Here is a 122,155-nt window from a genome sequence, read left to right as displayed (position 1 = left end):
TCAATTTTCCAACGTAATTATTTTCGTAACGTATTTGAACTTATTCAGAAACGACTGAATTGTAGGAATTCCACGCTAGAAATCCGTCAAACTGGTATCGAAGATATTACAACCGTTTCTAAATAAGCCCAAATACGTTACGAAAATAATTACGATGCCTAGTTAGTTAATGCACAAGTAATTTGAATATTATTTGACTTCAAAAATCCATTTAGAATGCTGTATATTTTCATTTCGGGAGGTTTTGGTAATTTTCTCTGGGCTCTAAAGGGTTTTTTGATGCTTCACTCCCTCTGTCGGATTTTCGTCGAACTAAAATCACAATGGATCTTTTATGTGGATTTCGATAGAATTTCAATACACAGATATCTAGACGAAGACATAGGCGGGATTCTGTACTAGGTTAGGGGTTAACTGCCCTATAGTCAGCATCTCAGTAGGAATCAGTATGAATAGATTGGGTTCGAACCTGGACTCTGGACGATGCACGGTTTATCCTCCGTTAAGCATCAGGACCACTCATAATCAGTATCGATAGACCGGTTTCGAACCTGGGACACCCCTGTTCATTCTCTAATTATCATCAGGACCACTCATAATCAATTACAATAGACCGGGGTCGACCCCGAAACATCCCTGTTCATCCTGTATTCAGTATCAGTTCAACATCATGTAGTTCTCTTTAATTCTAGCAGATGGCGCATGTGTGTAAGACTACATATGCATGGATCTCATAGAAACAGATTCCCAGAATAGTTAGTTCCGAGAAATTCCAATAGATGGCGATCGTGTTTACATTGTTTAAAGTTTTCCCTGTAATCACTTTTTTAGGATCAAGACCACTCAGACTGGGTTCGAACCCGGGACACCCCTGTTCATCCTCTATTCGGCATAAGGACCACAGATAATCAGTTACAATAGACCCGGGCCACCCCTATCCATCCTCCATTCCCCATCAGGACCGCTCAGAATTAGGGTATATGAACTAGGTTCGAACCCGGGACAAATCAGGACAAAACATAATCAGTTTCAATAAACTGGGTTTGAACCTGGGGCACCCTGCACCACCTGTATTCAGCATCAGGGCCCTCATAATCCGTAACAATTGACTGGTTTCGAACCCGGGACACTCCTGTTCATCCTCTAGTCAACATCGGGACAAATCATGATCAATATCAGTTATTATTGGGTTCGAACCCGGGACACCCCTATTCATCCTCTATTCAGCATCAGGGCCACGCATAATCAGTTACAATAGACTGGGTTCGAACCCGGGACACCCCTTTTCATCCTCTATTCAGCATCAGGAGTGTTTCTCATACTCAGTTACAATAGTCTGGGTTCGAACCGGGGACACCCTGTTCATCCCCTATTCAGCAACAGGACCACTGGTAATCAGTTCAAATAAACTGGGTTCGAGCCCAGGACACCACTGTTCATCTTCTATTCGGCATCAGGACCACTCATAATCAGTTTAAATAGACCAGGTCCGAACCCATGACACCCCAGTTCATCTTCTATTTGGCATCAATACCACTCATAATCAGTTACAGATCCTTGACTGCCAGAGAAAGAATCCGTCGACTGCCGAAGTAGCATTCTCAAATTCGCTTTCATATAACTATATGAAATTTATGCGAATTCTTTACAAAGCAGCTATTGTCATTTTAGTTCAGTGAAAATCCACCAGAAGGGGTAAAGCATCGAAATACCCTTTCGACCCTAGAGAAAAAGACAAAAACCTTCCGAAAGAAAATATACAGTATTCTAAACGCATACATGAATTCAAAACATATTCAAATTATTCGTAAAATGATTAATTTTGCAACGAAATTATTTTCGTAACGCATTTGAACTTATTTAGAAACGACTGAATTGTAGGAATTCCACGCCAAAAACCCGTCGAACTAGTATCAGAGGATAATACAGTCGTTTCTAGATAAGCTCAAATACGTTACGAAAATAGCTACGTTGCCTAATTAATCAATTTACAAATTATTTGAATATCATTTGACTTCAAAAATCCATTTAGAATTCTATATTTTTAGTTTTAATAGTTGGTTTCTAGAAATTCCAATAGATGGCGATCGTGTATACATTGTAAAATATTCCCTATAATCATCTTAACCAAGGACACCCCTGTCATCCTCTATCCAGAGGGCCACTAAATGATCCCATTCAATAGAACGAAATGAAGTAGTTTTCTGTATATTTAAGGTTACATGTGCAAGGTTACATCACTCTAAAACAAATAAGAGTCCATGGTTACATCAGCTATCTATTAGAACGAAATAGTCCAACTCTAGATTTTTTTGGACCTAACAATGTGCCATGGTTCAAACTTTTAATTCTCATGTATGTAGATGACACGGTTTTAATAAGTGATTCGCCCGAGGGACTCCAAAAACTTATAGATAATCCCTGTGAATATTGCCAAGAATAGAAACTTTCAATTAAAAATGACAAGACAAAGGTCATCATCTTCTCGAAAAGAAGATTAAGAATCCTACCAGAATATTACATTAATGGTCACAAAAATAGTTGATAAGTTCAAGTACCTGGGTGTTCTCTTTTCATACACTGGATCGTTCACACAATGTCGTAAAACTCTTTCGGAACAAGCTATGAAGGCGGTATTTTTTGTATTAGAAAAGTCAAGTGAACATTCATTAGACCTAGATCTGACCTTGAAACTTAATGATAGTATGGTATTACCAATATTGCTGTTTGGCTGTGAAATTTGGGGATATGAGAACACACTGGTACTCGAGCGTGTTCAGCTACAATTTTAAAAATATTTACTCAGATTGAAAAGGTCTACGTCTAGTGTATTTATTTACGGTGAGCTTGGGTGCTATCCTTTAGAGATTTATGTTAAACTGAGAATCGTTAAATTTTGGACAAAATTGGTATTACAGACTGAACATTTTTCTTCTTTTATGTACAAATATATCTATCAAACGCACCACGGTGGTCGGAGTAACGCTTGGATTCTTAATGTTAAAAATATTCTTGTAAAAAATGGTCTCGGCCACGCTTGGGAAACTCAATCTGGACCCAGTGCTAATTATCTTCATAGTATTTTGAAACAGAGACTCATGGATCAGTACGCACAAGGCTGGCACTCAAAGGTCAACGAAACACCAATTTGCTTAACCTACAAGCGTTTTAAAAACTGTTTTAAATTTGAAGAGTACCTGACCAAATTACCCCCAGTCTCCGCCTTGCCTTGTGTCGATTCAGATGCTCGAACCATAAGTTACCTATTGAAATCGGTAGGTATCGCCAGATTGAGAGAAACCATAGAATTTGTCAGAAATGTAATTTGGCAGCAACTGGAGACGAATTCCATTTTCTTTTAGTATGTCCCTTTTTTCAAAGCCTGAGAAGCAAATTTATACCTAGTTACTGCTGGCGACATCCCAATGAAAATACCCTACATAACCTTTTCTGTTCAAGAGGTACAACTTTGCTTAATCAGGCGATGGTATCAAATCATTTACCTAATATAGTGTATAATTATCGGATCTCGATACTACGATTCCGCCTCATCTTTTACATTATAATTTCATTATAATTATAATTATTAGTATTATATTATTGCTATCACTATTATTATTATTATTTTTACTATTATCATAATTGTTATTATTATAAACATAATTATTATTAATACTATCATTATATTTTTGTAATATGCTGTAATCTATGCGCTACTTTTTGTGCTCTGTGCAATGTTATTATAACTTGTGGAGTGAATAAACTAAACTGAAACTGAAACTGAGAATTAACCGCAGTTAGTTCCTAGAAATTACAATAGATGGCGATTGTAGCCTCTCCTCTGCATCATAATCAACAATAGCCAAGTAGGATTCGAGTTACCCTGGATTCTAAACCAATCATTACAACGTCTTAGAAACTACAAGATTGAATTATTTGACAAAATAAGAATTTATTTTTCAATGAATCACATTTGATTAATTTATTACTTGCAAACAAAACAATTAAATTATTGCAGCAAAAATTATTAACAACCATGACCAAAGGCTGAGTTATGTAGCCCCGTGAATTTGATGCTGTACCCCCTACCTCCCTCGGAATACAGTCAGATTTTCCCCATCCAAAATAATTACTTTAAGGCTTCTCAGGTGAGGACCAAAGAATTTTACATGAAAATTTATCAAAGTTTAACCTCTCCCTGCGGACATACCGGTAAAACTTTTCTTATCACTTTACATGGAAAATCAGATCGTCCAGACATTACCTAACAAATATCGGCAAATAAAGGCGCTGTGGGTACAGACAGCATTTTGATACATGCATTGGCGATAGATCTCACGAGTGAACTTACATTCACGAATAATCCTTTTACTTATCAAAAGTGAAATAGCAAATAAGGCATTAGTGTTATTCCACTTACACGACAATAATTACAGTAAAGCGCTCTTATTTGCAAGCAGGTAATCCTCATAAACGATATTAGGTGCTGAGCCTCTTCTATATGTGCAACGTTGAATTTGTTTCATAAGTCGGATTTTCGCTAAAAGTCGGATAAAATTCCCGTTTCAAAAAGATCCGACTTAAATGACTTTACTGTAATTCAATTCGTACTGGTAAGTAGACTTTTTTGATATATTAGTTTTTTTGTCAACATCGCATACACATCGAATTACTATATTTGATTGATTAAAAACAAATCATCAATTCAATCATCAAGTGCTTTAAATTCAACATCGTTAAACCAATTAATCATTAACATTCACCTAATCATCATTACATCATATTATCACAGATAAATTACAGTCAATTGCAAAAGGACATTTACAGCGGTTTTTTGACAATACATTGTTTTTCTACTCTCTTAAAAATCATATCAATTTCAGTTTCAGGTTTTGCGTGGACTGCCAAAACGTTTGGTGCAAAAAGTAGAAAAAAAGAAAAAACCTGAAAACTTACTTATTGATAGTTGAAAAACTCTTATTTTAGGGTACAATCTATTGCAAATTCAGTTCAGGGTACAATTAATTGAAAACTGACCATTCCCTAAGATCACTTCTGAAATATCTGCAATGAATCAGGTAGTGGACTCCAACAACCCATCCGGGGGCCGGTTTTATGCAATTTTCAACAACTTAAGACCAGTTTAAAACTCATTTGGATTCTATAACCAATCCAACAACTTAAGTCTCGACTAATTTCATCCTACCGCAAATCTTATCTTACAACAAGATCAGCTGACTTCTTTTTGGTTCTATAAACCAATCTAACGACTTCAGACCAATCTTTAACGACCATTTTTGGACTAAGGTTATGATCGCACAACTTATCTCAGGGGCTTAACCCATTTAGTGTTGTCTAATTAATCTTTGAAAAATTCCACCCCAGTGCATTAAATAACAGGCATCAGCTATAATGCGTCTACACTGCAGTGCGGTGTATCATTAGTTACTAATATCTAACCGTGTTTGACAAGTGCTACCATCTTTCATTGGAGACGAAACTAATTACTAGCAAAGTCCATCATCATACTAGCAAAGTCCATCGTCGATTTATACACCGCACTATGGTGTAGACACACTGAAAGGGTTAAAAAGTGGGTACATAAGAGCATTTCCTAATCATTCGTCTATTGCATCTGATTTCATTCATCTGGATGAATTTACTAATGCGTCCAAACAATGACAATCGGCGAACAATTTCTGAACGAGTTGCAGCAACAACGCGTAACTATCCCTGACGCAATGAGCCGGATTCTTAACGAATTCGCAAACGTAAACGACGGTCTCCTTTACGGCTGCGTACTGTTTATTACTGGCGGCGCCCTCTAGCGACGCTAGGGCTTGCGTCGATTGTTCAGACGGGTAGACGGCGTCGGCGCCGGACAGACGGCGTAAAACGGCGGCGCTACCGCGGCGCTGTGGGTCGTACATCGCACCCGCCGACATCGGCTGCACGCGGATGGCTGAATTGTTTGGTATCTGCGCTGATAGGAACGTCGCCAGACTGCGTGCGACCAGACGAAATCTGAAAGAGTTCAAAATGATTTAAAATTTGGGGCCAGTTTTAGAGACTGGTATTATCTTTAAACCGGGGGTTAACTTAATTGAAATTGAATTGAGTTAGCCAACGGGTTAAAGATAATAGCAGTCTATAAAACAGGCCCCTGGGTATCTGATATCTTTAATTGCAATTTTAAATAGTAGTTGTACCCTAGTCTGAAGGGACAGTGATACATAGACGAATAGAAGAGGGAGTGAGTGAAAGGGTGAGGGTCAGGGAGGGAACAGAATAAGGGAGAGGAAAATAGAGGGGGACAAGACAGGTGATGGGACAGGAAGAGGGGAGAGAGTGTAGAGGAGCAGAGAGAGGAGATAAAGAAGAGAGAGGACAAGAGATAAAGAGGGAGAATGAGAAAATAAGATGAGAGAGAGGAGAGGGCCGAGAGGAGAGAGTACAGACGTACCTGACAGATAGAGTTGATTTCCGACCGAGTCCGATCGCTCCCATGAATCCGGCCGATGTTTTATCCTCACCGAACAGAATCAAAGACGAGATGAATTTGAACAGAACGACATGAAGAGGTTTCGTTTGTTCCTCCCCGAAGTCGACTTGACGCAAAATCAATTCTAAAATCTTCGCCCACCACAGCAATAACTTCGGCTCATCGGATAAACTGCAACAAACATACAGAAATATCAATGCGCATATCAGTGATGTCATTGGGGGATTCATAGAGAAAGCCATCACGTGCAAATTAGTGATATCAAAGGGGGATTCATAGACAGCCATCCCGAGCAAATTAGTGATGTCAAAGGGAGATCCATATAGAAAGCCATCTCCTGCAAATTAGTGATGTCATAGGGGCATTTATGAAGGAAGCCATCTAGTGCAAATTAGTGATGTCCCTGGGGGATCCATAGAGACAGCCAGCACGTGCAAATTAGTGATGTCATTCGGGCATTTATGAAGGAAGCCATCTTGTGCAAATTAGTGATGTCATTGGGGGATCCATAGAGACAGCCATCATGTGCGAATTTGTGATGTCATTGGGGCGTCATAGAAACAACCGTCTTGTTTACAGAGGCAGCCGTTTGGTGTGAATAAGTGTTGTTCATAGGAGGATTCTAGGAGACATCTTAAGCAAATTAGCACTGTCATGGGGGGATCTATAAGAAAGGTCTATAAGCGTAATTTGATGATGTCATGTGGGTATTCATGGGCATTCTTTTCTCGAATTACCTAAGGTTTACATAATTCAATGATGATAAAGGGGTATATATGTAGCCGGCCGTCTAAACTTACCCAGGTTTTGCGGATGCGGTCCAATTAATTAACAGATTCAAATAGTGTCGTTCGTCTTCTAAACTCGTCGATAGAGGGAGCCGCTTGAGGATACTACAGTAGAGCGTTGTGAACGCGTTATACTCGAGACCCGTCGTCAGGAATTCGGGCATCGACATTTCAGCTCCGTGAAGAGACATTATCAATCTACTCCAACGATCGCTCGGGTTCGCATCTGAAATTACACGTATATAAAAACAATTCATCAACTTCTATTGAAAACATGGTTACGTCTATAAATCCCCCTACAGACATCAATAAATCACTCCTATCAAACCTTCCAAGAAATGATAGTTGCCTTCATAAATCTACCTATGACATCATTGAATAAACCCCCCTTTCAGAAAAAATGGCTGCCTTCTTGAATCCCTCCTATGACATCAGTAAATTACCCCCTGTAGACCCTTTCGGCAAAGAAAGCTGCTTTTCAATTACATCACCGCAAAATTACCCCTTTAACACTTCCATGAAAGATGGCTACCTTAACATATCCAACAATAACAACATAAAAAGCTAAGGTAATTTTCATTCGACTAAAATTTCAATCAGATGTTTTGAAGTTTGGAAGAAGCCAATTCTTGGTTAGTGTAGAAGGGTAATTTTGTTGATGGGATTAACGCTTATACGGTATATTCAAAATGTTTCGTACCCGCCGAGCTGAAGTACGTATCGATACAAGCCTCTAAAACGACGACCATGTGAGTGACGGAGGCTAGCGATTGGCTAGCGGCCGCTACGCACGGCAACAATAGAATACAATCGCTTGGCGATGAGGTTATCCAATCCTTGATCGCGTCGATGAAATGTTGGGCGACGTCCGGTTTAGGGTTACAGTCGTTCAGTATGCGCACAACCTCAGTGCAGAGAGTCACCGCTTCAAAGTGTTGACTAGTCGCGTCTGATACTGAAATATAGAAATTACAAATACACTTGATGATGCTATAACAGAATCGCAACTATAACAAAATTCATCCTTGAAAATAGCATATCACGATCGATTTTGCCGAGTCACTTCAGCCTCATCAGGTAAGATGTATAAATACCTTATGTACAGAAAGGCCACAGTAGAAATAAACATTTATTTAAAACATGAATACATGATTTACAAAGATCAATAGGTGCGAACTGTAAAGCATTTCAGAATATATTGAGGGTATGAGGCACCGCTAGCTAATAAATATGAGTTTAGCTTAGGTTGGCATGATATTATGCGTACGGCCAACTTCATTGAACATTCCAAAATAGAAATAAATGACGGGTTGTAATTAATGTGACACTGTTTGAATTTGAGGACGAAAAGTTTCCGCAATGGCTGTATCCTAAGCCAGGTCAACCAAGAACCACCCACTAGAGAACGTCTTATTTCCAACATATATTCCTGGAGCCATTCACTTGTAAAAGGGATAATTCTCCAATGTACAAATAGAAACAAAGTTTCCTTGTGGATATTCTTCTGGTGCCAAAACCGACTCAATCAAATCCTGAGCCGTCCATGAGAAAATGCATGGCTCCGAATGCTATGGATTGATCGACTTTGTTTAAAGTTTTCACAATGGAAATTCTGAACCGATGCCAATGCCAAAACCGAGTCAACATGGTACAACCCACTGATGTCTATGAAACTCTTGAGTGTCAGAATGTGTATGGATATTCTCAGAGTCGCCGACAACACGCAGAATTGCATTGCGATTCTGATATACTCAGGGCTATCCTCATTAACATTTACCGCAGTTCACGATCGTCTCTATTTGAGTCAGCAGATTGGTGACCGACTTCTTCATCAGTTCCGCGTCCGGTAATTGTCGCTTGTGCGAACATTTACTCAACAACTGAGCGATGAGATGTACGAACGACTGGCGCTTGGCAACCGTATCGGCGTGGTTCAGGTAGTCGGGGCGTTCTACGAATTCAGCTGCCTGTTTGATAAAACTAGAAAATACGACGAAAAAAACATGTTAGATCATTGAAACTTCCTATTGACCTTCTAGATCGGGCACCCTTTATGACATGACAGCTACAATAGCGACTTGGAAGACACGTTCGCTCTTTGACATCATTCGATCCTCAATGACATCATCAAACAACAGCGGCGGATCCAGGGGGTGCACAGGGGGCACGTGCACCCCCTAAAGTCCTCGCTAATTCTTTTTCGTGAGAACGAAGACAAGCATGTGAAAAATCCCTGAAAATGCATAAGCTTATGTCGTTGTTTACAATTACCAGCACTTTTTTACGGCAGTCCTACATCATTCATGTTGTTTCATACTCTGATCGTGCCCAGAACACGTCTCCTCGCATCTAATTTAAAAAATGTTTCCCCAAACCCCCTACTTGGATTTGTGCATCCCCATCCATGGAATCCTGGATCCGCCGCTGAACAACCCCTTTAGACACTTCGAGAAAAGATGGCTACCACCACTATCCCTTAATGACATCATCAACCTATTTCATTACACACTTCGAGAAAAGTTGTCTGCCTTTATTCATCCCCTTCATATCTTTTTATCAAGGATCTATAAGGTTTATTTGATGATGTCATAAGGTTAATAAGCAAAAGCCGACGTTAGTAATCTAACAATTTATTCTGACAGTTTCAAAGTTTTGAATACTACTCCATCATCGGAAAAACGAAACCCTGTGTTTTTACGTTTCTCTAATGATGAAGAGTAGTCAAAATCTCGAAAGTGTCAGTCAAATTGTTAAATCATCAACTATGGGTTTTGCTCATTTACTCTGGACCCGGTTCCACAGTTGCGAGTTAAGAGTTAACCTTGAGTTGAGATCAGTTCATTTTCAATTTCATACCTAATACCAATTGCTTGTGGGTCAGATCTTTCAGCCAGGACGCAGTCCGGTTCACAATTCCCGAGAAACCAACGCATCGCCGTTTGAAAATCCTCCGCCGATAGATGGTGCCACTGGAATATATCATTAGCCGTCTGGAACAGCTGCGGCATTCCGGAGACGGCGAGAATCTCGGGAAACGCTACGAACTGAAGGAACAGACGGAACACGAGTCCATGGATCTCGGCAAGTTTCTGCGCGGGAACCGTCTGCAAGATCGTCGTCCATGGCATTTGAAATACGATCGATGACAGAAACTGGAAACAACTCCAGTGACGCGTGTCGTGCACCTGTTGAAATAGAAATCAAATCTCTTTATATAGCCACAAAAACAATTTTGAAACATCCCCCCCCCTTGACAGGGAGTCGAATCTGATGCCAGGGCCAGAAACCCTGCCTGATTAACCAAGTCAGAGGTTAAGTGCCAAATTTACAGGTTTTAATTATCTTTTTCTTGACAAAACGGGCCACCTAACCCCCAACACAACGCCCTAAATCTGTCCATGATTAGCCCTAGTGCCCTGCTACATGCACAGTTCAGATGATGTCATTATTAGCCAATCAGAAATCACATTTTATTTTAGCCGATTTATAGTTAATCTGTGAAATATGATTCACAGATTAAACATCGCGCAATCCGATTGGTGCCGCAAGTTTTCGTGCAGCAATCTTGCGCACCCGGTCTAGTGTGGCAGGGTTTCGTGCCATGGCTGAGGCCAGCGATGCCATCAGGTTCAATTCCAGGCTGAGATAGGATTTGTAGAAAAAGCGTCTACTTACTTTCACCATGTACTGTAAGCATTGTTGACTGGGGAAAAATTGTTGCCAGGGTAACTCGAGCATACTGGAATGATACGTCTGCAGCACGTACGCAGGAGTTTGCTCGACTGTCAATAGGCGGCAATAGTTGTGCCATAGGAAATTCAACGGATCTTTCAACGGAATGTGAGGAACATCTGTGAAGAGAGAAAATAAACATCGATGAAAAATGTTGATGAAATCATTTCTGTTTTCAGTAGTCAGAGTTCTGAATTTCAAATTCAAAACTTTGGAAATACATTAAAAACAAATTTTTTTTGCCAGTTTAATCGACTCATCATTCTGCAGCCTGGAGCCTGCACTTCTCAGACAATTGTTACTTCCTATTTTTGATCATCCACATCTATGTGTTAAGATTTACGCTGAGAAATTTTCAATTCAAAATAAACTATACACCACAGAAATGAGATATATTTTACTGATCACATAATCTCTTCACATTTGTGGTCAGGTCTTCACCTTTTTTTAGAGAAAATGAACTACGATCCCCAGACATTAGACATTTTATCAGAACACTTTCTGAAATGGATCAACACTTTCTGAAATGGATCATTCAGCCTTCACTTCATATGTGTTAAGGAATTCGCCCGAGACATTTCTAATTGAAATTGAACTACTAACACCAAACATTAGACGTTTATCATCACACTTTCAAATACCGATCGTCCACACTTCACACTCCAATGGTTGATGTCTCAAAAGTTGGTTCAGGGCCGCAGATTGAAAAAATACGCAATCTGAAATCATTAATTTTGTGTCTGCTTACCGCTGAACAGCGTGGTGGCTGTTTTCACGCATTCAGTAAACAGTGAAACCATATTGACGGCAGAGTCGCAATCTTTATCCAACCACGGAGACAGTAAGTGAGGTCCGTTCTCTAACGGCTGGATCCACGGGGCGAAACCTTCCCAAATCTGAACCATCAACACGTCCAAACCTGAAAATCGAAACCAACAACACAATGCAGATCTACGAGATTTATGGGGGCAGAATATCTGTATCTGATTTTTAGGATGCAACTTATTGACATAATTATGTTTTTTATGGAGACAGCCTCTTTTTCTGGAAGCATCTATAGGATTTTTTTTATATCATATGGAACTAAATAGATTCAGCCAAACATATCGAGAATAGTGCATATGAGCCATCTGATGAAGTCATAGGGAATTCATGGAGACAATGTTATTTTTGGAAGACGGACGAATTTTGTTACTTTTATATAACTGCTTTAACGGATTCAGTTTACCTACAAATTAAAACTTTTCTTTTTCGGTCTTACCCTGGTCTGCGTCTGTGACACCAGATGTCACCGCTAGGTGTATCTTCGTTGTCAGTGTTTTACACAAATATTCAAGTAGCGTTCCGATAAAGGGAACATACCGTTTCCAATCTGGATACAACCCGAAACACGCCGAATCGGTGACTAGCGTCCTCTTCTGGAGGAAATACGAACCCAGATACGACAATGCCTCAGTCAACTGTAAATCATAATTCAAAAATCTTTGAAATTGATATCATCGTTCTCTGGCAATATTTGAAACAGGCCTAGTTGCCCCAGTCAAATAACTGAAACAAGAGCTTTTGACTTCTGCATTCGACTCCTGTAGTGAGGTACAAGTTAGATTCGATTCTTAACCATAGTCAAAACCATAGAAATGAGTCTTGCAGTCAATTCAATTTTTGGTCGCAAACCTAAATTCTGCCAGCCCCAGTTTCACAGTACAGTAAAACCTCCCTTACTGAACACATTTATAGTGAACACCCCCTTAATAAATGCTATTTGCCCTTTGGCTTAATATCTAGTTGTGGATTCCTCTAGGTTTGAGAGAGGTTTGAACATAGTTCAGAGTTGAAATTAGACCCTACATTCAATTAATTGGAAATGAACCAAGTCCTGATGGTTTAACGTCAGTCAGTCATTTTCAATCATCATTCAACTGTAAAACTGTGGAACCAGGTTGTGGATTTGACTATGGGGTAATTGTTTTTAAGGTACAGCTAACCTGTGGAATATTGAAGTTGCTGTGCGGCGCCTCTGTGAGGCTCAAATTGCCGAACGCTTTCGTTAATGTCTGCCAGCATTCCGCGTGTATGCCCTGATTCTCTGAACCTAGAACGAAATATCATCATCGTGGGTTACCAGGCAGAAGGCTATACGAGGGTGTCGTCAGGAGGTATCATAAAGATCGGTTAGAACTACGGTGACCGTGCTCAGTTGCCTGATTCAGTATTTTTTGACTGACTGACTTTCGGTTTCGTTTCAGTTGACTAATCCGATAACCGAAGTTCACTATTGATATACTGACCTTTTAGGAGAAAATTCAGAACATGGTTAAAATGAGCCGGGAATTCATGCGAAGCCATCACTGTTAGATGTCCGTGGAATATCTACAATACAAGATAGATATATATATATATATATATATGCACAATTGATAAAATATCATCACTTGCAGACGCTACATGTGATGATATGACTGGTAGACTGATATTAATCTCAGCATTCAGACTTAATAGGATTAAACTATTCATTTTCTGACAGCTTTGGAGTTTTGACTAAGCTTCATCATCCAAAATAAAATAAATATGATATACAGTAATTTGAAAATATATATGGATGTTACTAAGTATAAGAAAACATGTTATCACATGTCAAAATGAACTAATCGCATTCTTATCAAATTTTGGCGCATTTTTGCATATCACCATGAAACCACATACAACATGTCATATGTGATAACATGGTGTAGGCTAACCGAGTCAGTCCTGTAGTTTCAACAAAATCTAAAACGAACCCACCATTCCTTATGCTACAGGTCTGCATGATGCATGTTACATGGTGTCCGAAGTAGAGTTCGTATGTAATGTCTTACATATGAAAACTTGTTGTCACACGAAACACGTCAGAGTAAGAAGATTTAACATGCATGTGCAGTGCTTCATCTAGCATTAAAAAAGGGCAGGGTGCTGATTTCAAATTAGGGCATTTTTGTGCGTGATTCCATCGGAGCAAGGGCACATAATAACGCACTCACGTCTGTTTTAGGGGCAACCTGCAATGTTCCCTATTGCATAGAATCGAGGTACCCCCTACTATGATTGAGGACTAGAAACTATGTTTAACTCATCAATATCAAATATCAAGTGATGAGGGCACAAGGGCGAGCATGGGACACATCTGAAGGGCACAAGGGCGGCTATTTTCGGGGGCGGGGCGGACCGCCCTTCTATTTTTGGCTAGATGAAGCACTGCATGTGAGAACATGTACATGTACGTAAAAATGTTTTACTGTTTCTACATGTTACACGCGCTGAATACTAACTGCGTAGAGTAAAGCTTGTTTGCCCTCGGGTTCACTCCCACAGAACGTCAAAGCTTCGCCGATGTAAGTTATGAGTTTCGTTCTATCGGACATTGAAGGGTTGTTCCAGTGTAACCAGACCGGTACATCGAACTAGAAAATATCATTCCATCGATCAATCGCCAAACTAATAACATCATTACACCAATCTATCATTTTAACTAGAAAACATCTTTGAATAAATGGTCTATTAGAAAATATCATCATATCAATGTATCATCAAATCATATACAATCAAAGTCCATTATAATGCCATCCTTTAGTATGCAAGAAATGCTTATTTAAGACCAACATTTTTCAGAAAACAAATTTGCTCAATCTAACTTCAAATTCAATGGAAATACCATTCTTCATAACCCCAAATCCATAATAACACCAGATTTTTCAATGGTCTCAATAGTGACGTTATAAAGGGCCTTTAATGTAAGTAAATATTTTTTGGAATTCAAATTTTCTCATTTCTTCATCCTTTTCGATGATTTCGAACAGAAGTTTTTTTTACCAGAGACGTACCTTCGAGAATAAAACGAATCCGAGGTCGCTGCTGATTTTATTCAGTTGTCGTTTCAAATGATTATACATCGACACGAACGTCGTCGGGGAAACGGACGGTTTGAAATGCGGTGCCAACAATCCGGCGAGGTTCGGGTGAGCGAGCGTACATTCCAACAGCGTCTGACATTGACTACGATTACCGCTGACAAATTCCTGAAATACGCAACATTTCCACAATTTGAAAGCCGAAACCAAGTTCATCACAAAAGAAAGGCGATGACGTGATGGATGTTCTGGAGCCGCCCACTACAGAAAGAGATATGTGATTCGGATATTTTTGGAATGAGCCACTAGAGAAGAGAATAGCTCCAAGGTACGATTACAAAGCTTCTATGATGGATATTCTAATCTGACACCAAAAAGTTCAGCTACAGCCACTCCATATCTAAGAATGCCATGATTTGCGTAAAGGTACCACAAAGTGGTAATTTTTGTTGAGCAATTTTCCAGTCAATAAAACCTACCTGGCCTAGAATTTCGATGCAGCTAGAGAAGAACTGTCTGGTGGGAGGGTAAGTGGTCGAGTCATTGTTGACCAGCGTAACCATATGATAGAATAGAGCGATTCCCGATTTCTCAATTCTGATGTCAGTGTCCGTCTGGTGTAACAAAAGCAATGACCTTGAATAAATAAATGAACAACTTAGCTAGAATTCCTAGTCATCTCCTTAAGAACGGTCTCCATTAACGCTGAATTGATGGGGAGTCTTTGGGCAATCCCTGGAAGCAGTCATCTATTTTGGAAGTGTCAACGGGAAATTTGCCGATGTCATAGGTGGATTTATGAATGTGGGAATATTTTCCGATTGTATGCACGAGTACAATTTGATGATGCCATAGGGGGAATTATAAGGACAGCCACATTTTTGGAATCATCATCCGCAGGAAAAATTTTGTCCCTATTCCACCACTGTAATGGATTGTATTAGGCACGACATGTTCATTAAGGGATTTATTTAGGCAGCCTTGAAGCTTGATGTCATAGGGGGATTTTAAAGGCGTTACTCACCTGATAGTGTTATCGACGTGGACAGCTGCTGAACAGATATTCTGCGACGGCGGCAACAACAACTCCAACAATAACTGTTTATATTCCGACCGATTTTCGGCCATTTTAGTCGCGACGCGTTCGTTACGTTTCTTCTCGTCATATTCTATATTGACCTCGGCTGGTCCCGAGCATCGATGGGTCGGGTTCAGACGACTCGTACACGGCAGGAATAACGTCGCTTCGCGATGTTCGTTCGTGTTCAGGATCGTTAGCATTTCCTGAAAGTCGCAGTTGACGACAGCGAAACGAGAAACTTGTTCAAATCGTTCCCTGAAATCGCAACAAACTGGATTGAAATTCAGATTTCAAGATGTCTTCATTGACGGATGTGCAACATGTTCAAATAAGTGCTTTCATGAACATGTGCTCTCATGAGCATCTTACACGTGCTTTCATGAACATGTTACATGTTCTTCTGTGAACATCATACGTGTGTTCCCATGAACATATTAATAGCACTCTCGTGAACATGTAATACTTGCTCCATGAACATTAAATGTTATATGTACTTGCACATTACACACATATGCACACGCAAGACGTATATGAGATTATATCAGTCGAAACATAACAATATAACAAATAGCAACATACTTGGCACATTGAAGCAGGCTGGTGAGATCAGTGTTCACCGTGTAAATGATTCCTCGTTCGTCTTTCAGAGCAGACGTATCTACATCTGTTACCGGAGATGACGACTCGATTAACTCCGGCGCCGCTACCGGTTTAGCGTGCTTCTTCAAACGAGCGAATATCCGTTCAGTCGCTGCAGATACATTTAGAAAAATACCTCAGCATTGAGTCCAGTTGGAAAATGACTTAATCTCGAATCTAGAAACCAATCTAACTTGGTCCCAAGTTACAAGTACTCAGGAACCAATACGATTTTGATTGTTACTAGAGGCATTCAACACAGGGTCCGGATTTAAATGTACAGCGTACCTTTTTCCGGGCACAGCGTGTCCTGCACTGATGAATACGGTGATTGTAAACTGGCCGGTTCTTTACGTAATTCCACCCATTCACTGACTAGATCATTCAACCACAGCTCCACCTTTTGGCCATCGAAATATTCCATCCATGGAGTCTGAATAGAAAGATGTCATTCTAAGATTCATTCTAAAGTCATATCACAAAAATTAATTTTAAAGTAATATGCATCTACCCATAACAAGCATTGAACCTGATCCCATGACAAGACTCTACCATGTTACGAAATCTTGTCCGAGAATGCTCAGTACACAAAAATGCACAGGCAGAGTTATGTGCCATGGTAGTTGGGATGCCATCAGGTTGAAATGCCTGTCGAGGAGAGATAGGTCATAATAGGGATGACATCTATTCCGTAACTGTCTATGGCAGTAATCTAAGATGTCAAAAGGGGATTTACGGAGACGACCAGCTTTTAACATATGATTATTCGTATTTATTCAACACTTACAGTTTGGTTTTGAAATAAAGGCGTCAACATGTCGGCCTTGTATTGAGCCGGTAGAGCCGGCAGATATAGGCTAGCATCGTGCAGACGACTTTCATCGCACCACAACATCATAGTCTGATACAACCTGAAAACAGGACAACGAAGTTTCCATGATGGACATTCTTACTAGCTGCCGTATCTTACTAGTTCAGCCCGCCATGTCTGCATAATTTGGATATTCTCAATTCTGGATAGATTGCACGTGAAAACGAAAATCTGGCTTTGTGCTAAGATTCATGTTGCAACTTTGTTGTGTTAACACTATGGATTTTAGCCTTCTTAAAACTCTCCAAATTACTGTCTGGAGAATATTCACATTGATACTGTGACTGAGTGATGACTTTTCAACACCAACAACAGAAATGTGGCTGAATCATAAAAGATGCCTCCAATAATTACATAAACAGACTTCAGCACATTTAAGCACCACCTGGTGGATCCTCTATTGCCACAGAAGTTGATGTCCTACTGCAGACAAGCGCACCTGGTGAAACCCCCACATGCAGGGGCGGATTCAAGGGGGAGCAGGGGGAGCCCCTCCCTCAAAATTTCAAGGTGCTCTAAAAAAATTTCAAAGAAAAGCCCAGATAGCTCTTAAATTGCATCAAATTTAGAAAATTGACCCAGACCCCCCTTCGGTTAGAGCCCTTATTTACCGAGATATCCCCTAACCTTTCCTGATCCCCTCCTAAATAAAACCCTAGATCCGCCCTTGCACATGTCACATGTGGAATTCTTTATTGCCATAATATTTCAAGCCCTATTCCGCACTAAAGACACCTATAGTGGACTCTTTTAATTGCCACAAGCCATATTCACTTTTATTGATTCATACCTGGATAATTTGAGATGAAAGTTCTGTTTTGGTTGTTGCTCGGGGTCATCTGTGTAAAGCGCCAGTGTTTTATCGTGGTAGTCACTCGCGGCCGATAGTCGATTTCTCATAGCTTTACGAAACGATACCAGACTGCGAGACGTGAAAAACCGCTCCCCGAGACTTCCTCTTGGTTTCATTCTATATCATAGAAGAATAAAACAGTCTGTATATTGCTTAAAAATGAAATACTGGATTATGTTAAGGGAGCTTTCTAAAAAGTTTAACTGCCTTTATAAACTCCCCTATGGGATCATCAAATGTAAAATCACCCCTATAGAACTTCCAGAAAAAAAAGGTTTCATCCAAAGATCTACCTATGACATCAAAGTTCATGCCAGGAAAAGCCTTGGCAATATCTACCCATGACATCTTAGCAGAAAAGAGAGCTACTTTCACATATCCCCCATCACATCAAATTAATCCCCAGTCTCCTTAGACATATCCAAAAGTGATGGCTGCCTCCATATTCCCCACCCCTACCACGGGTTAGATAGATGAACTCTGGAATTTTCACATTATTTTGCGTCCTTACAATGGGCCTTTCTTTCGCAGTTTTTCACAACAAGATATCAGGATATAGTTCCCATGATTCTTCTTACATTTTTCATGTAAAGGCACGCCATCACATTTAAAATCAAATTTCTCAAACTCAAACACAGCTCGCACATGAATGCAGTATATGCCAGAAAAACGTATCAAAATATTTTGACGGAAACTTTTCATGATTTTTAACAGATTTTTTGTGACTTTTCATAGATTTCAAATTTTCCAGAATTTCTTTCACAACTCAAGCGTACATACATCTTTCACAATTTTTCATAATTTTTCACATCAATCTGACCGCTGCCCTGCCACACGGTCAAGCATTTCAGGGATAAGTTTCAAAGATGCATTATATCTGTCAGTCCAGTAACAGGCGAGCAGTGTGGACGAGTGGTTTGAGCATTCGACTCTGTGAAGCCAGGTTGTGGTTACGAATACCGTACATTGCCGTAGTGTCTTCGGGCAAGTCACTTATCCTCATTGCCTCTTTCCACCCAGGAGTAAGTGGATACCTGGCCTGATAGACAACTCCTGAGCGCTTAGCAGCTGCTAGGATGTTACTTCTCCCCAGGGAGAGATGACTGATACATGGAATAGAGTTATAGGCTGGGGGTAATAATTCCAAGTTAGAGCGCATCTGAACTCACTCAGGTTAGGATACCTGCACTATATAAATAATTGTTGTCATTGTCGTTGTCGTAGTCGTAGTCGTAGTCGTTGTCGTTATCGTTATTATTATTATTATTATTATTATTATTATCATTATTATCATTATCATTATCATTTACAGAAAACTTACCCCTGTTCGACAGGAGGTCGAGCCAGGAACAACACGAAGAATCTTTGCCACATTAAAGGCAGTAGTGGGTGGTCGACGGCGGTGTCTTTAGCTTGATTCGCCCACCGGTAAATAGACAGTCTGCCGGATACTGGACTGATCGGTAACTTCAACTGCGTCGCCACCTTCTACAAATAATATTATATATATATATATATATATATATATATATATATATATATATATATATATATATATATATATATATATATATATATATATATATATATATATATATATATATATATATATATATATATATATATATATATATATATATATACATATATACACATACCGAATTTGGAAACGTGCATCAAAGATTATTACAACAACCAGGACCCAGTTCCACAGTCATGGATTCAGATTTGACCTTGAGAGGTTCGATCTAAATGATTTAGAGTGAACTAATTCTACCCACAAATAGTTTAAGTAATTGAAATTGATTTATATTGACAGTAAAGAAATTGAAGTGGTTGAAAATGACCATTTCAACCCTTCCCATTTTGCCCATTTCCTGTTTTGCCCCTTTCCCATTTCCCCACTTCCAAATTCGTCAGATGGAAAGGGGTAAAATGGTAATAAATTGAGATCGAAATGGGAAGGAGAACGAAATGGGAAGGGGTGAAATGGTAACATACCAATGTTTTCAATCAAGGGTTTGAAAGCAATAGAAAATTTTGTTGACTACCTACAGCACGTAAGGGGTTAACTGAAAATGAATATATTTCTATTAAAGTAGAGTTTAAGTAAATGAAAATACAGAAATTCTGACTCAAGCGTTGCCACTGGCTGTGCTTACGCCAACTGCATTATCGTCAAACTTTAATATATACTGAGCACAGTTCGAGAGCGTCGGTGAATATTGCTAGAAAAATAATTGTTGAAACACGAGATACTGTAAAATCCGTCAATATTCAGAAACTGCGGTAATTACAGCGAAACTGAGCTGATCAAAAATACGAGACCAGCGCCAGTTTGACGGCAAGTTCTGCACGAAATAATTCGACTCAAATATCAATTCAAAAACATATCCCTATTTCCTACTTCACTTAGTGATCATTATTTCCGAAGCAACTCCTGTGAAATGCTTTCGTTCTGATGCTGCGAATTTTGTTCAAAATGCAGCGAATGCAAGCGTTGTTTGTAGTTTTACTGATCGCTTGTAGAGACTGTATATTCACGTTGGCTGATCCCCGCGCGGACTCTATCAAAGTGGAAACATCTGTGACGATCAGTTCATCCTGTAACAACAGTCACTACTCCGTCGATTCTACGTCTGGTTACATCGTTTCACCGAATTACCCTTCGTTAACGCGCGGTGTTGAATGTCGTTGGTTCGTCAACAGCTCTTTACCGGGAACTTTCAACATCAAGCTTTACTACGACATCGAGCCGTCAATATTCTGTAGTGATAACTATCTTCTCATCGGTGGCAAGTCTGATAACAAACTCTGCGGTAATGGAAGAAAACAACTGGATATCAGCAGTAATGATTTGAGTCCGTTGTTGTTTAGGAGCCGTGTTGATGGAGCGCGAGGTAGCCGGGTTTATATCATATATCGTTTTGAAAAACCGGGTCGCTTGAAAATTGCACACACCGGTAAATGTCACAAAGATGCAGTAAAACAGCTACAATCTGAAACAGGTTATAGATTTATGATTTCTACTCGGCGATGTAAATTATTGTTAGAATGGATCGGGATGCCGAACGGTTTCGCTATGAATCTAACGTTCATACAGGTAGATTTCAGATTATATCCCGGTGAGGATCCAGTGAAAACTCGTCCTCAAGTTTACGACGGATGGAACAGCACCAGTGAACCTATAGCTCGTATACGAGAACAAACCGGACATCCACCTTCATCGTTTTATACCAAAACTAACAAAGCGCGTATTGAATTGATTTTTAGTGGATCCCGGTTTAGGTCACAGTTACTCGTGCAAGTTTACCAAATATCAGATTGGAATATTTCTAATGCGCTAATTCAAGTTTACAATAGATCAGGAATTCTCGTTCCAACTGATGGAATGCCACACATAGTAACTCAGTCTAAACACTTACACTGCTGGTCTATCACAGTCGATGTTCTGCAGTACGTCGTTTTCAACTGGACACGCGATCTCATCTCATCACCAGGTGTCGTCGGTGTATATAAACTAGAAGGGCTACACGTTGTAGAAACTGATATTTTACTCAGTCACAACTACCTCCAATCAATGAGTGTAAAATCAAAAGGATTTCTCGTCATTCTGTGCGTTTTAATAAGAACCGATGTTTTTAGATCAAATTCAAAAATTCAATTTAAAGTAGAATCTATGACAATATCAGACGTCTATGTAAACAAGCCATGGTTATCGGTAAGTTGATTACAATTACTTTTAAATGATGCATTTCGTATTCCGGCAAAAGATTGAAGTGTTCTCTTTTATGACCTTCATTGAAATTTTAAACTAGGGGTACAGGGACACCACGCACGCTTGGGAAGTGGTTTCAAATGATCAACAATGAGAAAATTTCAGTATTCGATGCCCCTGGTGAACATATTTAGATGAGACTCATGGCAATCATGGAACATGTCACTAGCAACATTTTTGCAATTGATTGTGGTCACAAAATATATCTAGGGACTAGGGACAATATGATATGAAAATTCCAAGATATTTGGCTATTCAACACCCTGGCCACATACAACAACCAATGACCTAGAAATTCACCATAATGATCATACATGTCGAGACCTATAATTTTGCAATTGATTGTGGTAACAAAATATGCCTAGGTACCAATAAAATATGAAAATACTAAGTCATTTGATACAAAGAGGTACCATACTAAGGTACCAATATAAATAAATATATACCAATACAAACATTAAAAAATTCATTTTTGTGCGGAGGACTACTGCCTGCTCAAGTTCCTGTTAAATGTATTGCCATCTCCCTGCTTTCAATTAATTACCCTTAAAATCTAATCAATTTTCTAACCTTTAATCTTTCTTTAATCTATTTCAGCGTTCAAAGAGTGTGAAATCATTATCAGGCTACAAACTGTTCCCGAAATCAAAGAATATATTGTATCGTGTAACTACATTACAACTCAACTGGAAAGTAACCATTTATGAAGAACAGTTCGATATAACAGTGCGATCAGAAAACTGTGTTCGAGCCGGTTTTTATATATTTGATGGTAGTAATTTCACAGCTAGACGCTACGGTCCGTATTGTCCTGATTCATACTATAACGTTCGATCTGTCGTCAGTCTGATTACATCAGGTGGACCAGTTACTGTAGTAGTATACGCTTACTACTCTAACAATCAGTTAACAGTTAATAGTCTTCAAGAATCATTTCTTAGATTTGTTCCTACTGATTGTGATGGTTTTGTTCTACACGAAGGAGAACTTCAGATCAATACAACATCACACTGTCTTGTAATTACACCTGAAAACCGACGCCTGCCCTTAAAGAACATTCACATACTGTCAAAACATGAATATCAAATAGACCAATGCTTTCATAAAATATTACGATCATGTAATCAGTTCCTGAGTTTAAGTAGTCAGTTTCTCAATAACAGTCTCATATTAAACACTGTTAGTGTCATAGATAGTGAGTATTGGTTCTGGCAGAAACCCCTAATAGTTAAGCTACGTCGTAAATGTCTAGGATTGAAAAAAGCCAATAGTTTCGGATTTGATGGTTCCTTTATTCCAATTACAACTAGTGATAAATGTGGACTTGTACAGTCACCGAAATACCCGGGATTAGCAGAATATTCATCTGAATCATGGTACTATAAATTTGAAAACCCAATACAGCAAAACATATTTCGATATTACAGATTTATCATCAAATTCATTGGACCAGTTTCATGTGAAACAAGTGACTTAGGTCACTATTCCAGAAATTTGCATCCAATTGCCTTTTTACAAGATATCAATTACAACCACTTTCATAATGGAAAACATTTAAAAACCATTCGATTCCTACATGAAACTATGATATGTGAAGATAATGCTGTACATGGACTGATATTTCACAGTTTAATAGATAACAATTTGCTTTTCGAAGTAAAAAATCATATACCCACATTTCAAATACAATACACATTACACCAGTCATTATCGACAAAGGATTCAGATGTATTTTACTGTAAACGAGGATTTCTGTATTCCGGAATTTCCTGCATCAAATACATCAGAGACAAACGTCTGAATTGGGAGAATGCTGAATTATTCTGTAGACAGAAATACGCTGGACATCTACTCAGCATCAACTCAGAACAGGAAATGATCGCTATCAAAACATTATTCGCAACAGATCTTCTTCCAAAAGCGTACTCACTAAAAGCTCTCATAATCATGATTGGATTGAGATGGCAGGTAATACAAATGTTCTTATAAAAGATATGAAAGGAAAAGAACATACGAATCAATTTACAAAACTAATTCAAATTCACTATTTCTTTATCTAGCAGAATACTGGTTATTATACATGGACTGATGGGAAACCGTTGAGTTACACAGAGTGGTATAAACCTGCTAAAGTGAACGAAACGATACCAGAAGTTATTCAAGGATTGATATCTCCTTTACGAAAACAACCGATAAACGACGTTAATGTGCCGTGTACAGTGATGATACTGAATAATCCACGAGGATCAGCGAACTGGGTTCGATTCCCGTGTCAAATCGAGGAGACGCACACGACATTTATTTGTGAATCCGAGAGAATTGACGTCAGAAACAAACACAATGCAACAAATAAGCAATCAAATGAAACCTTAACTTCAATGATTCCCGATGATATTGCAGTAACTAATTCAACCTGTCTCAGAGATTGGGTAACTATATCCGGACAATGTCATCAAATACTAACTGACTGGAACAACAATCGAGGTTTGAATATTCAAAGTGCCAAAGAAACATGTCGCTTCAAAACAACTTCAAATATTGAAAGTAATGTAGAAAACTTAATTAATATATTTCAATATCAACATCAATATGGAGCTATACTGATAAAGGACTATACAGGGCTCCAAGTTATGAAACCATTGTTGACCAGAGATGAAATCACTAACATTCGATCAGTTAAATGGTTATTGAAACCCTTTGATAATCTAACAAATACAGCACATTCCATATTATGTAGTTATGATATAACTAGAGAAGAGTTAGCTTCTATAAGCGGTTGTAAATCGTGGCAGTTCAAATGTGACGATCAAAGATGTATCAGCGACCATCGTGTATGTGACACCAGACACGACTGTCAACTGGGTGAAGATGAATTCAATTGTACGGATGAAAATTTACACAGTCAGTTTCGATGCTACAATGGTCAGGTTGTATCAATAAGTGGTTTCTGCGATTATATATTCGATTGTCTGGATGGTTCGGATGAGAACTCCTGTTTTCATCCCTCGTGTTTGCACGAACAATTTCGCTGTAAGAGTGGTCAATGCATCAGTAAGTCGAACAGATGTGATGGATTCACCAACTGTAAAGATGGCTCCGATGAAATAGGATGCACTCCTGAACTGTGTCAAGGGTTTTCATGCGCAGATGGTGAATGTATCAGTTCTCAGTTGTATCAAGATGGTGTCGTGGATTGTAGTGCAAGCCTAGAAGAAGATGAATTAGTCACTAATAAGACGCTGAATCCAGAGGTTTATTGTAATAACGACAATCACTGTACGACTCATTTCACAAATCTCTGTAATGAATCTGATAAACAAAGATGTTCTTTCGATTCTCCTCATTGTTATTCCCGACACCAAAGGTGTATTTTAGAAAAGATGCCGATTGGTTACCCGGTATGCAGAAGGCTTGAGCATGTGCAAGTTTGTACTGATTTTCTATGTCCGGCTGGTACTGTAAAATGTCCAGCATCTTACTGTATACCAATCAGACAGGTTTGTGACAATGAATCAGATTGTCCTAATTCAGAGGATGAGCAAAATTGTAAAACATGGACGTGTCCGGGAATGTTTAAATGCGGCCAAGAAAATCGATGTATTCCACAATCTGAAGTTTGCGATGGTGTCATTAATTGTAAACATAACTCAGATGATGAGGCTTTCTGTAACGTCACTTGTTCCGATCACTGTCTTTGTCAGGGTCATTTCATCGATTGTGAAAATGCTCATTTATCAGACATTACTGGTTATTTTGCAGAATCGACTCGAGTTTTAATTTTGTCAAATAACCTTATTGTATTTAATGAGTCAACATTCTCCTCTTTCCTTTATCTTCGTTTTCTAGATATTTCTCGCAATAATTTGTCTTACATCGTTCCCAATGTATTTTCAAATCTACGCAATCTACATACATTAGACCTTACTTACAACCACATTACAACACTATATGCGAATACATTCATCGGTTTGAACAGGTTAAAAGAACTATTTCTTATCGAGAACCCGCTGCAACATTTAGAATATGGTACTTTCCGAGGTCTGACTTCACTGACTGTTCTCGATCTTCATGGAGTTTCAATATTGGCTCTCGGTGAAAATGTGTTTCAAGGTTTACGCGCATTACAGTCATTAAACATCAGCAATAACAGAATCCACTATATTTCCAGCTCGGCATTTTCTGGATTGATTGCACTGAGAATTCTGGATCTCGTCAACAACTCCGAAGTAATATCTGTAGAAAGAAATGTTCTCAGCAATATGACATCATTGAAATACCTCACTTCCGACGCTTACAAATTTTGCTGCATGGCTCCGAATGTTGACCAGTGCCTTCCTGAAGTGGATCAATTTTCAACATGCTCTGACCTGATGGGTAACACTGTACTGAGAGCCATCATCTGGATGATTGCATCTTTCAGTTTTCTCGCTAACAGTATCGTTCTTTCATTTCGTGTTCAAGCATTGCGAATGGAATCCACCTCATCCAGAACACGTAACATTTCTTCTGACATCCTCATCATAAATATTGCCGCTTGTGATTTTCTGATGTCCATCTATCTATTTTTGATCGCCGGAGCTGACCACGCATTCAAAGGCGTTTATTTTCTGAAGTCTGAAACTTGGACAGATAGTTCGATGTGTCGTCTCGGAGGGGTTATCGTCACCGTTTCGTGCGAAGGTTCTTTAACTTTCCTCTTAATTCTAACACGCCAGAGATATTCAAACATCATCAACCCTTTTTCAAGAAATGCAATCATTACTCCAAAATACGTAATTTGTATTTGCTGTGTTTGTTGGCTCGTTATCAATACTGTTTCTATTCTACCGCTGTCATCGTTGTCCTACTTCGGAGACAATTTTTATGGTACAACCGGAGTTTGTCTACCTATGAATTTACTGACAATCAGCGTCAATGGTTGGCAATATTCATTCGCTATTTTTGCCTTGTTTAATACGGCTGTATTGACTACAATAATGATGACGTACGCTCAGATGTATAGACTCGTATCGGGAAGTAGATCGGGCTCGGGTAGAGCCGATCCTACCGAACTGGTTTTAGCTCGAAGGAGTTTAGTAATAAATCTTTGTAACTTATTTTGCTGGCTACCGATAATAATCGTTCAGTTTTGCGCAGTATTTTCAGTCGAGATACCGAACCAGGTGGCCGCTTGGCTGGCCGTTTTATTTTTACCGATCAACTCGTCTCTGAATCCGCTTCTTTATACAATTTTAACAATTGATATAAAATCCATTCGTGAACGAAATAAACGAATACGAGGAAATAAACCATAGAGTTTCACACGAGTCTTTAGCTATCAAAAAATTGAGTTCAAACAATGTGATAGATATGTTGTTCCCCTCACCTCCGCTAAGATGTATTAAAATCATTGTAGTAATCAGATAAAAGATGCACCTCATCACAATCTCTACATTTGAGTTCAAAGAAGACTTCAAAATACTTGAATGTACAAAAGCGTTAAAATATCGCCATAGGAAATGAATTAATTTTAACTGCAGAGTAAAGGTTTAAACTAAAATATTCTAAAATATCATCAAACGTTCATATAAACTTAATGCAGCTTGGGAATGTTTTAAAGAAATAATTACTTTTATCCAGAAAGCACGGAGATTTCAGCTAATCACTGAGCTGATCAAAAATATGAAACTGGTGCCCGTCTGACTGCAAGATTTTCACAAACTAATTGGACACAAATTAATTTCAAAAACGTATCACAATTTTCACATTTTCATTCACGAAGTGATGATTATTTTCTCAGCAGCTCATAAAGAGAAATGCGTTTGGTCTGAAACTGTGAGTGCCGTTCAACATGCAGCGAATGAAAGCGTCGTTCATAGTTTTACTGATCACTTGTAGAGACTGTATATTCATGTTGGCTGATCCCCGCGCGGACTCTATCAAAGTGGAATCATCTGTGACGATCAGTTCATCCTGTAACGACACTCACTACTCCGTCGATTCTACGTCTGGTTACATCGCTTCACCGAATTACCCTTCCTTAACGAGCGGTGTTGAATGTCGTTGGTTCGTCAACAGCTCTTTACCGGGAACTTTCAACATCAAACTTTACTACGACATCGAGCCGTCAATATTCTGTAGTGATAACTATCTTCTCATCAGTGGCGAGTCTGATAACAAACTCTGTGGTAACGGAAGAAAACAACTTGATATCAGCAGTAATTTGATTTCATTGTTGTTTAGGAGCCGTATTAATGGAGCGCGAGGTAGCTGGGTTTATATCATATATCGTTTTGAAAAACAGAGTCGCTTGAAAATTATACATAAATGTCACAAAGGTGCAGTAAAAGAAACACCATCTGAAACAGGTCATAGATTCATGATTTTTCCTACACGGCGATGTAAATTATTGTTAGAATGGATCGGGATGCCGAACGGTTTCGCTATGAATCTAACGTTCATACAAGTAGATTTCAGATTATATCCTGGTGAGGATCCAGTGAAAACTCGTCCTATAGTTTACGACGGATGGAACAGCACCAGTGAACCTATAGCTCGTATACGAGAACAAACCGGACATCCACCTTCATCGTTTTATACTAAAACTAACAAAGCACGTATTGAAACCATTTCAAATAGGCACCGATCATTTCAGTCTGAATTACTCGTGCAAGTTTACAAAATATCAGATTGGAATGTTTCGAATCCGTTAATTCAAGTCACCAATAAATCAGGAATTCTCATTCCAATTGATAGAATGCCACATATAGTAACTCAGTCTGAACACTTACACTGCTGGTCTATCACAGTCGATGTTCTGCAGTACATCGTTTTTAACTGGACGCATGATCTCGTCTCATCACCAGGTGTCGTCGGTGTATATTAACTAGAAGGGTTACACGTTGTAGGAACTGATATTTTACTCGGTCACAACTACCTCGAATCACTGAGTGTAAAATCACACGGATTTCTTGTCATTCTGTGCATTTTAATGAGAAGGGATGTTTTCACATCGAATTTAGAAATTGGATTTAAAGTCGAATCTATGACAACATCAGACATCTATATCAACCAGCCATGGTTATGGGTAAGGTGATAATAATTATCTCAAACTGAATATTTGGATTCTGACAAAAGATTGAAGCATTCGGTTAAATGATGTTCGTAAAATTGTTTCTAAGAATTCAAAGACTTGATATTGTCCAGATATCTCATTCTGGTGAATCCCTCCTATATTTTGCCAACTCGCTTCCTTAATAGTCTTTTTTGAGATTGAGAAATTAATTTTGAATGAAATACCCGCAGAGCGTACCAAAATTCATCAACATTTTCCTGGCAAACCTAAAATCGCTTTTAAAAACAACTGGATCCAGCCCTGTCGCCATGCATTATCTCATCAATTCATTTTACTTTTCTATTCCAGCGTTCAAGGAGTGTGAAATCATTATCAGGATATAAACTGTTCCCGAAATCAAAGAATATATTGTATCGTGTAACTACATTACAACTCAACTGGAAAGTGAACATTTATGAAGAACAGTTTCGACTAACAGTGCTATCAGAAAACTGTGATCGAGCCGGTTTTTATATATTTGATGGTAGTAATTTCACAGCTAGACGCTATGGTCCGTATTGTCCTGGTTCATACTATGGTCGCTATGTCGTCAGTCTGATTACATCAGGTGGACCGGTTACTGTAGTAGCATACGCTTACTACTATGATAATCAGTTAACAGTTGGCAGTTCATATATAAGATTTGCTCCTACTGATTGTGATGGTTTTGTTCAACAGGAAGGAGAACTTCAGATCAATATGACGTCACACTGTCTCGTGATTACACCTGAAAACCGACGCCTGCTCTTAAAAAACATTCACATACTGTCAGAACATGAATATCAAATAGGTCAATGTCTTCTTAAGACATCATTGTCGTGTGATAAGTATTTGAGTTTAAGTGGTCAGTTTCCCAATAACAGTCTCATATTAAACACTGTTGAGTTCATAGATACTGAGTATTTGTTCTGGCAGGAACCACTAACAGTTAAACTACATCGTCAATGTCTAACATTGAAAAAAACCAATAGTGATGGTTTCGTCGGTTCTTTTCTTCCAATTACAACTTATGATGAATGCGGACTTATACAATCACCAAATTACCCGGGAAAACCAGGATATTCACTAGAATCAGTGTACTATGAATTTGAAAACCCAATACAGCAGAACATATTTTATTATTACAGATTTGTCATCAAATTAATTGGAACAACTTCATGCCAAACAAGTAAATTAGGGAAACATTTGACACATTATTATCCAATATCATTTATACAGGAGATCAATTACAGCATCTTCCATAATGGAAAACATTCAAAAACCATTCGATTCATACATGAAACTATGATATGTGAAGGTAATGCTGTACACGGGGTGATTTTTCACAGTATAAAGGATAATTCTTTACTTTTCGAAGTAAAAAATTATATACCCACATTTCAAATACAATACACTTTACACAAGTCATTGCCGATAAAAGCTTTCAATGGTTATTACTGTAAAGAAGGATTTCTGTATTCCGGAATTTCCTGCATCAAATACATCAGAGACAAACGTCTGAATTGGGAGAATGCTGAATTGTTCTGTAGACAGAAGTACGCGGGACATCTACTCAGTATCAACTCAGAACAAGAAATGATCGCTATTAAAAGATTATTTGCTACACATCTTCTACCAAAAGCATACTCACTAAAAGCTCTCATAATCATGATTGGATTAAAATGGCAGGTAATACAAATTTTCTTATAAAATATTTAAAAAAAAAACAAGTGAATTTATAAATTACTGACTTTCATTATTTTTTCATCTAGCGGAATACTGGTTATTATACATGAACTGATGGGAAACCATTGAGCTATGAAAAATGGTATAAGCCTAGTGTTAATGAAACGATACCAAAAGATATTCGAGGATTGATATCTCCTCTACGAAAACAACCGATAAATGATGTTGATATGCCGTGTACAGCAATGATAATGAATAATCCACGAGGATCGGCGAACTGGGTTCGATTCCCGTGTCAAATAGTGGAGACACACACAACATTCATATGTGAATCAAGATACAATTCAACAAGGAAACAGTTAAATAAAACCTTAACTTCAATGATTCCCGACGATGCTGCGGTCACTAATTCAACCTGTCTGAGGTTGGGTAACTATAGCTGGACAATGTTGTCAGATACTAACTGACTGGAATAACAATCAAGGTTTCAATATTTCAAGTGCTAGAAAAATGTGTCACATGAAAACAACCACGAACATTGAAAGCAATATAGAAAATTTGATAAACCAATTTCGATATCAACATCAATATGGAGCTATTCTAACAATGAACGACGCCGGGTTCCAAGTTATCAAACCAATGTTGACCAGAGATCAAATCACTTATGTTCAATCTGTTGTATGGTTCATGAAACCCTTTGATAATCTAACAGATACAGTGCATTCCGTGGTGTGTACCAACAATGTAACAGTTGAAGAGTTAGCTTCCATAAGCGGTTGTAAAATCTGGCAGTTCAAATGTAATGATCAAAGATGTATCAGCGACCATCGTGTATGTGATACCAGACACGACTGTCAACACGGCGAAGATGAACTGTACGGATATAAATTTACACAGTCAGTTTCAATGCTCTGATGGCCGGGTTATATCAATCAGTGGTTTCTGCGATTTCATACAGGATTGTCCGGATGGCTCTGATGAGAACTCCAGTTTTCATCCCCCGTGTTTGCACGAACAATTTCGCTGAAAGAGTGGTCAATGTGTCGGTAGGTCTACCAGGTGCGACGGAATCACTAATTTTAAAGACAGCTCCGATGAAATGGAATGCACTCCTAAACTGTGTCATGGGTTCTTGTGCGCAGATGGTGAATGTATCAGTTCTCAGCTGTATCAGGATGGTGTCGTGGATTGTAGTGGGAGTCTTGAAGAAGATGAATTAGTCACTAATAAGACGTTGAATCCAGAAGTTTTTTGTAATAATGACAATCACTGTACGACTCGTTTCACAAAACTCTGTAGGGCTTCAGATGAACAAAGGTGTTCTTTTGATTCTCCTCATTGTTATTCCCGCCACCAAAGGTGTATTTTAGAAAGGATGCCGATTGGTTACCCAGTATGTAGAAGGCTTGAGCATGTGCAAGGTTGCGCTGATTTCCAATGTCCGGCTGGTACTGTCAAATGTCCAGCATCTTACTGTATACCAATCAGACAGGTTTGTGACAATGAATCAGACTGTGCTAATTCTGAAGATGAACATAACTGCAACACATGGACCTGTCCGGGAATGTTTAAATGTGGTCAGGAAAATCGATGTATTCCGCAATCTGAAGTTTGCGACGGTGTTTTAAATTGTAAACATAACTCAGATGACGAGGCTTTCTGTAACGTCAAGTGTCCTGATCGCTGTCATTGTCGGGGCTATTTTATCAATTGTGAAAATGCACGTATATCAGATATTACTGATTATTTTTCTGAATCCAGTAGGGTTTTAATCATTCCGAAGAATCGAGTAGTATTCAACGAGTCCACATTCTTTTCTTTCGTTTATCTTCGTTTTCTCGATATTTCTCGCAATAATTTGTCTTACATCGTTCCCTATTCATTTTCTAAACTACACAATCTATATACATTAGACCTTACTCGTAACCACATAACGGCCATATCTGCTTATTCATTCGCAGGTTTGAATGGCTTACAGGAACTATTTCTTATCGCAAATCCCCTGCAACATTTAGAATACGGTAGTTTCCGAGGTCTGACATCACTTACTGTTCTCGATCTTCATGGAGTTTCAATATCCGTTCTTAATGAAGATGTATTTCAAGGTTTACCCACATTACAAGCATTAAATATCAGCAATAACAAAATCCATTATATTTCAAATCATGCTTTTTCAGGATTGATTGCACTTACAATTCTGGATCTTGTCAACAATTCCGAAGTAATATCCGTAGAAGGAAATGTTCTCAGCAATCTGACATCGTTGAAATACCTTGCTTCGGATGCTTACAAATTTTGCTGCATGGCTCCGAATGTTGACCGGTGCCTTCCTGAAGCGGATGAATTTTCAACATGCTCTGATCTGATGGGTAACACTGTACTTAGAGCCATCATCTGGGTGATTGCATCTTTCAGTTTTCTCGCGAACAGTCTTGTTCTTTTATTTCGTGTCCAAGCGTTGCGAATGGAATCCTCCAGAACGCGTAACACCTCTTCCGATATCCTCATCATGAATATTGCCGCTTGTGATTTTCTGATGTCGATCTATCTATTTCTGATAGCTGGAGCTGACCACGTGTTTAAAGGTGTTTATTTTCTGAATTCAGAAGATTGGACGGGTAGTTCAATGTGTCGTCTCGCAGGGGTTATTGTGACTGTTTCGTGCGAAGGCTCTTTAACTTTTCTCTTAATTCTAACACGTCAGAGATATTCAAATATCGTCAACCCGTTTTCAAGAAATCCAATCATTACTCCAAAATACGTTATCGGTATTTGCTGTGTTTGTTGGCTCGTTATCAATACTGTTTCTATCCTACCGCTCTCATCGTCGTCTTACTTCGGAGACAATTTTTATGGTACGACCGGAGTTTGTGTACCTATGAATTTACTGACGATCAACGTCAATGGCTGGCAATATTCATTCGCCATTTTTGCTTTGTTTAATACGGTTATATTGGCTACGATAATGACGACATACGCTCAGATGTATGGACTCGTATCGGGAAGTAGATCGGGCTCGGGTAGAGCCGATCCTACCGAACTGGTTTTAGCTCGAAGGAGTTTAGTAATAAATCTTTATAACTTATTTTGCTGGCTACCAATAATAATCGTTCAGTTTTGCGCTGTATTTTCAGTCGAAATACCGTACCAGGTGGCCGCTTGGCTGGCCGTTTTATTTTTACCGATCAACTCGCCTCTGAATCCGCTTCTTTATACAATTTTAACAATTGATATAAAATCCATTCGTGAACGAAATAAACGAATACGAGGAAATAAACAATAGAGTTTTACACAAGTCTTAAGCTATCAATGAGGAGTTGAGTTTGAATTTTCATGGAGTTAAAATACTGTCATTGAAAATGTAATAATTTTCCTGTGACTCACAATGATAGACATTGGTCTTGGACTCAGTTTTTAAGGTGCAACTTAAGATTTGGCACTATATGATGAATACTTTCATACAAATTTCAGAGACTTAATAGTCACTTTTAGGAATACAGATTCTTGTTTAAGATATTGAATATGAACTAATTTTTGTTGAACCAACAACTATGGAGCTGGGTCCTAGGCCTATGGTTAGTCACTGTCTCTCTAAAAATGGGTATATATATACATGTTTCTACCTTAAGCGAGGCCTCGATCGGTGTTTGCGGGCGTCTCACCATTTCGGAGACCAGTTTACTCCACAGACCGGATTCCGTCTCGTAGCGAGCCTCGGCATCCAGGATGTAGTACGCCAACCACGGGAACTCGGGCATCGAGTCACGATCGAGTAAAGAGGGAGCTGCGTTACCGGTCGCGAGCCACGATACCACCGACACGAGACCGGATCCCGGTCTTTGATTGGCTAGAAATGTCTGAAATACAATGCAGTGGAAATATTTAGTTTCTCTGCCACGATTCACAAACTCATGAAGAGCCTATTTTGCAGGTTTCCAAAATATAAAAGGGTCACTACAGATTTTGCAAATTTCAAGGGATCGGTTTCCAATTTTGTAAATTTCGGAAGGATTTTGCAAATTCTAAAAGGTTATATATCAGATTTTGTAAATTCTAGCGGCAGATTTCGCAAATTCTAGTGGGTAATTTAGCAGATTTTAAAATTTATAGAGGTCAAAATTTTAAAGGGTCATATGAATTGCACAAATTGCATATTTCAAAATTCTAATGGGTCATTTTGCAGATAATCAAGATGAAACTAGGGGTCCAGGGACACCATGCCCACTTAGGAAGTGGTTTCAAATGCTCAACAATCTAACAATTTCAATATTCAAAGCCCCCTGGTGACCATTTACAAAAACCAATGACCTTAAAATATGCCTCGTTACCAATCTAATATGGAAATACTAAGTCATTCTACTATTCAACGCCCCCTGGTGACCATATTCAAAACCCAATGACCTCGAAACTCACCACAATCATAGAACATGTCATGAACTACAACTTTGCAATTGATCATGGTAACAAAATATGCCTAGGTACCAATATAATAAGGAAATACTAAGTTATTCTACTATTCAACGCCCCCTGGTGACCATATAGAAAAACTTATGTCCTTAAAACTCGCAACAATTATAGATGATGTCATGAGCTACAACTTTCCAATTGATTGTGGTTACAAAATATTCATAGGTACGAATATAATAAAGAAATGCTAAGATATTGTATTATTCAACGCCCCCTGGTGGCCATATACGAATTCCAATTACCTTGAAACTCACCACAATCATAGAACACGTTATGAGCTACAACTTTCTAATTGATTGCAAAATACGCTTAGGTATCAATATAATGTGGAAAAACTTTTTCCCACTTACGAATGAGTACTGGTGACACCAAGATGGCCGCCAATTGCGTCATAATTGGCTGTTGAAAAATACCTGTCTCAGGTATAAAATATCCCTTTCCAAAGAACACCCATCACAAATTGTAATGAGAAATGGCAAACCAGTAGGAAGCTACAGGACTCAGAATTCGGGCCAAAATTAACATTTTTGGGCACTAAAAAGGTCATAGGACGGCCATCTTGAGTCCGACCGACCCAATTTTTGTTATGTTGATGGGCCCTGGGGGGATTCACATATACCCGAAAGATCAAGGTAATTGATCAAAGCGTCTTCAAAATTTCCCTCAAAAAGTTCAAAAATGTGTAAAAAGTGCTGATTTTGGCGAACAACAATGGCTGCCAGTCGGCCATTTTGATTCTGACAGGGCCAGTTTTTGGGCTGAAGATGTGTCTAGGGTAGATACATGTGTAACCCAAATATCAAGACATTACCTTGAAGCATCTTCAAAACTTCCCAAAATAACTGGATTCCGTCTACGGACGGACGGACGGACGACGGACGAAAAGTGAACGCAATAGCCCGCTGGGACTAAAGTCCCAAGTGGGCTAAAAAGATCATATTGCAGATATCTATTTCAGCAAATTTCAAAGGATCAAATTGCGAACCTTAAGATTATTGGGGCCATTTTGCAGATTGTCAAATTCTCAAGTATCTAATTTACATGTTTTCATATCATAAAGGAATAGCTTACTGCGAACAACTCCAATTTGAATGAATTTGAAAGATATTTTGAAGGAAATCTAACACATATTTGAAGAGATATTATTGAAGGAATTTTACCGTGAACAATTCATAGAATAGATTCTGTATAACTGCATGAGTCGATTCTCGTAAGAAACTCGTTTGTAAGATCGTGTCTAGTATGTAGCAGACGTTGCGGTCCGTCTGCCATTTCGGAAGCTGCGTCAAACATTTCGTCCAGAACGATACGACAGGCGTCACTCCCGAACGTCCCGGAGCATCGGATAAACACAACTGATTCTAGAAAATTATGAAACAATTAATATCATCAGTAATTATTGTTTCACGACAAACACATGTTTGTCTAGATCCATGCACAAGTTTTCTTTATCTTATCCGCATCTGACATGCACAGGTTTTCATTCAGCTAACATGTACATATTTGTCTACATCTGAAATGTACATGTTTGACTAAATCTGGCATGTACATGTTTGTCCACATCTTACACGTACATGTTTTTTACATCTAACATGTACATGTTTGTCTTCATCTTACATGAACATGTTTGTCTTCATCTGACATTGACATATTCGTCTCTATGTTTATATCTTATATCTACATGTTTGTCTATGCATGTACCCGTTTTCCAGCATCTTATGACATCATGTATGTATATCTGTATCTGACATGTACCGGTACAACTGCAAGAAAATTTGAAGGGAAGTGGCTCACAATAAATGCTTTCATCTTTTACCTACCTGAATCATAGACATGGTCATTTTAGTGAACTGGCCAGGCAGGTCAGAAAATATCAAATTCTTGGCCATTTTAGTGTAGGTTAGATCAGCATTCAATAACAGCGACAAAATACCTTGAAACCTATAAAAATATTCATATTAATAAGTTGGGCCAAGCTTTACTTTTTAATTAAAGATAATGTAATTGAGGTGGGGCAGGACACAAAGCCTACCTTTGATTTTCGGTTAGATAAGTTGGATTGTCGTAGTGTAATGGCAGAATGTAGTATAAAACTTGTATGACTGCGCGATACATGTAACGATTAATGAGTTCTTGTAGAAACGGTAGGCCTTCTAAACAAAAGTCATCACAACTGAAAAATATATAGATAAAAGTTTTCATAGTAGAGTAAGTCATTCAAAAGAAAACATGTTATATCTGAAACTATCTAACGATGAAATCTCACAGAGAAAGCAGCCCTTCTAGAAAAAATTCTAGACCATACCTCTAGGTCTTGCTGATAAGATCGTACTTAGAAAGAAAAGTCGTTACAAGTTGAAACAAAGAGAAAATGTGTTATGATTAAGAAAACATCACAGTAAGTCATTGTAGGACAGACTGCTCTTCTTTAGAAAACTCATTATGAGTTCATGCAGAAAGTTAAGTCCCGAGCTGAGCTGAATGAGAACAATGAGGTTTTGACGATATCACGAACAGAAATCATAAGGAGTTTTGAGAGGGTGGAACAAGATTGTTCATATCCAGGGGCCAGTCCCTCAAAAGTTGGTTAAAGATAACCGGTGAATACCATACTAGCGTAAGAAATGAACAGTTGTTGAAATTTATATTATAGGTTTCTCTCAAGACTGGAAATAGTCTGAACTATTTACAACCATGGTAACAATGAACTTTTAATTGTCATTGTCAACTATCAACCGGTTCACTACAACCAACTTTCAAGCAATTGGCCCCAGACGTTTCGACTTACTCGTGTCCTACAGATGTTGCTACTAGCGCTAGGTAACAAGATAATGTATTATTTTCCAATGCGGTTGATCTAAGCAGTGATGCGCTTTCATCTTTATTGAAGTCAAGCGCCTGAAATTCTGACGTCTGCCCCAGCAGCAGTTGAGGTTGGCTGTTGCTATGGAGATGCAGAAGCAACGCGATTTCCCACAGCCAATCGGAGAAGTGTTGTTCACCGGTCGGGGTTTGACGCAAGGCAGCAGTGACCTGTCAAATACAATACAATCTATAACCAACGGGCAGAAATCAAACCATAACACCGTCCACGGAGATTCTTTTTTTCCTTACCCCGGCGAGAAAACTGCCTTGTTTCAGTCTTTTCTGGGATACTTCGACCAACAATAAAGCCATCCAGCGGTGAATGGACAACTTAACAGCTAAATGATCGTGCTGCAAAACAAACAAACAATCACACATTTATGCGGGTGTATCAATCTGCAACCAGGATCATTCACACTTCACATGTCTTCAGGGGCCGGTTCCACAGTCGAAACTTAAGTGCATAAGTGGGCTTAAGTCTTAAGATTGGTCTTAAGTTGTTAGATTGGCTATAGAACTAACATGGTCATAAGTCTAAGCCAAGACTATGGAACTGGCCCCTGGACTTCACTTTTTCAAGTTCTCTTGGAGAAGGACGCCCGAATAAGATTTTGCAACGGCGCTCAACCTTCATGTACCCATACCTTGATGTGCACTGATAACAAGTTTTGGATGCCCCTTTTCTCAATTTCAGCACCCACCCATATCCAAATAACTAAACAACAACCTGGGTGTTGTACACTTAACATTTTCAAAATATATGGATTCCTTACTTATTTACCATGTAAGAACCAGTTACAGACCTGTTGGGTATAACCCCAGTTGATCGAAGATATCACCAATCTCGCCAGTTGACTTTCCACTGATCCGATATCCGAGTCCACAATCCACTTATACAACAGATTACGGTCCAGTTCATCCGGTTGCCAAATATGGAACGGTAGCTCTTTGAATAGATACAGCGCCATCTAATGACCAGATGATACAATGAAATTTGAATATCAGTAAATTGGAAATTCATGGAACTTTTAAAAACCTTTTTCATTAGTAGAGTTCCTAGTTTTCATTTTAGGGTTAAATCTAGTTTATTTTTTCCATTAATTTAGAACTGTTAACAGTAAACACCTTGACTTGGGTCAAATTTGATGATGTAAACAAATTCTGATCATGTTTCAATTTATGCTTACTCTTTTCACCTCAGTAGATACCAACTTCCGTAGTTTGGGTACTCGAAATGGTACTAATCAATACAAAGTCGGCAAGTCCTTACCCCTCCAAACATTAACAATTTTTATGTGTTAATTTGTTTGAGTGGGTGGTGGCCTGGCAGTGGTTTAATACGCGCATAACCAAAATATTTTCAATTCATGTTTGGAAACTTACATTTCCAATTTTATCAATAACGTCTTTCGTAATGTGAAGTAACAGCGACATAATGAACGTATGTTCAGTGGAGATCGATGACAGCAATTCCAGTCCAACTTTAGAACATAAATCCCGCGTATGAGAACTGACGTACGAAATCTGAAAAAAAGAAAACGAAGTTGAAAATACTGTAAAAACTCTCTACAAGCTTTCGGTTCTAGGCAAGATATCCGCAGTGGAGTAGTGTTCCATGGACACGTTTGAACCTTGGGCATCACACTGCCTGGCGCTTACTCAAGTCATTCACAATACATACGCATAACCATTCAACAGAACTACCCAGTAATCAACCATGTATGGTGTACATTTATGACAAACTAGTTGATAATGAACACTATCACAGCAAAACATCTGGATCAACAATTTTTCACTTTCCAGACTTCTTTCGAAAATGAACTAGAAAATTTTGGTTCCAATGAAAAATCATTTCATTACAGTTGTGTGTGTTTTGGAGCTGTGTTCGTTTAAATGTATTCATACTACGGAAATTCTTTTCTAGAAGTATCGGCCCCACTCCGCGCAGTTGCGCCACCGCGCGGGATTTACGCGAAGCAGCAAACACAAACATGGCCACTCTCTCAATTTTCAATGATAGAAATCGTGTGTACATTTCAATTATTTCGGCTGTTAGGGTTTTAAGGCACAATATAAGTTGATGATGTGATATGGCGATGTTAATTAATGATAATTCCGCAGTGAAGCTAGTCACGAACGGTGCCGATTGAGTGTACAGCTGCCAAAAACACTGAAATGTGCGTAGTTGCGTAACTATTTGCAGTGAATTGCAGACGAAACATGAAGCCTTAACGGCCGTCTAAAAAAAATTTATACCAATCGCAATTGTAAAATAAAAATGAGATAGAACCTAAGTTAAAACTCTGGCCATTTCTAAAATGTTATTACTAATTTTTAGTCAGTGCCGAACGTTTAGTTTTCCAACAATAATGAGGGGTGGTAGGTAGTCATGCAATTCAAGTCATCATTTATTACACGTTACTTCCGTGTTGTTGAAAATCTCGCGAGTCCTGGACCAAACCCCATTGAACAATGTGATCTGTGTGCTGGCCACAAATGCACACAGATCACACTACACTACCCATTACACACTCCAGTACCCACAGCTTTCATATATCCATCCAAATATTTAGAGTGTCTTTCTTCCTGGATATCCTATGGTATTCAATCTATATTCGGCCGTGTTGCATCTATTTTCCAAATGTAATCAGGCTCTGATTTTAACTGTAACCCTTTGCCGCTGAAAAAACCAGCCCCTGCGGAGTGAAAGTTAATACAGGGGTCGGTTTAGCTTCACCAACATTCGACCCTAGGACCCCGTTCTAGAGTTCAGATTCGACTTAAGAGTTAACTCATTGAAAACGACCTAACTTCAACTCAAAATTCACTCTAACTCACAACTGCGGAACTGGATCCCAGAAGTTCCTTACCTCAAATATTTCGATGGCGACGGCCTTGATGAAATCGAGGTCGTTACGAGCGAGACGCGAGCGAGCCATGTGAGCGAATGTCGTCAACAGGTAGATACATTCGGAGATCGGCAGTGACGTCAGCTTCTCTTCGAATTGAAGTTTATCGTCGACGTCGGCGAGATTGGCGTGCGACACGTCCGACGAATCGAAATGCATGATCGCCATCAGACGCCACAGCATCGTCATCGAAACGCACGTGTACGGCATTTCGGCCATGAACTGCCACGAACCCAATCTGAAAACGCAATTCAAATACGTACATCGCTTTTTAACCCTTTCAATGCGTCTACACCGCAGCACAGTGTATGAATCAGTGACAGATTTTGCTAGTACACCGCACTGCGGTGTATTGATGTAATTAGTAATTTGTTTTTATCCCTATTAAAAGATGGCAGCACCTGTCAAACATAGTGAAATATTAGTAACTAACGATACACTGCTCCATGGTGTAGACGCACTTTAGCGGTATTCCCGTTATTCAACACACAAGGGTGGAATTTTTCAAAATTTTCAAATCAATCTCCAGCACTATAGGGTATTAATCAGTCAGCACTGAAAGGGTTAAATATGAGTAGCTCTTCAAAATCATTGTGACATCATCAAATTGCCCTGAAGGCTTTATTCTTTAGGGAAAAGTTATGGACCAAGTTCCAGAGTTCAGATTTTTCCGACTTTTAACTCATCGAGAAATGATCTACGTCAATGCAGATCTAACTCTACTTTTAAGTACCGTGCAACCGGATTCTGATTTGAAATTTTACTCACAGCGTCAAATAGAAAATTTCATTTGAAAATTTCAACTATGTCAATTCTACCTCTTGGCTATAAACAGCATCCACTCTGCAGCGCCTCCCTGTCTCTAGATATTCTTCAACTCTGACCACTGCATAGCCCCTTAAGAATCATCATGAAGCCCCTTCCTGTACATACGTACTCATAAACCCTGACCATTGCCTACTAGCCCACTCATCTCTTACCTGTTAGCTTTGAGAATGCACTGCGTCGCTCTCATAAACATCTGATCGTATTCTAACTGTATTCGTTCGCTGATTTCTTTGTTGGTTATGTGATGACGTACGTTCAACCAGTGATCAGTCATATACTGTATTATATGCCTACGAAAAGCACGTAAGGAAATTGTGACGTCATCTTTTTAAGACTTATCTATTGAGAAACGGATGATGTCATATGGGGCTTTATAGAAACGGCCATCTAATAGGCCAACGGTTTCTTGAAGGTTTAGTAAGGGAGCGTCCAGAAATTACTTACCTCAAAATCTCCCGTTTTTCTGAGCCCCCTCCCCCTTGTGCCACCTTTGTACCAAATTAACTGACCCCTCGTACATACCATGGTACCTATGACCATCCCCCACCCCCAATTATATTGACGCAAAGAACACAAATCAAAATAAAACATAATAATATAAATACCTGATTCCAACAAGTGCGTGTAAGATCGATACTGGTACCTGGTATGGGGAATCCCCAGTTGAAGTCTACTACAAGTCACTTGAACAAGTCACTAAAAGCCGATAAAACACCAGTATCGGCTATTTTCATTTGAGTTTGGTGCAAAAAGTACGTACCAAGATTGATTAATACCCCCTCCCTCAAAGTACGTACCTTTTTTTCCAACCCCTCTCCCCCATGTACCACTCTGTACTAAAATTCAGTAACCCCCTCCCCCGATTAGAGGTACGTATTTTTTGGACGCTCCCTAATGTTAAAGGGGATTTATGGGGGCAACCATCTTAGAGAGGTAATTTGATGACATCGTTGGGGATTTAAGAAGGTAGTCATCTTTTCTCAAGTACGAAGTCCATAATATGAGAGAAATATGACAATATCATAAGGGCGTGTATGAAGTCATCGATTTTTTGTGGAGGGTCCCGGAAACATCTACATTCGTCATGGAAAATTTGTACACGTTGATACGCACCTGATCATGCGACCGATTCGTTTGTTGAGTTGCCGATAGCGGCCGAGGTTGTAATTGCGTAATCCCTCGCCGCACAGATCGATCAGACAGGATGAGAACGCGATCAACTGCAACATCCCGTTCTCTGACGTACGACTCGATAGATATACGCCCTGTTCGACGTCACCTATAAACAACAAAACACCAAGATACGTAACCGTTCTCGTTTGCTACATAAGAAACCAGATTGCAGGGGTTGTGAAGTATTCGATGTTCAATATTCAAATGTTTAATATTCAATGTTCGTTGTACAGTATCAAATGAGTTTATTCAATATTCAATGTTGATTTTAAAGTATCCAATTTCTCCAATGTCCAATTATTCAATATTCAACATTCATTGTTCAGTTTTCCATTTCAGTATTCAGTAACGTTTTATCAGTATCCAATATCCAATGTTCTTTGTTCACTATTCAATGTTCAACGTTCATGGTTCAGTATTCAATATTGATTGTCCAAAAATCGATGTGCAGTACTAAATATCCAAGTTCTTAGTTAAGTATTAGGGATAGGGATAGGGTTGTAAATTTCTATAGCGCCTTGTAAATAGCAGGGCTATTATCAAAGGCGCTCTCCAGACGAAGATGGTGACTTGAACAGAAATGTCTTGAGCTGTGCTTTGAATGCTGGCAGAGAGTCAATATCACGGAGAGGTTGCGGAAGGGAGTTCCACGCTGTAGGTGCAAATGTCTCAAATGCGCGTCCGCCGAATGACTTAAGACGACATGATCTGACTAACAAAAGGTTCTGCGACCCGGAACGAAGTGTTCGGACTGGTCTGTAACCTGTTAACAGGCTGGAGAGGTAAGAGGGTGCCAGGTTATGGAGGCACTTAAAAACCAGCAAAGCAACTTTAAATAAGATCTGTTTGCGTACTGGTAGCCAATGAAGTGAACGGAGAATCGGAGAGATGTGATCACGTGACTTAGTGAGTGTAATAATCCTAGCAGCTCTATTTTGCACAAGTTGGAGTCTATGAAGAAGATAATCACTGATATCATACAAGCAGCTATTGCAATAGTCTAATCACGACAGAACTAAAGACTGCGTTAACATTTTTGCTGAGTTCTGCGTGAGGAAGCGACGAGCAGAACCAATAATCCTAAGTATTCAATATTTAGCATTGTTTTTACGGTATTCTATGATCTGTATTCAATGACTGATCATACCATATAGGCCTACAGTGTTCAGTATTCAATGTTCAATATTCATTAATCAATGTTCAATATTTTACAATTGCGCGATATTCAATTATGCGGTGTTTTTTTTAAAATTATAATTACTCAATTTACTCGTACTCACCGTTGTCGGCAGTAATGAGTAAAACTTGTCGCATGATTGCGTCGAAGGGAATCTGATCGAGTAACGCGACGATGTCGTTCTCGTGTAACATCTGCCAGCTGTTCTCCGGATCCTCATCTTCCTCTCCGTCCTCGTCGACGAGGATCCACGGCTGAGTGGGCGTGGTCGATACATCCGGTGATTGCAACACTTTCATCTGTGATAAAAACTCTTCCCTCTGTCTACGAATACATAACATACACAATATAATGGTCACATGTGCACGAATGCATGTACACGTACGTCGTACCTGTGCACCTAGTCAAGTGTGACAGGGTTTCATGTGATGGCTGTGTGTAGTGATGCCATCGGGTTCGAACCCCTGCCGAGGGAGGATGTAGTGAATGGAATAAACAGCAGTACTCACCTGATTGGCAGTAAAACAGACGCTAAAATCACCACACAATGATCGAGTAGTGGACTCGCGAATAATATCGGGTTCGCCGGCAGCGTAGGCGGCAACACTTGTACGAAAGGAACCGCCCAGTTTTTGATGCCGCCCGGACAACGTAATACGTGATTTATGATGAACACGTGGTCTTCCAAACACGCAACTCGCAACAACGTCGACACCTGTTAAAATCAATTACTTCTAGAATAAGTTTTCACAAAAACTTACGTAGGTATGTTATCAATATGCAACCCCTGAACCACCCTTTGATCTTTTCGTAATTTGAAGTGTGAATTGCAGAATACTTTTTGAAACTTCTCTGTAAATGTCTAATGTGTTGTGTTGGAGGTTCATTTTCAATGAAAAATATCCTAAGTGAAGATCATTTTTTTTTAAAGTTGGCTGATGAAAAAAGTATAATATCTGGCATTTTTCCACAGTTCATTTTCAATTAAGTAGTCTCAGGTGATGTACTGAATATATGTGAAGTAAGGACCATGAGAATGGTGATAGATAGGCCTACAGAATCGAGTCTTAGACATTCTTGTGAACTACCATTCTTCAAATTTTCAGTCAGAACACAGGATACAGGCTGCAGATATTGATGTATTGTACTTGAAATGGATTAAGTTTATGGTTTGTTCACATTTTACGCAACGAAATCAACACAACAAAACCAAATTGCCAAGGAGCCATTGGAAACCACACTTACGAGTTGCGTTGTCCATTTTTGCACATCGTTCAGAAATTGTTGGTCTTTACACGGTTTTCGGTGGAACATGAACAAAACCGATATGCATTCTTTCAACCATGCCATCTGTTGGCCAAGATCGGAATCACTTCTCACAGACAACATGGAGGCTGAAATGCGAATGATAAAGATTATCTAACTTAGATACCAATCTCAAGTCGGAACACATTTGTCTGAAAAGATTGGAGCACAGCAGAGTCAGTCTAATGTCATTCTAATATACCATCCAATTCAAATATCACTCAGACTAATGTTAAATTTTCTAAAAGGATCCAACATGCGTGGAATCTACTGAACTATCCAGCTGAGATATAGTTTTCAAGTTTGACAAATGTTCACTTCTCTAATAAGATCCAGCTAGAGTGGAATCTATTCTACCATCAAACATTCTCAAGTCCGACAAATGTTCACTTTTCTAGAAAGATTCGACTTGAGCAGAGTCTGTGTATATGTATTACAGGGTCCCTACTGATCAGTCACTCCAGAATTCAAGGACTTTTCAAGGAGAAAATTTCAAAGTTCGAGGAAGTGTCTGCATCACTTACATATCCCAATTACGGTTAGACTCCCTCTAAATCAGTACTGTTTATCTAGGTAAACCATCAAATTCGGTGGAACTCGGCCTAAAATCTAAACAATTATCTAATTGCCAATTTCTCATAATTCAAGGAGTTTTCAAGGACTTTTGGGCATTCTGCTAAAATTCAAGGATATCAAAAAAAAGTTTTGATTCGGGAGCTGTCAAGGAATCAAGGAGTCATAGGGACCCTGTATATCAACCTCAGATTTCATTCTCAAGTCAGACAAATCTTTACTATTCTAATAAGGTCCGATACGCTTACATTATAGTCTACTGTAACATCTGACTGCGATATCGTTTCCAAGTCAGACAAGGGTTGGCTTTTCTAAAAAGATCAACGAGTCGACGGTAGTTTAAGGGTACCACGGATACTAACCTTGTACGGGTGCGTTCGGAGGTATACCGCGCAATTCGGAACACTTTAGATAAAGCGAGTGTACATAAGACTCGACCTGTAACCGAGCGGTCGACGCCGAGTACGTATACAGCGCTAAATCTTCCTGCAGAATCTGCTGCAGTTTGCGCTGCGTTTGGCAGACGTTGTTCAGCGCTACCTGGCTGTAAACGGCTTTCATGTACTCGAAGTTTTGACTGACTTTGCCGCCATCTTGACACACACCCTGGAAAAGTCAAGAAAGAAATTTGTTCAGGCTCATGACGTATATTTCATATTCATCAGGTTCGGAGTGCTGGTCATTCTCCCCTTCCCCTTCTCTCCCCATTCTCGATCTCTTCCATAATCCTACTTGTCTCCCTTCCCCTCCTTTTCTCTCTGGCTCTCTACACTACCTCTCCTTCCTTCTTACCTAATTATCCTTTCTCCTCCTTACCTCTCGGTTTCCTACCCTCCCTATCTTCTCTCCCTCCACTCTGCTTCAACCTTCTTGTCTGTCTACCCACTTTTTCTCATATCTTTCCCTCTCTGTCTGTCCCTGTCCTTTCCCTGCATCCCTCATCATCTTTACCCAAACTCCAGCAGCAAATCATAGCCTAGTCGAGGTGCCTGCAAAAAACAAACCACGCTCGCCCCCTCCTCAACGACCCCTCTCTCCCCAAATACACATAGATAACTCACATAAACAAGTGTCCAGCATTTTTCTACGGTCCACACTCGATCCTGATGCCGCGTGATGTCAGCTTGAAGAGCTTTTACGTCATCCTCCCCTTTCACGAGACTGACCCTTGCTCGGTAGTACGCGTGTACGATCTCATAGAATTCATGCTGATCCAATAATACACTCTGAAATCGCGAATCGAAAACGATGAGGCTTAAATCGAAACATAAACAATCCACAACAACTTCAGGGAAAAACTTGTTTTGTTTTCTTTTTTCATTTCTAAGGCATTACCCCTTTTTTGGTACAGCCTTTAGGCTTGGGGATGTCCTTTCAATTATGTAGGACCAGTGGACATATTAAAGCAACATTTGGAAAAATCTTGCACATACATTGATAAACAAATATATTACGATTAACAACTACAGCTAACCTTGTTTAACTCGGACTAACTGGGTCAGGCAAAGTAGGTCTTGGTTAAGCGAAAGTCCACATATAAGGATTTAGAAAATTTTTTAGTCTTAGTTTTGAGTTTGGGGAGATTCACAGAACCTGGTAACAGTAGCATTGGTAAAAGTAAGCAATGACATCTATAGCGCAACGGATAATGGCTACGCAGTTTCACTAAAATGATCGACTTCTAAATCGGTTTAAGATAGGCCTATCCTGAAATTAACGAAGATATTAACTCTATTCGCGAGTTGAATTCTTTTGAGTCCAGGTATATGATAAATTTGCGTTTAATTTATTATGCCTGAAACCAGGGCCTCCGCTTTGATAAGACGATCCCCATATGGAGATTTTCTCTGCAGAGAACTGGAGAACGGAAAGATTTGAATCTAGGCGGTTTTTTGAATCAAGCATATACTCAAGTATATTACTCTAATGGAGCTTCAACAATTTAATGCCCCCATACTTCAAACCGGAGATACATTTTCGCGCCGATTCAATTACCGCGTTGATTATTTTGCTCCAACCTGCGTCGAAATTATCAGTTATCAACTACGACCGGAGAATAAATCATTGTTGGATCGGATCAACTTGGATAACCATTCAACGTGGATGGTTGTTCGATATTTTTGTAGCACCGATATAAAATAGATAATATAGATCTATCAATTCGGACAGACTTTCACTATCCCAAAAGTTCGACGGGAATCTACTGAATATTTGCAGCAAGTAGACACTATACCGGTAATTTTGCTAAGTTATGGCAGATGGAGGCAGTTCCGCTGGTGAGTTATACTTACATTAAAGAAGTAATCTACATAAGCGTCTCTCTGCTCTAATAACGGATTGTAGTATAAACTCTTTAACTGTTCTCTCGTGAACGGCTCCAACGTTTCGGTTTTCACGATTTTAATCACCGGGAATAAAGCTTTGCTTTTCGCCGTTACGTCGTAACGCGGCTCCGTAGAATCGGCGCGTTTTTTCGATTTGACTGGTTCCTGGTCGGCGACCGCTGTCGCGACGTCCTTGGTCACGGCGACCGTTAATTTCGGGCGCGGTTTCTCCGGCTCGGGCAGAGGCTGCGCGGTGAAATCCTGCTCGAAACTGTTCAGGAAGTCGTTCAGGAAGCTACCGCCCGACGCGGCGGTGGCACCACCCGACGAACCCTCCATGACCGTTTGAATTTGCGTTCCGCTCGTTTTGATTTTGAAACGGTCGTCCGGGCAAATTTTTTCTTTCCGCTTGAAACCGGTGTAAACTCGCGCTTGATTCATGTCGCAGTCCGCATTACGAGTTTTATTGTGCTCCAAATTAGAATCAGGAGCATGTGTTTTCATCTCATTCATATCCGAGTCTGGCGTACTTGTTTTAGCATTACCGTTCTCCGAATCCGAGTCCGGAACTAAAGTTTTCGCACGATTTGGATCCAAGTCTAAACTCCCGGTTTTAGTCAACGAATTTCCGACGGAATTTTTCGACACATCTTCGTCGACGGTATTCTCAATGTCCGTCGATTCGCTCGAAATTTCGGCATCTGGCTCGTGTCGATCTTCCGCATCGGGTGTCCCATTCTTCGCTGCACGAGTTTTCAAATCTAAATCGGACAAACTTTGCGCGGCGTCGCTGTAAAGACTAGAAGTGCCGCCGCTTTCAACGTCGGGCGAAACGCTTTCCGTCGGCGATGAGTTTTTCTGTCCGCTTTCCGAATTTTGTTCATTCACCGATTCAGAAATATCCGCAATATCGTTTTTCGCGTTGTCATTTCGAGATTCGGGGTTCTCTAAAACGGGGTCGGTTTCCACGTCATTCCGCAGTAGTGATGACGTTCCGGGGTCATGTTTAGCTCCATCGCTGCCCCCTGGTGGTGGCTTTTTAGACTTCGGCGTTTTTTTCTTCGTGCGAACTAATTCGGCCATTGCAGTAGTGTTACATCAGTCACTGGAAAATTTTATAGGATAGTTGCTCAATACTAAAGTTAAGTGCCAGGTCAGGGGTAATTGGGATCCCCTGAGAAAAATCTTAGCTCTAACTCATCAGGGGTAGACCCAGAGGGGGTTTAAACCCCTTTTTCTGACCAAGTGCCCTTTTGAAAATCACAAGTGAAAAATCCCACCCGACATTGATCTCGGTCTATGACAAAATTCCACAGTACTGCTTAAAGCAGTAATATGTACTAAAACTGCTTAAACATGTACATTTCGAAATTTTTTGAGGTAGGACCACCAGACCCCCCAACAACTATCAAGTACCCTTTTCATATGAGGTAAATCCCCTTTCTTCTAGTATGAATCCGGCCCTGCTTATATTTGTAGTGCCCAAGACTATTCCTTTTAAATTTAAGAATTCACAGAGATAGGCAGCTTAGAAAATACAAAGTACGGATGCGTACGAATAATTCCGTAGGCTATTCGTACGCACCCGTACTGACTACTCTGGTTCGTACGGGAAGGGATAAGGTTAGGGTAAGGTGAGGCTATATGTAGTTAAAACATTCAGTCGACTGTCAGCGAGCTCGGTGGTCTAGTGGTATAATGCTGCGCTAGTAATCTACTGGCCCGGGTTCGAGTCTCGCTCGATCCGCTATATTTTTCTCTAACTCTATTCTCCACACTTTCCTTCAATTTTCTAAGTCGCGCACCTTTGTACGTATCGCAGCGAATAATCAGCGACAGTTATATATAGTTCCGTACGAATAGCCTCCAGAGTAATCCATACGGGTCCGTACGAGTAGCCACAGCGTAGAAAATATATCTCCCACGTTCGTTCTTCTTAACCTCTTCACTACCACAGATAAGGCTAAAAGAAGTTGATACCTTGTTTCTCCGCTCTGCTGAGCTTAAAAGTTGACCCGGCCGGCCGTCTATCTACTCTATACATGACTTTTTTCTAATCGTGATCAATTTTACCGTAACAAACCCGGCCGCTATAGAAATGAACTGTTTATAAATTTTATCATATTTTACAAAAATGACCCGGCCGCTGCGGAGAAACAAGGTATAATTTTTGTTTAGCCTAATGTACAACCTCACCAAGAATCAAACCAAATGGCATCATTCAATTCAAATAAATTTACTATTAGATTGCTCGTTGTATAATTGCTGAGGTAAATTTCACGGTAGAACTATAAATGGTAAAACCCGGGCTGAAATAAAACAGGATATCTGATTTGCTAATAATGATATAATATACAAGCGCATTCGGTCTAGTGTGGCAGCTTTTCGTGCCGTGGCAATCTCGATGCCATCAGGTTCGAATCCCTGCCGCCGGGGAGGATAATCAGGCCCCTGTAGAGCGAATCAATTACTTGGTAAATAAGGTATGAAAACATCATGTGATAAACAGCAGCGGGATCGAGGAAATAAATTTCGACTTTTTTGTTTTCAGTCTTATTTTCGCTTGACACGAATAACTTCACGTCGAGTCTTTTCAACATTATCTGGAAGATTCCATCTACGTTATGAATAAATCGACTTAATCACATTTAACGGAATTATTCGGGGTCGTTTTATGGTTTATTTACCCTTCATTTACGCACATCAAGCGAGCGACGAGAACTGTCAAAATCTAATTTCCGGATGGGCTCCACAATACGGTTATGGTTGCGTTGATTCAAATCTCAAGGTCGTTACCTCGTATATTGCGCAATCACTAAAGACAAATTAATTATTTTTATTGAACAGGATTATATTGCAAAGAATGGCCCGACAGTCAAACCTTTAATACAAATTTCTTTTCATATTGCGAATAAACGCGTAGGCCAGCGCTATGTTTAAGAATATTTAGAGCACATCCACTGTTGAACAGGTTTTTGTTGAACAAGGATTTTCCCCCAAAAAGAGTGCCTGGACAGAACGGGGTCCCGGCCGACTGGTCAATAGTTGATTTTTTTTCTTGAGAGGAGGCAGAGAAACTCGAAAAATGGCATATCTTTTGCAAATAGAGCTATTTTTCGGGGCCGGGGACCCAGGGCGAGCGAGGCGGACACGGCCGGGGAGGCGGCGAGTTCGAATTCGGGCGTTTGACCATCGGAACATTGACTCAACATGCATTCCGATTCGAAGTAGCAACTTAACACGAATAGGGGCTTAATTCCCGTTCCTCGTGAAACCGGGCCCTGCTCTGACGAGTCGGCTCGTCGATGAGACTAAACAGCTGCACTTTCACCAATATTTATTTGCTATCTGTGACCTATTTTGAGTTTTATATATTATGATAATTTCTAGCGTTAGTTCACTCTATACGCGGTAACGCAAGTGGTTTTTCTTTACTGGGAAAGCAGCGCGGCCGCCGGTTATAAAGACACGCCAGGGATTACGTACTGAGCCACCGGAGAACGCGTAGGTAAGAAAAAAACGTCTGCATCATGAAATACTGATGAGGTGGACTTTGTTATATATAGGATATCCTTTCGAATTCTAAGATAATTGACCGTTATATCACATAAAATGATTATCGAATTATTTAATTTTGTGTTATAGTGAAAGTCGAACGAAATATAAGAAAAAAACAGCTCTGATGATTAATAAACTAAATTAATAAACTAAATTAATTAAGTCAAGTCCGTATTTCCTCACAATGGGGCGAGAGTCGAGAAAGGGATAGACCGGATAGGAAAAACTTAGGAAGTGACTGCAGGGGATGCGAAAGGGGATGGGATTGCAGAGGGCAGGGCAGCTAAGAACAGCCGATATTTACACTAAACCATACATTATACTAAACCGAATTATTCTTGTTCGAAAAATTAGTAAAACAGTAAGTTCTTCATCTTGGGCACTGTGTTCGGGACCAATGGAAAATATGGCGTTACAAAGAATGGTACTTTCATTGAATTTGAGTTATGTAGGGCAAACTTTCTGGGTAAAAGGGGTAAGGATGAGCCTGGATGGCGTTATGACGGCCGACTTTGATTGTAGATACGTTAAAAGGATGTTTTCGTGTGTCCGTCGTATTTCTTGTTCTAGAATCGAAAATTACGGACAATGATTATAAACCTTTAATCCTATCGATAATCATTACATTCATCGATACTTTTCCGGTAAGTATTTTGATAGGTCGAGTCAAGATTTCTTTCAATGCATATATTTGACTGCATACTGCGTAGATCGCGATATTTTGAAGAGCGCAAAAAATGTATCAATATGTATTGAAAAACGCCTTTGTTGTCGAAATGTGCCAATAATAATAAACAAACGGACGAATTTGCCATGATCGTTCAATACAAAACGGCCAGATACAGAAAGATTTTTGTCATTTTCAATTAAGTCAGTATCCATGACGCATCAGTACACCGGCCTGTCATTTGACAGTATGCTAGAAAAAGCTTTGTCACGACACGAGGATGTATGTTTTCCTGTTCTATCGCCCTTGGACAGTGGGATAGTACCATAACGCCTATACCAAATTAATGTTATCATTTCAAACGCGTATGTCGTTTAACAAACAGTGAGTTGTGGTAGAACAGTGTTCATAACAACTAACATAAACCGTTTTTATAGCTCATTTCAAGATAATCGATAAATACCATACGTAGTCTTATACCAGTCCCACAACACCAAGCCGTGTTCGAACGAATTAAATGCCCCTTTTTTATAAAGGCCTCTCTTTTTTACCTAAAGTGTGTTTTGATCAAAATTGTGACACGTTATCGTGTCATTTAGAAACGAATGCCCTATCTGGTAATTGAAACACAACACGGCTGCTCATTCTAACATTTCACAATAATCATACTGAAATTCATTTGATGTGTTTTTATTCTAGCCTTCGGTATTCTGGTTTTAAGCGAAACTAATTAATTTTAACCAAGTTAATCAATGAGTTAGCAGAAAATTATGGCGTGAGGCATTAATATGCGTTTATTTCAGTTGCATCCTCTCAGGTCTGATGAATCAATAATAAAGGTAGATACAATATATATTTTTCTAATGTCATCATATGTTTTATCCACCTTTATTGATTGATCATGATATTTATCGACGATAGATTTTGGCAAGTGACCGAAGTTTTGGTGAATTTTTTTTATTAAGATTTTCCTATAAAGACTATGGACGTCGGATTTGCGGCGCTCCCTTTCCGGAGATACCGAACATATGTAAAAAGTGTCCTTTCTACAATTCAAGAGTTCCCCTTTCACAATCCTAGCTACGGGGGCTTGACATCCAGTCCTACGGGAATGTATAAAACCGTCATTCTCATTCTTATCATATCTATCTTTTCGGTTTCCCTGATTATTATCACCATTGTCTGTAATGCGATCAAAAAACTTACATTCGCACGATTTCCTACATTTTTGCCTGATGCCGCATAGTTTTCGTGAAAGTGTCGAATGAGTTTATTTGGGATCCATTTTCGGTGTAAACATACATTCCTTCCATCTTATATTCGAAAAATACGGCGAGTCCCGTATATACGAGACCTGTACTTTACAAATATAAGATGCTTTTACCGCGGTAGCAGGGTGGTTCCAAATAACAAAACAACGACATCGTTGTAAAACTGGTTTACAATACACGTACACACTCCGCCATCTCGCTAGATCGACCGGTGTTCGGTCGAAAATACTTCGTAGTAAACATATCAAGCCGGTACTATGGAATTTGCGCTGTCGGCGGTGCAGCCAATGCCGTCTGCGCGCAAGAGCGAATTACGTAATAACACCAGCCTCTCCGAAGAGTATCGACTCCGATGTTTACTTGGTTGATAGAAAGTCTTTTAGCGAGGTTGACTGCACCGACAACATTAAAGAGTGATATTGATGGATACTTTCGTTTCGTTTTGTTCGTGTTGCATTTTTAACATAAGGAATGCCGTGTATAAATGTACGTTGTTGTCGTAACGTACGTATATACGCATGTCTAGGCTTGTGCTATACGTGGAAATCTGAATAAGCGAGAAGAAAACGAAACTAACATAACCAATGGCAGTGGAACGGCCATTTTATATTTAAGCCTATTTCTTGTACGAAAGAACATTGTGGCTGGTGGCACATCCTACATTTTCCTTATTATTCATGATCACCGGTCTATCAAAACGATTGCCGATTCGACATGTTATCTGCCGGTAATCGGGGCCAACAGAATAATGCGAATCGAGATAAAAACCAAAATCTTCATACAACCTACACAGGTCCAAATTCATACGGTCGAATATGATCTGTAATCTAGCCTATATACGTAATCATTTAAAGGCGCTCCGAAATGAGTACAACAACCTTTCCCAAAAGGTGTTTATCTTTGAAAGAGATCCCACAATGAATTCAACCAAAAATGCAAAGATATCTCTTGTTATTCATCATACACGGACGTATCTTCTCGTCTCATCGGGTTGATCTTTACAACCCCCAAAAAGTTTTGATCTTTGCTCTAGTGGTGGCACATTTACTGATTAATACTTTACTGACAATTAAAGTATATGTAAACAATAAAGTGATAAAACAATTAAATAAACCGATATATGCCAGTTAGAGAAAAAAATGATTTCAACTAAGAACCACACGACACGAAATAGACCCAATCTGAAATGTGGAGTAGGCGTAGTGCATGTATTTACACGTATATAATTGAAAAGGCCCTTTAATGTTTGAGTGCTATGCTACGACCTACTGAGAAGAAAAAAATTAACACCAATTTCATTTCATTACACCGCATATTTTCAAATCCGTTTTGGAATCAATTTATCTGAATATAGACCCGCGTCAGAGCTGTGTTTGGGTTGATGGCGTACCCTTGGATCGGAATGTTAATGCGTAGAAGCGGGCCTCTGTCTGTTCAAATTCGACTCAGTTTTGGTTGGGTGACCCTTCGTTCGAAAGGGAAATGCATGGAACCCAACCTGGCCTTTGCCTGTATTCGACTGAGTCTTGGTTGGGTATATCCTAATGGATCGAAATGAAAATGTGTATAGAACAGGTCCTTTGTCAATTCGACTCAGTCTAGCTACGGAACTGATACTGACGGCATATGTTTACTTAACAATGCTCGTCGAGTGTCTGTGATGTAACAGACGGGATTTGTGTGCAGTTCTTGATTATGGTCTGTTTCTATTTTTCAGGTCGCCGTATTCCGTTATTCTCAACACTATTTCATTGACTCGTCAGTGTGAACACAACATGAGCCAAAACGCACCCCCTCCGTATAATCCAGGTAAACTCTATGCAGTTGTATGCGGGTTTCAGTCAAGTAGTTTGTCGCGATTATATATATGTAACGATTAGTCAGCCGCCAGTCAATGGAAAATTAGACGACCACGCATTTTTTTGTTACAGCTTAGCATCCAGGACCACTAATAGGTGGGTATATATGGGCTATCAAGTGGGGTGGATGCCTTTAAAATATCTTTCTTTTTTTGGCCAACGGGTTGCGTTAAAGTCGGATATTTTGAAATTTCAGCATCTTTAATTTCCTTTGGCAAGGAATATAGAGCTCCTCTTGCAAAACAGTCAACTCCGCTAAAATTAATTTAGGTAGCAATTCGTAACGCGCACGAAAAAGCCATTGTAAACACGACTAATTCAATTCGCAGGCTTTTGATTTTCTTTATCAATGCGAATTATATAAATATGGACTATTCATATTTCTACTTGTTCGGACTGATAAAATCGACGCGATTATTGGTTTTCAAATGTGCTTCGCCTTCCAAAAATATGTACAGTCATACTGCCCATGGCAGATTTACGGTGTTGGCGGCACAAAGAGAATGGCGGCATATTGGGGTGCCTGCATAGTCTATCTAGTTAATAATGAGAACCGAAACATCATTGATAATTTGTTTTGCTTGATTAGGACTATAAAAATTGACACATATCTTTAATGAGCCACATTTTTGTGGCTAACGTTATCAAACGTATAGAGTTGTTGATGGTTTAATGCACGATCGTATATTACCGTATTTTTCGCTATGAAATTTTATTACTGTTCCCCAAAGAAACGAATCAAGCAGTGAAGACTTGACGGTGTTCTGGGCCCGATTCACCAATCCTCGCTTATCAGGGTTTGATTGCGCTGCCCACCGAAGCTCACGGCGACAAAAACACAGGCCGCAAACCCTTCATTGGTCTACATTACCCAAGATTTCTTGGCCCGACAGATTGCCACCGGGCGGTCATCAGTCTATGTATCGAACCAATCAGATACGTTGTTTTTCACCGGCAAATTCGCTACGCATCTGATTGGTTTAATACATAGAATGGTGGGGAATGTAAAAGACCAATGAAGGGTCTGTAGACAGGGTTTGTGTTGGCGTAAGCTTCGGTGGGCGGCAGGATGGTTCCACCTGGCTTAGACGGTTGATTATATTGTTTGGTTATTATGATCATTTATCTTTTGTAGCTTCGCCTCCGTACCCTCAGCCGCAGCCCTATGGACCCCCACAGCCGCAGCCCTATGGGGTCCCACAGCAGCAGCCCTATGGAGCCCCACCCCCACAACAGTATGGGCACCCCATCGCCGCACAACCCCATGCTGCATCACCGACGGTAGTGGTGGTCGGAAATCAAGGATGTCAGGCTTGTCAGGTAACCATACATTGCATGAGCTAGAATAGCTTAACATAATTTTCCCAAATCAATAATAAGAAAGTCATCGTTAATACGATGTTGTAGCAAATCATATTAATTTTACCAAATCTTAAAATTATTGAGAATGAATGGGTCGTTGTTGATAAAGCCGACCATATAATTCTACTGAATTTTTAAAGTCACAGAGAATGACAACGCTGGGCGGTTGATAACGAATATAAGACGATATCCAGTTTTAAACTGCAGTCCTGCAAAAGCCTGATGACTGTAGTCTGAATCCTGAAATGAAGGCTTCTCGTCAACCTTTCTCAAGATGGCTTCTATTGCGCTCCTCGCATATTCTATAATGCCTTTTCTCAACATTTTCTTTCCAGCAAGGATCATACGTATCTAACTTCACTTGTTGCGGTATATGTTGCGCTATTATCTTTTTCCCGATCGGAATAATCTGTTGCTGCCTGATGAAGGAACGCCACTGCACCGGCTGCGGCAGGCGACTGTAGAATGAACCGACGATTATCGTAACGATTCCTGCCGCTAGATGGCACCGCTGTGACACAAATAATTTACATATTCAAATACGTGTTGTAATCGGGCGCTCACTTTGCTGGTTTATAGAAATATAACTTCGGCCAGCCTTTTTTTAATATACCTTAAATCTAAAGGTTTCTTTTCGAATGAAATATGCTCCGAATCGTACTTAATTCAAACCTCGCATAAGTCGGATCATTTGGGACCAGCAAAAAAAATCGATTATGGGCAAGTCGGATTTTTCACCTTTTTTTAGTAAAAAAAAACCAATATGGCCATAGAAAAATGCCACTGAATGGAACAAAAATAAAAAGTGGAAATGAATAAAACGTGTTTATTTATTCACTATTTCTACATAATATCCCGGTTATGATGAAGCTTTTCAACATCTGAAAGAATAGTGAAATTTTATACATGATTAATAAATGATCAACAAGTTGAATAGATTTCATGTTTTGGGACCACAATTTACACTACGACATAGGCGAGTTTCCGACTAGTAAAATCCGACTTCGGGACAAAAATTTACTTGAAATGAGAAGGAAAAAACGGGAAATTCAGGTTCTCTGAATTTATTCGACTTGTCCGTTTATCCGACTTTTGCGGATTCCGACTTATGCAAGGTTTACTGTATTCAAATTGTTAATGAGCCCTTATGAATTGTATGTAGGAAGGCCTCTAGCAGTCTCGCCGCCGGGACTAAAAAATTATTTTGAATGAAGTATATGTATATATATCTTTTTATATATAAATGAAAAAATATATTACATATATAATATGAAAAATGCGTTTTAGATTTAGAATTAGATTTATCTATACATGTAGCAAAAAAACATCGCCTAAGTCGTTGTTCCTTGGAACGATCATTATGTCAAAACGTATCAAAACATCGACTTATTTGTCCTAGCTTGGAGTAACTATCTGAGATCTGACTGTTCAATCCGGATTTTCACTTAACTCGGATGAAATATTTGGTCCATTTAACCCGGAACCATGTAAACTATCATTCATGATTCTGATGAAATCTGGGCAGTCCGTAGTCATCCGTTAGTACTTCTGTCTTGTCAAGATGATTACACCAAGCATTTAGTATATATAAATGAGAGAGCCCCGTGCCACCAGCTATCGGTGCGATAACTTTGACCCTACATGCACATTTTTAGCCTCGCACATCAGAAATAAGGCAGTTCGCATCTCTAGACGAACCCGGATTGTCCAATAAGGTCTCCAGCGGGTGTTTTATTCAGCGTTCGTAGAATGCGAGAAATCTTGAATCTATGCAAAATACTCTCGAATTTTCAGTGATGTTACGGCTTATCGGATGACGACTTAAGCGAGTTTGATTGCATTATACCATTTCACTATAAGCGCATTTGTTTGAAATCGGTTTGTAGAAATCCGTTTTTATCGGTATGTTGCGTCCCAAACCGGTTAGTCGTAGTGGGAACAAATGCGAAAACGGAACGAGAAGTCGAATCGATTCGACAGCCAAATTTGCTCATTCCGCCATTCTGGACGAACGCGTTTACCAAAAAATAGTTTGTTGAAAACCGGTTCGAACGAAGACGATTTTCCTACAAACCGAAACTATTTGTGCAAACCGATTTCAAACAAACGCGCCTCGTTTACGTAGACTCGCCTGCCAGCGGTCGGAATAGGTTTTTGACGTGTATGAAAACATGGACAGAAATAAAACACAGAACTATTTAATTATATGTTTATTTCACAACATCTAAACATCTTAGGTATTTGTTATTTCATAGTTTGGACAATTTCATTTGGAATTTGCGCGTCACCGATCATTTTGTTAGTGTGATTTCTGCCTCGCGCAACAGCAACAGGATTTCGCGCAGAAATATTCACGAATTTCGTTCCCCAGTGGAAGGTAAATTTAGAAATTAATCGAGTAATTACACAACTGGAATTGGCTGAATAAATCTAGAAGAAAATCTTTCCGATTCACGAAAATCGGTAGAAATACGGTTAGAGCGGATGGAAGCGCGAGTATCGCGAATGCTAGAGAAACTTGTCGAAACCGTCTAGAGATTTTAGGGAGCCAGGGTACACCGGAGTCCTCTCTTGTCGTGATGGGGGCAGATCCAAAAAGCACGTCCAACACTGATGGTTACTATAAGATGAACTGAACTTTATTTTCTCTCATAATTGCATTCGACCTACTACATGGGGGTCGAGCTCGCCACTGCTACACATGGGTCTTATTATCTTCTGACCTGAGAAAGATGAAACATAAACAATCTCGCACGCTATCGGCTTGGCGAACCCTTGGAAAACTGTTACGAGCATTATCGTCGTACGTTTCACTTTTGTTGTTTTCCTGTCGGGCGCAACCATTTCGGAACACGGCATTGGACGCTACAATCAAAGTAGAATGTATGCGCAGGCGACGATTGCGGTAAATAGTATGAATTGGTGAAACGTTTCGTAGTAACAGCCGATATTTCTGGAGAAAAGCATCATCACTCGAGGAACGCCCGAAACTAATACGTTCTCTAGAACGATCAAAACGATGACGCATCGCGCGAATCTCGGTGTACATATCAAACGAGACGTGAACGGGAAGAGCACGACCGCCGCGCGTTCTAGAGATATCGCTACTACGTATCAACCAGGAGCTGTTGCACGATGCGAACACGATGCGTAGATTTGGCAACCGATCAGCGAAGTCATCAACAAAATCGGACCGGATTCTGCGCGCAGTAAGGCGAATTGTGGAATCGGCATCAGCGTAAAACTATTGCTGAACAGAAAATCACTGAGAGACAAAACGACGGGGTGTTAGCGTAAGACAGACCGCGGAATCTGCGACTTATCATGATCAGGAAGGTAGCTGGGTTTCCAAACGTTCCCGAGACGAACAAAGTAATGAGAATGGCTAATGTATGGTGGCTGATTCGGCCCATAAAGCCTGGCGCGCCAAAACGGATTTTTAGGGAAAATTTGAGTTTTTTTTAAAGTTTTGGCGTCCCGGCGTTCTCATTTGCATACCAGGAATTTTACGCTATGGCCCTTATCAGCCACCATACTAATGATAGCGTACGGTAGGTTCTGGACTTGTTCGCCACCGACACGAACACGATGTTACTGCTGTAAGCCCTGCCAATTTACATCCGAGTCGAATTCATGATATTCAATTTCGCGTGTGTTTGCATTGACCGCGACAGCGTCCACGCGCATATTCTTTCGAAAATAATCTAAAGCGGTAAAAATCAATTGAGCTATTCATAAACGCCTATTCACAATAAACACGTACCGAAAAGTCATTGTTAAATGTGTAAACCTCTAGATTTTATCGCTGATCAAAATTCATTCCTCCGAAGTCGAACTCAATAGATCCACATTCGCGAAAGTTTGAATTATTATGTGTACGAAATCGATCACGAAAAAGAATAGAATTATGGAACGTATAAACTAACTTTAAAAAAAAGATTATGCTCAGTACAGAATAGTTATATAAGCATATCTCCCAAGGCAAACCTCCAAATTACTGAAAAGGCGTAGCGCCCAAACGGGTTAGGAGAAAAGAAACCCCAAACCTTCTACAACACTCGGAAGAACTATTTTTCTGTCGAAGAACCTCTAAAAGTTCTTTTAAGGACCCAGTCCGGTTCGAGTGGGTCCTTTGAGGGACCCACTGAAAGATTCCCCGAAGAACTCATCGCTCAGATAAAGGTTCTTTTGATAGAGAATCTTTCTATATGAAATAACAGGCTCTTAATAGAACCTTATAAGGTAAGTCATTTGAGACCGAAAAAGGGTGGTAGTAACCACCCGAAATATTTCTAAGTTTTTGAATCAACTTTTTAGATTAATTCATTTATGGCGGAATTTTTACTAATCGTTTTATCACGAACATTCCTCAACTGAATCGTTCCTTACCTACTGGAATCACTAATCCGTTTCCTTAATCCATGCATCGGACATCTGATCCTCTAGAGTAATTATGTTAATGAAAAGTCTCGAAGAAATTATTATTGATTTGAAATCAAATGACATCCATTTTGTACAAGAAAATCATACAATACAATTTAACTGGACAAAAAACCGGATAGGCCAAAGTTGAAAGGTTTAAGGACTGCGAGTGGGAAGTGTCTCCTTAATTAAACTTGAAAACTTCAAAAATGACTAGTTATGACATTCATTTTATTTAGACGTGAGTCACATAGCGTCCTTTTTGACGTGATCCATATACTCAAAGCGGATCCGAATTTCTCCATATAACGCTTCAGGGTCCAGTTCCACAGTTCTGAGTTAAGAGTTGACTCTGGGTTAACTCATTAAAAATGAACTAACTTTAACTCAGTGTTAACTCTAACTAACGACTGTGGAACTGGGTCCAGGAATATACATGAACTAAAAACTGATTTGAAAGTGTTCAGGGACTGCGATGACGTAATTTTCCCCGCGGGGCTCAGATGGTTGAGGGAAAAAATGAAACCTGCTAATATAGTTTCATTCACATTTAGTGTAAAAGGCAAAACGTTTCCTTCTTCGTTAATTCTTAAGTTTCTTACTTTGGATTGCGATAGATCCACACTTCGTCTATTCATTTCCATTTTCGATCGGTACTTAAAGTATTTTAATACCATATGACAATAAATGAGGATCGATATTTGAAGCTTTATGTCCTGTACTTTACTCGATAATTCATGTCATTTTTCCGTATCTCGACATCTTCAATATTTATTTCATGACTTGAAGAGAGCATCACTACCATTTTGTCAATTTGATTTTCGGCCCGAACAACAGCAAAACTTCGCACAAAAATATGCACGAATTTCTCGTCCCAGTTAAAGATAAAAGTAAAAATTAGTGCAGTAATTACACACTTGGAATTGACTGAATATATCTAAAATGAAATCCTTCCGATTTATGGAATTCGGTAAGAATACAGTCACAGAGATTGGCAGTGTGAAATTGCGAGTGAAACTGTTACAAGCATTCTTGCTGTACGTTTTGATTTCGCTGTTTTTTATCGAACGAAACCATTTCTGAACCTCTGAATAACTGAATGATTGTAACAGAATTCGACGTAACTATCAAAGTTAATTTGCAGAATATAAACGTATGTAGTTATGATGATAAAGAGTATGAATCGGTCGGACGGATTGATAGTGACATCCGATGTTTCTAGAAAAACGCATCATCACCAAGGGAATGTGCGCGTTCATTAGGAGGATAAAAGCGATCGCGCATCGGGCGAATCTAGGTGTAGGTGTACACACCAATATTGAGATGTGAACGGGAAGAGCACAACTGCCGCGCGTTCTAGAGATATCGCTACTATCAGCCACGAGCTATTACCGAGTGCGAGCTTCATTATACATCCGTGATCAGTGAATTCATCGCGAATATAGGACCGTCTTTAACGTGCAAGAGTAGAACAGGCATCGGCGTAAAACTGTTACTAAACACAAAATCACTGAGAGACAAAGCGATCAGATAGTTAGCGTAGGATAGATAAACCGCGGAATCTGCGACTAATCATTATCAAGAAAGTAGCCAGATTTTCGTCCCCGATACGAACAAAGTAATGAGAATAAGTAATGACAGCGCGAGGGAGCTTCTAGACTGTCTGTCTGAAAGTGTCGTGCGACTGACCGTGTCTCCTTTAAATAATGAAAATTTCGCGTTTCCGAGAAATCTACATCAATGAATTCCTATAGGCCTATGATCATTAATCAGCCAACTAAGTTAACCTCATTTAGTTACCTGCCGGATCAGACTATAAGTTGGAAGATTGTTTGAATGAAACAGAACCGAATTTCCCAATTATGTTCTTCCATTTAAACACACAATTCTATAAATTTGACCGCCGATCACAAATACTTCGATTTCCGATTTCAAAATCAAACCCCCTGTTTCACTCCCGGCATCAGATGTGGTGGGTAGGACACCAAATAAAATAAAAATCAAACGAAATCTACCAATCAAATAAATGTCAGGTTCAACCCCTATTTCAAGGTTTAAAAAGCGCAAATTCCCAGTACCGTATATAATTTCGTTTTAACGATGTTGATTTTGCAAACACATTAATCCAAGCTCGTACAAAAAGGTAAATTCCATTTATGTCAACGCGCGATCCTGTTTCCTCATTATAGTGCGATAATACATTTGTAAATGTATTTATTTGCATTCACCTTGGCTACAGTTAAATGGTTGTTTCGGTGGTTGTTTGGATACAGTTAAATGGTTGTGGCAATCGGAACCGGTCGGTGTTTTCTATCAATTGGCATTCGTACATCCTCTATCCATTAGAACATTTTTAGGAATATTTCAGTTCCTGGATGTTTGAAACAGACTGATCAGACTGCTTTAATTAAGATTGAGTTTGCGGTTTCTACGCAGGTAAGTTGAACCCGGCCTTCACTACCAGGACCAAACTCACATATCGTTCGGAAAAATATAATATCATACTGACACTAATAGTCTTTTAATGACAATACTGAGCTTATCAATCTCTGAGCTTCGTATAACTTGCTCTCAGGCCGGTTTCATGTTGGAGGGTTCATTTTTAATCTGATTGAAACTGGAGTACCTTCCCCAAGGAAAGTTTTTAGCCTCCGAGCGATATCCGTGATATCGCGAAGGTCTAAGCACAAATTAACAAATTGAAGTTTTAAGTCCAACGTTTCTGATCAATTTGGCCTTTCGAATTTGAAAATAAGCGGGGATTAGAATCGTAACATTTTCACCACTATTTTTTTCAGAACTGGGTGTAACGATATGGCTAATCCAGCAGGTAGGATCGTAATAATAATGATTGGCTAAAATCGATTGTATAAATGAATCATACTTTTCCTTGTCCTCCATCCCCGAAGTAGGACAATTCGTCCACCGTTTTGATAGTTAGTTGGTGGTAAGCTTTTATAATCGGATGAGCTTATAATACCATGTGGTATGTGAATATATCCGATCGTTAAACTAAAACCACAGACAGGTTACTGATTACAGTTTTGAGTGATATAGACCTTACGCCGTAAATTCATTTCCATTATATATTGGAAATTCAACCGGCATCAAATGTAACATCAAGGACCCAGTTCAACAGCGAGTTCGACAAGTTCGACTTTCGGAGCTATTTCGGAAGTAATACAGAGCTATTTCGGAGCTATTCCGCCAAATACAGTTTGTTTTTCTTTATTTGTCTATTTGTCATTGACAAGGACCCGACTCGATAATCTCTGGATTCTTCCGGTCCCTGGCAACCTCATTGTTATCTTTTCTCACATGTGTTACTACATTTGTTACTATGTTCTTTATGACATAGCAAATAAAATACAAATACAAGTTCAGATTTCAAACGTTTTAACCGCGGTCAAACCTAAACTCGAGACTGCTTCGTCGTGCAATACAATTAATCATTTCTATTCTCACGTGGTTTGTATCAGGTGCGTTCTCCTATTCAACCGCATATGGGTTGGACCCGCCGGAAACGGCAACCGTTACCATAACGACTCAACGGGATCAGACGACCGTATCCCAGCAACAGCAACAACAACAACAGCAGACGGCAAACCTGGATGTTACTGTCAGTGACAAATGTCCAACGTGCGAGGTTCGTTAAGTGTGACCGCTTATTTTATACGCAAAAATCTACATTTCAAACCTCCATTACTATCGACTTGGATTATAATCCTACAGGGACTAAAACCTTAACCGCAGTGCGGTGTATAAATCGGTGATGGACTTTGCTAGCACACCGCACTGTATCCATATCATTAGTTAATTTATCTTCAATGAAAGATGGCAGCTCTTGCCAAACATCGTGAAATATTAGTAACTAACGATACACTGCACTGCGGGGTAGACACATTATAGTGGTATGTCTGTTATTCATTAATTCGTCAATAGTGAAAGGGTTAATGTAAGTTAGAATAATAAATACAATGGCACCTCGTTGTGACCGACTTCAAGATCCAGTTCGTTTGTTCTCGGTGTAAGGTGCCGTCTCCGTGGATTGGGTGACTCACTTCCGAGTGGTGGTGGGTTCCAGTCCCAAATCCAGGGGTAGCACACTTTTTCAAAAGGGCACATGAATTGTGAAGTTTTCAGAATTTTTCGCAGTATGAACGTGCCCGTTATAAGATTTTTGGCCATTTGTGCCTGCCCTTTTTATAATATGTGACAATTGAATTGTGCCCTTAAAGCCATTCTTTGCTATTCTTTTTCACAGTGAAATCTCCCTATCAAGCTTAGCCCCTTGGTCTTGAGGTTGTCCTACCTATTCATTCCAAGTTGGAAATAAACTACGATATGCAATTTAGAGCAACCACTTCTTGTCTCTCTGGACTTTCCAAACCTTCCAAAGGTTTCAGACGACAACGACTGAAGCTTCTAAGCGTCACAACAGTCTTATAATATAGTAACTTGCGCCTTTTTTAACGTTTCAGAATGGCAGCTACAAACGCAAATTCACCTGGTGTGGAATATTTCTCTGCGTCCTGTGTTTTCCGCTGGGTATGATCTGCTGTTACAAACTACGGGAAAGACGGTGCACGCAATGCGGGAGAAAGGGTTAACAGCGACGTGTATCAATATCTAATACGCGTCCTCTCTATAAGCTACAGTCTCCCGAATTCACCTGAACTACGGGATCATTCATTTATTACCTACGCATAAAATTTTCAACCCCCTACCCCTCAGGCCAAAATCGGCCATTTTTTCATACACATTAAGCATTACAGAACGCAATTGCACTGACCCCTCCCCCTCCACTAATGCGTACATAATAAATGAATGACCCCTACTGCGACCGTCGGTCCTTAATTCACACTTCTTCAAAGACTCTGGATATCGGATTATCCAGAATAAATTCATTTCAAATGTTTTAATCAACACTTGGCTTTACGGACTAATAAACATATTACAATTCTATAACATTCTACAATCTTCTCAGTAATAACTTACTCACTGGAAGGCACGGGCTCTTTGCAATGGGGATAATAGGAAAATCGTGTAAAACCAGGTGAAGACCATTTATAATGTAAGTTTCGGAACGGACCCGGTGGAGGTCAAAAGGACTGTTTCATTCTGTTAATTTCTTCTTGCGATAGCTTCAATTGACCGTTTGAAAGGGTTTCGAAAAGATCCCTCTAAAAAGCTCTTCTTTTCTCCCAGAAAAAAGTTGTAAAACCCCCGAATATTAAAAATTCAACAATTTCATTTCCTCTCTCAAAACGATGTATTTTATCGAAGAATAAAAAAAACTTCCGTAAGTGGGTTTTTTCTTAAATCATTTCAATTGTCGGTTTTGACTAAGTGTTTACAGTCCGCTTTCTAATCGGAGTCCGGTCCGGCATCCACGAACGCGGCGAGCATTTCTTCGGCTGCATCGTCCGAGCCAGCCTTATCTGAGCCTACCACGTCGTCGGAGTCAGCCTTATCCGAGTCCGCATCTTCTCGTGCAGTAACAGCCGCTTCTGAAATTGAAATAACTTCGACTTTGGTCGCCACAACCGTTTTTTTGTTACTTTCATCTTCATCACTTCTCCGAGGAGACATATGATCGCGTTCCTCTGATTCCCTATCATCGCCATCTTCACCGCCGCTGTCGTCTTCATCCTCATCTGAGGAGGACCCGGCTGTCTTCTCACTGACATCAACCTCCATTCTACTCGTAGAAGGGCGCGGTTCATGAATATCGGTTTGCGCAGGCATATTCTTGCGTGTTGAAACCTTGGACTCTTTCGAATTTTCATCCAAGATCAAATTTTGAGATTTATTTCGATTTTCGGTAAGAATTCCGCCCTCATCGGCATCCATTTCCATGTTTACCGATTTTGTCAAAGTAGCAGACGATTTATTTTGTCTCCAGTTGAACACGGATGTCAACAGGTTGTCAGGCACAGTGTCCGTCTGCCTCGGAGCCGTCCGTTTGCCGGCACCGATCGGAGGCATCCGCGGATGAATTACCGAGTTGCAAATCGCGGAGCCTTCCGCGCAGACCGTCGCGACTGTGGGCGACGCGTCACGACGCCCGGTGCTGAACAAACGCCACGCGCAGGCGATGGGCGGGGCAATTGTCGCATGCGACACGAGCACGCGCGCTTTCAACGCGTCGTACAAATTCGTGCGACATGTGGCGCTCACGTACAAGCCCGCATGTGGGTTTTGCTGCTGCATGCGCAAAATCTCGACGATCAGGAATTCGTCGACGCGCGTGAGATGAGTCGACTGGAGCGATGACGCCGCCGACAGCAGCAACGATTTCAAACATTTCAGCGCCGATGAACAAAGATCTAAATTCGCGCACGGGTCGATTTTCTTCATCAGAATTTGATTCGTTTCAGGGGCCGCCGACTTCTTGCGTCGTTTATTCCCGTGTTTCGACGCCGACACCGCGTCATCCGTCGATTTCATCAGCACCCACGCGTCATCGCCCGGTTTCGCGTCTGAAATAATATGTTCGATGATTTCACCGACCATGCGGTCTAAACCACTAGACTCGCCGGCGACCGTGATCCAGGTAGACATCGCTTCGTACGCAGCCACGCGCAGAACGGACAGCGGTCGAGTCTGGCCGGGAATCGGTTCGGCGATCGTCCAACGTAACGATTGAGCAATCATGCGATTGATAGTCTGCGAATGCTCGTAGACGGCGCCGCGGCAGCTGCGAATTAGCGACTTCAAACAGGCGAGAGTCTCATGGTGAATTTCGACTGCGACACCGGCCAAAAACAACCGCTCTGTCGTCGGGCGCGTGACCAACGCTCGTCCATCGACCGACAAACCATGGCACACGAAATCCAAAATCTTTTCGATCGGTGCGCTGACAGTGAAATTCGTCTTCGTGTCCAGAATCCTTCGCAAACACGAGCACAACAAGCCGAACCGATCGGTCAAGGTCAGTGCTTTGCGCGGCTCCTCGTCAGGAAGAGCGAAAATTTGCGTTACGACATCATCGGTTGGCTCCGTGGCGCCATCTTCGATTGAAATATCTTCCGGGTTCGCCGCAGCGTAGAGCAGACGCAGAGCTCGGTTAAGCGTATTCAGAATTTTTCGAATTTGCCCGTTCCAGGCTTCCGTGTGTTTTATACTCTGATGTCCTCCGCCTCCGCAGCCAGGTAACAACACGTAACAGACAGCGGCAATTTCTCGATCGGTATCGTTGCCTTCCAGTAGGTGGTGCCACAAGAAAGTTTCGATTTTGTTACGCGCGCTACCGCATGCACCGGGAAAATTCACCAAACATGATTTCAGACACTCTAACACAACTTGGCCGCTAGACCGTGCCTCTTTAGAGTTAATCAAATACGTGATCAACTGCGGGATGACCGACGAGGCTAGCGAACGATTTACATCCGGGAATTCCCCGGCGTATGAAAGAATTTGCGACAACACGACGCACGCCATCTCGTGGTAGATCCGCGAATCGGAGTAACCGAGTAACAGTTGCAGTAACTGATTCGACCAAGAGGTGGCGTTGTCGTTGTAGGTTTCCGGCGAGCACTGTTCGATGAGGTGTGTCAACAGGTTCAGACCTCTCAAACGATGTTCTGACGAGCCGAGACATTTGTTAATCACCGTTACGAGATCTTGTCTGAAACGAAAAAAGAACGTATATAAAAACGTTGTGCAGGAAGAGCATAATAACAGCACAGCGATCAAACCGAATTTCAACAATGCATCCTATTGGTTGATAAAGATGGATCACTCGGGGCAATTCGCCGAGTGCAGGCAAACGAGCGAAACTGCGGGTGATTCGATTGCCGGCGTAAATAATCTAAATTTCATTCCTCTATGCTAGAGACAATACACTTCAACTAGAGTTAGATAGACCAGGGTATGACTGATTCTACAAATGCAGAAAAATTATAAACAAACAGAATAAAAGCTTATAGAGCAATGCAAGGTCAAAAAAGTTGTTACACCATTGACGAACAGATTGTACCCTTCTTAGGGAGACATAGGTTGAAGGTGTACATAAAAACAAGCTGAAAAAATGGGGTTTCAAATTGTGGGTACTAGCAATGACAGTCTGGTTATGTGAACAAGCTTAACTCATATGGGGACAATACTCTCCCAATAATGGATGAATGCTAAAGAATTTGGTGAATCTGGGAAAAAAGCATTCACCCCGATGGACGGCTGTGTTAAAAATATTAAATTGGTGCAAAGGGCCATAAGCCAAGCACGGTTTAGACGCCGCGAAACTCATATTGTATTCATTTATCCAGCAAAAGCCTTTGATACCATTCCACAAATGACGATATATCATTCAACAGAAATGACAATTCGATGAGACAAAGGTAGATAATCAGTTTGTCTGTGTCTCTGAAATGCGTTCCATATGATAAGACATTCAACAGAAAAGACCTTTAGAGGTGCCAAGAACAAAGGTGCCATAAAAAACCCTTAGCGGACATAAAGACCTAAATGGACCAACAAATAGATCTTGAAAAAGGTCAGTTCTGATTAGGTTGGGGGAATTGATATTGAGGGCGGCATCACGCAGATATTTCAATCAATGAAGAGGTGAGGAAGGACACTCAGAACAGTGTTAGGTGTATGGAAGGCTTGTGGCTATGCCCCATTTCAAGGATCACCAGAAGATCTGCAAACAGGTATCAACATGTATACATGATGTATGCGAATGAAAATTAAAACCGGTTGTGTCAAAAAGTAAATATTAGGCCACTCAAAGTTGATCCATAATTTCTCATAATTTCTGAAAACCATGCACATCACAAAAAACTTATGGAAAGCATGAATATAACGAGATACTTAAATGAGACCCTGAATTTTGATCATTCATATATGTCCATACCAATACAGTTGATGTATCAGCGCTCAATACATTCTCCAGAGGCAGAACAAATGCAAAGGTTGAAGGCGATGGGGAGATATATATTTATGCATTCCTTTATCCCCGGTATGATTCACAGGTATTGAAAACTAAGTATCCAAAGCATAGAAAGTTTTTAGATTGGATATCAGCTCTTCCCTGTACACTACACCACTCATTAGATATAATGGAGATATTTAGAGACAAATTGAAACTGCTGACGGCCCCGCTGAAAAAAAAACAATTTTTTGACCAGGGCATGCAGGGCTGTTGGAATAGAGGACTATATATGGTCACCAAAGTTTGTGGTTTGAAATCGCAAAATAGATATCCACGTGGAAAAATTAAGGTAGCATCGCATAACGCTTCCTCAAGCGATTTGCCTAATCCAGACTGCATCTGTAGTTTTCACTTGGGAGTTGATCTCTAGGATGCTTGAATAGAACTATATAATGCATGTTTAAAGATATAGCTCGGAAATGCGGTCGTCTCGGAAAAAGGGTTTGTGATATGAGAATCACTTGAAGTTTTCTATGATGACTCCCACGAGTAAAATAGTCTCCAATAATTTGGGGTCACACTTGTTCAAGACATCATCTCGAATAAGTAGTTTTGTTGTCTCAGAACCCGCCAAACCTTTGTAAAATTCTTCGGTCAAACCCCTGATAAACCCAACTCCCTAGATATAGTTCCTGATCTTCAGCATACACCCAAACTATTCAATCGGGAAATACATCAAACATCTCGATATTTTAGTACAGACTGACATCCCCATACAGGTCATTCCATTGTGTATTGTGTATTACTATTATCATCATTATCATAATTATATTATTCAATTACCTCTTATTTGACTCAATGACAAATCGATGAAAAAATTTTACTTGGATCAGTAGGTCTACCCATGAGGGAAAGATTTGGGCATAACAATTTCGATCATGCCATGTGAAGCACGTACACACTTATTTCAAACCTATATGCCGAGAAATGCGGAGAGGTCTTTTTGTGAACGGTGTATGACGATCGCCAGTACACCTGTTTTGCGTAAAGAGCCCCATGTCCTGGTGGCAAGGAGGGTGGAGCCACCAATGGCTGCAATAAGGAAGCAGTAGCTATGGTGAACATTGAAAAACAGACACCACCAACAGCAGATATACAAGGGGAATGGGAGTGGGAGGAACTCCCTGATCTCAGTGAGGAAACCCTCGCCCTCATTTGGCAAGTATGAACTCCTGTCTACTGAAAGTGATAAATTTGATCTATTCAAGTTTTTCACTCAATGACATAAACACACACATCTCATCTGACTTCTTAAGGATGATTTAAGAAGATTGGGTGGGATAAAATGGTTCACCAGCATTCATGTTGTGCTTGAAAATGATGTAGACGGTGTACCATTCTTGAAATGCGTTCAATGAAAATCAGTTTGATGAGCTCTAAGAACGGGCTAAGAATAAAATGATCCAATTACTGGAACAACACAATACTGAGGGTACTAGTTGGAGGTATGAGCATGTCAACATTTTTGACCTACACGTTGGCATATATCAACTATCCCACTCATTATAATCAGCACAGATCAATCAACATATATTGTCAGCTGCTATCCCAATGCCTAGCTGGTTAGGAAGATATATTTATACTTATATTTATAGCTAAACTCTCTCGCTCGTTTTTATCTCGTGCTCTCTCATCTAGTACCGCAAATAAAGTGGACGTGTTTTACCTTACTCTAACGTTGTTTCTGCACTCGCGCCCTGTTACTCTACCCCCGTAGATGTTCCCCATACTTTACACACCACCCCTGCCACAACGACTTGGTCTGTCCCTACATGGATGACAGTTTCTCGTAGTGATTGTGCTGGGTGGGGAAATGTTCATGACACCCCTGCGGCGCCTGTACCTCCAGCGCCTACTTTTCCCCCGACAACGATTCCACGCTCACCCCGTTGTACTGACACTGTACATTCGGTTCTACATTTTTCCCAACCCGTTCTGCATCCTCCCAAGCTTCAGGCATTTAGTGGGAAGGCTTCAGGCGATTTAAGCAGATTTATACGCGATTTTGAGGGCATGGTGGCTTTGAATGGGTGGCCTGATGATGTTAAACCCGCTACTGGCCCCTGTTGCTCATGAGCAACGCCTATTTAAGGTGGTAGTACCCCACAAATCGAAGAAAAGTAAAATTATTATGATTTTTCAATTTTGGGAAGTATTAACTAGTTAAGACTGTTAATTATCATATTCTGGTGGTTTGGATAAGAAAAAAATGATTTTCTATGCTAAAATTTGATTTTGAAAAAAAATTGGCAAATTCATTTGTCCTTGGATACGCATAGCAACGGGTTTGGAACCCTGTAAAACCTTGATTTTTCAAGATATTTTTTTAAAAATTTCGACATTTCATCAACCAGTTCTTGTTTTATTGGAATCAGCAAAGATTCCTTATGAGGACACAAAGGCCATTGCGCTGTGTCTGCAGTAACTCGAGAAGTTTATTGTCTACACTTTGTGCTCGGATTGAATATTTTACGATATATATATTGATTTCTGATACCAATCAAGACTGGAATCAACATAAAAAAGATATACAACAGTCCAGAGATAAACATTTAACTGGTTATGGCAAACAGAAAGAACCAAAAGAGTAAGAAAAAGCCTAAATTCAAGGGGAATCAATATAGAAAGAAAATTCAAAATGGCGGCGCCCATGAAAATAAATCAACACATTCGAAATTGGGAGATCTGGATGATAAATACAATCTGAATGATGAAAACAACCACTGTGATGAAGGATTTGTGCTTTTCAACATTAATACTTTGAAAAACTTTTTAAAAGAATTAATTTCATGTCCTGACTGTGGGTCAAATGTCAACATGTTCATCGATCTATCTGCGAAGAATGGACTTGCCCATAAGTTCTGTGTATCGGGTTTTAGTGACTCTTGTGACTGGTGTATTAGTACATTTACCTCAGAAAAGACCACTAGTCAAACCAAAAGTCAGTATTTTGAAGTTAATTTACGAGTTGCAGCTGCGTTTCGTGAATTTGGCAAAGGTAGAAATGCTATAGTTGACTTCTGTCGTTTCTTGAACATGCCACCACCAATGACGAAGAAGAATTATTCAAGAATCCAGCAACATCTTCATAAAGCCTATAAAGCTCTTGCTGAAGATTCGATGAATGCGGCAGCTTATGAAATAAGTGAGGATGGTACAAGAGATATATGTGTATCAACTGATGGCTCCTGGCAAAAGCGTGGACGTACTTCACACAATGGACTGGTAACTTGTTTGGCAGTCGGCGGCAACAAAAAGTGTCTAGATGTAGAAGTTCTCTCGGACAAATGCAAATCTTGCCAAAATATGAACAGTACAACCGTAGACAAAGAGTCTTTATCTTACAGAAACTGGTTAGCAACTCATCCTCCAGTGTGTAAGATAAATCATAAAGGCTCTGCCAGCAGCATGGAAAATGTTGGTGCCGTTCGAATCTTCACTCGATCCGAAATAAACCGAGGTCTTCGATACACAAAAATGTTAGGCGATGGGGATTCCTCAACATTTGCGAAAGTCCAAGAGTGTCAACCATATGGTCCTGATGTTTCTTTGGAGAAATTAGAGTGTCTTGGCCATGTCCAGAAGAGATGCGGAACAAGGTGTCGAACCCTAAAAACAAACTGGCGGGGCAAAAAATTGTCAGATGGTAAAGGTTTAACCCTTACTGTGCGTTTCCCGAGTGTGGTCGGGAAGGGAATAACGTATATTTGCTATTCCCGACCACAGTCGGGAGAACAATGTATCAACATTCAGAGACCCGTATGTATCGCCATTTCGTCTACGAAGTTCCGTTTTTGGACCGCTGACTTTCTAATGCATAGTGGTCGCTAGCTTGAGCGTCACTTCGTAAAAATATCAAAGATGGCGGCCCCCAGGGAAACGAGAAGTGGGGTCTTCAGTTTTATGAATAACATCATAACTCATGACATTAGTGATGGGGAAAGTGAAAGTAATGTGTCCTCAGGAGACAGCTATGTACAGAGCGATACCACAGATGACGAGGATAGCTTAGTAGATGAATCGACGCTTGTAAACAACGATGTTGTTGACATGCCAGATCCGGAACAGGGGGCTGGAGATGCACCGGACCCTGTCGACCCCTCAAAATTTGATGAGCCCCCATGGATTTATGTGACTGAAGAAGATCACCCAGATTATCCAGCTACTGAGGAATTCACTGGTAATCCAGGGACTAAGGTGGGTGCATTTGAAATATTTTTTGAATAAAATTATTAGGGATTGGGGGTCAAAATCGTCAGTATATTTTTACCCGACCATAGTCGGGAATAGCATGGACGGAATTTTTCACATTCATATGCAAGATTTTATGACTTATCAACCATAAATAAAAACATGAGACTCTGTTTGTTTTCTGTATGATTTATTCTGTATTATTGTATGTATTTTCAGCTGCTTTTCATGAGAAATCGAACTCCTATCAACTTTTTTAATCTCTTTTGGGATGATGCAACGATCGAACACATCGCCAGAAATACTGAAAGTATCACTCGAGAGACCATAGCCGGACGTCAATTGAAAGAGAGCTCAAGGTTTCATAAATGGGAAAAACCTACTGTAGAGGATATAAGACGCTTGTTAGGCTTGATCATAAATATGGGACTAGTTAGACTTCCCAGCATCCATGACTATTTTTCGTCAGAAGCACCTCTCTACATTAACATATTTCACCAGTCCGTTAGTCGAGATAAGTTCATGTTACTCTTCTTCCATTTGCATTTAGCTGATCCACTAGGAGTAGGTGAAGTTTTACCTCATAAGGCATATAAAGTAAAATGGTTCATCGATCATGTGAATACTCGTTCAAAGGAACTTTTTGATTTAGGTGAACATTTATCCGTCGACGAGACTATGGTAAAGTTTAAAGGACGCGTATCATTTCGCCAATACGCTCCAAAAAAACCCACAAAATGGGGTATGAAACTGTACATCTTAGCTGATAGTGAAACCGGATTTATGTACGATCAAAATCTGTATGTCGGTAGTGATGAAAATGGAGATAATAATAACGACGAATTGTCTAAGTCATCACAGCATGTTTTGGACCTAGTCGAACCCTTGGCTTACACCGGCCATTGGATATACGCTGACCGTTACTTCTGGTATATTGATCTCGCAAAAAAACTATCGGAACTTGGTTTTAATTACACGGGTACCATCATGACAAATAGAAAAGGGTTACCGTCTATGTTCAAAAACTCTAAAGCTATGAAAGTCGGTGATACAGTTGCTTTCCGGGACAATGAAATCATGGTCCTACAGTGGAAGGACAAACGAGTTGTAACCATGATCACTTCAGGTCATGCTTCAAATGAGTGGGAGGAAATCCCATCAAAGAATCCAAATAAGCCATCAAAACAGAAACCAAAATGTATCTTTGACTATAACCGGAACATGGGTGGGGTGGATGTCTGCGATCAGTTGTGTACTTATTATAAGTTTGAAAAGAAGTCAAAAAAAAAGGTGGAGAAAAATATTCTTCCATCAGTTAGAGGTAACAATTGTCAATGCATACATTCTCTATAAGAAAGATAGAGAGGAGAGAAATGATACTAATATAATGTCTCACAAGCAATTTAGGGTCGAGTTGATAAAAGCTCTGGTGACGACTGATAAAACCCTGAAATCCGCCCTGTCACATTTGATTTTGAACGTCTTGATGGCTTACCCCACTGGTCAGAAAAGAGTGACAAAACCAGAGAATGCGTTGTATGTAGCGACAGGACACTAGGTAAAAGGTATCGAAATGAAACTGTCTATGTTTGCGGAACGTGTTCAAATTCTCCACCTTTGCACCCAGAGTGTATGAGACCCTACCATACTCTCATGAAATTTCGGAATCCGAAAGGAAAAACCAATGTCAAAGACAAAACAATTCAGTGGTGGAAAGAAATGATTTTATTCATAGAAACAATGAATATGGTTTTCTGTACATTTAGATTATCAGAAACAGACGATAAAAGTTTTTGTTCTGTCATCGGAACTGCATGTTGCTAGTTGTTCAGACTCGTTATAAGCCATTTGTGTTTACTTACTGTTTCCATGGTAACTGATGAAATTTAAATACTTGATTAATTAAAATTCATTTAGTTTTAATGTAGATTGTTCTTACATTGCCTATTATGTTTGTTTTGGATGCTACAATGTGTTGGATATGCTTGGTCAGCAGAAATTCTGGTTATCTGTCGATTTGAAATTTACGGGTTATTTTTCGAAAAATATTGATGACTATAAAACCGCATATTTCTCACAATTTTGCATATTTTACTCTAATTTCTTTTGTAACAGGTTGCTGAAACTATAAGGTTTAGGAAATAAGTAATATACAACACTTGGCAGTTCCACATTTTTTGATTTTCAACTTGATATTGCTATTCTGAAGGCATTTCAAACACCGGCGGCCATATTGGGCAGTATGGTTGCCATGGCAACCACATCTCTGACCTACTTTGAGTACACCAAAATGATTCTACACTTATCAAGGGTATATGTGGAAAGTTTAATGTAAAAATATTTACTACCTGAGGAATTATGGTACATTAACTAACCCTAACCCATTTACTGTGAAAATGGGTAAATATGGCTGCGCACAGCACGGGTAACTGGGCTGCGCACAGTAAGGGTTAAGCGGACGTGGTCGTCTAACAGATACCAAGATAGATATCTTACAGAACTATTTTGGCATTGCATTGCGAAACAATCATGAATCTGTCCCTGCAATGCAGAAAGCGGTGTGGGCGAGTCTCAGACATGTTGCCTCTACCGATGAGGTTCCACTTCACGATCTGTGTCCTATCGGTGAGGACTCCTGGTGTGGTTTTGTCAAGGACAAAGACACATATAAGCATAGACATGGCCTAGCAGAACCTATATACAAGCTGCTAGAGCCAGTTTATGCAGATCTTTCAAAAGAAGATCTGCTTAAAAAGTGTCTGCATGGTGAAACACAAAATGGAAATGAACGTTTAAATGGATGCGTCTGGGAGCGTGTGCCCAAAACCGTGTATGTTGAGCGAGAAGTTATCGAAATCGGTGTGTATTCAGCTGTTTGTAACTATAATGATGGAGCTAATGTGTGTATAAAACTATTTGAAGATATGGATATTCTTCCTGGACGTTTTACTATTAAAGCTTGTTCTGTCGACGACACATCACGGTTGAATGAGTCGATCCGAAAATCTAGCGAACCCGTTAAAAACCGCAGAAAAACTTTAAGAGCAGTGCGAAAGGGTTATCTCGATAAAGCAGAGGAACATGAAGGCATTACATATGCTCCCGGTGCATTTTAAGAGACTTTATATCGTTTTTCAGTTATGTATTGCTATAACCATTTAATACAAGCTTTTATCACTAATTTTCTCCTTTGTAATTTTTGGTGTGACTTCGGAAATAGAAATAGTCATAAAACATTTATTTTCTAAAGAAACTTGTCCAAACTTTCAGAGAACGTAGAAAATAACTTTATCTAGTGCCTGTACCACTTTGACAGTGATACAAGTACAAATGTGCCATTTATAAGACATGTGCATATTAATTAGGTGACAGAAATTTTGAAATTCAATCTTGGGGAATAAATTATTGGATGAGCAAAAATTCCTTGGGAGTTCAGTAACCAAAGTGGTACAGGCACTAGATATGATTATTTGAAACGAATAACAGTTTACAGAATGAAGTTACCTCAACTTTTTTCGAAATGAGGGCTGTTTTATTGATACCCTGATATTTGTCACTTTCATATGCAAATTAGGTCATATTTGCATAATCAGGTCAAGATTGGAAAATTCTCAAGTTTGATAAATTACATTTTCTATACCAATTAGATATTTATCAGGTTGAATGGGGTAACTCCTTTATTAAAGGAAATAGAATTTGTGGGGTACTACCACCTTAAGACCCCCCTCCATGAGGGGGGTCTTAGATTTTACCCTTATTGGCCAATGTTGCTCATGAGCAACGTCTTAAGTACGGGTAGAAATCTGTAGATGGCGATACCGCGCGGTTCATAGTTTTACCAGCTGAACCAACATGGCTACCTCCATGAATGTGACAAATGAAAAACCAAAGGTGATATTTTGTCAATTTTTTGACCTGAAATCGAACTCAGACCTATTTGAAAGTATATTATATTTGTAAAGGACTATATATAGAATATAATCATCGCATGTAATGAAAGTTATCTGCAGAGTTGTGTTCACAGATAATGTCAAATTTTCGTGTTGTTCATGAGCAACGTCGGTTGTTCACAGTCAATTCAATTTCAATTCAATGAATTTTATCAAATTTTAATTTGGTGTACTTTGATTTGCTATCAAATGGGCATTCATTTCATGTCTTTCAGATGGCTGGTTCAAGAAGATTTACGAACGTTGATGACATTATAGATGCTATTGACGGGAACGACAGCGAAATTGATTTGCTTGGAGGTGATTCGGATAGCGAAAATGAGGGTGGGATGATAGTGACGTCAATGAAGATTTTCATCAGCCTGATCAAATGTTATATCCATATCATTGATAATAATACGGTCACTGATGAGACCAAAAAGAATGATCGTGTCTGGAAAATAAGACCATTTGTAGATAAGCTCGCTGAAAATTTCAGGTTTGTCTCCACTACCGAGTGTGTCAGTATAGATGAGATCATGGTAGCTTTCAAGGATAGGTCCAATTTGAAAATGTACCTACCTAAAAAGCCCAAAAAATGGGGCTTCAAACTTTGGGGTCGCTGTTATGATGATGGGTTTCTAAACGATTTTGCGATCTATCAGGGCAAAGGAACTGGTATTGATGATGATGATGGCGTCCCAAGTTGTGGTGTTGGAGGTAATGTTGTACTACAACTTTGCAGGTCGTTACCACCTGATACTGCTTAGAAAGTGTTCGCAGATAATTATTTCTCTGGTTTTGCATTGGTGGCTGAGATGAAAAATCGTGGCCTCCACTATACCGGTACCATAAATGCTAATAGGCTAAATAAAGCACCCCTCCCATCTGAAAAAGAGCTGAAGAAAGTAGGTCGTGGTCACATGTCATCTGTATATGAAAAAACAAATAATCTGTCCCTTGTCAGATGGCTGGACAACAAATGTGTCACTTTGATTTCATCCTACTTAGGAACCGAGCCTGTTGATAACGTGAAGGTATGACAAATCCCAAAAAAAGCATATTGAAGTGACTCGACCTGCTATAGTCAAGGAGTATAATGCTAAAATGGGAGGTGTGGACCTCCTTGATATGATGTGCACCCTATACAAACGTCTCATGAAATCCAGGAGGTGGTACATGTATATTTTCTTTCATTTGCTCACTGTAAGCCTTGTAAATTCATGTAAGCGTTCATGTAAGTCATTGGGAAAAAAACCCATGGCAATGAAGATATTTCAGTCACAGGTGGCTGAGTGCCTCAAAAAAGCTGGAAAACCTGCATGTGGAAGGCCATCGATTGCATCTCCACCTGTTAGGAAGAAGACAGTAGTAGTACCACTCCCGGTACAGGATGTCAGGTATGACAAAATTGGTCACTGGCCGGATGTCGTGGGAACGCGTGGTCGATGTAGATTGTGCCCAATATGCTACTCCCAAATAAAATGTTCAAAATGTGGTGTATATCTATGTATTATTACTGGTAAAGAAACTAGAAACTGCTTTACTGCATTTCATAAGCTGTGAGACTGAAAAATAAATATGGAATATTGTGTGCAAATTATCATCAAATTTTGATTACCGGCATATCAATAGGTTTTGAGTCAATGTATAGCCATTGTTTACAAAAATCGGTAGCTAAATCCGCTTTTATTGAGGTATTCTAACTTATAAGACATCATATTATCCAAATGTTTCAGAAGATGGAATGGTGTTTATGTGTTACTTTTTGTTGCAGTTATGCCATTAACCACCAATGTTGCTAATGAGCAACATGGCCAAAATCCCAAAAAGTGGGCCAAAAATTATTTTTGACTTGTGAAAATTGACTTGTGAAAATTTTCTCTCAATGACCCTTTTTGGCAATAAAAAACCCATGCCATTTATATGTAGAATATCACTGGAAATAATTTTCATTTGATGTAAAGGGTGGTTGGGGTGTAGGGGGTTAATGCGAACATCATCCCTGCATATTTGACAGGCGTGGCGAGGGACTACTACGACGACGTTCTTTCGCAGCATCAGGGCCCCGACAGAGCTTCCTATGCTTTCATCTAATCGGGTCTACAATCCAAACTTGACCCTAGAGAACTGTACTTGGTTCAGGAGCAGGCACTTCTGGGATGCAAACAGGGTCCGACGGAGCCTGTCAGGTCTTTTTCGGAGGACCTCACATCAAAGTTTTCAAAGTAAGGGACGCCCCCCCAAACATGGTTTCAGGTTTTTCTGATGGGTTTACGGCCAGACAGAAGGAAATTCGTCCTCATGCAGCAGCCTGAGACGGTGGAAGAGGCGGTTAACCACGCCCTCACAGCTGAGATCATCAGCCAGCTTGACGCGCATGCAACTCCTACTGTGGCAGCGGTGCAAGTACAGGTCAACACCCTGACGAATACCCTTATAGAGAAGGTGAGATCGTTGAGCTGACCTGCAAGCTTCGAAACGGAATCCTGAATTTCCGCAGCGACCTTACAGGCCTTACTGTGATTTCTGTCACAGAGAGGGTCATGTGAGGGACACTTGTTTCCGCCGCGATTCACGACCGGTCCAGGGACCAACGACCCGCCCAGAGTGGAGAGGTGACCGATCGTTTGACAGTAGTTCACCGAAGAATAATTATCGTAGCAATCCGTGGCCCCAGTACCATGAACCGCTATCAGAATCAGGGAAATTAGATAAGGCGCGTCTCATCGTGGGTGAGAGCGGCCTTACCGATAAAAACCCCACGATCAAACCCAGTGTTGATTCCCAACTCAATCATCATAATATCGCAGAAATTAGTGTTTTACCTGGGGTGAGGAAAAGCATGTCCTATCTCGTTCATATTATAATGGCCCTCACTTTATTCATATATCTTCCATGTAAAGACATGGCATGAAGAGCCGTGTCGGAAGTAATCAAGCTACGACCATTGGTCTGTCCTAATTTTATAGTAATGTACTCATATTTCGCTTTTACTCTTATGACTTGTATTCATTCATGTAATCGGCTTGGCTCGCTATTTTTGTTTAATTCATGTATTTACCCCTTTCGGCTTAGTTCTATCGGTAGTAATCTATGTAGGAATTTTTGCTATCTGAGGGAAAGGAGTCATAAGTTCATTGCCCAGTATATCTGCACTGAGCAATTGTACAAAATCTTGGCTTCCGTAGCAAACTCAATTCCGGGAAGATTGATTATCAGTAAACGTATTTGCCCATGAAGGTGAGAGTATTTTTGACTGCCGTTTGAGTGATAATCCACGCGCAAGGCATGTTAATCTTTTAATGCTAGTCAATGAAGACAATACTTATTACTGTCTTTTTAATAACTTGAGCAGATTTTTATTCCCCCTGAACAAGCAACTGAGTGTTCCAGTGCAAGCTGTGTGAATTCAATTCACATAGAGTGAGCCTGATGAAAGAACATAGAGAAAATCCATCCGAAAGATCTGAATGCAGTCAAAGGACATTCAGGCCGTTTTATACGTACGTTAGAACAGACGGAACGATACGATCGTGAATTATTACCCACAATTCCTCGTTCAGTAATACAGAAAGTTCCAACAGAAACAAAAATAACTCAACCAGAACCCATATAGAAGCGCCAGAAATATCAATCGATGAACTCTTAGAAATAACCGGAAACTGGCAAGAAGAAACGTCAGTAGTAACGCCAAGTGTGAGTCAGGTTAACAGTCCGCAGAAGACAATCCAAAAAGAAAATTTCCGACCAAAAACTTCAGATCATGACAATAAGCCGTGGACAATTCCGTTAATACCAGTAGATGTTACGTCTGACCCGAAAAGGAAAATGGTTAAACATCGGCACGTTGGAGAGATGTTTGGGGGGAATTTGTCTTTGTTTTTCTGGTAGGAAGCAAGGTGGAAGGTGAATTTTGTACTATTTTGAAGAAGTTTTAAATAAATTGTGAAAATTAACTTGGCATCAGTAGTAGCGCCAAGTGTGAGTCCGTTTAACAGTCCGCAGAAGATCGTGAATTATTACCCACAATTCCTCGTTCAGTAATACAGAAAGTTCCAACAGAAACAAAAATAACTCAACCAGAACCCATATAGAAGCGCCAGAAATATCAATCGATGAACTCTTAGAAATAACCGGAAACTGGCAAGAAGAAACGTCAGTAGTAACGCCAAGTGTGAGTCAGGTTAACAGTCCGCAGAAGACAATCTAAAAAGAAAATATCCGACCAAAAACTTCAGATCTAGACAATAAGCCGTGGACAATTCCGTTAATACCAGTAGATATTACGTCCGACCCCAAAAGGAAAATGGTTAAACATCGGCACGTTGGAGAGATGTTTGGGAGGGAATTTGTCTTTGTTTTTCTGGTAGGAAGCAAGGTGGAAGGTGAATTTTGTACTATTTTGAAGAAGTTTTAAATAAATTGTGAAAATTAACTTGGCAGTAGCGCCAAGTGTGAGTCCGTTTAACAGTCCGCAGACGACAATCCAAAAAGAAAATATCCGACCAAAAACTTCAGATCTAGACAATAAGCCGTGGACAATTCTGTTAAAACCAGTAGATATTACGTCTGACCTCAAAAGGAAAATGGTTAAACATCGGCACGATGGAGAGATGTTTGGGGGGAAATTTGTCTTAGTTTATCCGGTAGGAAGCAAGGTGGAATATGAATTTTGTACTATTTTGGAGAAGTTTTAATTAAATTGTGATATAATGTAGTTATTTTCTGGACGAGGATGTCCAGACCTGGAGGGGGGGGGGGGGTAGTGTAGCATCTATGCAATTGTAATTATTAAAATGTATTGTATTGTATTGTATTTAATTGAATTGAATATCTAGAGGGGGCGGGCTAGGCTTGTTAGATTCACATGTAAATATATTTACTGTAGTTGAATTTAAGATGTTTATTGTATAGATATTGTGTATTGATATGTTGTATAGATGGGGGGTGGGATCACTTACTTAAAATTCGTATTTTCAACCGGCTAAGTATCTGTTGATTTCAGCCATGCTGGTAGTGTCCGTGGCACGCGAGTGGCGGCGCTATCAGCTGGTGTTGGTTTGTTGTCATGCTAGTTGTTGGGCTAGCATGCGGGTCGCTAGGCTGAGCTGCCCGTTAGGGTCATGCTGGGATGCTGGGGTCAACCGTTTATCATTATTTAACAATATTAACTGTTTTACCGGTCGTGCTGACTCCCATCATCTCAGTTTGACAATTGACAGCCAGACTCGGTAAGCATTAGTTGGTTTGTCGGTCAGCTCCGGTCTTTGACTGGGCTCACCGACCATTCACGTAGTTGGTTTTCTGTGATCAATTCGACAATAGTATTCATTCAGTTAGATGTAGCCGTCTCCTTTTATCGTTTTTACGATAATTGTGATCGACAGCTTGCTCTGCTGAACATATTTATTATATTCTGAGTCCCTTAATAATAATTTCATACAGTATTTCATATGCAGCTTTTGACTAATCTATTGGTAATTGTCAGAATCTTAACGAGGACTGAGGAACAATTCTTTTCCTATCAGGCCGTTTTAAGAGATTTATATTTATCGATGGTAAAATGCCACGGTGGAGACGAATAACAGAGGACTAATTAGTAGGGACTTAGAACCTACAGCCCATGAAGAGGGAGAATCTATGGTAGAATTTTTGACTGCCATTAGTATGAAGTGAGGGTTACGAAATTATTCTAAAGACCGGTCGAATGTAGGGTAGATCCAGATATAATTTGGGGTGGCCAACCAAACTATATGCTGTGGGCCTTACGGGTATGTAAGAGAATAAATTCCTAAAACAATAAACAACTGATGAGTTAATTATGATAGATGAGTTTGATCATCTTTCTTGGATTCAAATTGATGAGGATGACTTGCAAGACAAAGATAAATTCACAAGATCAACGAGGATTCACAATACCCAGATCATCCACATATGCTCACAAAAATCAAACTTACACTTCATCGATTGAATAAGCCATTGCAGCCGGTAAACCCAAACACCATCACCAATAACTTTCCTCAAGTCACAAAGTGCAACCACAAAAGTTGCTACTTTAATCATTTTGACAATGTACTGATCATTTATAGACAAGTAACGATAGGAATGTTACATTCAATATGTGTAACTGTTCTACTAATAGAATCGATAAAAGGTGATAAGCAAGCCTGAGGATAGGCGGAAATCATGTATGATTCTAGTAATAACACGATCTTATAAAATATGGGAGATCATTCTTATGCGGGACTTGGTATTCAAAATAAGAGATGTATGAAGTTGCACGACGGTGGCGAATCTAAATTTACTCATAGAATTACTGCATATTTTACAAAAACATTATTTGACTAAGCCTGGTCAAGTACATGCTAAATGCATGCTCTATCTATCTGCAGATTTATTTTCATTCAATAAAACAATATAAATGGACTCACATTACCAGAAAGGATAGGAATGTTACATTTAATGTGTGTATCTATTTAACTAATACAACTCGATAGGAGGTGGACTTGGCATCCCAGTTAGGAGATGGTGGAAGTTGCAAGACAGTGACAAATCTCAAATCTACTCGTGGCCATCATTCCAAAAATTTCATGGGCCTCACTCCAGAGAACTTTTGTGGACATTGGATTTCAGTTCAAGAAATGAGGCAGGAACTCATTTCTGATAGAACACGACGAAATCATTGTTTGACCTCAGGGATATCAAGAAATTCAGACATCTGGATAGGCCTTATTTCCATCTTGATTACACATGATAAGACCTGATTATAGAATGACATCAGCATTAAGAGAAGAAAAGATGCATTCCTCAATCGATTGTCCATAAAAAGCCCTAACTAGTAAAGGTGGTTTGTAAAGGTAAAGAAAATATCCATATGTCAAGGGCAGAAAACGTCCATATATTGAGCTCTACCATAGAAGATACACAACCCTTAACCGATGTGCTGTCGCAAATTATCTTTTGTGGTTTCAAGCCGCAAATATGCGACTTTTCACATTCTGGTTTTCTAACTAACACTCTAGTGCTTCTCTAGCCTGCAGTGGCTCTGGACAGGCCTTAAAGAAATGGCGTTAAAATTACTTCCTGGTTTGTCTGGTAAGCAAAAATAAACTGGTTAAACTTTAAACAAACTGTAAGAATCTCGATTTTTTTGGGGCAAAAGTCCTTGTTGAATTGTAATAAATAAATATGAAGTAACATGAATATATTTTGCGTTTGCTACTATTGGAACGTTGGAAGTTAGTTATGACGACCACACTTTAACTGATAATAAACTCTACTAGGAATTTTATGTCTTTTATTGATGAAAATTAAAAATACCCACTGATCTTGCTACTGTCAGCCTGTATATAACACTAAAAAATTACATAAGGATGTCAAAATGGTAGATCGCTGAGTGATTTTGTGTTAATTTGTGGGCCATATGCATATCAACTGCTTTCGTAGATGATCACATACGTGTTGTCCATGCACTAAAATGACAATCATGACTTCCAATAAGCTATGGCTGCAATAAATCTGTGCCTATATTATGCAATTGAGTACTCCTATGACAGAGTAATATTTATTGAAGGCCCATTTATTTCTTTTTTTATAGGCGCAGCAGTTATTTACAATGAGGGAAGTGCTTGATGATGTGGCGTGGAGTGGTGATGATGATGGAAATATACCGCCAGGTAGCGATGATGATCGGTGTAATTCTGAGACTGACGGAGAATATTTGGATGATTAAGATGAAGATTTAGATTATGTCCAAAGTTCTGATGCAGAAGATGATTCTGATGATGGTGAAGTGGTCGAACGGGATGTTCAAGATAGCGAGGACGAGAATGATCGGTCAGAGACAGTGCAGATGAGATTGAACCCAAGCCCAAAAGGTCTAAAAAATCTGACGAGTAAGCATTGCTTGTTTTCCTTTTTGCTTCAAATAATGGCCAGGGCGATGTATATTACCTATACAGTAAATCATGCATCCTGCTGCAGTCGTCTTTCGGTGACGTAATCATAAACATGTGTAGATAAATCAGCAGTTAGGTTTTACTGTATGTAATTCTGTTCATGAAACAACTCTCTAATTTTTCAGGAATAATAATAAGAATGTATGGAAGTGGGTAAAAGAATACTTACCAAGTAATGTTACAGCCCCAGATAGTAAACTTATCGCAAAAGGTGGAGCAGAAAATTTTCGGGATGAAATAGACTGCTTTATGGCCCTTTTTGGCCAGGAAACTATTCAATTGTTAGTTCTAGAAAGTAATCGATATAGAACTGTAGAAGAGAAAAACCATATCAAGGTAATATCTGAGGAAGACATGAGAAAGGTAATAGGCATTGTTGTAATCATGTCCATCATAAAATTGCCAAGCAGGCGAGACTATTGGGCAAAAACCTCAAGGCAACCATTAGTTGCTGACGCTATGAGTGTAAATAGGTTTGAAGAAATATTGTCTGTGTTGCACGCTGCAGATAATAGTCTAATAAAAAATCTAATGAGCCAGGTTATGATAAGCTCCATAAAGTTCGCCCACTTCTAACTAAAATCAATGCAAACTTTTTACAGTTTGCTGAATATGAGGAAAGTTTTTCTATAGATGAACAAATTGTTTTGTTTAAAGGACACCATAGCTTGAAAATGTACAATGAGAAAAAACCTTGGGGGTATAAGATTTGGGCACTAGCTGGCCAATCAGGTTATGTGTACCAGTTTTATATCCAAGGTGATAACCATGCACCATGTCAAAAAGATTTGAAAGATGGAATTGGTAAAAGTGGGGAGGTTGTTTTGAATCTAGCATCTCATCTTCCCGAGGGAAAACACGTTGCCTTTGATAATTATTTCGCCTCGCCAGAATTGTTGTTGGAATTGAGAAAACATGGCCTGGGTGGAACCTGTACAATTCGAAAAAATAGACGTCGGAATTGTCCCCTTGTATCTGAGAAAGAATTTAAAAAGTCAGGAAGGGGGTCATTTGATTATAGATCTTCAGATGACATTTTGATATGTTCATGGTTTGATAACAAGGTTGTAAGTGTTGGTTCATCAGTATTCTCTGTTTTACCAGCACAAGAGGTCCGGCGATATGATGGTAAGGCAAAACAGCACATAAACATACAATGCCCATCCCTCATCAAAGTTTATAACAAGACGATGGGTGGTGTTGATAAGTGTGACATGATGATAGCACTATATCGCATCTTCATGAAGAGTAAAAAATGGTATCGCCGCATCATTTTTCATTTGGTGGATCTCTGTTGCTCTAATGCCTGGCACTTAGAGAAAAGTGTCAGCAAGATTCCATCAGCATATTACAAATTCAAGTTGGCAATAGGTCAATGTTTGACACAGGCCGCAGCAAATCCACAGGAAGCTCTGAGAGAAAACTTGCCACAAGACATGCCTAGTGCAAAAGTTGTCCACGACCATGTTCGCCTTGATGGGGTAGGTCATTTGCCAAGGCGTTTAGCTAATAATCCAAAGAAATGTAAATTTCAAAATTGTAAAAGAGGCAGTAGATTCTTTTGCATGAAATGTCGTGTGTATCTCTGCATTGATGGTCAAACAAATTGTTTTTTACTATTTCCACACCCAGTAAATATGTAGATAAAACTGGTTTTGTCATGATATGATTAAAAACATATACTTGTCAATTTTGATTTTTTTTACATTTTTGTTGCTCGTGTGCATATAAGTTTCATATGTGATGGACCAATATTGCCAAAATTTTGTTCAGAAAATTGGAAATCGAGTATTTTCGTGCTATTTGGTCCTAATGGGCCCCAAATTCAAAATTTTAGCCAAAAATAACAAAGAAAAAGTTTTCATGCAGGATAGGGTTCACGCCACTTTGGCATCAAATTCAGATGAATCGCTAAGTGAACTTGAATGGCAGGAAACAAGTGACGAAGAGGAATTAATATCGGGCCATATTTATATGAACTGGAGGCAGAACCGAAGCGAAACGGCGATGGACCCAGACCAGAGGCAGACGACGATGAAGGCCAAATAAACCGTTTGGAACTGGATAATCTGAATCAGTGGTATGTTTATATAACAATTAACTTAAAAATATGTATTTTAAGATTCATTAAGTCGTAGATTTAACTATAGGTTTTTGAGCATTGTTGGCGAAATAAGAGAATCTTATCATGTTCGTTTCAAAAGCTCGGTGCGATTCAACGTTGTTGTGCTGGCACTGCTGGACTATTCTTGTACTGCATTGCACCAGCATAGGCTTACAAACCTATATTCATGCCTTAATAATATTTCTAGGGATAATCTTTTTAGGTGCCAATGTGGACATTGTCAGATCTTAGAGACGGAGCAGGAGTGTGTGTGCTGTATGGAGATTGACGTCGTGAAAAGAAGACTGGAATGGGTTCGGGAGGAGTCCGGACAAAATGAAGATACCTGCATGACGGACACGGCAGCTTGCGCTTCAATCTGTTTGAACCCTTAGGTCCTGCAGCTGATGTGGACCTAAATTTTAACGGCAGTGCGGACGGAAAAGTTTTGAAGGGCCAGCAAATGCGAAATTAAGACATATAGCGTACAGATCATTTGTTCGGTGGTGTTGGGGATATTTGGGCAAGGAGAATAGGAGAATTTTGCCTGCTTGTGTCGTTTCGTGCATCCGCGCACATTTCCCCGAGGAGGACCATGTATATAAAGGATTTCGTAATGTGTCGATTGATGGACCTTAAGGAATTAACACTTTCAGTGCCAAATGTTATGCTCAAAAATAGCTGAATTAAGTGGAAGTTAACAGAAATCAGGTGAAATGTAGCATGTGTTGCATACCGAACATAGGCGGGTGCGTGTCCCCTTTCTGATTATTTTCCGCTTATGATCTGCTGGGTTTCCTTAGCTGTGTGTGGACGAAAAATTAACAACAATTGTTGAAGCCTTGATTTGGGCATAGGGAATGGCTTTGTAGTATTATAATATACAGTATCTCTTGCCTGGGGTGCATGATGGTCCTGAATGCTGCATTGTAATCAAGATGACTATATGTGTCTTTGCAGAAATGACGACTAATTCATCTAGCGTCAAGGTAATTAGTACGCCTGAAGATAGACGCAAATCATGCATGGTACCTGGAATTACCAGCTGCAACGAAATCCGGGAGGCGATTAAAGCCCGCGACTTGGCATCCAAGTTAGCTGTTGGTCCCTGCAAAATGCTGACAAATCTGAAATTCACCAGTGGCAGTATTGCTTATGGGACAAAGGATACTAAGGTATGTGTATGTGGTATGCGTATGTATTAGTGATAGGTGTTTGTGATTGTCAGGCATGTAGCGTGGAATGTGTTTGATGTTTATAGCAGTTTGGTGTGTCTGGTTGGCGCTGTGATGTGGGGTTGATCTTAGGCAGTTTTTAATAGATGTTATTAGTTATGGGTATTGAAATTATTATATGAAAGTCACTTGAGATTTTCAGGCTCTCCTATGAAGATTATATATAGCAGAGTCATATAGGAATTGTTTGGGGTTGATCTTAGGCAGTCATCAATAGGTGTTATTAGTGATGAATAATGAAATTATTAAAATAAAGTCACTTGACATTTTCGGGCTCTCCTATGAAGATTATATATAGGAGTCATATAGGAATATATTTAAGTTGATCTTACAGTCTTAACAAGTCACTAACAAGTGGTCACGGCCGTCGCGTGCACTCATTTCTTTGAAAATCTAGCTTCCTCGCGGAGCGGGACCTGGTGACGCCGCGCCCCGCCCCCTTCGCGCTGAGAAATATCTTATTCCCAGTCAGCAGAGACAGGTTCTAAAGATCATAGAGTGCATCGCTGGAGGGTTTCCGATCCAATTTGAATTGGTGCGGTGGCGCTCTCAATGCGGAAGTTTTTGTGAATTTTTCAGTCGGCGACGGACCTTTATCGTTGTAAGCGATGTAATATGTAAAAAATGCAGGGAAACCCTCAAAAATCTCAATTTGTTTTTAGCGATGCAGCGGAACTAATAAGGAACATTTTGATATATAACATGACTATAGTACACTATCCCTGAGAATAATAAGCTCAACTCGACACACTCGTTCCTGTGCATTTTTATCTCTGTTTCAGCACACACACAGCCCCTCTACCATCAATGCCTAACCCCTGTTCGACCAACTGTGGGCGTTTTCCTTTGAAACATAAGCCTAATTGTAAAAGATAAGCATTAATCTATGATATATATTGCATTTATCATGAAACCTAAGAAAGATTATTCTATTATTTAGGCCTATTCAAATTTTCTGTCCACTACCACGTGGAAATAAGACCCAGTCAAAATTATGCATCACGCTTTGACGAAGAAATTGGTTCTAGGCTATAAATTTTAAGACTCAAACGAATCTTTTCCTCAAGCTTTTAGCCGCTTTTAGTTTGATGCAAAATGTTATTTGCTTTTAAAATGTGTAACTAGGCCTCAAAAGGAAAATTCAAAAGCAAACTTTGCCGGGCCAAGAGCCATATTGAATTCTATTTTTTCCGAACCATTATGCCTCTTTCATCATAACATTATTTATCCTTTTTCAAGATCTTAGGCCTACAAGTAGAGAGAGGGCCTACGTTGGGTTCAAATCGGAATTTTAAGATTTACTTCATTTAATTCCAGGTTTTCACTGTAGATTATCAAAGACATGTGGCGTTGTGGGAGTTCATAGTTGTTTGATAATCCATCATTTGTAAGTGTAAGGCTATTTGAGGGATTCGAAACCGACATTTTGTAAATTTTGTAGCTTTATTACGTTTAATTCCAGATGTTTATCATGACACGTTTCATTTTGGGGGTTTGTCAGCAAGTTGGTATGCTGTCGGCAGAAGTAGTTTGATAATTCGTTTCATGTAAGTAAACAGCTATTTGAAGGATTCGAAACTGAAATCTGTATTGTGAATTTTTTAGTTGTATTTTGTTTGATTCTAGGTGAATAGGACATGATTCATTTTGGGAGTTTGTCCGCGAGTTTGTATACTGTCAAATGAAGTTTCTTCGTCAATTTGTCGTATGTAAGTATCAATCTATAGGTTATATAGGCCCTATTAGGGGTTCGATACAGAAATTTGGTGAATTCCTCAGATTTATTTTGATTTATTCCAGGTTGTTATCAGAAAAATATGTACTTTATTTCATAGGTTGGTCTTTGATTGAAAACTAAAAATGGATGATAGTTCTAAATTTGATGTTGATTCACATGACCAATCTAGTAAGTATGGCTCACTCGTCTTTTAGAATAAGAGACCTATTACATTAATCCTTCAATTCAAGTTGCTATACAACCTTTTATACAGATATTTACCTTATCAATATAAACATGTATTTGCCATTAGCCATACAATTCAGTAAAACTTTTCCCGTCCAGATTTTGAAACATCATTTGACTCAATTTTTCCTCCTAGAAAATTGCTTTAGCTCATTCCAATGTTCGCAGTAAAAGTAAATGTAGCATGTATGATTCCCATCCATCAATTTTGTCTTGTTTCGTATTTTAAGCGAAAATCTCGAAAAAGTCTGACGTCGAGGCAGGTGGTGGCCAGACAAAGACATATTCTTGGGAAATATTTAAAGACGCATGGCAAACACACTTATTGTTCACTTTTTTCCTATCCTTATTTTGAAATTGAAGTATTGTAATAAACTATTGATTTATTTTTGTTGATCAACACAACTAGTTTTGTTATTTTCTTTCTTAATTTACATTTGTCAGTATGTCAAAAACAAACTACATTCCTGGGGGTATAAAGTGTGGTGTAGATGTGACACAACAGGTCTATTGCATGATTTTGAAGTATACCAGGGCAAGAGTGATGCAAAGACAGGAATTCCTTTAGGTAGTCAGGTTGTTCTGAAATTGTGTGAAAGTCTTGAGAGTAATTGTGGGTACAAGATCCTAGCTGACAATTTGTTCACGTCGATTGAACTAATTGTTAGGCTACTGTCTCGAGGACTATATTACCTTGGGACTGTTAGGGCAAACCGTGTGGCAAAATGTCCTTTGCCAACTGAAAAAGAGTTGCAAGCAAAAGGTAGAGGAACATATAACTATTTCTGTGAAAAAAATGAAAAAGTGGTATGTTGTAGATGGTTGGACACAAAACCAGTTACCTTAATGTCTAGTTACATTGGTCCCCTGCCTGATTCCACAGTGAGAAGATGGGATAAAACAAAAAAAGAATATAGAGATGTTCCTTGTCCAAAGATGATCAAAGAGTATAATGCCTTTATGGGCGGAGTAGATATGCTGGATTCGCATTTGACGAGATGTAAATACAGGTACCGAACGAGGCGTTGGTATACCATCTTGTTTTTCCATTTCTACTCTGTTGCCTGTATAAATGCCTGGCTTTTGTACAGACGGGATTGTAGAATCCACAGTGTGCCAGTCAAAAATCATATGAAATTGAGAAAATTTCAGGCAATCTTAGCCCAAGCTCTTGTCGAGGTTGGAACCCAAGTTAGAAGGCCAGGTCGCCCATCACTGCAGGATGAAATGTCCCCACCACCAAGAAAAATGGTGAGAGTTGCTGCATGTGATGATGTTAGGTACGACCAAATTGCTCACTGGCCAATAAAAACTGACACAAGGTTCCGATGTATGATCTGTAAAATTAAAACTGACACTAAGTGTGAAAAGTGTCAGGTGACACTTTGTTTCAACGGTAGTCGTAATTGTTATAATGAATATCATATGAAATGATAGAAATATTGTCAGTTGGAAAGCCTTATGATTATAAAATAAAGATAATGGCTATTGAATTAAGTTTTTAGTTCAAGTTTTTTAAAGGTTTTGTATCCTGTTTTGCCCACTGGGTCACATATGACCCATGATGGAAATGTAGGTCAAGAGGTCCACATCCCAAAAATTTTGTAATATTTGTTTATCTTGCATGGTAATGATTATAATCCCATGGCCACAAAATTTTTTCTATGAATTCTGCAATTCTGGGCAACCCAGGGCTAAGATCAATTCAAATTCAATCTTCAAAATATTTCAGCAACAATTTTACATGTTGAAGATGAATGAAGGTGAGTCACTTGACTCGATTATTAGGAGGTTACTTTACTTGGCCGGTAAACTTGAGAAGTCGGGTGAGGACCTGTTGCAGCCATTTCTGCATGGGTTGCTACCAGCCACAAAGGCGTTTGTAATTGGGAAATGCCCAATCAATTTTGACGAGGCGATAACTTTTGCCAGATTATCGCCGGCAGAGGCATCAATCAGGTCATTGAATATAGATTATTCCCGCCAGATAGCCTTAGAGCAGGAAGTAAAAGGTTTAAATGAGAAATTGACTGAGTTGTTGCAGTTACAAAAGGGTGAAACGAGTCAAAACAAATCTCGACCGATTAGATTATCGGATGGTCGACCATACTGCGAGTATTGTCAAACGGTAGGGCATACAACATCAAGATGCCGAATATGCCATAATTGTGGTCGTCGTGGTCATATCGCCCGACGATGTCGGAGTCCACGGCAAAACTATAATAGTCCGAAAACTTTCAACCGTCTACCGCAACGACAATATTCGCAAGTGAGGCAACCAGCTGATAATCGATTTGATCGTTTCCGGGGAAGTTCAGTTTATCAGGATAATTCACGTGAACCGCCGCCTCTTAGACAGCAAGCTCAATCATTTATACCACGAGATAGAACGCACACAGTGAATAGTTTATATGAATTTGAGACCCCGCCTCCGGGAAACGAGTAAGGGCCTATGATTACGGGGTGAATCAAGGTCCTATAGCCACATCGGCATTTACGAACGGACATTTAGGTAAATCGAATTATGATGATAGATATGATTATTTACAATGCTATAATGAATTTAGAGAAAGAAACTTCCCTTCAGAATTTGAGCAGAATTATTTTGAGCCTTATGCTTACGATAAGACAGACGATCTGTATGGTAATGAGTTTATTTTAATGGACAGGTGTGATGGGTATAATATGTGTAGGTCTGCTGGCGAGGATCCCAGACGAAATATGAATAGTTTAGTGTATACTGATGAATCTATGGGGGTATCCGCACTTAGTGTAAATAAACCGTTTATGAAAACAGATACTAATTTATCAGAAAAAGGTCTGTCAGAAGCAGAAAGTAAATCTGAAAGAATTGAATCGAATAGCCCATTGAACCTAAATAGAGAAGATATTACATTGAGTTATGATGGTATGAATAATAAATTTGATAGTAAAATTAGTAATGATTGCGATGGTCAGATTGAATCTACCGCAGTAAATGACGGAAAGATAGATAATGAAAATGTTTCTAGTTTTAGCTCATACTCTGAAGGAGAGGATAATTCAAAAATCATGTCAAATAAGGAATTAGAAGAAAAGTGTATACAAAATCAGTTTGAAATTGAAACTAAGAAAATTAAAAAACGTGTAAGTTTTGATAAGATGTCCGACGTAAATGCGGAGGTTCAAATTGCCTCAAAGATAACTCGTGAACCCAGATGTTGGGACCCTGGGGAGAATGACAAAAGGTCCGATGAAGATTTAGTAGATACATGTACGCGAAATCGATGTGAAATGGAATCGGCGAAAATTAAGAAACATGTAAAATTCGGTGAAATGTCTGAATTAGACACCGAAGTACAAAATACCTCTAAAATAGCTCGTGAATTTAAATTGTGGGACCCTGGTGAAGAAATTATTGAAATGTGCAAGTGGGCAGCAAATAAATTACAGAAACTTCAGTGTCGAAATGTAGGAACGAACTATACTAATTTTAGAAAATGCGAAAAATCATATTCAAGGTCTGGAAATGAAATTCTAAATGATGTGTCTGAATTTTTGATTGATGTTTCTGCTGGAACTTATGCTTTATCTTCTAACTATCCCAGGTTAGAATTCCAAAATAAATGCGAGGCAGCTGTTACCGATCTCCAACTAGTCGAGTGCGAAGATTCCTTGTCTCAAGCCGTTATACGCGAGGTTTCGGAATTTTTACGAGAACAGTCATTAACCTCTGAAAACCCTGCAGAGGATGCTTATTTTAGTACCGAGAATGATAAACATCCAATCATCTTAGCATCTGTAGCCAGTACGGTTAATGGGAAGATAGGAAACACCCCTTATAATGTTTTAATTGACAGCGGAGCCATGATCTCCGTAATGGATAGTAGAGTTTATCATTCATCTTCTCTACTTAATAAATAACCTTTCAAAGAAGCATCGTTAACCGTGGCGCATTCAGCAAATGGAACCCCTATATCTTTAGAAGGAACGGTAGATATACCTATTCAAATAGGTTCTGAGCGATTTTCTCAAACAGTATTTTTAGCAAGCCCTATACAACAAACTTTGATATTGGGATTAGATTTCATGAATGAGAAAAAGGTTGTGTTAGATTTTGGTTCAGGAAATATGTCTATAGATAATGGACACCCAATAAAATTACAAAATCAAGTTGGTTTGGGTCATCAGGCTAAAGTGAGAACTGTTAATGAAATAGTAATACCACCGAAATCACAGTATGAAATAAGGGGTAAACTCTCGAATTATCTTTCTGACAGCAACCAGGTTCTTTTAGAACCAGATCGCAATCTTGGATCGAGGTACAGTATTCATAGTGATGAGTCAGTAGTCGAGGTGCGCAATAAAACAGTGCCATTGACACTATACAACTTTACGAATGCCCCGATAAAATTACATAAAGGCACATCTTTAGGTTTTGTAACGCTGAATTATATGATAGTTCCCGAGGATAATCAATCAAGTGACTCGGAGGGTGAAAAATCAAAGAACTCGGGACCTAAAGAATTTAAAGTCTCTGATGGTAAACAATTTTTAGAAAATGACACTGAAAATATCAATTTTCATGATATTAATATAACTGATACAGGTCTCAGTCCAGAAGGTAAAATTAAACTGTACAATTTATTAGTAGAATTTAAAGATATTTTTGCGAATGAAACGAAGGAATTATCGAGAGCTAAGGTACCCTGGGAGCATCGAATACACACTGGTTCATCTCCCCCGGTAAGGTTAAAACCCTATAGACCCGCTGTTGCACTCAGAGAAGTCGAAGATAACTTAATTAAGGATTATTGACTGATAAAGGAATCATTCGGGAATCAACTTCCGAATGGGCGTCTCCTTGCATACTAGTACAAAAAGCTTCATTGAACCCTGATAAAACACCAGCTTATCGCTTGGTTCATGACTACCGCCAGCTCAATAAAGTAACAAAAATTGACACATTCCCTGGACCTACATTAAATGAGATATTCACTAACATTGGTAAAGGGAAAGGCAAAATATTTACAACACTAGATTTACATTCGGGATATTTTCAGATTCCTATGCATTCGGATTCTATAGACAAAACAGCTTTTGTTTGCTACAGTGGAAAATGGGAATACCTAATGATGCCGCAAGGGTTAGGAGGAGCACCCGCCACATTTTGGCGAAATATTACATATGTTTTAAAAGATCTCCTTCATGATATTTGTGAAGTATTTTTGGATGATATTATTATATACTCTGAGGATGAGGAATCTCACTTAGCACATCTGAGACTAGTGTTTGAATGACTGCGTGAAGCCAATTTGAAATTAAAACGACTTAAATGTCATTTCTTTTCTAATAAAGTTAAATATTTAGGTTACTTAGTAACTGAATTTTGATTGCTACCATTGGAAGAGAAAATTCATAAGATTGAAGAATGTGCTACTCCAAACTCTCTTAAAACTCTGAGAGGATTTCTTGGTCTGACAGGATTTTATAGATCATTTGTAAAAGATTATGCCACGATTGCTAAACCCCTAACGTTACTACTTCAAAAGGATGTTGAATTTGAGTGGTTTGATGAATGTCAAAAATCATTCGACAATTTGAAGATGGCTCTTCAGTCAGCTCCGGTATTAGAATTTCCTGATTTCGACAAACCGTTCATTCTGCAGTGTGATGCTAGTAACTTTGCTTGCGGTATGGTTTTAAGTCAGATTTCAGACGATGGCAAGGAGCATCCTTTTTCGTATGCATTAAAACAGTTTACAAAAGCTGAACTTAATTACAATACCACTCGCAAGGAATTAGCCGCCATACTGTACGGTGTCAGTCATTTTCGGCCATTTCTTTATGGTAAACCGTTTGTCATTCAAACTGATCATGCGGCATTGTCTTACGTTAAGCGAATGAAAAATCCTACCCCACAGGTATTACGAGTGTTAGATGAGTTATCGGAGTATGATTTTGAAATTAAACACAAGCCCGGTAGGATTCACGGTAACGCAGATGGGTTAAGCAGAATGAATTTCGGATCCAACACCAAGATTTATGAGTTAGCACGTGTTGATGTAGATAATATTCGCAATGAGCAATTAAAAGACAGGCATTTATCTGACATGATAAATTATTTAGAAAATGGTACTTTATCTGATGACAAGTCGGAAGCAAGATTAGTTCTACTAGAAGCTGATCAATATACCTTGAATGAAAAAGGGGTTTTATATCATATCCCAAGGCCGTCGAAGGATGAAAATGGAGATTATTTCTTACAATTAGTAGTACCCAAATCATTGAAACAAGAAATTCTGCAATTTATGCATGACGAGAATATTTCTGGGCATTTTGGTATACCTAAGACTTATTCTAGAATATATCGAAACTATTTTTGGAAGAATTTGTATCGAGATGTATCTCATTTTGTATCCAGCTGTTCTAATTGTAATCAGCGAAAGAGGTCTAATAGACGTGTTCATGCACCAATACAACCACAGGAAATTCCTGATGGTCCTTTTGTCAAAATATCAGTAGATTGTGTGGGACCCTTGACAAGGTCTAGGGATGGGATGAACCAAATTGTGGTCTTTGTGTGTAATTTTACACGATATTGTGAAGCATTTGCGGTTCCTGATATAACTGCTCCTACTATTGCTAGAATCATGTATGATGAAATTTTCCTAAGATATGCTTTCCCTAAAGAATTATTAAGTGATCGCGGAAGTAATTTCTTAAGTGAGATTGTGGAGGAAATACTTAAATTCTCGAATATTACACATAAGAAGACTGCTTCATTTAATCCTAAATGCAATGGTCTCAGTGAAGTTACGAACAAGTCAATTAAATCCTTATTATCTATGATGATTTCTGATAATCAAACCGATTGGACTACTTACTTGCGTGCTGCAGTCTTTGCGTATAATACTAGTCCAATGAAGTCAATATCGAATTATAGTCCATTTTACTAAGACGAAATCGGCGAACAGCGCCGCTTATTTTGAAACGACCAGCTGCTAGCGCCACCTTTAATAAATCAAGAGCCGTGATTGGCTGGTTAATACGGCGCTCGAGGCGACTGATCGCCGTACCCGGACACACTGGGCGATTCTGTCGTCGGCCGACTAAATCGCCGAAGGCGATTGCCCGGACACACTGGGCGATTTTACCGGCGATTTCGTCGGGCGACGAAATCGCCCAGTGTGTCCGGGCCTTAAAACTGAATAAAGAGTCATGGGATTTGGTAGCATCAAAGGGCGCTAAATTTTCAACGGATCTTAAGAAATTGGCTTCAACGCATAAGTCTAATATAGATTTGTTTGCCTCAAAGGCCGACGCGTTAAAGAATGAACTAGCTAGAGATAATTTGCGCCATATATCTTTATCTCCATCGTCTATAGGCATTATATCGGTTCCTACTATTCTGAGCATAGCGGCGCTTGCTATGTCAATTTATATATTCTTCATGATAAGGTATAATCCAGGGGGTATTTTTCCGGTTGCAGCCTTGGGTGCAGCTCATGCAGCACCACTTGCTGGGGCAACGGTTATACAGTCTAATAGGACTATTTCATTTTTAGAACAGTCTTCGCGGGTTGCTCAATCGCTAATTGACGACGATTCCAATGTTCTAGTTGACACAATAGTTCTTCTGGCTATTATCTACTGTGCGTTGCATTTCCTGTGTTATGATATTAAATACCTATTTACCTTTCTAAGGGGCAGGCGTAATATGGTTCAACGTTGTAAATCACAACTACTTTTAGAGATTTCGGATTGGAATGAATGTATCTTACTTCCATTAATTGATCTTAATGCCTGTGCGGACAGTATTTCCTTACTTGGATCCCCTGCTTTACGTAAGCTACATTGTAATTCTCATTTCTTTAAATTATTTATCAATCTTGATTGGGTTACACCTTGTAAAATTCAGTATGATGGAATTGCTATTGATTTTCCGGATAAAATTCCAGTCAAGCCTTCTCTATATAGGCGAATTGGAAGATTGATTATGAGCTCATCATTTACTTTACGGATATATGTTAAACATCACGATCTTTTGGTGCCTTTGTCGATCAGTGAAGATAAAGGTATACCTCATGAGATTCAATATTCTCAAGACATGATTCGAAAAATTGATGCATCTAGTTTAGCAGGGAGACCAGGTGGGAGGTCAGGTCTTTATCCGGACTTGTCACTTTATCAGCCTTAAGTTTTGGAAATTTTATGAAATTATTCGTATTTGGAATGTAGTCGTGTTGCTGTCTTCGTTTGGTTCTATAGTCACTAATTGCAAATTCCTTTATTATATATAAAAGATATTACGTTCATTTGGAACTATATAACGTATGTTATATCGTATATCGTTGCATAATTATCATTTATCGGGATCTTTTGGTCTAGCATTGGGAGTGAATTGTACCTTATCTATTTCCTGAAAATCTCATATATTATTGCTATGCTATCTTTATCTGCAAAACCATGGGGAGTATTTTGGGTTTGATTGCTTAGTTTTGTTTGGGTTGTTCCATGTCACTTTCGTTCCGGCCAGAGTCGAACTCGTCGGGAGTGGACTGTACTGTTTCGAGATCGTCGTGACACCGTAGCCGTCGCCATCTTCACATATACTTGCAGTCACCGGATTCGCTTTACGTGACCTCAACTTAGCGCGATCGTCCGTATCCTGGATCTGAATGCCATTGTTCGATTGTCGAGCGTTCGGTCGCTTGTTCAGTTATACCGCTGCTGAATCGTTCTGGAGAGTGATTCTCAATATGGTGCCGTCGTTCTTGCGATCCCTGGAAGTCACGTATATTATGGCCGGTGTGATGGATAATTATATTCAGGATCGTAGTATGGTCCATCCGAAAAAAATAAAACCGAAACGAGCTGTGAGACTGTACTAGCTTGTTCGTTAACACCTATGGCCGTCATTCTGTATTATTAGCTGTCGGTTGTTCGTTCGAAAAAGAAAAGAAAACCGCTTCGTCATCCTTTGCGCTGTAATCGAATTGTTTAGTGTTCGTCTGTGGCGATGTCGTTCGCATTATAATATATACCTGTTTTGTTCTACGTCTTAATGTTTAATATGTCGTATACCTTATGGTACGTCTCTTACCGTATTTTGTTGTGTACTCGTGTCATTTGTACGGTTACTTGATTTGCTGCTTTTGAATGGAGACCGTTTGTCGACGCAAGAGCCGCCGTTATTCGAGAAGATTCTGATTCGCCATCTAGGTGGGTGCGTTATTGTGTGTCAGTGGTACCGATTCATGCCTCGAAACTTTCTTGTTAATTAGATGACTTAATTGAACTTGTTGTGCATTCAATTTTCGTACATAAATGATCAACTTTTGTTTTGCGCGTTGTATGCTGAACTGCTGCGGAAGTGAAAATAGAATCGTGGAAAAAAAATTTACATATTTAATAATGCATTAATGAATAAAATCAGTTGAATGAATAAATAAATTGCCATGTATAATGATAAATGAATGATGATATTAATTATGATAATATAAACTACTGATGATTATTATGTTAAATTAAATTCCTTAAGAATGCTGTCGTATCTGTATTGTATTGTTTGTATATTGTTTTATCTTATATTTAATCTGGTTGAATAAAGTTCGTGTCTGGATGGTTGCCATTTGTTTTTCGGGGTGAAAAAAATTAAGCCTGGGGGGATGATAGTTGACTAGGGTTAACCAAATAATGAAATAAATATTAGTAACGTCTGGGAAAAAATAATGATTTAATGGGAACAGTTGGGTTTAACGAAGCAAACAAGAAATATCTTAGTCTAAGGGAATAGTTCAGAAAACATGATTCAGAAACTTGGTATGTAGTGTTGGTGGTTGGGAATAGTCAGAGAGATCACTGCCGTTGAAAATGACAATTCTAGTAAGTAATGGATTATGCGTTATTACTGTTTCAAGACCCAACACTGGGGGTTGGTGACACATTTTAACAGTGATTTTCATTTATTCCCTCTTTGCAGATATCACAACCGTTACATCAGAATCAAACGAAAGTGTAGTTACTGCTGCTGTTGAAAATGACGATTCTAGTAAGTTATGGTTTACCCGTTATTGCGGTTTCAAGACCAAACACTGGGTGTTGGTGACACATATAAGCTGTGGTTTATATTTATTTCCTCTTTGCAGATCTGTTGATCTGCCCAGATGCATCAATGAAAGCTCAGCCGTTACGCAAACATAAGAAAAGTGTGCTCACAACTGTTACATCAGAATCAAGCAGAAATGTGGTTACTGCTGCTGTTGAAAATGACAATTCTAGAGAGTTATGGTTTACCCGTCATTGCTGTTTCAAGACCCAACACTGGGGGTTGGTGACACATTCAAACTGTGATTTTTATTTATTTCCTAGATCCATCTAAGGTCATCTAAGGTTATGTTACATTTCAGGTTTTGGAGGCCCTTCAGTTTTGCCAAGCACAAAATGTACACTGAAATGGCCAAACCTGATAGTTGCATTTGCACCGATCAATCATGTGTAGCACGTACATCAAATACCTAATAAATGGTCCGCACCAGATGTGAAACACCAACTGCATTCATTGATGGAGAAAAACAAACCTCATCGAGCTGCAACGTTGATGTCATACAACTACACTACAGATCCCAGGTCTCGAAATGTGCTTCCTTTTAATCTAATCAACATGCGGGACAATCAACACTTCTACATCAACAAGCACCCAAGAACAAATAATAATAATAATAATAATATATTTTCTTATATAGCGCACCCCTACATGGTAATCGGTGCGCTTTAGATAGATATAAGTCATTTTACCCGCATCAAAACATAATATTAAAACACAATAGTAGATAAAAAGATCAGTTATAAGTTTTTCTAAAAAAGTATGTTTTTAAATTTGATTTAAAACATTCAACAGACGGACTTAGTCGAATGCTCATGGGAATTTCATTCCATAAAGCAGTAGCTGCAAATTGAAATGCCCGGTTTCCAATTGCACGTTTTGAGACAGGTTTTACTAGACGACTGGTATCATGACTAGAATGAAGTGACCTGGTTGGTGTATAAATTGACAGCAGGTTTTGGAGATATTCCGGACCTTGATCATGAAGACATTTATATGTGATCAGCAACAATTTAAATTCTATTCTGATGGACACTGGTAACCAGTGCAATCAGTTTAAAAAAAAACTACAATAAACTTTCGGACTATGTGGGTAACGACCAAAAGATATAAAACATGGACAATAATACTTCCGAAATCTTGATGTATTAAATAAGACAGCCAACAAAATTATCCATAACATCCATCCAGTTCAGGCCGGTTGGAAGATTGTTTTGAATAAACCCGAACAAAAAATTTCCAATGATGTACTTTGATACAAAAAATGGCATGTATTTGTACTACAAACACTGTTGAAGCAGACTTTCATCTTTCATTTAAGGCTACCTATCAATTACTTTTTCAATTTTTTTCTTAATTCAGGATCTGCAGTAGAGGTTGTGGTGGACGAAGAAATATATGGTATGGTATTTTTATCAGTCATCTGACATGCGTTAGCCAAGCAAAATGTATCTGTAAGTGCCGCCAGTTTCAGCTGGTGAAAGAAAATATTTGTACATGCATGGATTTTTACGATGATGAAATATCTGTTGCACGTAGGCCTATGTCTTTATAACAAAAGGTAGAGAGTCCTGAAAATAACCTTGTTATGTGCCCAAGTTAATCTTAAACCAGCATTGATTTTTTCTTTTTTTCTAGATGACAGTCCAGCTGAAAGATGCTTACATGCAATGGCCAGAGTATGAATTCAATACGTCTGCATCGACTACAAAAGTTAGCCATGACCACACCTACAGTTACGTCTGTGAGCCGGAGATCTGTAGTACTCCACAAAAAACGACTGGTCATGTCGATCGTAAAGTCATCTTAACCCCTATATCACCAGCAACTCCATCATCTCATAGTACGACTATCAACAACATAGATCCAGAATTCTGCCCCAATTCGTCTCAATCATCCGTCAAATCTGTTGCGGAGATCAAATTTGACGCGAATTGTCTCGTTCACGAAAGAAAATTCATCGTCTCGGAATCTTGTTTGACAGACTTGTTGTATAGGGTACCCTGTAACTTTGTGAATTCAAATGGAAATACTTGTGGAAAACCAATAATCTCTTTGAACAAATCAGTGAATGGGACATGGGTGAAAGTCAAAGCCGAGTGTTTAGAGAATCACAGTACTTTCCATAGGGAATCTCAGCCTATGATTAACGGTACTTCTTGAGGTAACCTCCAGTGCAGTGCGGCAACATTATTTAGTGGAAGCTTGATTATAAAACTTTGCCAGTTCATGGGATTAGTCGGAACCGAATTTATCTCCGAAAGCTTGTTTTATAGGCATCAAAAGAGTTTACTGTTTCCTGTTGTAAGGGATTCGCAGAGAAAGCAACATGATGCGTTGCTTTTTGATATATCAACTGCCGGAATACCTCTGAGAATTGCTAGAAATGGCCAGTGTGACAGTCCGGGGTTTAACGCCAAATACTGCGCTTATACTGTTTTAGATATGGCAATAAATAAAATTATCGACTATAAAGTTGTACAGGTTTCGGAAACTACATCATCCGTTGCAATGGAGAAAGAGGGATTAATCCGATGCTTGGACTTCTTGAACAATAAGCAAATTCGATATTTCAATAGTCGTATTGTTAGTGTAACGACGCTCACATGCGGGATGGGCCGAAACTACGTCATCAATGTTTACACAGCTTCGCTTTGGATTTTGCAATATGGGGCTCCCTTTCACGGAAATTGCTACCAAAATCCGTACCAAAATTGGTTTTAAAGAGTTTATCAGGAAGAACAGAAAAATTTCGATAAGCATTATGCTGAACTACGACTAGAGCAGAAATGAATAGCTAATTTTTGTTTTGGCACTACAGTTCCCCTTTAATGTAGAAAAACTTTTTGCCGCCTACGAATGAGTACTGATGACACCAAGATGGCCGCCAATTGCGTCATAATTGGCTGATCAAAAATACCTGTCTCGGGTATAAAACATCCCTTTCCAAAGAATACCCATCACAAGTTGCAATGAGAAATGGCAAACGAGTAGGAAGCTATAGGACCTAGAATTCTAGCCAAAATTGATATTTTTGGCCACTAAAAAGGTCATAGGATGGCCATCTTGAGTCTGATCGACCCAATTTTTCTTATGCTGATGGGCCCTTGGTAGATTCAAATATAAATGAAAGATGAAGGTAATGGGGCTCTCCGCATTCGAGGACAGGTGGCGCGCGAGTATCAACCGGTCTTCACTAGCAAAAACAATGGCGTTCAAGTATGATGGCCTGAAAGGTAACGAATTAAAAATCGAACTATGCAAGAGGGGTGGGAAAACTTCAGGCAGAAAAGCAGATCTAGTAGAAAGGTAACCTTATCTATTTAATCGTTCAATTAGCTTTTGATGCATATTCGACTTTTGATGCAACTTGGCTACCAGGTATTTAAGACACACATGTTATTCACTTCTTCAAACATCCCAGCTACCGTCATTTGTGTCGGCAGCACTATCTAGTCTAATAGATGAAGCTGACACTTGATATTTTATGTTCTTTTAAGGTTAGAGGCTTATGACAGAAATAGTAATTTTCAAAATGACAGCATCATTGTTCCCAGAGAACTTTTACCAGAATGACCAGATGATGTAACAGGATTTCGACAACTATGCCCAGAACATCGAGGTATACTCCCAAGCATCACAGAAGATCACATCAGAGGGTACTTTAAATTTCGAATGGCCACGGATAAAGAGATGTCAAAGGACTCCAAAGCAATGGAGAAAGCCAGACAGCTTTTAGATTCAAACTGTATAGATGCTTGCAGCTTTTTAAAAACAGCGAACATATGCTTCTTCACTGGAATCATCAGAGCGGCAATGAAGAAAAAAGTAATTATTTCTAATTCAGTGTAAAATAAAGGCTGTAAGCCTACAAAAATTGAATGAAAAATGAAGACCATGTATTAAACTTATCAGGCAAATGTTTTCCCATTTTTTTTAGGTTTCATATTCTTATAAGATTAAAGTGAGATCTAATGGTGATTTTTAAACAGTGACTGTGAATGCCCTGCAGGAAAAGGTCCGCATTCGACATGTAAACACATTGGGACTGTGCTGTTGATGATTGCCACTTTTTCCCACGATGGAAAACTTCAGGTTGGAAAATCATGCACAGAAACTTTGCAGTCTTTCCATCATCCCAGAAAGTTACATGAAGGTACGTAATTACTAAACCTTTGTTTACATTTTGTTATGAGTTAGTTCAGGAGTCAGATGGCCATGTCATACTCTATAATCCTTAATCACCAATGTAAACGATGGTTGACTGAACAGGGTAGATATATTATCTTTCAATCTTACAAAACTTTTTATCATTTTAGGTAGCGGTACTCCAAAAAAGGCAGAAGACTTGCCCTGCAACAGAGCAGCAAATTTAGATGACCCACGACCACTAGAATTTAGAATCAGACCTGGATATCCAGATCATGTACGTAGTTTGGTAATGAACTACTGTAATAAGACATCAAAAGATCTCCCCATGAGATATTTATTCGATTCGGCGGATATGGGAGCTGCTCTAAATGACCACGATTACTTAGAGACCTTTCACCGAGTATTGGGTAAAAGAACATCTCAAGGTATATACATATTTTAAAAGTTCCAGGAAAAAATAGTTTTTTTAATGAGGTATATTGTAGTAAATATTTGAATGACAAAATCTAATTTTCTAATCTTAGGTTACAAGCGAACAAGCCGTAGCTATGGAAGTGGACACTAGGGAACAGAGTGAATGTTCAACATGGTTTGAACTCCGTCAATGGCGTATTACGGCATCAAGATTCGGAGAAATCTACAAAATTACGGAAAGGCATGATAAGCAAAAACTTTGCAAAAGTTTGATTTCTTTAACCTCGAGTTTTGAAACTGCGGCAACTATACACGGCAAACAATTTGAATCAACAGCCATAAAAGAATTTGAGAAGTGCTGCAACGTTCACGTCCGATCCTGTGGGATTTATATTAGACCGGACATTCCAATCCTAGGTGCAACACTAATTATGCCAATTTACCAACAATCGACGGTCTGAAGTTGCATAGCACGAAACACACATACATGATTCTAGATGCAAATGGCACTTTGCTGTGTGTTAAAGGATGTTGTAGGATTTTGTAAGTATTTGCCAGTCCAATAACTCGCTCTACATGGATACGTTTCGATGTGATACGTCTGTCATGAACAACTTCTTCGGCAGACAACTGGCTTTTGCCTCGCAGAAACGTAGGGATGTTCACTTTCACATCTAATGAACTGAAGAGATCTTGTACCTGAATTCCTCAATCGGCCATGATACTGTCGCCTCGATCAAACATTCTTTCAGTTTTTTATACAAGGTTTGATCGTTCGATGATCTGTCGGTCACTAGAAGAACCTCCAAAGCAATGACTTACACAGGTAACTACACCACGTGGTGAAATACCTATCATGGATTTCATAGTGTTCTTATTTTTGTACGTCGAAAATGTCAAGGACTGTGATTCAACGTTGCCTGGTTTTTGAATTGGTATTTCCGTTGCATCTAGGATCGTCTTCGTAGTTGGAAATCGCTTCGCAAAATTTACCGGCATATATTTCTGGACAAGCTTTTTGTCTTAAACTGGATTGAGAATTAATTCAAAATATCACAGAAATACCTTGTGTTGATATTGCTTATTTGTCCACTATTAAATTCAAATATAAAATTGGCTGTTAAGGATCAGTAACCGAGTCAGTTTACGACCCATTGTCCCATTGACATTGTACCGGAAGTGTTATTTGATACCGGTTGGTACTCGCGCGCCATCTGCCGATGGTGAACCCCATTGATCAAAGCGTCTTCAAAATTTCCCTCGAGAACTTCGAAAATGTGCTGATTTTGGCGAACAACAATGGCTGCCAGTCGGCCATCTTTAATCTGACAGGGCCAGTTTTTGGGCTGAAGATGTGTCTAGGGTAGATACATGTTTAGCAAGGAGTATTTTTATCTGGAACTGCGGATTGTGTTTTTATGTTTAAATATTGTAATCAATATTTTGCCAGGTCATTTGTAGCTAAGAAAACATATTTGTAGATTTTTCCTATGTCCATATATGGAACACCCCCTTCAACCCCCCTTTAAAAAAAATTGTGTGAAGATTTGATCGAATTATAATATTTTGCTACCACTTCTGCCCGGTGTCCCACCCGCGGCACATGAACAGAAGCTGGTTGCGACATCTTCCGTCTGTGCAGTGCATTCAACATGGCCGCGCCCATGAAATTGGGATGACGCAAATTCGAATCAAAATTATCGTGAAAATTTCGCATGGAATCAGGTAATTAGACCACTTTTGTAATGTTATTTTACTAAAACAAATAATAAAGAATAATTAGAGTCATTGTTATCGGGTGTAGCTGATAAAGTGAAGTGTGTAAAGCCGATGTTTTAGTGGTGTCCCACCCGTGGAACACCGGGCAGAAATGTTTGGTGTCAGCATGATTGATAAGATTTTTTGTATGGAACTTTTTGGGTTTGTATGGACTGCAGCACTATGATTTAGCCTTTTTATGCCCTCATGGCTAATGTTTTGATTCTTTTCTGTATTTTTAGTGATTTGGTGAATACTTGAGTCTCATCATGAAAAACCATGTCTAGACAAAATAAAAAAGCATTCAGTTTGGTTCAAGTTCTGGATGTAATTGATGACGACGATAGTGATTTTGGCAATGACCCTGAATCTGATGATGATGATGGCTGGGGCAGCGATGATGATTATGACGGAAATGCAGGGGAATCTGATATTGATAGCGACGATGGTGATGAGGATGCCGATGGCGAAAGCGATGACGATGTTCCGCTTGCTCAATTAGCTGGTGTGAGTCAGGTAGTGAGCCGTACAAAAACTGATTGTAAGTGGGTAAAAAAAAAATTCACACCTCCAGTTATAAACTTTACTGGCCCAGCCGTTGAACCTATATGCCGTGGGGTTGAACTTGAGACGCCGTTGTGGTATTTTAGCCAGTTCATAACGAGGGACATGTTAGATTTGATTGTGGAAAATACAAATTTATATAGTGCACAAGTATTAGGCCCAGATAAATCGGTAAATACAAACTACAAAGAGATTGAACTATTCCTAGGAATTTATTTGAGAATGGGTCTAATACAGTTGAGATCTGTTCGCATGTATTGGGAAGTGAATCTTCGCATCCCGTTTATCGCAGATGTGATGCCGCGAAATAGGTTCGAGACCTTGCAGCGGTATTTACACTTTGTCAATAATGAAGCTGTAACGGATGATATGAAGAAAAATAAAGTGTGGAAGTTGCAGCCATTTATTGATAAATTTCGACAACAATGTCTTCTCGTGACTCCAGAACAGTACCAGTGCGTTGACGAGCAAATGATCAGCTATAAAGGGAAGTTTAGTGGAATTCGTCAATATATCCGAGGAAAACCTCATCTGTGGGGGTTCAAAATGTGGGCCAGGTGCGGTAGCGATGGCTTTTTACATGATTTCGAGATGTATCAAGGAAAAAATAGTGCCGAACAACGGGTTGATTCTCTTGGAACTCATATTGTCTTCAAACTATGCCAATCCCTTGCCGATAACTGTGGTTATATAGTTTTTGCTGATAACCTGTTCACCTCATTACAACTTTTGTTGAAGTTGGTACAACGCGGAATTTATTATGTTGGTACAGTTAGGGCAAATCGTGTTAGTGGTTGTCCACTCAAAACCGATAATCAGCTGAAAACCAGAGGTGAATATGATTATTATGTAGAGAACAAAGAAAATGTAGTATGCTGTCGCTGGAAGGACACAAAGGCGGTAACTTTGATGTCAACGTATGTAGGACCTGAACCGTTAGACAAATGTAAACGATGGGATAAGACTGCCAAAGCCTATAAGGAGATCAGTCGGCCATTCATGGTAAAAGAGTATAATAACCACATGGGTGGTGTAGATATGCTAGACGCATATTTGGCTAAATGTAAATTTCGTATGAGAACGAAACGATGGTATACCATATTGTTTTGGAGTTATGTTAGTATAGCTTGTATCAATGCATGGCTACTTTATAAGCGCGATGCAAATCTCCTTGGTACGCCCAGTAAAATAAAACTCCGCGTATTTCAAACTCAGGTAGCAAAAGCATTAGTTACATGTGGCATGGCAAAGAGAAGGGGACGGCCATCGGATGCAGCAGGTTCACCATCACAATATGTTCCTCCAAAAATGATACGCGTTTTGCCAGACGTTGACAGCCGATATGATCAGGTTGCTCATTGGCCTGTGAAGGCAGATAAAAGGGCCCGTTGCGTAGTTTGTAGTTCTAAAACGGACACCAGATGTGAGAAATGTGAAGTTCTCCTTTGTTTTACTGAAAACCGTAACTGTTATAGAGCATATCATATAAAATAACTGTAAATTGAGCGATGTCCGAGGTTAGCCGAGGAGTTCATTTATAGCCATTTGTAGTTATTATACAATAGTGGAATAAGAATAAAAGTTGATTGATATTATAGCATACATTAGTGGCCTAATTAGTGTTCTTTGTTGAATCAAGTTAAGTATTAGTACAAGTCATAAATGCCCGGTGTTCCATATATGGGACAGCTCAGAAAAGTAGGTCATCACCCTTGGTTACCAAAATTTTTGATAGGGATAAACTATTTGCACCATATTTAGGCTAGTCCCAAAGGTATATAATTTTCAGCAAATTTTTTGGTACTTTGGGCATCCCAGGGCTAATGGATCTAACCCTTAGTCTTTGTCACTTTTACCCGGATACCGTTTTGGCAGCTCAAGTAGGCTGTCTTGTTTATTGAGTATTTTGTCTGCCTAGCGAACTGGCACTATTTTTGAATAAGTGATGTAATAGCAATATAAACAACTCTCAACTCACCTGCCCTCGCAACTAGTTAACCTCTCATCAGGTAATTAGTGTCTTAATATGTCACTAAGATTTGGATGAACCAATCGCTAGAAGTTTTGGTCACTAATTTCTTGATGGGAGTGTCTTAATCAACTTGGTTTTTGGCAGCACAGATTTGATCACTCTGTGCCTGCTATCCAACTGATTAAGACGTAAAATAAACTGGTATTAACACATAAATTCAATCGTTTGAATTTTCAGGTGAGTTACATCCATTTTTCATAGTTAAATTTTACATATGTTTTGGCATAAATGTGTACCTAGGCTTAGCTGAGAAATCAGACCTTTATGTAACACGTACATTTGGTACTGAGAGTCAAATTTTATAGATTAGGTATTTAACCTAAAATGACAGCTAATGATTGTTTGTTTGTAGAAATAGGCCTTTGTATTAAGTATGTAGTTAAAGAAAAGTAATTTTAGGACAATTTCAGTTACGATCTGATGTAGTTTGATTAACCAAGTAATGATATTTAATTCTATTCTGTGTATACTGTTAACTAATTATCATAACACTCTGTGCCTGCTATCCAACTGATTAAGACGTAAAATAAACTGGTATTAACACATAAATTCAATCGTTTGAATTTTCAGTTTTGTAAAATTGGCAACACGCGAAAAGTCCGTTGCTAAAATGGTGGAGAACCCGTTGCTAAACATGTATAAACCAAATATCAAGACATTACCTTGAAGCGTTTTCAAAACTTCCCAAAATAACTGGATTCTGTCTACGGACGGACGGCGAAAAGTGAACGCAATAGCCCGCTGGGACTAAAGTCCCAAGTGGGCTAAAAATGATTGACAATAAGTTTAAAGTTTCCAAAAATGAAAATATGCTATTTCACGGTGAAATTCCCAGGTTTTTTTTCCACAGAATTGTGCATTTTTAGATGGAAAAGTATTATCAAAGTGAGTATGAACGGATGAACAGTAATCAGCACTAATTATCAATCGAACTAATCATTAATTAAGAAAGAAACTGATCTGTTTGGTGAGTAGATTGGAATTCTGATTGATCCTGACTAATTAGTTTGCCATTGGAACTGCAGATGGTATATAAACCCCTAGATTTTTCTGCGGGTTAGCACTATTCAGCATTTTGCTAAAGCGATAACGACGACTTGAGAACAGCGATTATTATGCCCTCCGGAGATTCAACATGTATTTCTTGCGAGGAGGAAGTCAGACCAAGGCAAGAGGGTATATCGTGTGACGATTGCGGGAAATGGCAGCACCGAATCCGCAAGACTGGAATCACCCGGGAAACGTACATGGAAGCAGTGAAAAGTGGCAAGGACATTCCGTGGAAGTGCATTCCTTGTCGTCTACAGGGGACTTAACCAGCGATACCCCAGGCAGAAAGTACACGGTTATCGTTGGCGACTGGAGCGGCACAGAGGGCGAGCCTTCGCTTGTCGACTGATGATGCCTTTCCACCAGTCCGAGAACCATCGAACCGATGGATTTCGATGAATCTTCGATCAGAGACCCTGTACCCAGAGAGGTCAAAGATGACGAAGAAATTACATACACCAAGGTATTTTGTCAAAATTACTCATAAATTGCTTCATCTATATAACTACGTTGAATGAAGATAAGTATTTCAATTTTTATCTATAATTTTATTCATATATGATAATGTTCCCTTTTTCAGGTATCATCTTCTTCCAAAGAGGGGACAAGACAAATTGTTGGATTCACTGGGCTTCTCGTACACAAAAAAACGTGCAACTAATTCAACAGTTCATTGGAGGTGCTCTGTAAGAAATAAGCTCATAAATTGCAAAGCATCTTTGATACAGAATGCCACGGAATACTGGAGACTTTCGGAGCACAATCATCCTCCAGGTAGGCAGATAACTATAGTTCATTAGATTTATCGAATAAGTTTAATTTTTTTAGGGAGGCACACGGAAAGTGAAAGTTTTTGGAACGCAATATGGAGAACACAAATGAATGCAGTTTTCTGACCCTAATTGTAATTGAAATGATCTTTGATGAATTAACTTTTGTTCTTTTAGGTGCCAGAGTCGCAGTAGCTGCTAGGATTAGAACAGAAGTGAAAAAGGAAAAAACGGGCGAAACAAAATGTCTTTCGCTCAGCTGCGGCAATCGTAGAGGAGGTGATGCGTGAACAGGTCACCGACGAAAACATGGCCATTGATTCTGTTCCAGCTCCCGACAATTTGGCGAGACAGGGCAAAAGAGCGCGACCTGATCACCCGAATGACTTGCATTTTCAGTTGGAAACTGAATTCATTGCCGACGGGTTTTTCGTATAGTATCGATCTATTAGCATTCTCGCTCAATCATTAATTCGAGTAATTAACTGAAACAAACTTGAAAATTGAAAAATAAACACAATCGGCTTTCCAAAAATACGCAGATTCAAGCGAATCAGAGTATTTTCTACAGCTTTCATCATAGATACTTTTTTCAGATGATAGGAGACCTCATATTTGCAACACGTAAGCAGGTCGATATTCTGAACGGCAGCAAACGTTGGTACATGGACGCAACATTCAAAGTCGTCAAAAATCAAGTTCACAAAGCAGTAAAAGGTCTTGAATTACGATATATTCAATTTGAAAAATATTGATTAATTGAATAAAATTAATCCGAACGTTATCTTCCATTATGATTTCATAACTTTTATTTATCTGTAAGTTAGCAGAAAAGAAAGTTTGCAGACCGTCGTAAGCCCTCGGCAATTTCGTAATCATAGCCTTCTTGAACTAATTATATGTGAGAGTATTGCGCGTGTCTCCATGGCGTAGCTGGTAGAGTGTCCGCCTCGTAGCCTGTAGGTTCCGGAATCGAATCCCACGCTGGGAATACTGCACGCATTAGTGGGCTGAGTTTGCCAGTGGGCCGAGTCAGTGGTCCGACTCGGCAATGGGACAAGTTGGCAGTGGGCCGAGATGCCGGTGAATCGTGTTGTAATACGGGTTATAGGCCTAACGTTCGTTACCGGAAGTAGGTATCAGTTTTCGCATCAGCCAACTACATTTCAATGAAAATCTGTCGGTTCAAGTTTCCAGTAAGCATTTTCTCCAAAAATTTGGGAAATCTTGGAAAAGGTGAGTGCGTGTATATAGTTTTTGAGAAAATGCTAACTGGAAACTTGAACCGACGATTTTCAAACACAAGGTATTTCCGTGATATTTTGAATTTATTCGCAGTTCATATTTAGCACCATTCTCGCGAGATTATCAACAACCCGGAAATAAAATCCAAGCCCATCGCTAAACCCGTGTGCGCTCAACTTAACATTTGGCTATATAGGAGTGATTTCCGCGGGTTGCGGTCGATAAATAGTGCGACTAGAATGTAAACACAGAAAAAAAGCATAATTTAGGAAACTTACCCGGATTTTGACGTGTGGAAAGGTTTGTAGTTTTCGAATATATCGTTAATCGTCGAATTAAACTTTTCGTAACTTCCAGCGCGGGCCAAATCCTGCGAGATAGCGCGCAAGGCGTGGCAGTCCATGGGCGCTGCCATCTTGAAACTGGTAAGTACCGGAGCATTCCTCAACTCTCACCGACAAGTAAAATACGGACTCGGAGCGATTCGTATTCGCGGGCCAGTCGATGTACCGGTAAACAATACATAGTTAAAATTCGATGCGAGAAAGGGTAACTTCTCTCGTCGATATTGTGAATAATCGGTGCCTCTACCAGTTAAAAGTTTATGCGCCTTATCAGCGCTTGCTGATTTCAAATTTAATCGGATATCGAATGCATATCGAATTGTTCAAAATTGTTGTATGATTTATTGTAAGATTTTTTTGGGAAAAATAAAAATGATTGATAAACTTGAGGTGTTTCGCGTATGCGGCCCGACCGGGACGGCCCAGCGGTGGTACTATCTATTTCAACTTTTGACTTCTGAGAACATTTTAGGCCGGGTGGCCTAGCTCAATCATTTTTGTTGTAGATACCTGATAAGTCTTCAGAAAGGACTGACAGTTAAACTAAAATTTGTTTTTTTAATCCATTCTAGCCGATGATCTAATTCGCCCCGACAGGCGAATTTAGCTTCTGCAGATATCAACCTGCCCTGAGGCGAATTTAATCTTCTGCAGTTAACTACCTAGAATTATTAAAATGCCATTGCAAAGCAAGAACATAAAAAACACTGAAACTGTAGACATTATTCAGTAAATGGTAAAAAGCTTTCCTAAAAAGATGTTTTGAGGCATGATGCGTTTAAAAGTATCGACGGATCCCCGAATACAGTAATGGGAAACATTCCATCCCAGTGTAGCGGAAATTCGTTTCACTTTGTTTTGTTCCTTTTATCTTCCAGATCTTTTATCTGCAGAGTCCTCCCCAGTTTTTCTTCGTGATCGGAGACGCTGAAATTTATATTAAATGAAATATTAAATGTATTTACTATGCCCTGGCTAATTGAATGGTGTCCATTATCGCACATTAAAAAGAAATCCTTGTACGCTATTCTATGCACAGTTACCTGCCCTCCCATTCTCCTCTACCCTATGACATAGATATCCTGTCAAAATTAAACATCAAATTTAACCGTCAAACTTTCAAATTTTACCCGTCAAACTTTCATATTTTACCCGTCAAACTTTCATTTTTTACCCGTCAAAACTAAACATTGAATTTTCTCGTCAACTCAACATAAAATGCTCGTCAAAACATCGTATTTGACGCGTCAAATATGATCTCGCATTACATAGTTGCTACGTAGATATACTGTCATTTGACGCGTCAAAATCGCTATCGTAGATATTCCGTCAAAATTAGATGTTCGTTTGACGCGTCAAAATCGCTATCGTAGATATACTGTCAAAATTCAAACTTCGTCTTTACCAATTACCCGTCAAAATCATCGTTTTTACCCGTCACAATCATTGTTTTTACCCGTCAAACACGTCGATTTTACCCGTCAAATTACGCATCAAACTATGTATTTGGATGAATATTTAGACTTCACTAAATTGTTTTATAACAGCTGTAATGTAATGATTTATCCCCTTGTAAAATGGCTGTAGACGTCGTAAGGTCGAAATTGAGCAAAATACTCTTGAAAGTATGATTCTTCAAGGCTTTTCGTACAAAGAAATCGGAGGAATGTTCGATGTGAGTCTGTTTATTATGTTGTTTACTTACTGCCCATTGTTGTTAGTGTTAAGTTTTAGGCCTTGTAGTTTTACGACTGGAATTAATTGGTTTAAGTACATAAGAACTATTAAGGACGCCTGGAAGTGCAGTCCCTCCAAATAACTGCTGGCTCTTTTAAAACCTATGTCGATGCCTATTTGCTACAGCAGGCCACACAATTTGGTTGGGGATAACAATGTTCAATTTCCCAGCATTCTGACACAGATCATCTTCTGTATATGTTGTGATTTTATCAGATTTCAGAGAGTACTGTAGCACGGAGATTAAGTGAAAATGGCTTGCGGCTTAAAGATATATCTGATCATGTCACTGGTATATATATAATGGTTATGGCAGGTGATATTTTGCCAATGTGGTATTATTCCTGTTAACGCTATTTTGCCAATGACGCGTTCTGATTGGCTAATTTACGCCGCAAATGAAGAAAATTGGAGGAAAGTGTGGAGAACAGAGTTTTAGAGAAAATAGCACCATAGAGCGGATTCGAACCCGGACCAGCGTATTGCTAGTCTAACATCTTTCCACAAGATCACCGGGCCCTAAACCTCACCCTAACCCTAACCCCCTGGACCCTAACCCTAAACCAAACATAATGATTGTATGGTTCTATTTTATCAATGTATCTTAGTATAAATAGCCACTGACAAAATAGCGTTTACTAAGATAATGCTGCATTGGCAAAATATCCACTTCCTACAGTTATTTTCAAACTTATCATCCACATAGAACGATAACCACACCCAAACGTGGTGAACGGATAATAAGATAAAATCCCACTATTTACAGATTAAAAGAATTTAAAAACCAGAATTTATTTATTCAATCAAAAATATATAAAAGACACGGCGTTTCGATCTCACCCTAGAGATGAGATATAGATTAAAAACAGGGGTATATATACAGAGGAGGACAGGTTAATTGAGTAAATGGTCTTCCCAAAATTCATAAACCCAATTCACCTTTAAGACCGATCATTTCTAATATCAATTCTCCATCATATCGGCTCTCCAAATATCTGGCTAAAGTACTCTCCCCGGCTTTGGGTACTTTTTCTGATTCTCACATTCGGCACAATATGGATCTTTTAGACAAACTCAAAAATCTCAAACCTAATGGACAAAAATTTATATCTTTCGACGCTGTTTCCTTGTTCACAAATATACCATTGGAACCAACTCTCAATTTCTTAAGAAGAAAACTCCCGGACTCCAATCTTGATCTCCCAATTCCCGTAGAATTTTTACTTGAACTTTTGGAACTCTGTACAACCAATCTATATTTCCAATTCCAAGACAAATTCTATGAACAAATTTTCGGTTTCGCATTGGGTAACCCATTGTCACTAACGGGATCTTTGAATTCCACTTGAGTGATAGAATGTTAACAAACGTCCAAGAATAAACGAGTCGCAACACACAGAGTTCCTGTCTTCAAAATTACTTTTATTTCACGAACTGATCTCAACGATCTAAATATTTCTAGCGGTCTCCCCCACGGTCCAAAAACCCCAGTATATATAGTCAATTCTCCAACCCATCTCATTAGCGAACGACATTGCCAAAGCCCGTTAATTTGTCGTTAGCGCAACAGCGTTGCCCATAAAAATATCATTATTCAACCGAAATAATTACAAAAGGACATTATACGTGACAGTTTCCCAGAAAAATGTAACATTAACTTTGAATGAATTATGTTCTTCAGCGGCAGTCGTTGCTCGCAGAAGCAAATACTTACGAGCAACTGACGCGCATTAGTCGTAATTTTCCTAAGGTTCAATCTCAGTACAAAAAGTTATATGAAAGCTGACGCTGGAACAAAGTTCGAAAGTTTTATCACGAAAGATGGCACTGTTGAATGAGTTGGATAATGAATGCGGAATAGTTTATGATATCGTTAGAAGATGGCAGCACTGCCTATGAATTGAGTCTGCTGTTGAAACTCAATAATACCACTGTCACACCATTATCCCCCATTTTGGCTAATCTTTTCCTTGAACACTTTGAATCCGAAATTCTCCCTAAGTACGCTGGCTCTAAACCTAACTTTTGGATTAGATATGTTGATGACATTCTGTGCTTAGTTTCTGATAATTTTGATCTTACCTCTTTTATCGACTTCATCAACTCACAATATCCATCTTTGAAATTCACTTTTGAATGGGAACAAAATGACCAAATTCCGTTTTTAGATGTTCTAATTCACAATAAATTTTCTCATTTGATTTTCTCAGTCTACCGTAAAGGTATCAACGCCGAGGCATACCTTCACTTCTTTTCGTTTACTGCTAAATCAATCAAAATTGGTCTCGCTCAAGGCCTCTTTCTCCGTGCACTACGGATCTGCGATGAAACCTTCCTTTCGGCTGAATTTGAACATATATCCAACTCTCTTAGAAAATTGGCTTACCCTGATCACATTTTGAAAATCGCTATTTCTAAGGCTAAACGTACTTTCTTCAATTCTAAACCTCCAGAAAATAAAAAACACATTTCAGAGTTCATTGTAGTTCCGTATGTACCTGTTTTGGAAAAGTTTCGTCACTCTCTCCCTTTATTGGATAAACAAATCATTTTAACGTATGAAAACAAAATTAGTAAGACTTTGGTTAAAAACAATCAATCTAAACCTTTGGACTGCGGAGTTTACAAAATTCCTTGTTTTGGCTGTGATAAAATTTACTTTGGAGAAACTGGTCGTGATTTAAAAACTTTAAATTTCGGAACACAAAAAGGATATAATAAATAAAAAACCGGCTAGTGGTGTAGCCAATCACGTTTGGAACACTGGTCACCGTTTTGATAAAGCCGAAATTATTTATACTTCCAGCAATTACACTAAACGCCACATAGTTAAGTCTGCCCACAAACTGATACGGTAAGTAGTATCGTATAATTTACTTGATATTCGATATTTTTTAAAAGAATTTACTCATTTTAAACAGTTCTTGTCAATGCCTATTGCAGGTGGCGTTTTGTTATACATGGAGCCATCGATGGCTATAGCAGAATACCAGTGTTTTTAAAATGCAATGATAACAATACTGCCGAAACAGTTTTACGATGTTTCACTGAAGCTGTCGATCAATATGGGCAACCAAGAGTTGTCAGGACGGACAAAGGAGGTGTAAATGTTCTGGTTGCAAATCTTATGATTGCTCATTCAGAGAGAGGCCCAGGACATTTCATAGCAGGCAGAAGCGTCCATAACCAACGAATAGAAAGATTATGGAGAGATGTATACACTAGTGTTCTAGATACATACAAAAAAGAATTTTTCGAATTGGAAGAGGCCGGTCTTCTTGACCCAGATTCTGAACTTGATCTTTTGGCGCTACATATTGTATATCAGGATGATATCAACCATTCCTTGGATAGATTCAAAGAAGCGTGGGTCCATCATATGATTCGTACTGCTGGTAACCAATCTCCCACACAACTCTGGCTCAGAGGTACACATTTTGGAACTCCACCACTGCAAGATGATTTGGTAGGTGGCATACAGTGAAAAGTCAAATTTCATGCGTACGTAATCAAGAAACGATCCCTTATACCACCATTCTCGTCATAACGCCGAAATTAGCCATGTCCCGATGGTGGCGTTATAACGAGGTTTGGCTGTAATTTTAAACTCAAGTGTTCAAAAATGTCCAAATTAACTGGGATTTTTGATGTAAAAAGCAAAACCAAAAATAATCTGTTACATTAAAATGCATGTATGTCATATTGGTATACAAGCCTCCAAATTTTCCATTTTAGAGAGAAGTTATGGAGCAGTTGGGGCAGTTGGATGTTGATTTTTGACACTGAAAATCAAGTACGAGTCCATCCTATTGAGACGATTGTTGACAATGATGAAATATCAATTCTTAAGGAGACGGCTTCTTCTGAAAAGGCATTAAGTAAAAAAGAAATTTATCATCTGAAGTGCTACACAAGTGCTACATATCTCCCAAGCACCTTAAAATCCATTGATTGCAAAAATGCGCGTTGTGTACGAAAGTACCATGCTCTATGTTTATCAATGGAGATTCCCTAAACAGCAGTGAGAAAAATTCACGAGCGAGTCCGCCGTTATCAACACCATCTTCACCCATAAACATTACATTGATACGCCCGTTCCAATCATCTTCACTTGCTAAAGCAAGTTCTTCCATAGCAGTTTTGATAAACGCACTCCGCACCACATTTACACAAAAACAGGGTTTTTCAATTGCATTCCATTTCTCTGAGAGTGCATCCATGAAACTTCTGAAATATAATGAATTACTTAGACATTAACATATTCCACTTATACAGTGCGAAATACCCAAATAAATAAACATAAAACCTGTTGACGGACGACACACGAAGATTGAAAGCAATAAGCCTGCTGGGACTTAAGTCCCAAGTGGGCTTAAAATGTGTAAAAGTACCAATTTCAGTGAACAATGGCCCCAGTTGGCCATCTTGATTCTGACGAGCCCAGTTCTCTGACTTGGGTAGTTACAAGTATAAACCAAATATCAAGACAATCCAATAGAGCATCTTCAAAACTTCCCAAAATAACTTGATTCCATCTAGTGACTGATTGATCAAACATACCAAACCTGAGGACAATCAATCGAAAGATCTCCAGAACATTTCAAAAGACCCAGATTAATTCTACCGATAGGGGAACGCAGAGTGAATGCAAGCAGGATAAAATGCAAAGCATACTTCTCAGTACTGACACCTGTCTCGATATCTCCACAGCTTGCAGCATGCAAAGGTTATTCTGCCAGAGGCATTGACAAATCACATACTGGGCAATGGCAACTGAAATTGACATCATTAAGATTGATCGTTTAATTATTATATAAAGCAATAGCATTGGCATGTTATTAACCTAATACCTTGTTACGAATATTTCTCTCCCAGCGGAAGCAGTGCTCGTCGATACCTACCCTCCCCAATAAGCATGATATGTACGGACTACCGCAACATATATAATTTTCAATCAAAATAAAATCCGTTTTATAATTCTATTTTCAGAATCTGCTCAGTTGCAGTTCAACGAAACAAAATTTCAAGTCGATGAAATAATCAGCAGCCATCTTCGCTACGCTCCTGATAGAAAAGGTGGTGGTGGTCGTGCAACCAATTAAGCGTCCTGAATAATGTTTTCTCGCGGGCGCCATCATCTTGTTTTTTTTCCTTGTTTGTGTATAAGTGTTCGTTTTCTTTTTCTACGCAAATTGCTCCTATTTGAGCCAATCTCTTGTGTACTTACAGTATAGATGGATATATATAACTGTCTTAAATTCTGTTCAAATCAAGTAGATAAATTGAAATAGATAATGTAGTGTATATGTAAGGATTGACAGTTCTGTGTATGGGCTGAGAAACTTTGTTAATCGATCATTGATTGCCATTGGTGTAATGGAATTATGTAAGCTACAAGTAATTTGTATTTGACATGACAATCATTTTAAGCCAGTTTGAGGCTTTAATTCTACTATAAATCAATTATCAAGTCTAGATAATTGGAAATGTATATGAAAAAAAGTTTTTAGTTTTGTGTTAATGGAGGCTACAAGTAATTTGTGTTTGCCATGACATCTTAAGCCAGTTCGAGGCTTTAAATCTACTGTAAATTAAAACTCTCATCAAATTCGGTTCGAATTAAAGAGATAATTAGAAATTGTTACTGAAATGTATGTGAAAAGGTTTTAGTTTTGTGTTTGGTATGAGAAACTTAGGTTTCTAGTCGGCATGAAAATATGCCATGACAATTCCGCTTAGGACTATAAATCTGCTGTACAATAACTGCCTCACATTGCGTTTGTATTACCAAAAACCATGTTTAAAGCAGATTTGTTATGATCTTTAGCAGATTGTTAAAATTGTGATGAACATTTGCAATAAAAACTATGGTTTTGTATTTGTATATACGTATGTCCTGGTTCTTCAATGATGTAGCCGGTTCAATGTAGGATCAACATTTTTCGGAAAGCAATGTAGAAAAAATGTCGATTTTCGATATCCGATGGCATTGAGATTACATAGATTCAACATGAATTCACCAATGTCGAATTCATGTT

At 39.2% G+C, this 122,155-nt stretch overlaps 3 protein-coding genes, 2 long non-coding RNA genes and 1 pseudogene across 6 annotated transcripts; 4 read left to right on the top strand and 2 right to left on the bottom strand.

Annotated features, from left to right (window-relative positions):
• Nucleotides 1–3,943: 3,943 nt before the first annotated feature.
• LOC141910211 (ectopic P granules protein 5 homolog) lies at nt 3,944–51,221 on the bottom strand. Its single transcript, XM_074800928.1, has 38 exons — nt 51,195–51,221; nt 48,475–49,612; nt 47,245–47,409; nt 46,546–46,789; nt 45,551–45,699; nt 44,815–45,020; nt 44,399–44,629; nt 43,069–43,203; nt 42,108–42,245; nt 41,089–41,365; nt 39,602–39,742; nt 39,022–39,186; nt 38,468–38,569; nt 38,142–38,386; nt 37,386–37,526; nt 37,174–37,294; nt 36,514–36,714; nt 34,510–34,743; nt 19,672–19,838; nt 18,288–18,467; nt 17,414–17,537; nt 16,915–17,059; nt 16,567–16,738; nt 15,931–16,242; nt 15,386–15,542; nt 14,880–15,074; nt 14,328–14,459; nt 13,311–13,392; nt 13,008–13,114; nt 12,284–12,482; nt 11,771–11,941; nt 10,966–11,141; nt 10,147–10,475; nt 9,068–9,270; nt 7,991–8,245; nt 7,303–7,516; nt 6,464–6,673; nt 3,944–6,024 (listed from the first exon to the last, which is right to left on the bottom strand). The coding sequence occupies exons 2-38, from the start codon at nt 49,588–49,590 to the stop codon at nt 5,646–5,648; spliced, it is 7,920 nt and encodes a 2,639-aa protein (XP_074657029.1). The 5' UTR covers nt 49,591–49,612; nt 51,195–51,221; the 3' UTR covers nt 3,944–5,645.
• A 658-nt stretch (nt 51,222–51,879) lies between these two features.
• On the top strand, nt 51,880–59,447 carry LOC141910218 (uncharacterized). The gene is made up of 4 exons (XM_074800943.1): nt 51,880–52,015; nt 55,721–55,812; nt 56,998–57,182; nt 57,560–59,447. Exons 2-4 carry the CDS (start codon nt 55,779–55,781, stop codon nt 57,686–57,688), a joined length of 348 nt encoding a protein of 115 aa, XP_074657044.1. The 5' UTR covers nt 51,880–52,015; nt 55,721–55,778; the 3' UTR covers nt 57,689–59,447.
• Nucleotides 59,448–63,977: 4,530 nt separating this feature from the next.
• LOC141910221 (uncharacterized) lies at nt 63,978–65,202 on the top strand. Its single transcript, XR_012619871.1, has 3 exons — nt 63,978–64,082; nt 64,445–64,476; nt 65,126–65,202. It is a non-coding gene; the product is annotated as an uncharacterized LOC141910221 (long non-coding RNA).
• A 1,703-nt stretch (nt 65,203–66,905) lies between these two features.
• LOC141910213 (proline-, glutamic acid- and leucine-rich protein 1-like) lies at nt 66,906–114,466 on the bottom strand. Its single transcript, XM_074800932.1, has 2 exons — nt 114,315–114,466; nt 66,906–69,276 (listed from the first exon to the last, which is right to left on the bottom strand). Exons 1-2 carry the CDS (start codon nt 114,449–114,451, stop codon nt 67,014–67,016), a joined length of 2,400 nt encoding a protein of 799 aa, XP_074657033.1. The 5' UTR covers nt 114,452–114,466; the 3' UTR covers nt 66,906–67,013.
• Nucleotides 91,319–92,325, top strand: LOC141910219 (uncharacterized). 2 transcript variants are annotated; one of them, XR_012619869.1, is made up of 4 exons: nt 91,319–91,388; nt 91,628–91,710; nt 91,837–91,907; nt 92,195–92,325. It is a non-coding gene; the product is annotated as an uncharacterized LOC141910219 (long non-coding RNA). The 2 variants fall into 2 exon arrangements; XR_012619868.1 differs by lacking the exon at nt 91,319–91,388 and adding an exon at nt 91,487–91,548.
• Nucleotides 105,766–106,768, top strand: LOC141909915 (uncharacterized; annotated as a pseudogene).
• Nucleotides 114,467–122,155: the final 7,689 nt, after the last annotated feature.

This window comes from Tubulanus polymorphus, chromosome 8 (genome assembly GCF_964204645.1).
Source record: "Tubulanus polymorphus chromosome 8, tnTubPoly1.2, whole genome shotgun sequence".
In the NCBI taxonomy this organism is placed as follows: Eukaryota; Metazoa; Nemertea; class Palaeonemertea; order Tubulaniformes; family Tubulanidae; genus Tubulanus; species Tubulanus polymorphus.
Note: the sequence above shows the minus strand (reverse complement) of the source record. Positions and strands in the feature narration are given on the sequence as shown.

Coding starts and splice junctions, on each gene's coding strand:
- LOC141910218 (XM_074800943.1), top strand. CDS start 55,779: ATGAGCCAAAACGCACCCCCTCCGTATAATCCAG. Junction 55,813..56,997: donor ACCCCCTCCGTATAATCCAG/GTAAACTCTATG, acceptor TATCTTTTGTAG/CTTCGCCTCCGTACCCTCAG. Junction 57,183..57,559: donor AAGGATGTCAGGCTTGTCAG/GTAACCATACAT, acceptor TTTTCTTTCCAG/CAAGGATCATACGTATCTAA.
- LOC141910211 (XM_074800928.1), bottom strand. CDS start 49,590: ATGGCCGAATTAGTTCGCACGAAGAAAAAAACGCCGAAGTCTAAAAAG. Junction 41,366..42,107: donor TGCATTCTCAAAGCTAACAG/GTAAGAGATGAG, acceptor TTGCGTTTTCAG/ATTGGGTTCGTGGCAGTTCA. Junction 13,115..13,310: donor TCTGAATTTTCTCCTAAAAG/GTCAGTATATCA, acceptor ATTTCGTTCTAG/GTTCAGAGAATCAGGGCATA.
- LOC141910213 (XM_074800932.1), bottom strand. CDS start 114,451: ATGGCAGCGCCCATGGACTGCCACGCCTTGCGCGCTATCTCGCAGGAT. Junction 69,277..114,314: donor TTCCACACGTCAAAATCCGG/GTAAGTTTCCTA, acceptor TTTTCGTTTCAG/ACAAGATCTCGTAACGGTGA.